This window comes from Anopheles moucheti, chromosome 2 (genome assembly GCF_943734755.1).
Source record: "Anopheles moucheti chromosome 2, idAnoMoucSN_F20_07, whole genome shotgun sequence".
Lineage (NCBI taxonomy): Eukaryota > Metazoa > Arthropoda > Insecta > Diptera > Culicidae > Anopheles > Anopheles moucheti.
Genome location: NC_069140.1, coordinates 100,914,859 through 101,036,754, shown reverse-complemented (window position 1 = coordinate 101,036,754; position 121,896 = coordinate 100,914,859). Strand labels below are relative to the sequence as shown.

General features: G+C 43.0%; 18 protein-coding genes across 20 annotated transcripts; 3 read left to right on the top strand and 15 right to left on the bottom strand.

Annotated features, from left to right (window-relative positions):
• Positions 1-16,793: 16,793 nt before the first annotated feature.
• Positions 16,794-18,429, bottom strand: LOC128309944 (nitrilase and fragile histidine triad fusion protein NitFhit). The gene is made up of 4 exons (XM_053046458.1): positions 18,212-18,429; positions 17,781-18,155; positions 17,211-17,712; positions 16,794-17,146 (listed from the first exon to the last, which is right to left on the bottom strand). Exons 1-4 carry the CDS (start codon positions 18,401-18,403, stop codon positions 16,797-16,799), a joined length of 1,419 nt encoding a protein of 472 aa, XP_052902418.1. The 5' UTR covers positions 18,404-18,429; the 3' UTR covers positions 16,794-16,796.
• A 298-nt stretch (positions 18,430-18,727) lies between these two features.
• On the bottom strand, positions 18,728-19,560 carry LOC128309945 (small nuclear ribonucleoprotein Sm D3). The gene has a single exon (XM_053046459.1). The coding sequence runs from the start codon at positions 19,458-19,460 to the stop codon at positions 19,029-19,031; it is 432 nt and encodes a 143-aa protein (XP_052902419.1). The 5' UTR covers positions 19,461-19,560; the 3' UTR covers positions 18,728-19,028.
• A 2,721-nt stretch (positions 19,561-22,281) lies between these two features.
• On the top strand, positions 22,282-24,888 carry LOC128299893 (major facilitator superfamily domain-containing protein 8). 3 transcript variants are annotated; one of them, XM_053036033.1, is made up of 5 exons: positions 22,282-22,470; positions 22,543-23,201; positions 23,293-23,753; positions 23,835-24,012; positions 24,091-24,371. In XM_053036033.1, the coding sequence occupies exons 1-5, from the start codon at positions 22,288-22,290 to the stop codon at positions 24,248-24,250; spliced, it is 1,641 nt and encodes a 546-aa protein (XP_052891993.1). In that variant the 5' UTR covers positions 22,282-22,287; the 3' UTR covers positions 24,251-24,371. The 3 variants fall into 3 exon arrangements, with proteins under 3 accessions (XP_052891993.1, XP_052891992.1, XP_052891994.1); XM_053036032.1 differs by having other exon boundaries at positions 23,293-24,012; positions 24,091-24,888; XM_053036034.1 differs by having other exon boundaries at positions 22,404-22,470; positions 22,547-23,201; positions 23,293-24,012; positions 24,091-24,878.
• Positions 24,889-24,958: 70 nt separating this feature from the next.
• LOC128299896 (major facilitator superfamily domain-containing protein 8-like) lies at positions 24,959-26,771 on the top strand. The gene is made up of 3 exons (XM_053036036.1): positions 24,959-25,173; positions 25,248-25,897; positions 25,977-26,771. Exons 1-3 carry the CDS (start codon positions 24,991-24,993, stop codon positions 26,617-26,619), a joined length of 1,476 nt encoding a protein of 491 aa, XP_052891996.1. The 5' UTR covers positions 24,959-24,990; the 3' UTR covers positions 26,620-26,771.
• Positions 26,693-28,473, bottom strand: LOC128299895 (organic cation transporter protein-like). Its single transcript, XM_053036035.1, has 3 exons — positions 28,310-28,473; positions 27,112-28,229; positions 26,693-27,039 (listed from the first exon to the last, which is right to left on the bottom strand). The coding sequence occupies exons 1-3, from the start codon at positions 28,471-28,473 to the stop codon at positions 26,693-26,695; spliced, it is 1,629 nt and encodes a 542-aa protein (XP_052891995.1).
• A 953-nt stretch (positions 28,474-29,426) lies between these two features.
• LOC128300728 (organic cation transporter protein-like) lies at positions 29,427-31,474 on the bottom strand. The gene is made up of 4 exons (XM_053036902.1): positions 31,323-31,474; positions 31,017-31,251; positions 29,953-30,847; positions 29,427-29,876 (listed from the first exon to the last, which is right to left on the bottom strand). The coding sequence occupies exons 1-4, from the start codon at positions 31,472-31,474 to the stop codon at positions 29,521-29,523; spliced, it is 1,638 nt and encodes a 545-aa protein (XP_052892862.1). The 3' UTR covers positions 29,427-29,520.
• A 1,071-nt stretch (positions 31,475-32,545) lies between these two features.
• LOC128300721 (osteomodulin-like) lies at positions 32,546-33,745 on the top strand. The gene has a single exon (XM_053036890.1). The coding sequence runs from the start codon at positions 32,546-32,548 to the stop codon at positions 33,725-33,727; it is 1,182 nt and encodes a 393-aa protein (XP_052892850.1). The 3' UTR covers positions 33,728-33,745.
• A 968-nt stretch (positions 33,746-34,713) lies between these two features.
• On the bottom strand, positions 34,714-35,386 carry LOC128300712 (uncharacterized). The gene is made up of 2 exons (XM_053036878.1): positions 34,961-35,386; positions 34,714-34,893 (listed from the first exon to the last, which is right to left on the bottom strand). Exons 1-2 carry the CDS (start codon positions 35,384-35,386, stop codon positions 34,714-34,716), a joined length of 606 nt encoding a protein of 201 aa, XP_052892838.1.
• Positions 35,387-36,085: 699 nt separating this feature from the next.
• LOC128300702 (uncharacterized) lies at positions 36,086-36,758 on the bottom strand. The gene is made up of 2 exons (XM_053036866.1): positions 36,333-36,758; positions 36,086-36,265 (listed from the first exon to the last, which is right to left on the bottom strand). Exons 1-2 carry the CDS (start codon positions 36,756-36,758, stop codon positions 36,086-36,088), a joined length of 606 nt encoding a protein of 201 aa, XP_052892826.1.
• Positions 36,759-37,274: 516 nt separating this feature from the next.
• LOC128300694 (uncharacterized) lies at positions 37,275-37,922 on the bottom strand. Its single transcript, XM_053036854.1, has 2 exons — positions 37,524-37,922; positions 37,275-37,454 (listed from the first exon to the last, which is right to left on the bottom strand). The coding sequence occupies exons 1-2, from the start codon at positions 37,920-37,922 to the stop codon at positions 37,275-37,277; spliced, it is 579 nt and encodes a 192-aa protein (XP_052892814.1).
• Positions 37,923-38,906: 984 nt separating this feature from the next.
• On the bottom strand, positions 38,907-39,554 carry LOC128300684 (uncharacterized). The gene is made up of 2 exons (XM_053036842.1): positions 39,159-39,554; positions 38,907-39,089 (listed from the first exon to the last, which is right to left on the bottom strand). Exons 1-2 carry the CDS (start codon positions 39,552-39,554, stop codon positions 38,907-38,909), a joined length of 579 nt encoding a protein of 192 aa, XP_052892802.1.
• A 776-nt stretch (positions 39,555-40,330) lies between these two features.
• On the bottom strand, positions 40,331-41,000 carry LOC128300673 (uncharacterized). Its single transcript, XM_053036831.1, has 2 exons — positions 40,575-41,000; positions 40,331-40,510 (listed from the first exon to the last, which is right to left on the bottom strand). Exons 1-2 carry the CDS (start codon positions 40,998-41,000, stop codon positions 40,331-40,333), a joined length of 606 nt encoding a protein of 201 aa, XP_052892791.1.
• Positions 41,001-41,693: 693 nt separating this feature from the next.
• Positions 41,694-42,361, bottom strand: LOC128300665 (uncharacterized). Its single transcript, XM_053036818.1, has 2 exons — positions 41,936-42,361; positions 41,694-41,870 (listed from the first exon to the last, which is right to left on the bottom strand). The coding sequence occupies exons 1-2, from the start codon at positions 42,359-42,361 to the stop codon at positions 41,694-41,696; spliced, it is 603 nt and encodes a 200-aa protein (XP_052892778.1).
• A 523-nt stretch (positions 42,362-42,884) lies between these two features.
• LOC128300662 (uncharacterized) lies at positions 42,885-43,554 on the bottom strand. Its single transcript, XM_053036805.1, has 2 exons — positions 43,129-43,554; positions 42,885-43,061 (listed from the first exon to the last, which is right to left on the bottom strand). The coding sequence occupies exons 1-2, from the start codon at positions 43,552-43,554 to the stop codon at positions 42,885-42,887; spliced, it is 603 nt and encodes a 200-aa protein (XP_052892765.1).
• A 946-nt stretch (positions 43,555-44,500) lies between these two features.
• LOC128300655 (uncharacterized) lies at positions 44,501-45,165 on the bottom strand. Its single transcript, XM_053036790.1, has 2 exons — positions 44,740-45,165; positions 44,501-44,677 (listed from the first exon to the last, which is right to left on the bottom strand). The coding sequence occupies exons 1-2, from the start codon at positions 45,163-45,165 to the stop codon at positions 44,501-44,503; spliced, it is 603 nt and encodes a 200-aa protein (XP_052892750.1).
• A 9,857-nt stretch (positions 45,166-55,022) lies between these two features.
• On the bottom strand, positions 55,023-59,027 carry LOC128297384 (toll-like receptor Tollo). The gene has a single exon (XM_053033015.1). It carries the CDS (start codon positions 59,025-59,027, stop codon positions 55,023-55,025), a length of 4,005 nt encoding a protein of 1,334 aa, XP_052888975.1.
• A 34,177-nt stretch (positions 59,028-93,204) lies between these two features.
• LOC128300647 (multiple epidermal growth factor-like domains protein 10) lies at positions 93,205-96,658 on the bottom strand. The gene is made up of 5 exons (XM_053036778.1): positions 96,555-96,658; positions 96,387-96,489; positions 95,983-96,296; positions 93,413-95,364; positions 93,205-93,254 (listed from the first exon to the last, which is right to left on the bottom strand). The coding sequence occupies exons 1-5, from the start codon at positions 96,656-96,658 to the stop codon at positions 93,205-93,207; spliced, it is 2,523 nt and encodes an 840-aa protein (XP_052892738.1).
• A 1,510-nt stretch (positions 96,659-98,168) lies between these two features.
• On the bottom strand, positions 98,169-101,601 carry LOC128297587 (multiple epidermal growth factor-like domains protein 10). The gene is made up of 4 exons (XM_053033259.1): positions 101,498-101,601; positions 101,316-101,421; positions 99,012-101,247; positions 98,169-98,944 (listed from the first exon to the last, which is right to left on the bottom strand). The coding sequence occupies exons 1-4, from the start codon at positions 101,599-101,601 to the stop codon at positions 98,913-98,915; spliced, it is 2,478 nt and encodes an 825-aa protein (XP_052889219.1). The 3' UTR covers positions 98,169-98,912.
• Between the last annotated feature and the right edge of the window lie 20,295 nt (positions 101,602-121,896).

Here is a 121,896-nt window from a genome sequence, read left to right as displayed (position 1 = left end):
GAATTGCAAAACAATAATACAGTCCAGGGGGGATATAAATTGCAATGGAGTTCTACCTGAACGGACCAACAAATGTTTGACAATTTGTGTAGGTTGAAGGGATTTATTGGTATTGGAGCTCTATACTCTACTGGAATGAGTTTAACTAATTCTTGGTGGCGCGTTAAGTCCGCCTTAAACGATTTTAATTTTAAGTCAAACACATTATGAGCAGTCTAGATATTACGAAAAATCATTCTCCTGGGTAGCAGCAATTCACGCAACACCACACTTCTAACCTTTCCCACACGAAGCATGTGAAACCGCCAATGTATGAAAGGTAACTGACGCAAGCCTTTTCCACGCCATAAATCATCCATCACTTCGTCATATGCACTTTCCGGAGTGCGGTCAGAATGACGAGCATGACGATAGCTTTAGCTCGAGTGTGAAAATGTTATCTCAAGTTCAAAGATGTTGACGCACTATTTTTAGAACTATTTCACATTTAATTACATTTACGGAATATTGGATCTTCCGTGCCTACAATTTATTTCGATCCATTAACATAAGAACTCTCAAGCGTTTTAAAGCGTTGCTTGTTGATGGTTCTTTCTTATTTTGATAAACAATTTCAAACTGCTAGATAGCTTATCCATACTTTTTGCAGTTCAACTAGAGAAGTGCCAAAATAAATATGATTAAACCGGTGATAATAATTTCTAATGCCAAAAAAGATTAAAAATAAAATGAAAGCTTTATTTAAATCATATTTAAATAATAGTTTTCTTCAAGTTATTGCTAATGTAACGCTATGGTTTCAAAATATAACTGAAGAGAATTCACCTGAACATGCGTTGGTTATGTTTTGTCAAAAATCCCATCTGTTACAAACAATCTCCTTCTTTATTCACGGCATCCTAAAAAATCTACATCCACACTGCCGTGAAGCACGCAGGCTTTTAGACTTTTCTGAGGAAACATAAACTTTTACCATTATTATGCCACTCTTTGGGATATGACTGCTCCCTTCGTGCTCGAGGCAACCACACTATGATTGCAAATACGCCTACCAAGCACTAGCAATGTCCTAAAACAACTTATAAAATATGAAACGAGGCGTAAAATGGCAGATTTAGCCAGCTAATGCCATGTACCCACAAATGCCCACTTGCCAATGATGATGACATCCATTCACTGCTGACTGTGCGTGACCCAAATCACTCTTCATCGGATTCCATCTCGCCCGGCCTCCCAGCAAAGGATGCTTTCGTCTTGCCTTTCCACCGCTTCAGTGTGGTAAAGTTTGTTCAAGTACTGCGGCCGCTTGTACCATAACAAAGCACAAAGACAGAAGGTCCCGGGGAAAAATTATGCCCAACTCGATCGACATGATAATAAGCTTTGATATCTGCCCCCGGGTGGCAAGAGGTCGCAAAGTTCCAACAGCTTTCGGATTCATTGCATCGTACCTATCGATAACAGAGAGTGGTTGTAAAAATTTACCAAAGACAATTTCCAAGGGTTTAGATTAAGCAATGTCTTCCATGAACAAAGCGTGGTTAGCATTTTAATGAAGATAATTTCGTTAGGCATTTGATGAATTAGATTAATGAACGAAGTTTAATCGATTAGTTTTGTATTTTTCAAACATCGTTTTGGTTGGTCACATCACAATGTTTTAAAACCAGTGTTATATGTAACATACATGTAATATGTAATTTCTTCAAAGCATGTCCAACACTCCGCAAAAAACGACCTAAATTGGGTGGAACTCTACCTTCCAGCATATTCATGGCGTGTTTGTATTGAACTTTTTCGTACCACACAGATTTTTCGTGTGGTAGCTTAAACACACATTGTAACGTTAAAATCATACCACCGTAAGGGTAGAGTCGATTGAACCAGGAATCAGTAAACAAACATCGATTTTTCATTTGCCATGCGGTGCACTTTCCATGATAGGGGTAAGGATGTGTGCAAATTCACGATTCTCACATTCTGCCAGCATAAACTCGTACTCGTAATCAAATTCACTGAATCGTTTCCTGGTGCAACCGAGTCTGTTCTTTTTGAGTTATGGGAATGGTTTTTGCTGGCTTGATAAATTCCGTTCCGAGAAATACGTGGATCGAATTTCTCATCAAAGGTAAATATTTCCCACGAGATATGCTCGATTGACTGTGAAAGAGAGCTAAGAATGCAGGAAACGTATCCCTCACTTGAAGATGCGCATTGCATGGGTGAATAATTAATAAAAAAAACATATTTCCAGTTATATAAATGACACCGTCTTTCAATTTGAACATCAAACCATTTCTCGTACCAGCATTCTTGACAACGTTAGGTACTCTCCATTGCGTCTAGATGCAGCTCGATAAAAACAACCATGCAATCCCACCATGTCATCGCATTCGATAACTTTGAAAGGGAAAAAGTTCACACATTGCATTTACTTTCGGATGCAAGCGAGATCGCTTTACTTCCGTCAGCAACATGCGATACAGCAGGTTCCTGTTTTGCTAGTGATAGCTCTTACAGAGAACTGTGCTAGAGAAACAGAGTTTAGCGACCGAACATAATGCAGTGGAGTCGATTTCCCATGTATTCCGATCTCGCATTCACCAACTCGTCGCTGTCGATGACAGGCGTTCTCCGCTAGCAGATTTGCTTCATATAAAATCTCATTTCCTCCGTTTCTGTGGCTTCTTAGAAATCCGCTCGATGGTTCATCTGCGTAAAACTAAAAGATGGTAGGTAAAAGGGCAGATGCGTTCGGTGCGCTCAGCCAACACCAGTGACCCAGTGATTGGGTTGTTTATGTGGTGTAAATTAATTAAACTAAAGGTATTGGACGGCACATTGTGTGTTGGGATGAACTTTGTTCCATGAGACAAAAACTCCACCGATAAATATTGTTTATTATTTTACAATAATTAATTATCAGCTGAGATGTTTGGCAAAGAAACAGGCTTCGGTTGCAGAAGTTTGCCGTCAGGAGCAGATTGCCGATTCCCGCAATAAAGCGAAGATTTGTTTCCAAACTTATGCTGGGTCTATTGGTTTTTGTAAAAAGATGGATACTACACTATGGAACTTAGCGAAACAGTTCCCTTCAAAGACCTGTGTTTGCATCAGAAGATATTTCCCTTCTATTCGTTCGCAGCCATAAGCTCCAGATGAACCAAACGCTGGAACGGTTTTGTTTGCCTTATCGACAACTTTATATTGATTTTTATTTCATTTTGCCATTTCTCTGCAGCTCTCACCACTGCGCTCCGGTTCGAATCGAAGTCCGCCGTGACTTTTCCCAGAATCGGTACAATTCAATTTTGTGAAGCGGAAAGAATCCGCCCGCCGCATTTGATGCAAGTCGATGACATACACACATAAGCGAGCAAAAGCAAAGAGTAGCGTATAATTTATCTTCACAATGGCGGTGCCCATCTTCCGTTTATTGTTTGTTACAATTGAGTTTGTTACACGGAACGGAACCAGCGAGCTCTTGAGGATAGCCAATTCTTCTAGCCACTGCCACCGTTTGAAGAGTTCTCCGCTCTTCACGGATGCACCCTGCGAATTCGTTGCAACATGCAGCTCTGCACCCATTGCATACAGTATTGCATTGCATTGCACTCGAGTATAAACCCCAGCGCAATATAAGATACGAGCTATTTCGCAGCGCACGTTCAGCACCGGGAATTGAACGGAGTCTTCTTCTATCAATTATTGGGCTGGGTGCCGGCAACGGTGACACATGTACTCAATTAGGGAAAATTAAATTGATTGCAACACTCTATCAAATCAAGTTTTACTCGACTCTAACCCTCTCGCAGCCACTCGGGGACGTGTTTGGACCGACGGTGCGTTTGGATCGGTCTGATCGCGGTTAAAGCAATGATATTCAGCAGCAGTACATGCATTTGTTAACTATATTGCTTCGTGCTATTTCTGGCCAACGGGAGGGCAATAGAAAGCGAGAAAAAAGGAAAGTTAAAGATGGTTTATGTAGAAAAATGTTTACTCACTTGATACGGGTCGGTCGGTGAGATTGCACTCGTAAAAATGATATTGAATGGGCTTGCTCTCCGTGCAGGGGAACAAACAGGAATTGTATCGGCAGCCAATTTGCTGACTATAATTGAGGATTGCATTGAGTACGGCGGGAATTGGAATGCAGAGCACGTTTTTCGTGTTTGAAATGAGAGCAAATAACAATAAAGAAACGAATAAATCGTAGCATTTTATGCCAAACGCACTATATTTGCTTGATGTAACGTCTTTCCAATTAAATGTCGTGCGTTTTTTATATTAATTTGACGCTTTATTGTAGTATTGTGCCTAGTTTTCGCTGTTGTTTAATTTTAGTATGAAGTATTTTTCAAAAAGAGTTATTCATGTGAATCCTTAGGGAAAAGTAGTTTAAATCATGTGACTAGTCTCAACATACTTATGAATCCTTATAGAATCGTGAAAGATTCTTAAATCCACGGACATTCATGGATTTTGAATTTTTTTACTCATGTAACTACTAATAAAACAGTCGGATTACACATTAATTGGTAAATCATTATCCAATTATCAAATACTATTTTTTTGGGAAACATTTGAAAGATCTTACGTTTCCTATTTTTTTTTGCGACCAACATAAGGCCAACCGGAAATCCAAGTGCGGCTAAGGTCGATGGCGCTAATCTCAATCCTACTCGTGACAGAGAGGCTATACGAATGCATCGGTGTTGGTGGTGATTACTCTTCAAACATACTTTGAAATCCATTAACCTTGACGCGCTGAACAAGTGTCGTAAGATGGCCGTGACCGGAACAAACCGGAAATCGTTCTTGTAAAAAATAAAAGGTAACACCATCGTGAGTTCCAACGAATGTGATCCATTTTTACCGAAGCACCAATCGAAAAGGGAACGGTAAAACAAACTTACACTGCACTTCCGCACCGCTACACGAGCGTTCAGCCCGCAAGCATATGCTGTGCCGCGGTTCATGTCCTGACCGAGCGGGAACTAATCTACACTTTTCGCCATTATTGGCCTGTACGGCATTGGTACGTAAACAACCAGAAACCACCATCACCATGATGTCTTTATCATCATTAAAAGGGCATACATAAACACTCACATACACACATGCGTGTGTGTGTGGCCATCAAGCGATCGCGCTTTACTGGAGCAGGCGAAGAAAAATCAATTTCAATTAAGCTCACGTCGTCAACATATGCCGCTCTCAACGGGTGGTCATGAGCTGGCTTGAACTCGGACGCTGTGGACGAAGGACGCAAGGAAGCTCAACGATGCCTCATCTAACATTTTTTTCCATCCCTGCACTACCTTCCCCTTATTGACCCGCGCCACGTTTCATCACGCTGTACAAATATGTTTGAGGGAAACTTTAGCCACGCTAAACCACGCATCAAGTCTCGGCTCAACTTCTCCGGCTCTGTTTCAGACTCGTGCTTGATGATGATGATGTACTTTAATTGAACTCCACACACACTCACACACACACGCTGGCCACGTCGCGTTGTTGTTAAGCGGAAATAGCACCGGAACAATACATCATCATGTTGTAGTTTGACTTTTACCAACCGTGGTCCCGGAGGCCAATCCGGGTTAGTCCCGGTGGTGGTCGTGGAAGGAAGCAAAAAAAGAATGTTGCTCCGTTGTTGCAAACACACATCCTACCTGCAAACGTGCAATGGTCGGAGTCTTAAGAAACAGGATTGTTGGGTGAACTTTTCCGAGCATATGTTCCGGGCCTCGGCCACCACTCAGCCGCCACCGGTCTTTGTTTTGTAGCGTTTGTTTTCTGTTTCTGTCGTCTTTTGTCCTTTGTCAAGCGGAAACGCGGCCAGACGTATCGTTGCGATGCATCGTTTCGCATGTTTATCGTTTATGTGATGAGTGAATGGGCACAGCGAGGCTTATGGTAGCATAAGTTGTGTCTGCACAAAACGTTTATAATTATTGTTTTAAAATGATGCTGGAAGCAATCTGGTCGAGATGGCTTAAAATGTACAGTATGAAAAAAATGTTTCACATTTTGTACTTTCTAAGCAAGTCCTTCCAAATAATTAAGCATTAAAAACACCCACCGCAATACAAAAAACGATAATACTCTCCCTCTCTCTGCCAGATATAAACCCACCTCATTTGCTAATGACTTTATCCAAACTGTTCCAAAACTCTGCCAGATGGTACACCGTACAGCACAAACATGTCGGAGCTGTGTGCAGCTAATCGAATTATTTATTTCAAGGTTCATTAAAGTGCTTTCTAAAGTCCTCCTACCCACTTTTTCCCCCCTCCACACTGGTTAAGTATTGTGATGCAAACTAGCACGACTGAGCGAATTTTGAAAGTCATATCATCCCAACCTCGTCCATCTCCTTGGGGATGATCTAAGTCCCCGAAATATACTGATTTTCAGTACCATAACTTGTTCCTTGGGCCAACAGCTCCAACTCAGAAACAACTCCACTATAAATACAACAATAGGTATCAAATCGAGCGAAACACATAAAGATGGAGTAGTTTTACATCCTACACCAGCATAGATCTCCAGCAACTGGTACATTATCAATACACACAACCGAACATGCCAGGGATCCCAGCACGTTGTACTGGCACTTTACCCCGAATGAGGGTAGTTGACAACACGACGCGTCAAAAAAAAAAGCTGTCACACTATAATAAATAATTATAAATAAATTATTCCTTTCGCTGTGAAATGTTTTGCCTTGCGTTTGACCACAGCCGCAGAAGTAACAGTAACGTCCGCATGGGATACGAGCTAACAATGCTGTAACGTTTTTTTGTGATGTGTGTGTGTTTTCAAAACAAATCCCAGCGAGCCGGGTTTTCTGTGCCTTTATTTCCCTACTGCCGGTTAGGAAGTTCTGCTGTGGGATTGTGGTATGAAAGGGTTTGTCGCTATATCACGATGCACTTGCACTGCCTGCCAACGTTTTTTCTATGCACTGCGGGTGTGGGTAAAGTTGCACCAATGCTCCTGGACTGCTCAGCTCTGCGAGAAAGTGCCCACGGGGTAAACACTCGGAACCACTTGTTTGGATGCAGGTAAAGCTAACAGCGGTGCGGCATGGGAGCTAAATCTTAAATCCCACAGAATAAACCCACCTTTCGGCTTATTTACTTACCTTTCGACCATCGCCCGTGTCGAGCAGCAAATCACAGTGATGGCTGTGAGTAGTTTTGGTTGGCTAAAAATGTGGTTGATATTATCTGAGGAAATGGAGTTTTCTTTTTGTCTGCTGAATGCCCTTTCTGATGTGAAACGTGCTGACGAAGGTAGGAGCTTTCCAGCGAGCAGTCTGATTGCTTTATTTAGATACGAAGTTTCACGCACACGTGAATTGATTTGTGCACTTTGAAAACTTTTCCATAGATTAGGCCATTGTAACTAACGATTGTGGGATATTTGAAGGATTTTCCACTGCACATTTATTGTACCAGTTCACTGTTATATATTATACCACTGCATAAACATGTGTGCTCGGTTCGATCATAAAACATATGCGCTTATCGGGAAACGATTTGTGAGTGCTTATCACAACGGTCACGGCAGACGTGCACTGATTCCGCAACGGACCGGGCGATTTGCAGACACTGCGGGACGACCTTACGCAGTCCGACACCGAAACGTAACTGACATCTTCGGTGCTGATACGAGGTGATAGGAGCTACCATTTGTGCGTTACACCGTACACGCTAACCACTCGCGCTAAACCCGACAACGTGCAACACGTGCGAGCATGAGAGAAGATGCAGGGGTTTTCATCTCAATCCGGCGGAGTAAATGTATGTATGTATGACTTAAGGTAAAGCGATTGGCGAGAACACACTGTTGTACAAATAGTTAAACAAATATGAACACAAAAGTATGAAGCTTTAAACCAACACAAATTACTATTTTTAAAAGCATTACTTGGTAATTTTCGAAATCCCTGTGAGGATATCTCTCTTTTTCTGTAAGAGAGGCGTATCAGAGACCGACACGAGCGTTAAGAAGCTATCACAGCCGAGCAAACAGCTAATAGCAAAGAGAGAATGGTACGAAAACGAGTCTCTTCTGCGAGAATCTATCTCTTCCTCAAACAGTAAACAGAGGCACCATGAATGCCAGCTGTTGAGCTGTTGGATAAAAACATTCAACAAGTGTTCGCCTCTAATACATCCACGGGAATCGTAAAATGGGGAGAAGGGATACATTGAAAAGGGCGCCATAAGATTGTTTTTTTATTGCTGCTCTCGTTGCTGAGCCTGACGAATGAAACGAGCAGAAAATAAGAGCAAACGGCCGTGTAAATAAGAACAGCTTCCTTGTAAGCCACGAACATCTACCCAACACGTGCTCACGTCGCCAAAGACGGCACAGACAATCCGGGGGATAAAAATTCCCTTTTGCATGACTCTGCTTTTCCACTGCCTCGCCCCCTTCCCAGCCCCGCGAACTCGGCGCATGAAGTGGAGGAGATTTCTTTCCCGAAACTGGCTTTACACCAAGACGCCAGCGTGTCGGCACGCTACATCATCCACATTGACAACGAACCGCATTCAGCCGTGTGCAGTCGAGCTGAAGCCGTCTGTGTTTAGCGCAGGCAATCGGTAACATCAGATAGTGTTTCTATATGCATATGGACGAAAGGGAATACATCTACAGAGTGCGTGTAGATAACGGGTGCATGTTTTTATTTACACCACTAACCGGTGCAAGCCGACTAGGGGACACTGGGAAGAGGTCAAGGACAAGGCAGCGCCTGTGTGTGGTGCAGATGAAGATTAAAGTAAGGCGAAAATGAAACCGTAAAGCATACGCTCGTGCTGTCAATTGCAACGTTGTTTTGTTGTGCAAAGTTCCATGCTATCATAACACAAGGGGTTCTTGTTGTTCTTCATATCATCAACAACCATGCGCCTCCATCGCTGGCGAGTAAGGGAACAACTTTCTTCGTAAATGAGCAGATGAAACATTTTCGGCAAATATATTACCGCTTTTCGGGGTTGACCAATGCTGGAAGACTTTAATATGGTTTAAATAGACATCGGAACTGCCAGCCATAAAGAGGATATCGTATGCAAATGATAAACTTTTTTCGGTCTATGAAATGTTTATGTATTATCATGCAGAGTGGATTGGTGACGGAAAGTGTTGGTGAAAGGAGGCAATGGGATTCAATGGGAATAAGTTTAGTGCTTTAACAGCTGTTCTAAGCCAGTTGTTTCTTACATGTGTCAATAAGGATGTATATTTGTAAAACTTTTTGAGATGCCTCCTGTGAATTAAGTTCGAAAAGCGAATGATTTTTAGAGACGTTTGTCCATAAATTTGACATCCCCTCTGCACCAAATGCTGGCGAAGCCTTATTATCTCATAATGGTGAGACTCATGATGAGCCTTGTTAAGGCAGAGAGCATCTGGGACTATTATTCTTCACCACCTGGCACAAGTTTGATATTGCAAAGGAAGTAAAGAAGCAAAATGTTTCAAAATTTGCTCATGTGGCAAACGAAATTCACAAATTCATTTCAACCAGGACTTTAACCAGGGAAAGCTACCTTAAGGAGTATCTACGGAAGCGTAAGTTTCTTTTGTGGAAGCAACACGAAGGACCAACTGTTCGAAATTTTGTCTTTATTTTGTCTGACACCCTTAAGGCATAATTAAATAGTGGTGTTTAACTATTGCGTTGGAATTTTATTTTCTATGGAAAACATTTTCTAGGAAATCTGAAGTGTATATAATTGCAAAACATTTTCGATATCCTTTATTATTGCCTGAAGCATTGTTATGAGTTCATTAATTTGCATTATTCTTTTAATTAACGATAGCCGATCAATTCCCCGAACATATTCGTTAATGAATCCTCCATTTTACACGATTTTCATGTGAATCGTATTGAGCTACAGCTACAGAACAATTATTTCATTATCGGATATATATTTTTTATTCGTTGTGAAGAAGCAAAACGATGTTCGTAACATATTTTTTCTGCACTCATTATATCCATACACCGGATGCATTTTCATATCAAGTACAATTGCAGTGATTCAGAAGTGCAGAATTGAAATATAATCACTGCTGAAAACTATTTTACATGAAAGTTCAAACGCGAGCCTCACTAAACCTCACACAGTGTTCATGAGCGCAGCTGAGAGATGGTAAAAGCGCACAATATCGTGCGTTATGCTTTTCGGGCATAACACATGGGGTCCAGTTATACGCCCACAATTGGCCAACAACTTCCGGTCGATTGCATTTATGTAATGTGTGTGAATGTGTGTACCCAACCTGCTAGTGTGAGGTGGTTTTTATCTGTGAATGACTCGTACTGCGGACATTCAATATCCATGCGATTGGCGCGTTATTAAATCTTCCACTTGTTCCATGTGGTTATTCAACAGGATTCATCGCTTCCACGGCTTCCTGAAGTTTAGTTTTACAAATTATTATTTGCACGTACCGGGAAGCTCGTTAAGGCAACCGTGTCATTGAGCCATGAAAACCAATATGTTCCACTCAACAGCCCTGTTGGATAACATCCTCATCGTTCATCGTCTCGATCCATCCGGCTTCATCGTTGTGGTTTTCCCGTAACAAGCATGTATATTTTGGACAATTTTGAATGTAATCATAACGATTAATAAATGGTAAATTCATGATGTAGTCGTTGAAAGCGGAAAGCATTTTTTTATTTAAAATTAATCAACAGCTTAGCTACCCTCAAATACCGGCAATCAAGGAAAGTTGGACAAATTTGCTCTGACATTTCATTTACCAATCCATAATACCCAGATCTAGCTCCACCAATCCACTTGAGCTAGCTCCAAATGTTTTGTAGAAATGTCGGGAATCATGGAATACATTATGCACCCGATACAAAAATCGAAAATGCGAAAATGCTCAATATTCATGCAAATATTTATCGCAGGTAATTTATTTGTTGGTATTTACGAATTTGCTATGAATTGTGCCGCATTCAAGTGTCCACACTGGATCGAAGCTCAATCCTGGACAAATATTTGCCCTCTAAGAGGTATTCAAAAATGGTGCTGATGCTATTTTCACGTTCAGCAGTTTACGTTCTGGAGTTGTATATTTGGTAGGGATGAGAGAGGAAGAAGCTTTTCAAAACCATTAAGGTGGATGGAGGCGATTGGAAAGTGAAACATTTCCCAACCAATGCTGCTTCGACGGGCAGTACACACATTTCGGAAGAACCGTTTGGTCATTGGATCGATCAATGATTGATGGTTTTTGGACGAAGAAAGCATGCTTGTGTGGGTTTATTTTTCTCGAGACGAATGTTTGCTAAACTTTGCCTGCTAGCTGGTCTCCCATTCTACGATTCCAGCGAAATGCGAAAGTCGTAACCTAGTTCCACGAATTTGAAGAGCTTTTTAGCACGAGTTCTTGCCATGTTTATTCAGATTTAAGCTAAAAGCTAATATTATTAACACTTCAAAATAAAGTCAATTGAAAGCTCTAATCCAATGCATTACATTCTCAAACACAATCGCAACACGGTGGCTCCGAATCGGAAAATCATTACCGAAATTGGGGTAACTTATAAAATTATCATTTGCAATGATAAATATTCAGTACCTAAACACCTACTCCAAATAGCACTGCAGTATACATAAATAATCGGCACAATAACAAATAAACCAAACTGCAATGGCTCATCCCATTGGGGATGAGGGCATCAAACCAAAAAAGGGTAACACATCGATTAGCGAAATTAAATTTATGCTATTGTTTAATAGCGGCTAAGCGCGATAGTATCGGGTATTTCTTTTATTCAACGGTGGCCCGTATCTTGGGGCTATAAAACATAACTTTTGCTTTCCAAAACAACATGATGTGGGTCAAAACAACCGCCGGTTAGCACATTTACATTTGAAAGCAGTTCCCTTTTCACTGTGTTTGTTCCGCTGGTATGCTTTTATTCGCAAATGGCATGGTGTCGCTTACGAAAACAGATACAAAAACAGACAAAACTTAGCCTACTTTCACTTGAAAAATAAAAAATACACAATATCGCTATCTTTACTTGGAGTTATTTTAAATATTCTTAAATATCTCACTCACAAGATGGTAGATACGCTAGTTGCACTAATAAAATTCGCTTGCAAGTGCAAAACAATTTCCTTTCCATCTATGATGACACATTTCTGCGGGGATCTTCAAGAAAGTGTCCCGGCCAGTTTAACGGGCAGCCAGTAATTTTCCATCGCTCTGGCCGTACGTTATAGCATCGGCTTTTATTTGCTTTCGGTTTCGCTACGTTCCATTGCCCACGCTTAACTGCTGTCACATGTAATTGTTCGATTCAATTGATGCTTGACGGAGAAATTATTTACCGCTCGTTGGAAATTACTGTGAACTCATTACGGTTCGTCCTGTCGTTACCGACCACTGCCAATGGCAAGTGTCAAGTTCAAGTTAAATCCATTTAAAGGTTGTTCGATGGAATCATTTATTTAAGCATTGCTCATGCCTGGCCCCTGCGTGGTTATGTTTATACGTAGGAGTAGATACTCTACGGCTCTGTGGTGTTGCTGTTTAATTCTATCATCTTCATTCACATTAACATCGACTATATTATCTAATCAAAGCTCTACGAGAGTAAACAAATTTATGTTACTGATCTAATTACTTCTACTACTATATACTATCTTACATACTTCCCGCTTACCAATTTCTCAATCTTTCCACTGGCCTAGAATTGTAACGGAATGAATAATCCACTTGTTTTTTAACACATCAATCATTACTGATCTCGTAAAATTATTCTACAAAGACAATGGCATCAGTTTGACGATATCGTTACCCTCGGTTTTCATTATCGTCGGTACCGTATTGCATTTTTTTAATTTCAATTCCTGATTGCCTCTGCATAATCGAACACAATTGATCCCATGCGCCGATCCGTTCCTGCACATTAATTGGAAGGAAGCAGGAAAGAAACAGTAGATTAATTATTTCATTACATTCAATTACACGCTGCGTCCCGGTAGCAAAGAGGCTTAAGGAGTGCATAAAATGGTTGCAATTATCCTTAACTCTTTTCTTCGCTCCAGTGCAGCGTACGTATCTTTATTTCGCAGTGGCATTTTCTTCGTGACCATACCCAGAGACGTGGATCGTCCATCATCCTGTAGAATGCACAATTAAATGCAATTATTGTGTCATGCACTGAGAGAAGATAATTTATCAGACCTCCGTCAGACGTGCGAGACGTCCTGGTTAGCAACAATAAGGCTTGGCAAATTGGGCTTTCAAGGAATGATTATCGCTAACAAAGAAAAAATAACATTAACGGAAATCGTTTTTAATGTAAATAATCGCTTGGTGGCAATTCAGGACTGCATGGTGAGATTTTGGCAAGTAACACGGTGACGTGGCTTTGTTTTCATGTAACACAGTTCCTCTTCTGTAGGCATATTCTGATGAATTCTGGATAATCGTTATCTTAAATTTAGTTGTCTGGATCTAAATTAGGAGCTTGGAGTTATGGATGCAACTCATAATGGAGGATTCCATTAAAGTCCCACCAATTACACAGTAGAACCGTTCTTTTCCTAGCAGTAGCCTAGTCCTGATTTTGTCACCGTCTGTCGAATTCTGTTGAGACTATATTGTATCCAATGTTCTTCCATAGTGACCCAGTGACTCTGGAAAATTTATTCCGGTTTAGCTCACTTCAAACGACGTTGCTTCGTTTTGGAATGTTGATATAATCGACAGTAAGTGTTCCATCTTTGAGGTTCCGTGGTAAACACATCAAGCCAGCAATAAAGCTCACCCAGCAATCGAACCGCACTGTAAAGCGTCAACCTTTTCCCTGTGTACAATGCCATTATTGATGTAAATTATTTTTAAGTGCAATGTTTACGCGAAACAACACACTGCCGAACGTTATTAAATTAGTGCAGGACACGAAGGAAGGGAGGCATTTGTGTGTGCGGAACTCATTCGCTCCCCGCCTTACATACAGCCCCTTCTCTGTTGACACACAGGACCCCTTCTGCGACAACGAGAAGTTGTTTTCCAACCGGGCAAAAATAAACAATGGCGCTTATTAACCAAAGTTTAACTATGAACCGTTTTAAGTCTGGTATCAATGGATCTTGGTGTCTTGCTTGATGGTGTAACCGAGACGCAAAGTTGAAGAGTGTTGTGTTGTGTTCGCCGATCACAATGGGTGTCAAAGAGTCGGCTGAAAATGAAGAAGTGCGCTGTTCTTAATCTTGGTGAAAGCTTTTCCATGAAGTTCGTTCGAAGCGCACTGCCGGCAAATAAGAAACGTACTTTAAAAAGAATTTTCCAAGCTTTCAAGCAAGCAATCTCCTTTCGCCGCTACAATGGAGAGTTTCGGTTTTTCGTTAACCATGAAATATTACACCACAAAAAACAGAGTCCTGCTGGCCAGTGACGTAAGTCATTATGTATCCCTTGCACACAGACGAAGGCACAGGATTTTCCCTTTCGACGACCAGGATACACACGTTACACTGGACGAGCGTCGAGCACATGTGACCGTTGCGTATTGACCGCAGGTCTGAAAGCCAGTCCTCGTCGTTTATCACATTATCCCTCGATTGTAAAGCGATAGCCCATTGTTTATCTCTTATCTCCCCGGTGCCAATGCCGGTTGGCGAGTGAAAGCTCTCACCTGACCCGGGTCATAATTCTTCCGCATTCGGGGTTTCATATTGCCCGAATCCGATTAGGTGTACCGGAGTTCAACGAACGTCCACGAATAGCCTGAAACTCTGGCTCTGGTGCGATTTTTGCGTGCGATCCACTACCGGCATGGTGTGTTGCTACTGTCGGTCGAAGATTTGCTATCGGTCGGTGGATTTCGGGAGGTAAATTTATGGTTATTAAACCAACCCAAGGGCGAAACGGTTTTGGGTGTCGAGGCTGGCACGATGTAGACCATCATCACGATGCTAGTGGTCTGCCTCGTGGAGTACGGTGGTTGTTATTAAGTTGTTTATGAAATCCACCGGAAGCTACCGGAAATGCAGTGACGCTGGCATTGCGAGCCTACCGACCAACCAGGCCCGTAAATATTGTCTAGATGACGTTTTAATTACGAGCAGCGTAACCTAATCATCGGTTCCTTTGTTGCTGCTAAATGAAGGATGAATTTTACCGGCCAAAAAGAGAAAAAAATTACCTCCGGCATCAACACACAGAGAGCTTTTTATTCTCCGTTCCGGACCGTTGCAGGCTTTTAGAGCGATGATGAATTCCCTAACTAACCGCAAGGGTCCCTTAAAAGCTCCTGTTTGGGTGACAGATCATTCTTAGCAACGGGCGTTGTATCGTCCCGGGTCGGACTGAGACATTGCGTCACAGCATCACACAAAAGGCAGTTAATGCGTACCGACGCATCTTTCCAACAGATCATCTTCCCGTACACGGCCGAATGGCACTGCAGAACACGGACGACCGGGCGTAATTTTATTAAATTTAAGACCAACATTGACCGTAAACATACCCTTACCCATCCGGTTCCGTTGTCATGGTAGATATCTGTCGTAAGATATCTTCGAAGTGTATGACTTCGTCCACACTTTACGCAGTCCTGTGTCGGGCGAATGTAAGTCTCATACATTCATCCGTTTCGTTTCGGCTCCGGTGCTGATGCTGTTGTGCCGCATCTATCGTAAGATTATCTTTCGCATGGAAGAGGTAAACTTTTCTAAATTGTTTATTTTGTTACGCTCACTTAACTTCAATCTTCCGGTCGCTTCCGGTTGTTGTCACTCATGGTACAAGACGCATCCGGGGAAACTATAGATAACATGCCACAAATCTTCACGCGCGGAGCGCGGCACATCCTGTCTTTTGGGAACAAACATGTAACGAGTGCTCGCCCCATCAAACCTTTCAGTAAATGTAAATGAACAACGTGCTTGTTCATGCGCTTTAATCGTACCAATATTGCTCACCAAATTAAATTTCACTGTTGACGGAACGAATATCCGGCTACCGTCGTTCCAAACCTTTTTTCCTTTATATCGGAAAGGTTTATCCCGCTTTCCGATATCGTTTCAGCCCCGAGATACAGACAGCAAATGAAATGATGCTGGTAAACAAGCTAAAACCCTAAATTCTGAAAATCATTCAATATTCAATTCATGCCGTACGATGACGACCTTTTGCGAATGCCGGTTTCATCTTCAGCGTTAATCTCCCGGTCGTATAAAAATAATATTTACCGTATTACGAACTTACCCCATACGCCGACGCTGCCCACATTAGGAACCGAGTGGGTCAGGAAAAAGTTCTCGTGTAACACGATCAGAATCGAAAATAAGCTAACGTGTGCTGCAGGGAAATTGTGCGCATTTGCAAATCCCCATCGACTAGATTCCATCCTTCTCATCCCCAATCGATAACAATAACCGTAGGCGAAAGATTTGGAAAAGCATAAAACTTTTCGGTAAACAATGATTTATACGAACCCCAACTTCTCCCGAAGAAAGGAAGCGGGATCCCGGTTCGGACTTGAAAACATCAATTAATCTAATCTTTTCCTACCCTTCGTTTTAGAATAGCTGATTCGTCATGATACCAAAGAATCCCAATGAAGCTTTCAAGCTAGTATGAATAATTTCGCCTTGATTAGCTTGTTGCAGGCGGCCACTTTTGAGTAAACCGTTTAAGTAAAAAAAGAATTTTGCCAGAACTGGCTGTTCAAAACGTTAAACAAATTAAATTTTAATGATCCTAGAGATATTTATTTGGAAAATAACCTATCGTCCTCACAAACCCATTTTCAACATTATATCACGAAATCGAGCAGCTTCTTCCGCCATTTCTGCAACTGGCCGTCGTAACCGTTCCGGTTCCTTGTCGTGCCGGTTTAACTCACCATAGATTTGATCATTCTCCGGGAAGTCACCTGCATGGCGCGGCATTATGTGACAGTGCACATGGAAAACGGTCTGACCGGCATCCGGACCATCCTGCACCGTGACGGTGGACGAAGTGGCATCGTACAATCGTTCTGCTGCCTTTTCCACCTTATAAATTGTCTGGAAGAAATCGGTTATTTCCGCCGGATTCAGATCCGGCAACCGAGCTGCATCTCGTTTGGATGATACTAGCACATCTGAAAAGAAGTGTTAATGTATGGAATGTAAAAAAGATTAAGAGTTCTCGCTGTTTCCACTCACGTCCTGGCACAACACAGCGGATGTTGGTGAAAGCGAAACAATGCTCAGACACGTAGAAAATCGTTTCAGGCGGAATATCAATGCCTCCGAACGAGTATTGTTCATCCGTGCTAGCAGTGTACGGAAGGCCTACACGCGTCGATAAGTTGTAAACGTCGTCCCTACGGTGCTCGAAGCAAGGCATATTGGCTCGTACACTTTGTAGCTTGCCGAAATCTAACTCCGCAACGACCACATCTAGATCATGAGTGCCAGCCTCTCCAAGGATGGTACCCCAGGGGTTGATTACCAGTGCGTGACCGTAGCTTTCGCGTTTCTTGTTATGAAACCCGATTTGTGCGGCCGCAACAACAAAGCATTGATTTTCAATAGCTCTTGCTCGCAGCAGCACTTCCCAATGGGCCCGCCCCGTCGACATAGCAAAAGCGGACGGATAGGTGAGAATTTCCGCTCCTTGTTTCCTCAAAATCGTGCTTGCCTCTGCGAAACGCATATCGTAACACTGCGAAAAGACGAAAACATACCAATTAAATGTAAGCATTGGAAGAAACACACTCATGTGCCACTTACGATCTGGAGTCCTATCCGTCCGATTGGAGTTTCCACCGGTGGAACCAACGCCGGTCCAGATTTGACTGTTTCCGATTCACGAAATTTAAACTCTGGCGTAACGACGTTAAACATGTGTAGTTTCCGATAGCTGGCCACCAGCTCACCAACGTTGTTGATCAGTATGTGCGTGTTGTAGATGTTGTTCACCTGCTGACCGGAGTTTGTCTCTTCGACGATGCTCTCGTGTATCCCACCGAACGAGAGCCACACATTTTGTTCGCGTGCCAGCTTCCGGTACTGTTCGACGGTGGGACCCGTCAGGGGTTCGGACAAGCGCAATGTTTCTTCACGATGAGTTCCAACGAAATCGCAACATTCTGGAAAGAAAATAAACTAAATGCCACACGTCATAGTGTATGGAATGGAAGAAAAAGGAACCGTACACCTACTTGTACATCGTTGGCCTTTGCTCGCTCCGTGATGGTTTGAATCTGAGCGAAGTTGTGCCGCTTATCGTTCGTGGACCGCATTTGAGCAACGGCAATCCGTGCCTGGGTTCGGGTAGCCATCGCGCGAATGTTGCTGCTGCACGACGATTGCCACAATAGTTGTGCGGTCCGTTTGCTCAGCAAAGAATACATGTAATGCGTATCGAATTTGCTGGAGAGTTGCGATATTTGCTAAAACTAATTGCGTGTTTCTCTTATCAGCTGTTGTGTTGTCGCGTATTGTTTATGTCGTCGGGCGTTATACTCATTGTGACATTTGTGCTGTTATACGGCGATTGTGCCTTTTCCCATTTTCACCACTCTTTTTCAAATCCACCTTTTCTCAGTTCCTGTGGCGAATTGAATTGTAATTATTTCTTTTGCTTCGTATTTAATTTTCTTGTGGACAATAAATTACAGCCTATTTCATTTCGCTACATTCACGGATACCGTTGTATGTTGTGATAGTGTTTTTGTTTCGTTCGGTTGCTATAGTATCTACAAAAATAAATTGCTATTTTACGAAAGTTTCAGTTCAATTCGATTATATTCATTCCACTTTATGATTCTAGCGAGTTATCATATGCGGGTAACTACACGTTTTAAGCATTTCATTCCGTGTATCAGTTGTTCTGAACTGTCCTGTTCAGTCAATGCTGTCGTGCAATCCGCGATTTCTTCTTATCCTGAATGTAAGTTAGCTTTGATGCGAGCTGTTATCGGCCCGTAGCCCTAACATGAAGTCTTATAAGCTAAGCAATGGTGTAGACGAATGCTTCTACAATCCTCCGCGTCCACGGCCGGAAGATTGCTGTCCTTGCCCTTGCCATCCTCCTTTGTTGCCGCCTCTACCCCCGCCTCCTCCGCCGCCGGCTCCACGACCTCTGCCCCGGGCAGCCTGTGCTCGCAATATAGCTGATTTGCCTCGACCAGCCGTCCCAGTCTTGGCACCCTGTTTCTTGAACATGGGTGCATTCTTCAACATGTCGGGCAGGATCAGGAACCGGATTTTCGAACCGCGGATGTACACATTCTCCAGGTTACCGACGCGTCCATCCCGGTAGGTTACGGTGATCTGCGTCATTTGGCAGTTCATGTTGTCCTCGGCTTCGATCAGCTTACCACGGTACACCTCCCCGGTGATGGTCTCGCAGGTCACCACATGTCCTTCCGCCTCGTGCAGCACTTTGATTGGTACGCCAATAGACATGATTAAATGCGAAATTCACTTTTTCCACGCCAATGCTCTAGCTCGGCAAAGTTTGTTAATGTTTTTGGTAGCGGCAAAATATGACAGGTGCTCACGCGCTCGTGTTTACGGGCTGTCGTTCACAGATTGGCACTCTCAGTGGTTTACAACACCGTATTGAATGCTTCATGAGAAAGCACAACTGGCGCTCGTCATGTGGAATTGGACATGTTGGAGAATGGAGCAAAATTGAATCTTGGAAAAGGAGGAAAATAGCAATTTTCTTCATTTAGAATAGTAGAACGAAAAAAATGAATGATTTTCTAATTACAGAGTTTTACAGGCCAAATTTAAAAGCGTGCACTTTTCTTTTATTCCCACAAAATGCACTTTAACAGTCGGAAGTTTCATTATACCCGCCTCAACCTTACTTTCATACTCACAAAAAGATTTATCACAGCCACAACTTGATTTATCAACAGGTTATACATAGTTTTTTCACCATTCTACTGTGATGTTTGAATTTAGTTCGTTAGCTTCCATTTTTGGGCGGCCCGATTGTGCATTTGGCAGTGGCGCCGGTCCTACACGACGGACGGGTTTGAAACAAAATCCCATCCGGACCGTGCCCCCGTACACAGGACTGACTATCCTGCTTCGGGTAAAAATAAGTCACGGAAGCCAGAAATGCCAGGCCCAAGACCTCTTGAGGTTGTATTGTAGTGCCGCAGAAAATTTTTTAAATTTAAATTATTTTGGATTTTTTTTTCACAATAATTAATTGAACTTAATTGCATTAATTGTTGTCTTCGGGCAAAGGTACTGCTAAAAACAGTTATGTCGTTTACAATATTAGTGACTTTCGTGCAAAGTGAATGTTTTGCATGGCGCTAGTATTGCATAGGGATACTGTTTTGCAGTCGCTCACAATCTTTAAAATTTCTTCAATAAAATAACCAAAAATAATATATGTTTGCGAACTTCCACTAATAGGGACAGCTTTATCGGGTGGTTTCATCATTCGAGCATTATTTTAAAACTGTTGAAAGACCCGTGGAAAAATAACGAAAAGTTCTTGAAAAAAATCTTTACATAAAACCATGTCAATTAGTTAATCTTCAGTGTAATTGAAATGCAGTTTGAAATCAAAAGTGTACAAATTATTAGTGGAATAAATATTAAATGTTTATTGCATCGTAGAAGATATACAAGGATATACAAGATATGCAAGGAAGATATTTCAATCGTTTATTACCTCGCCCAAAGTGCATCGCTCAATATACTCCCACATGTTATTAAAATAACCATCGCAGTCTTCTGAAGTTATTAAAGTACTTCCACTTCCAATAGCTACCATTAACTCTTGTTCGGATTGTGGATTTGTTCTGTTAACAAAATTCTTCCATTTGCTAAACATGTTTTCGATCGGATTCAGGAACGGTGAATAAGGAGGCAAGTATTTAACTTCACATCCTTCCATATCGATTGCTTCTCTCACTGATGTACACTTGTGAAAGGCCACGTTGTCCATAATGAGAACGGGCTTATGCGCTCCAAGTTGTCCATCCAAATTTTGTTTTAGTTCATGGATAAACACAACAAAAGTTTGTTGGTTTTTTGCCTTATTTCGTGATACGTAGTGCAATATGCTAACGCATGCAGAAGCTAACGAACTAAATTCAAACATCACAGTAGAATGGTGAAAAAACTATGTATAACCTGTTGATAAATCAAGTTGTGGCTGTGATAAATCTTTTTGTGAGTATGAAAGTAAGGTTGAGGCGGGTATAATGAAACTTCCGACTGTTAAAGTGCATTTTGTGGGAATAAAAGAAAAGTGCACGCTTTTAAATTTGGCCTGTAAAACTCTGTATATTCCACGACTTGGTACAAATTTATTGAATCTAAAAAATCACATAGTGAGAAAGATCTGCTCGAGTGAGCAGCATATTTGCTTGAGCAGTAGAAAGTGAGAAAACAGGTGATATTGTGCAGTAACTGTCACTGTGTTGTCAAAACGATCGTGGTTAGAAAAAACAAACAAAAATTATTGTGCTATTTAACTAGTTGTTTAAATAATATTGCCACAGTGTTGTAAACAATGAACAGAATCCGCGGAATGTTGTAACACTCCGTTCGTTGACTTCGGCAATGTGCAAGGTTATCTGCGTCGCGATTAGATAACGGCTCAAACTGTCCGATTTAGTGTTATCAATAGAAGCCTTCTTCAGTTTTATGTAATTTTCGGTGCTGCTAGTATGTTGCTGGCTTATGCTGACGATTGAGCGCAGTGGTAGATGCGTCGAACGAACGAGTTACGCACAGGTAGATCGTCGCTTTTCAATTGGAACGGAACTTAAGGTAAGTGGTTTTTACCCATAACAATTTTCTCCGGAATTTATTCATTTCGTGTGAAACGCAACGCGAATCATAACCTCCAAGAAGGGGTCAGCCCTAACTTAATGGATGCTTACTTATTTGGCTAACTTAATGCGTGAACTTCTCAGAAAACGTGTATAGCAATAGAACGTGCAATGTAATATACGTGTATACACAACTCTACGTTGCTGCTAAGCAGCAACTATTTATAGTAGATATCTATTTGTAGTTTGAACCGTGCCCTGCTTAAGATCCCGTTAAACAAAGGCCTCATTTCCTGTATGCAGTATGTGGATAACATGAGCTTCAGACGTGTACAGCCACGTAGTGTTGCATTCAACTAACAACCTAACAGTCGTTTGCCATTAGTTGCAAATAATAGATCACGATCAAACGTTTCGTGCGGTATATTAACAAAAAATTTTTTTTTCATCAGCGTAGATCGTTGCTCAGAGTGATATTATCAGCCATGGAGAGATTAAAGAACTGTTTGCTCAAAAAACCCTCCAAGAATGACTTGGACGATGGGCTGGAAACGGCGACTGAGTACACCGAACGCTGGACGTCGGTGCGCATCATATACTATACGATGTTTCTAATGTCATTAGGATTCAGCATAATACTTACGGGAGTGTGGCCATATTTAGACAAGGTATGTTTGAGTGGCAAAGGAAAAAAGTTGACGCTTTTTGCAAACGTTACTGATCGGAACTTCAATGACTAGCTAGATCCTCACGCCGGCAAGGAGTTCTTGGGATGGATCGTAGGTGCGAACCCTGTCGGACAAATGATATTCAGCCCGCTTGTTGGATGGTGGGGCAATCGGTTAGGATCGATCCGTCTGCCACTGCTCTGCTCGCTAGCGCTGTTTTCCATCGCCAGTGGCATCTACGCGTGTCTCGAGCTGTTTCCTACGCATCAAAAATATTGGATGCTATATTCGCGATTCCTCATTGGCGTTAGCTCGTCTAGTGTGGCTGTCTGTCGTTCGTACCTTTCGGCGGCCACCAAGGTAAAGGAGCGGACCAGCGCGGTATCGATGGTATCGCTCGCACAAACGCTTGGATTTATCGTTGGACCAGTGCTGCAAGGAGCCGTTACGATGTTTGGCGAAGATGGACTGCCGCTGATCAAAAACAAATTACACCTCAATATGTACACCGCCACTGGATGGATTAACGTCTTTATGGGCATCTTGAACTTTTGCCTGTTCCTACCGTTCGTGTTCAAAGAAAAGCGAATCGCTGCCCGCGAAGCCATGATGCAGCAGGGCTTGCAGTCGGAGAAGGAAACGTGGAAATCGATGAAACCTGATTATTTATCTGCCTGGACCTTAATATGTGCATTTTTCATTCTGGTCTTCAACTTCGTGTTTCTCGAAACGTATGTTATAGGCTAACGAAGCTGGAAAGCGCAATTGCATCGTGTGTACCTTTTTGCTAACGTTTTTGTTTTAACGTACTTACCACCACAGACTGGCCACGCCGCTCACGATGGATATGTTCGCCTGGACGAAAGGCGAAGCGTTGTACTATATGGCTTGGATTATGGCTGTTGGGGCGATATTGGCGAGTGCCGTATTTCTCATGATTGATCCATTATGCAAGAGGATTCCAGAGCAGCAGGTTCTCATATGGGGTGGATTTTTCCTCATGGTGTTAGGGCGCGCCGTCTACATCCCGATGAGCGATAGTCCACCAAAGTTAGCGCTAGCGGAAAATGGAACCATAACAGCGATGCGAATGGAGGACAGCGCGTCGGCGTATGTGTACGGGTCCAATTTTACCGACGTACGTTCGAACTTGACCAGAGTGGACTTTGACTACAGTGGACCTATCACCACAATGGATCCGAATGCAACGGATGGCGCGAAGGATTTGTTAGGCTGTCCTCCAACCCAGGAATGGTGCAAAACAACCAAAGGGATGACCATTAGTCAGTTTCTCATAGGTTACGCTTTCACCGCTATCGGATATCCAATAGGGGTTACGCTGATTACCACAATCTTTTCCAAAGTTCTTGGACCGCGGCCTCAAGGTACCTGGATGGGCATAATGACCGGATCGGGCTGCCTGTCACGAGCGTTAGGTCCTGTATTTCTGTCGACCATCTACACCAAGTATGGTCTGTACTGGACGTTTGGCAGTACGGCGGTCATGATGGCGATTACCATGCTGTGGTTGTGGCAAATGAGGTACGGCAAGTTCACATTACCGTTAAGGTTCATCACGGTGTTGATGAAAATTAAGCATTGTCTTTTTATACTCATTAGGCAACGATTAGTTCCCATCCCGTACGACGTAAGTTGTAAGGGAGAAGAGCTGGTGGCGGTGATCGCGAAGCAGGAGCAAGCAGGAGAACAAAAAAAGACAACCGAAGATGCTGCTGATCAGCAGCTTAATGGAAATCCCAAAGCAACTGGAGACAGCTGATCTTACTAGCGTAACAACCAATTTGCAAGCAACTATTAGCTCAATTTATCTATATTCGAGTGTTAAAGGCAGTGGTGTTTTGATGTGATATTTTTTTTTTCCTCGTCGGTAAGCGAAAAGTGTAAGCAGAATGCAGGTTGCTGAACGACGCAACAGTGAATGAAGCAAATTTGCATAAACAAAAAAAAGGAAACGGATCTCATCAATTTCTTATCAGTCAGATTGTGATTCGTCATTCCGAAATATTTCGCCCAGTCCATTGCCGCTATTGATTGCTACCGAGTATCAGTGCCGGCGACGTGTGTGCAATAATCCGGTCTAACTGATAAGTTGTAACAGCGAGGTAGTAAACTGAAGGGCAAACATGACCAAAACAAGCATAGGGGGTAGATTTAGCGGGCACTGCAATTGCCATACTGATGAGACTTCTAGCGCTTCTAAGCAAAACTGGTTCTTGGCTTAGTGTCGATTAAACGTAGCGCGCGTACGCATGTGCGATTTCTCCGCGCGGGCGCCCGGATCGTAAGAATGGCGATGTTTGATTTATCGTTTTGGCGTGGGGAGTGAATCCAATTACATTTTGCGCGCCTTTAGATCATGCGTTAGTGAGTGCTTTCTCCTGCCTTGATTACAAAATATGACTGCTAGTTTAACAAGTTCGCTTAACAGTTGCGCGGTAGAATCGACGAGTTTGAACGGTTGAGTGAACAGTGCACACTTCGATTTTGTGGCTCACGGTCATGGCATCGATCGGAAATTGGTTGCGCGTCGTACAACGGGAAAAGGACCGTTTAAGCGAGCTGGAGAGTGATTTCGAATATCGGCAACGATGGATCACGATAAGATTAGTGTATCTAAGTGGATTTTTGATGTTTCTATCGTTTGGCGTGGTGGCAACGGGGCTCTGGCCCTACCTGCAAGACGTAAGAATACGACCGTAGGATATGCTAGTGTGAAAATGAAGCACTCCGATAATTAAGAATTTTTCCCCACCCAGATGGATCCGACGGTTGGGAAACCTTTTCTGAGTGTCGTGTTTGCCGCACCACCGGCTGGTCAGCTAATTTCTAGTCCGCTTATCGGCTGGTGCTCGAACCGATTATCATCAATCCGGGTGCCGTTTGTTTTACTAACAGCTTTGTTTGTGTTTGCCAACGGACTGTACAGCATTGTGGAGCTTTTTCCAACGCCTCATCGAAAGTACGTCCTGCTGTGCTCGAGATTTGTCTTTGGCATATCGACATCAATTAATACGCTAAGCCGAGCGTACATTTCGACCGCCACCAAGCTGTCCGAACGTACGGGTGCCATCTCGATGAGCTCCTTGGCTCAGACGTTCGGGCTTGCCATCGGCCCCATCATTCAAGCGGGACTATCAGCGATCGGAAAGGATGGATTGATGTGGTACGGTTTGCGGATTAATATGTACACCATGGCGGGTTGGATTTGTGCGATCGGTGGAGTAGCTTACATCGTACTGCTGAATCCCTCCTGCTTTGTTCATCGCACTATCGCTGCCCAGGAAGCAATGAAAACCACAGGACGCAGCAAAGCCGCGGACACGTACGAACCGTTGAAAATGTTCTCCATCTGGACGGTCATGATCGGCTACAGTGTGCTGATGTTCTTTTACGTATCTGTTCAAACGTATGTGTGGTTTGTTTAAATGCAAACGTGCTTGACTGGACACGCAAATACTGACTCCCATTTTTATCATCCTTTTTAGAGCCCTTTCACCGATATCGCTTGATCAGTTTGGATGGAGCCACGAGGAATCTTTGTACTACTTGGGAATTTTAATGACCGGCGGAACTTTATGCTCGTGCGCAGTGTTTCTACTGTTGCCCCAGTTATGTAAACGGTTTCAAGAGCACAACGTGTTTCTGTTTTTTGCCATATTACCGCTCTTTATCAGTCAAGTGGTAATGATACCGCTGGGTAGCAAAACAATCCCGATGTCTAGTTCATCTGCTAACAGAACGACCGACGGTGGTTGTCCCATTGAACAGGATTGGTGTAATTTCATCCCTCCGATCAATCAATATCAGTTAACCGTTTCGTACACTATGTTGTGTATTTCGTTTTCGGTTGGAATAGCTATTAGTCAAACGATTTTATCAAAATTGCTAGGCACACGCCCGCAGGGTAACTGGATGGCGCTCTATACAAGCATCGGTGGTGTAACACGTATAATAGGGCCGGCGTCCGTGGTAGTGTACGTACGCTTTGGAACGTACTGGTTGTTTGGACTGGGCACTTTAATTTCGGGATTAATGCTCTTCTGGATGTGGTACCACAAAAGTAGTTTACGAACGTCCAAAAAATTAGCCCAAACGACAGAGATGCAACAAATGAGAGTGGGCGAATGATTGGAAATTAATGGACTCAAGTCTGCGTTTAGAAAATTGCAATATTTATTATAGACAAAGGATACTCGTCGAATCACCTGTCGGTTGTGGGAATGTCATTCGATTGCATATTCATAGCTTCTTCGAGGGTGTTGGGTAGTTCGTTATTAAGCGTTTCGGGAAATTGAAGTGCGGCTATGCCGGAGGAAATGCCGAGACAGCCGAACAATATCATCGGCAGCGGAGTCCAAAATTTAGCCAACAGCGGTGTTTGCGGTGCAATCATCGAACCGATCCGTCCAAACATGGAGCACGTGGAGAGAAGGCTTTGGCGCAGATTGGTGGGAAACATTTCCACCGTGTAGATGTACAGCGTACCGAAAGCCATCGTAATGCTAAGCTTGCTGAGCAGAAACAGCGTCAGGTTAAGGGCTGGGGCATCTGAAAGATGAATGTGTAACAGAAATAAGCGCACGCCATGGAAGTGGAGCTGTGGCAACTACTTACCGATACCAGTAATAAATACGGATATGATGCAGAATAGTCCGCTTAGGACAAGTGTGGCAAACAGTGTCTTCTTGCGCCCTGCTCGATCGAGAATTAACTGCATCAAGAAGAATCCGGGAAGCTCGATCAAGGAGACGAGAATAAAGTTGAGATATTTGTTGCCCGACAGTGAAACGGAATTGAGACTTAGGCCAAAGTAGACCATCGTGTTGGTAAGCCAGCAAAAGGAACAGTTGATGACACGCAGCACCAGGCCAGGATTGTTTAGAGCCTCGCGCATTAAATGGGCATACGTTTTGCTGTCTAATGATTTCGCCGAGTTGCTCTTGTTGTCAGTGGAGTTAAACTTGGCCAATGCAACCTGTGAGAGTGATTTCCCATTGACGGTAGCGGCTCTTTTCAATATTTTAAATGCTTCATCTTTTCTGCTTTTAGACAGCAGCCACCGTACGCTTTCCGCGGTTGTGTAAAGCAGTGGCAGCGACAGAATGCCGGGAATGTATAAAATGCGCAACAGCGTGCGCCAATCGCGGAAATACATGGCCAGCAATCCGAGCAGCGCCTCGCCGAAGGAAAAAGCACAGGAAATAATGTTATTACCGGTGACGCGCATTTTCGGACCAACAAGTTCAAGCGCCAGAATGAATGCCGTTGTGTACATGGTGGAACCGATCACCGGATCGAGGAACTCCATCGCGATAAACATTTCGTAACTGGTTGCAAACGAGCGCAGCAGTCCGAACACTGCACTACCGGCCACACTCACCAACAGGATCCACTTTCTACCGAACCGATCCGATAGGTATCCTGCGATTGGAAGGGCCACAAACTGTCCCACGTTATTAACCGTGCCAACCAGCATGAGTTTCCAATCGTTTTGCCCACATGTTATGTTAAAGTCACGCACTATTGTGGTTTCATTGGTTTTGTAAACGAATGTATCGCACGCAATAGGAGCAGAGTAATTGAAATTTTCACTCACACACACCTCGTGCTGGAGCGTGTCGTTCGGCAGGTATTGAAACCGTTGACAACGCTCATTAGAATGTAATCCAATCGATTCATTTAGCCAATCCGGTTGATAAACGTCGGTAGTAGGAAGTTCGCATTCCGAAATCAAACATCTGCGAATGGTAAACAAAGCACCAAAACAGATGAGAGTAGCAAGGGACAGCCTGCAGTTTGTACTGTAGGATGTGCTTACCTGTACTCAAGATTGCCGGCCGTAAAGATGTAACTGAGCGTAAAGAGGGCATTGAACATAATCGGCAGTACCATCAGCCCGTACTGCTTGATTTGAAACAATCCAAACTGACCGATCTCGTGCAGCACTTCGTCCAAGTCCACATCGTCCTCGGATTGAGGCATTACGAGCGACGATTACACAGTATTTCTTCTCCGTTAGTACGTGGCACTTTTACTTTATAAAACGTTTTCCACGTGTCTGTAGATGGCAGCGTTAAACACTATACACTACACTACACATACACTACATGCGAGCAGAACAGCGTGCCGGTTCACGAGAGTGTAAAACGATGTTCTGTCGTCGGTGAGTTTTTCTTCACCGACGGATGAATGAAAGTTATTTTCGACTGGTATCTGACAACCGGCCTGCCGGACTCCGTTCACGACGTTCACTGCGCGTGCTCCGCGCCGAGCGTGAGAAGCGTCGCCGAATTCGATGGGCGTAAGTTAATATTGTTTTATTATCGGCGACGCGTTAATTGAATTTGATTGATTTCACTTTACACCACTCCTAAGGAGACCCGAAAACACTACGCACGGTAAATGAGAATATTCGTAAGTGGTTTGGCAAGGTTGCGAGTACAGAGGCTCCCATTTAACCAAAGCAAATAGTGTTTGATTGCAAATCATTTAGAGATAAAAGCAAAGTGTAAATGATTTGAATGATTATCAGCTGTCCCACAGCCCCACTTACTGGGGCTGATAATGTTTAATCATTGTAGCGTGAATTTGAACCCTCTCCAGACTACAAATGCATCACGTCGCTAGTAGTCGCTTTCGAGGAGCTGAGCTAATCTGGGACTTGACTCCCCTCCATGTTTGTGAACGAACCGGTATGTTAAGTAGCAAAGATCTGTCCAGTACAGGGCAGCACGCATTCGATTATGCAAGCATATAACTTTGGTTTGGTGGTTAATGATTCAGCAGTTGTTTCTAGTGTTATCTTGTTACTCCGATGAACGCAGATTGACAGTCCACGAAAGGGTAAAGATCGTCCGGGTGTCATTGATAATTAACGGGAGTGAGCAATGCTACGGATCCCGTAATATCGATCAAACTCGTATTGCGATGGTACATAGTGGCTTATGTGGTCTATAATTTATTAGTAAATTCTTTATTAATGACAATAAGAATAGTAGTACTCTTATGGTAACTCATTTGCAGAATGTTTTATTCGTTCTCCGAACGATCACTGTCTGAACTGCTCTGTTTGAGATTTTCCGCCTCGCTCGCTGTGTTTGGCAGCCGAACATTGCCGGTTTCGGGGAATTCTAGAATCGTGAATGCTGATAGTAGCGCAATAGACCCGAACAAGGTCATCGGCAGTGGTTTCCAAACTTTAGTCAGCAGCGGCATCTGAGGCGCCACTATAGACCCTAGCCGGCCAATCATGGAGCACATGGACAGTAAGCTTTGGCGCAGATTTGTGGGGAAAATTTCCGCAGTGTAAATGTACAGCACGCCGAATGAGAACGATATTGCCATTTTGCTGAAGAGAAACATGACCGTGTGAATCCAGCTGTCATCTGTAAGTTTGATAAAAACAAGTTTAACTATTGCATGAACCGTTAAAGACTACAAAGGTATAGGAACGATAACTACCTTCTGGAATGGCGAGCGTTATCAAACACAAGATGCCGCATAGTGCCAGCGACACGAACTGTGTCATTCGTCGGGGGAATCGATTCAGTATGAAGTTCATGCTCACCGCGCTAGGTATCTCGACAAGCGTTATCAAGATGAAATTAACGTTCTTATCACCCGCCAATGTGACGGAGTTCAACGTGAGACCATAGTACACCATTACGTTAGTGAACCAGCAGAAGGAACAGATTGCTAAGCGTATGATCAGTCGTTTGTATCTGAACACTTCCGCGAGCTGGTCGAAAAAGGAAGAATTCACCGGCGGTGGAGGTGATTCGCGCTGATAGTCATTGGTAGCGAAATACTTTTGCGTACTCTCGGACAGTGTTCGTCGATTAGTGCTGGCAGCTTTTTCCAGTATGATGATGGCCTCCTTGTTCCGACCCTTGGAAAGTAACCAACGGACACTTTCGGCCGTAATCCACAGGAAGGAAAGCGACACAAGGCCCGGCACGAACAGGGTCAGCAGGTAGTAGCGCCAGTTGTGCACGAACATTGCAATGACTCCCATTATCGCTTCCCCAAGGGCGAACACTACCAGGCACAGGCTCTTGGCGAATACGCGATGTTTCGGGCCGACGAGCTCCTGGCCAAGGATGAAGGCTGTAGTGTACATGGTCGAACCGAGCAGCGGTTCCAGAAACTCAAACACCAAAAACATCTCATAGTTCACCGAGAACGATCGTACGATTCCAAGGGTCGAACCCAGCGCGATGCAGAGCAGCAGGGCCCATTTGCGACCGTATCGATCCGAAAATAAACCTCCGAGCAGGAGAGCTAGCGCCTGTGCGACACTGTGAATCGTGCCCACCAGAGTAATCTTCCACGTGTTCTCATCGCAAGTCAAGTTGAACTGAAAGGGTACGGAAAAGAGGACTTATTAGTGCCGTTTGGCCATAATCATTAGCCGGCGGCGGCGAGATATGTTTGCGACCAATGAAAACAGCTCATCTCACATCGTACGTTTGTTTCGCACCATCAGCTGTTCCGGCGTTGGTCGTAAAACGGCGAAGATCACTTACTTCATTCACAATCGTTGTGGCCGCTTTATCTTCATACACAAAGTCGAAGCATCGCGCGATAGCGGAGTTGTTGAAATCAGACGCCTGGCATTGTAAATAGTCGCTGGTGATGTTTACAAGCGGTTCGTACCGTTCGCACCCGGCCGGCTGGTTGCGCTCGAAGGGCACAGCCGCCTGTAACCAATCGGTTCGGTACACTGCATCGCTGCGATTCTCACACTCGGGGATGTAGCATCTGGAAAACAAATCATAAACATATGCAACTAACGTGTGTGTGGTGTGTTGAACGGGTATCGAGTATCTCACCTGTACTTAAGATCGGCCGCGGTGAACACGTAGGACAGGTTGGAGAAAGCGTTGAACACGAGCGGCAGTATCATTAGCAGAAACTGCCGAAGCTGGAATCTTCCAAACGTGCCAATCTCGATGAGCACATCGTCAAGTGCTAGTGTTGTCATTTTGGCACTAAAAGCTAGCTGAAAAACAGTGTGATTCCGCTGCGAAATCTAATCTCAGACTGTTCTACTCCACTGCCAACAAGGAAGCAACGTGCCGGAGCAATCGCTCTTCTTTTGTCATTCATTTTATCGCAGATTATGGCCAATGAGATGTTCACCAACACGCATAATGCGTACCGGCAGGGCGTTGTGTGCGTTATGCTTAGAAGAAAAAGGGAAGTCAAATTTCCACACAGGCCGGCGCTGCTTATGTTCATGCACTGCGTTTATTTTTAGCGCACTGCTTTATGAAGCATACCGACACCAGCACTACCGATGTGGGACGTTTGAGTGTTTAAGCGACGTCGCCCGTTTGATGACACTTAAGTGGCGCGTGTAAACATGCATTGCCTCGATCAATTATGCATTTTTAATGCAATCAATGATATCATGGCGAAACGTTCATACACTTCCCTACTAATCAGTTCTTTGTAGTGGCATTGTGATAGCCCATTAGGAATCTAATGACATTATCCTTCATTGTGCTGGTGTGCTTCCCAGAATACTCTATGATTGAGTTGTTACAATGTTTAATTTGAGTGAAAATGATGCGTTTTTGTCATGAAGAAAACATCTGCTACGTGCGCATCTAGGGACGATCTTGACCTATACAGCAAACGCAGTGCGATTTTGCGACAAATAACAACTCTTCAGCTGAGGCTCTATTTTGAACTATTGCGACCCCAACCACCCAACCATACATGAATGATTCTTACGATTAAAATCATATTAAACCCCTCACCCGCTTGTCTGAAAACTGCGCAATTGGAGTGTAAATTTGAAAATAATGTGTAAATTACCGTCCGGCCGGTTAGCGCTGGTTGGAGGTGTTTATAAAAATGTGAAGGATCGCCATAGACGATCATTCGTCTGAACGGTGCGTTTCGTGCAATATCGCTTGGTGTGACTATTGTTTTCAAAACGATGTTGCGATTAGGAAGGTGCGTATGATGTGAACATACTCCACACTTGTAGCTGCTCTAAATCGTGCGCTTTTCATTTAGTATTGTTCTGTTGGTTTGTGTCACGATTATGCTGGAACTCGGAACGAGCTCAACGGATATTACGCACGTCGAAGGGAATGGTTCGTACACGATCGTCAATCTAACCAGCGCAAACGAACCGAAAAATTATTCCTTTCTGACGAACACCACCGAGGAGCTGATTTTCGATATGGCTACCATCGATGTGCTCAATGTAACAAATGCACTATCCAACATAACGCCTTGGAAGGTGCTGATAAGCAACTCGAATGTGACACGAGTCGCTTTTCCACCACGGATGAGCCCCAGTGTGGTGCACCTGAAGAACACGGCAGTTGAAGATGTGCAGTTCGAAGACAATCTTAGTTTGCAAGATTTCCGCGCCGAGTACACGTCGCTGCGTGTCATATCGCCCACGGTATCGAATCTGCGCGGATTGGACATACTCTGGATAACGTATTCGCAGCTCACCCAATTTAGCTTTGACCTGTTAAAAAACTCCACTGTGTCCCTACTATATCTGGTAGGCAACAGGATCGAAACGATTACGATTTCACCAGGGGTGGTGTGTTGCCAAAGCCTGGAAGAAATATTTCTTTCCGATAATTTGCTGAAAAAACTAGATTTTGGTACAATGGCAATGATGAGCAACTTGAAGAATGTTTTTTTGGAAAATAACAATATGACCGATTTGTATGCGCATATGCCGCCCCAGAATCACACCCAATCATTGGATGCACTAGAATACGGTAGTGAAGATGTATTTTGCTCTTGGCGCCAGTACTACATTAAGCTAGAGGAGGAACAGGAACTGGAGAAGGAACTTGAAACACCTAGCTGTAAGGACTACTACGCAACACTGCTGGCGATTCATTTGGCAAGAAACAGTCTGGTGCAGGTAAATTTCAGCGCATTCAGCCTGATGAACAATCTTAATTTGCTGGATTTATCGAAAAACCAGTTGCTAAGTTTGAACGCTACGGAAGGTGAGGTGCCTATAAGATTGAGCGAGTTGTTTGTTTCAAACAACAACATAACGGACGTCTACCTGCGACCTTTCCGGTCAATGAAAGCATTATATCTGTATGATAATAATGTGAAAGAATTGAACATGAGTTATCTGCCGGAAGAGCTGGACTACATGAATCTGATCAACAATCCTCTGAATTGTGAGGAGCTCCCACATAAACGTGCTTTACTACCAATCTTAGGTCCGTATACGGAATGTTAATGCACAGGGCCCTACGCAAGCGTGCAAATTATGTCGGAACGATTCACAATTGTTCCTATATCTCGTTATGTTTCCGTTTATTATAACTGAAAAATAAAAACAGACGAAAAAAAACAACACCTTCTGTGAAGTTTTCTAGAATTATTTCTGTAATTTAATGACATCACATTTAACTACACCAAATTCACATATTTATAGCATAGTTTGTATATTTGCTGTTTTCTTGTGCTTGGACAACTAGCAACCCTGGGGCTGTTGATTCAGTAATACTGTGCCCTAACTTTTCTATTAAAAAATTGTGGTGAGTGTCGAACGAATTTACGTGCGTATCCTATCATAGCAATTTGCTGCGTTGCTTGGTTTGCGGTATAAAATTGATGAAAGATTACGCTTAATGATTGCTTTCATAGCAATGTTTATCAGGAATTAGATTAGACTATATTTAGCAAATGTGTTTATAATGAATTTTTCCTCGGAACTTCCACAGATCATCTGCTCATGTGGCAAGCGAAGTGCACTGTCTGTTACCATCGCTCTAGATAGCGTCTGCCTAAGAGTCTGCGTCTGCTTCCTGTGTGGAAGCAACGATTTTCTAGGCGAATCTAGCTATTTTTGGCACTATTTAAACTCTTCTTGAAGTGAACGAAACCAAGGGGTCACAAATTCGTAACTCAAGAAGACCACCGCCGCTACCATCAAGCCACCAGACCGCCCCAATCAATTCCATTTGATTCGTGGTTCAATTTCATGTGCAATACCTTTTACATCTAGTACAATATCGTATGAGGACGGCACACATTTAACACAATGATGTATACAAGAATGCAATTTGTTTCGTAATTTCGATTCGATGAACAATAATAGATTACAAATAAAAACTATTGTTATTAAATGAAAAGTAAAACATTGTCGGAATCCCAATTTATCAAACTAGCTTTCAAATGCAATAACATACATTGAACTGTATGCAATAGTAAGTCACTTAATTATTTTGAGATGAAAGAGGATACAATGCCAGTATTACGAACTACTAAATATACATCCATTGCAAATAAGGTGACGTTGGGCGGGATTGTCAGCTGAAATTGTATTTTGTATTCCCCTGCTGGAATGTTCTTCGGCGCGTGTCGTTCTTCAAGACACCATGTAATGTTGTAGAGACGATTCTGCGACAAGGAAACGTGTAAGAATTAGAAAGATAAACACAAAATTTAATTTGCTTGTATTACTCACGCCTATTGGGCAAGGAACTAGCAGCTCTGGAGCTGTTTCTGCAATTACACCGTACACGTGTTTTTCAATGCCAAATTCAGGTGGATGCCGAATGAATTCACAAGCATTGCCTACTATGGTGATCATAAAAGGCTGGTAAGTGCTGAACTTATAGAACAACATAACTTTCACTACAACGTTATTGTACAGTTTCGGAACATTTAGTGTCAATTGGACCAAAGTGGGCGCGTTTCTTCGCGGGATACTTTTACAGGAATAAAGCGTCGACTCTTTGTACGGCGTATCGGTGCAAACATATTTTTTAACTTTTAACGAATACGGAACCGTACCGGTGTTGTTAGTTGGTACAAAGTTTAGTAGCGAAGTTAAAACAAAACTAATTATTAAATGCCCTGTCAACCTGCGGAGGAATCCGAATGATACCATTTCGCTGGATGGAATATACTGTTTGTAACAGTTATTGTTATACATTATAATAATCGTGCAGTTGCATGCAGGTCTCGTAGCGATGTTTATCAGTTCTCTAGTCCTTTAAAAATAAACATTGGAATTTTGGGTTTTTCTGCAGTCATTAGGATTTTTTTTTTAAATATAATAAATATCTTCCTCTTCTTGTTGTGTGAAATTCTAAAAATAGTTCGAATAGTAAGGGCTTTTCGTAATTTTGCTGCTTGATTTCTCATGTTGTATGTGCATTTGGGTGATTGTGGCATATGCCAGTTATTTGTTATTGCCTTTTCTGGTAAATTGGTGCAATTTTTCGCGTTCGGGATCGCGTCCAGTAATTATTCAGCAAATTAACTTTGAAGTTTCATACATTTTATCAGTCACTTTTATGTGCAATTTATCGTTTTAATAGTACGTATACATTGTTTTACGATAGTAAAACGGAGATATGCTCTCCTTGTGTTGTCAGTACCCCAATGAGCGAGGGGAACTTGAGAAAAAAAATCATTACCAGCCTTAGTTCCGTATACGCAATGTTCTGCTACTACGACTACTCTTTGTATGTCGGAGCGTTTCACGGTTCTTCCAAAATCTGGGTTTTATTTTTATGTTTAAATAATATCTTCCGTGTATGTATCATCAAGGAGTGTATTCTATTGTGAGATACCAACATATTTATTATTTGGTCATAAACGCGGAAACGATTCCCGTATTACGAACTGCGAAATATACATCCATTCCAAACATGGTGACATCGGTTTTTGCTACTACCTTATATTGCAGTTTGTATTCTCCTGCTGGGATGTGCTTTGGCGCATGTCGATCTTCAAGGTACCAAGTAAAGTTGTAGGTGCGATTCTGCAAAAATCAAGCAAATTGCAATCGAGCTACTGTTGCTACAGAACATTATTGATCTACTACTCACGCCTGATGGACAAGGATCTAGCAGCTCTGGAATGGTTTCTTCAATAATATCGTACACATGCTTTTCAAACCCAAATTGTGGCGGATGTCGAATGAATTCACAAGCGTTTCCCTCGATAGTATTCAGGAATGGTTGGAAGGTACTAAATTTGTAGAACAACGAAACCTTCACTTTATACTTATCGTATAACTTTGGAACATGTATGTTTATATGGACCATCGTAGGAGCGTTTCTTCGCGGGATACTTTTACACGAATGAAGTGTCGTTTCTTTATACGGCGCATCAATGCAGACATATTTTTTAACTTTCACAGAATAAGAAGAATCACCGGCACGGCTTGTTGATGTGTCTTTTAGTAGCAAAATTAAAATAACACCAATCATCAAGTATCTCACGAGTCGGCAGTGGAATCCGTATGATCCCATGTCACTGGATAGAATAAGTATTTTTGAGTAAATCATTGGGTTTTAGCTCGAATTTGGTGGTGGTGTTAACTTAAGCGTAGCACTGGCGGAAATCAGCTCAATTCATCAGGTCTAATGTTCAGACAATTAAGCTATAGCATGTAATTAGCTCCATTTTGTTAGAAATGGTTTTGTTATTAATTCCTTGTCCGCTAGTTTATTAGATTGCTTTTTTATTTGATTGTAGTTGTTGTTTTGATACAGGAACCATCAAAACAATCATTTTTCATGAGATATGAAATTATACAACTTAAATTCCATTGTTTCAAAGCACCGGTAGATAAATTCTTGTTGCACAAGGCAGAGAAATGTCCAAGAAAGGGTCAGGAAGCTGGATTCGATAATGAAAGCAATGGATCATACCTCTAGAAGATTTTAAATCAACTAGCGTTCAGCACTGCTCAATAGTTCTCTTATTCACGCATTAGATTATAAGGCTGTATATTTGTTGTGTATATACAATTAATATATTAATCATTACTCAGTCATAAAACTGGAAATGATTCCGGCATTACGAACTGTGATAAATATATCCATTCCAAATAAGGTGTTGCTTGGTGGTGATATCAGTTTGAATCGCAGTTTGTATTCCCCTGCTGGAACGTGCTTCAACGAAAGCCGTTGATGAAAGTACCAAGTAAGGTTATAGGTTCGATTCTGTAATAAAGGCAATAATCAGCAATGAACTACAAACATAGGGTAGGTAATTATATTTGTACTACTCACACCCGCGGGACAAGGCTCTAGCAGCTCTGGTAGTGTTTCTTTAAGAACATCGTACACGTGCTTTTCTACGCCGAATTGTGGCGGATGTCGAATGAATTCACAACCGTTTCTGTCGATAGTAATGAGGAATGGTTGATAAGTACTGAACTTGTAGAACACTAACAATTGCAATACAAAATTATCGTATAATTTTGGGACATCCATTAAAACAGTAACCATCGTAGGCGCGTTTCTTCGCGGAATACTTTTGCAGGAGTGAAGTATCGTTTCCTTGTACGGCATATCGATGCAAACGTATTTTCTAACGGACATAGAATACGAAGAATTTTCGGCACAGGTTTTTGGTATATCTTTCATCAGTGTAATTAAACCAACACAAATGATCAAGTAACTCATCATTCTGCATAGTAATCCGAATGATCCCATTTCACTGTATATACTGTACAGTTTATTGATTTGCGTAGTTCTTAAATATAGTGTACGCAGCGATGTTTATCAGTACTCATACTCTATTGATGAAACTATTTTCATAGGATACATTTTTTAAATTGTTTTATAATGAACATCCGTATCCGGTGGTCTAATTGTTGCGATTTGTACCAGCGTTCTGTGCAGTGAAGTGAAATGCAATGCTTGTGGAATCGAGCCGTAGGAGACCAGATTACTGGGTACAAATACATTGGCTTACAGAAGTCACGAGCAATATATTTTATAGTACCAAGAGTTTTCCAAGCCCTGGAAGTTATAGAGTCTATATGAGGTGTTAAGGTGAGACCACTATCAAGCCATACAACGAAGTCCTTTGCCAGTGAAACACGATTACCCTGGACATGACCTATTACATAGGAATAGGACAGAGGAGTGCGGGAGCGGATAAATGAAATAACTTGACACTTATTAGGGCAAAGAGTGAGGGGGTTAATAGTGCGCCAAAAGGAAATACTGCCCTGAGGAAAACCCGCTCCAGAGCAAAAGGGGACGGAAAGGTTGACATTTATTTTTACACGATAAGTCATTGGTTCAAAAGTGCGGAAACAGTTCCAGTATTACGAACTATGAAACATACATTCATTTCAAACATGGTGACATTGGTTTTTGTATATATATATTGCTTTATATTGCAGTTTGCATTCCCATCAGATATAAAATTATACAACTTAAATTCCATTGTTTCAAAGCACCGGTAGATACATTCTTGTTGCACAAGGCAGAGAAATGTCCAAGAAAGGGCCAGGAAGCTGGATTCTATAATGAAACCAATGGATCATACCTCTAGAAGATTTTAAATCAACTAGCGTTTAGCACTGCTCAATAGTTCTGTTATTCACGCACTAGAAAGAAGGTTGCATATTTGTTGTGTGTATGCAGTTACCTTATTATTAATTACTCGGTCATAAAACTGGAAATGATTCCGGTATTACGAACTGTGATAAATACATCCATTCCAAATAAGGTGTTGCTTGTAAGTGATGATATCAGTTTGAATCGCAGTTTGTATTGCCCTGCTGGAACGTTCTTCAACGCATGTCTTTTATGAAAGTACCAAGTAATGTTGTAGGTTCGATTCTGTAATAAAGGCAATAATCAGCAATGAACTACAAACATAGGGTAGGTAATTATATTTGTACTACTCACACCCCCGGGACAAGGTTCTACCAGCTCTGGTAGTGTTTCTTCAATAATATTGTACACGTGCTTTTCTACGCCAAATTGTGGCGGATGCCGAATGTATTCACAAGCGTTTCCCTCGATAGTAATGAGGAATGGTTGATAAGTACTGAACTTGTAGAACATTACCACTTTCAATTTAACTTGATCGTATAATTTTGGGACTTCTAAAGACACATAAACCATCGTAGGCGCGTTTCTTCGCGGAATACTTTTGCAGGAGTGAAGTATCGTTTCTTTGTACGGCATATCGATGCAAACATATTTTCTAACGGAAATAGAATACGAAGAATTTTCGGCACAGGTTTTTGGTACATCTTTCATCAGCGAAATTAAACCAACACAAATGATCAAGTAACTCATCATTCTGCAAAGTAATCCGAATGGTCCCATTTCACTGTATATACTGTACAGTTTATTGATTTGCGTAGTTCTTAAATATAGTGTACGCGGCGATGTTTATCAGTACTCATGATCTTCGTTATTTTATTTTCTTTTGAACGGCCAGGCCGTTCCCTTGCTCTATTAGTGTAACAATTTTCATTGGATGCATTTTTTGTAAGTGGTTTTATAATGAACATCCGTATCCGGTAGTCATATTGTTGCGATTTGTGTCAGCGTTCTGTGCAGTGCATGAAGCACTGCACGATCATAGTAAAACAGACAAAAATGTTTTATATTAGCATTGTAGTTTATTTGTCAAATCGAATGCCTTTGCGTTGCCTTTATTTAAGGAACCAAAAAAATCGCGCCCTCCTTCGCCGATTTAGCTGTATCGGGTTTCTCTTTCTATTGGCCATGGTTCTTTTTGAATCGGACATCCTCGGTTTAATAGGTTCCTCCGATTGATGGAGTGGCCTCTACGGCCAAACACTGTCTATCGAACATGAACGAACATTAGTCTTGTTACAAGTGCTTCAAGTCAAGCTGTCAAGTGAAATAACATAATACATAATACACTGTAGGAACGATCGGTCCGGTGCTGTACGACTTTACCGGTATCAAACTGCATCCGGACCGCTCTGATCTGATCGAGGTGAATAAAAGTCTAGTGAATCAGTTGCCAAGTAGATCAAAACGCAATGAATACGAAGACGGCATAATTGTGTTCATTTAAAAATGTACCTTTGTTGTATTCGTCATTGGTTCATAAATGCGGAAACGATTCCTATATTATGAATTACAGCATATACATCCATTGCAAATATGGTGACATTGTGTCGTGCTATTAATTTAAACTGCAGTTTGTATTCTCCGGCTGGAATACTTTTCGGTGCGTGACGATCCTGAAGGTACCAAGTAATGTTGTAGGTATGGTTCTGCAACACAAAAGCAAAAAACAATCGATATATCACTACATAGTGTTGCTGTTTTAATACTTACGCCCGTTGGACAAGGAGCTAGCAGTTCTGGAACTGTGTCTTCAATTATATCGTACACATGCTTTTCAAGCCCAAATTGTGGTGGATGTCGAATGTATTCACAAGCGTTTCCCTCGATAGTAATGAGGAATGGTTGATAAGTACTAAATTTGTAGAACAACATAACTTTCACCAAAATTTTATCGTATAACTTTGGAACATGTATGATTATATGGACCATCGTAGGCGCGTTTCTTCGCGGGATACTTTTACACGAATGAAGTGTCGATTCTTTATATGGCGTATCGATACAGACATATTTTTTAACTTTCACAGAATACGAAGAACCACTGGTACAGCTTATTGGTGTATTATTTTGTAGCGAAGTTAATATAACTATAATCATGAAATATTTTGTCAGCTTGTGAAGGAATTCGAATGCTTCCATTGTACTGAGAAGAATAAACCGTATAACACACAGGTTGATGTGCCCATTTGCTTTGTGGTGTAAATGTAATGAAGTGTTTGTATTAATTGTTGTTCTAAATGTGATGATGGTCGTTTTGATTGGCATCAATTATTTGAAACTGGTTTTATAATGATTTTTCGCTGGTCTAACAACTTTGCCGTAGAGGTGCGAGGCTTGTACGAAGACTAGTACTAGCTAGTACACTAAGCAAGCTACTAGTTCCTCAAAGCGATAGGTTTGTCGTCATGAAAATGGAAATAAGTACAACTTGTGTAAAATTTTAACTCTATGGTTACGGTAAGGCATGCATACGTTATACTTTTCCATCACTTCATCCATCATTGCGAGAGTCATTGTATTGCAGGTGCATTTCTGAGCAGGTGTCGTAATTCTGTTATTTGATCATTCAAAAGATCATCAAATAGAGATTATGATTTCATGGAATAGGCATGTATGAAATAGGATTCTATTTCTTTTCTGGAATAATTTCCTGTAATTATTTTTTTGCTTGGTGGTGAACAGTACAGATTATCCAGATATGCGCAGAGGGTACTCAAGGAAACTGAAGAATCCGTATCGTAAATGCCACGAGCCCAGCAAAATTTACGTTTTGGAAGATGTGTTTAATTTATTATAAAACTTTTTATGTTTCAATCTTCACAATTCTCATCACTATGTCATAAAGGAGGATACGATTCCTGTATTACGCACTACACCATATACATCCATTGCAAATAAGGTGACATTGTGTCGTGCTATCAATTTGAACTGCAGTTTGTATTCCCCTGCTGGAATGTTGTTTGGTGCGTGGCGATCCTGAAGGTACCAAGTAATGTTGTAGGTACGGTTCTGCAACAGAAAAGCAAAAAAACAGTCGTTATACCACTACAAAATGTTGCTGCTTTCATACTTACGCCCGTTGGACAAGGAACTAGCAGTTCTGGAGCTGTTTCTACAAAAATATCGTACACATGCTTTTGAATTCCAAATTGTGGTGGATGTCGAATAAACTCACAGCCATTTCCTTCTATGGTAATCAGGAATGGTTGATAGGTACTAAATTTGTAGAACAACATAACTTTCACCATAACGTTATCGTATATCTTTGGAACATTTACGGACACGGAAACTATCGTAGGTTCGTTTCTTCGCGGGATACTTTTACACGAATGAAGTGTCGTTTCTTTATATGGCGTATCGATACAGACATATTTTTTAACTTTCACAGAATACGAAGAACCACTGGTACAGCTTATTGGTGTATTATTTTGTAGCGAAGTTAATATAACTATAATTATGAAATATCTTGTCAGCTTGCGAAGGAATTCAAATACTTCCATATTACGGAGAAGTATAAACCGTTGAATAACCACACAGGTTGATGTGCCCAATTGCTTTATGGTGTAAATGTAATGAAGTGTTTGCTTTAATTGTGATGTTGGCCGATTCCGCTGTAGTTGTCCGTTGGTACCGCTGCTTACTTCGGATTATCTGTGACCAATTGCAAGGGCTGGCTGGACTAGTTCGACACATTGCGAGAGTCATTCTATTGCAGGTGCATTACTGAGCAGGTGTCGTAATTCTGTTATTTGATCATTCAAAAGATCATCAAATAGAGATTATGATTTCATGGAATAGGCATGGATGAAATAGGATTCTATTTCTTTTCTGGAATAATTTCCTGTAATTATTTTTTTGCTTGGTGGTGAACAGTACAGATTATCCAGATATGCGCAGAGGGTACTCAAGGAAACTGAAGAATCCGTATCGTAAATGCCACGAGCCCAGCAAAATTTACGTTTTGGAAGATGTGTTTAATTTATTATAAAACTTTTTATGTTTCAATCTTCACAATTCTCATCACTATGTCATAAAGGAGGATACAATTCCTGTATTACGCACTACACCATATACATCCATTGCAAATAAGGTGACATTGTGTCGTGCTATCAATTTGAACTGCAGTTTGTATTCCCCTGCTGGAATGTTGTTTGGCGCATGGCGGTTTTGAAGGGACCAAGTGACGTTGTAGGTACGATTCTGCAACAGGAAATCTAGATAGATTGGAAGGAACAAACCTGGTATTTCATTTGTTAGTATCACTCACGCCCGTTGGACAAGGAGCTAGCAGTTCTGGAGCTGTGTCTTGAACAACGTCGTACACGTGTTTTTTAATGCTGAACTTTGGAGGATGTCGAATGAATTCACAACCATTTTCTTCTATAGTAAACAGGAATGGTAGATAAGTGCTGAATTTATAAAACAACATAACTTTCACCATAACGTTATCGTATATCTTTGGAACATGTAATGTCAAAAGGGCCATCGTAGGCGCATTTCTTCGCGGAATACTTTTACAAGAAAGAAGCGTCGTTTCTTTGTACGGCGTATCGATACACACATATTTTTTAATGTTGATAGAATACGAAGAACCACCAGCACAGCTTATTGGTGTATCTTTTAATAGCAAAATTAAAATAACACCAATCATCAAGTACCTCGTGAGTCTTAATAGGGATCCGAATGGTCCCATTGTACTGGATAGATTAAACTTTTTGCACTATTCTTTGATTTGTATTATGAATTTGGTAAAAATGTTTACTTTAGCGAAGCGATGTTTATCAGTTCTAATGTCCAGGCAATTAAGCTATGGCATGGTATTAGTTCCATCTGGCTTGAAACCGAAAAGTGTTTGTTATTAATTGCAAGTCCACTTTTTTAACAGATTGCTTCTATTTTTTGAGTATCATAAACCAAAACTACCCCATCAGTATGCAGAGAAATCCGGCTAGGCTTCCCATTTCAGTGAATGGAATAAACTGTTAGAATCATTGAATGTTTTTCAGTACAAGATTGATGGGGAATTAAACTTGTTGTTGGTGTAGATGTTAATCGGTTCAAATAAATAATGATATCATTAGTTGTTATCGTTTGAACATGGTATTATTAAAATGATTTGTGAGTCTTTTTATTAAATTCCAGCAGTAGTTAAATCAATAGTTTATTTAGAGAAACATTAGAGTAGTGTTGTAGGATATGCACTGGATGGTTGATGCATAGTTGTCCGTTGGTACCGCTGCTTACTTCGGATTATGTGTGACCAATTGCAAGGGCTGGCTGGACAAGATCGACACATTGCGAGAGTCATTCTATTGCAGGTGCATTTCTGAGCAGGTGTCTTATTTCTTTTATTTGATCATTCAAAAGATCATCAAATAGAGATCATGATTTTATGAAATAGGCATGCATGAAATAGGAGTCTTTTTCTTTTTTGGAGTCTTTTCTTTTTCATTTCCTGTTAATTACTATTTAGTTTGGTGATGAACAGTACAGATTATCCAGATATACGTAGCGGGAGATCAAAGTAACCCAAGAATCCATATCGTAAATGCCACGAGCCCAGCAAAATTTACGTTTTGGAAGATGTTTTTTTATTTTGTTAGTGATGTTGTAAGTTTCAATCGTCACAATTCTCATCACTATGTCATAAAGGAGGATACGATTCCTGTATTACGCACTACACCATATACATCCAATGCAAATATGGTGACATTGTGTCGTGCTATCAATTTAATCTGCAGTTTGTATTCCCCTGCTGGGATGTGCTTTGGCGCATGTCGATCTTCAAGGTACCAAGTAAGGTTGTAGGTGCGATTCTACAACAGGAAATCGAGTTAGAAAGAACAAACTTGGGATTTCATTTGTTAGTATTACTCACGCCCGTTGGACAAGGAGCTAGCAGTTCTGGAGCTGTATCTTGAACAACGTCGTACACGTGCTTTTCAATGCTGAACTTTGGAGGATGTCTAATGAATTCACAAGCATTTCCTTCTATGGTAAACAGGAATGGTAGATAAGTGCTGAATTTATAAAACAACATAACTTTCACTGTAATGTTATCGTATAACTTTGGAACATGTAATGTCAAATGGACCATCGTAGGCGCATTTCTTCGCGGAATACTTTTACAAGAAAGAAGCGTCGTTTCTTTGTACGGCGTATCGATACACACATATTTTTTAATGTTGATAGAATACGAAGAACCACCAGCACAGCTTATTGGTGTATCTTTAAGTAGCAAAATTAAAATAACACCAATCATCAAGTACCTCGTGAGTCTGAATAGGGATCCGAATGGTCCCATTGTACCGGATAGATTAAACTTTTTGCACTATTCTTTGATTTGTATTATGAATTTGGTAAAAATGTTTACTTTAGCGAAGCGATGTTTATCAGTTCTAATGTCCAGGCAATTAAGCTATGGCATGGTATTAGTTCCATCTGGCTTGAAACCGAAAAGTGTTTGTTATTAATTGCAAGTCCACTTTTTTAACAGATTGCTTCTATTTTTTGAGTATCATAAACCAAAACTACCCCATCAGTATGCAGAGAAATCCGGCTAGGCTTCCCATTTCAGTGAATGGTATAAACTGTTAGAATCATTGAATGTTTTTCAGTACAAGATTGATGGGGAATTAAACTTGTTGTTGGTGTTGATGTTAATCGGTTCAAATAAATAATGATATCATTAGTTGAATATGATATTATCAAAAAAAATTGTGAGTCGTTCTGTTAAATTCCAGCAATAGTTAAAATACGAGTTAAAATAGGAGCGATTATTATTTCCTCTTCTTGATTCCGTTGGATAGAAGAATCATTAGAGTAATTTTGTAGGATATGCATTGGATAGCAGGACTAAGCTATTTCACAATTTTTATCATTTAGTTAAAACCGCGGTAGTTTTAATCATTTAGTTAAAAAAGGACTTAAAAGCTTCGTTATATATCTTGTATTTATTATTAAATTTCACACAGGGGATTTTTCATCATTTCTCATTCGACAGATGTTCTTTAATGTTTGGATATTATAGCATATGTGTGTTGTTTTGACGTAACACTAGAGCTGAAACTTATTCAACTTGATTGCCTGCATGAATTTATGAACTTTGTATACCAAAGCAAAAGGTAAGGTGTATCCTTCCACTATCTTCCGGATGTTGGGCATGGTTAATAGCAGTTTGGCCGTCATTCGAATAAACCAGCAAAACAAAACAAAAAATATGTACAAACAGTCACAATTTGCATTTCTCTTTTATTGCAAACGAATATTGTAATCTGTTACCGCAAGCAAATTCCTGACCTCGTTACCATAAATCCAATCATGAGAAGAAAAACGGAACAATGTTTTGCTTTTTTTGTTGTTTGAGTTGGACAACAAGTAACGACTTGAAGCAACAGATGACCCCCTCGAGCAAGTTAGGCGAGCGGTTTGACGACGAATTATTTAAATTTCTGCCGAATTATTTCTTGCTGTGCCCCGTCCGCAACGGTGTAACGGTGTGGTGCAAATCGGAGTGGACTATTTTATGGAAACAAAAGTGCATGTAACGCATTAATGCGAGCTACTGGGCCGGCCGGCCGGTCTGTTCGACTGCAACCAATCATCGAACGTAGTGGAATAAAATTATCGAAAATTTCGGTTGTACGTATGCAGAAAATAATCAATTCGTACGTGTATTGGGGGCATCCGTTTTGTCCGGTGACAGAGAAAACGTTGCAAATGTTTCAAATCAACGTGCAACTTGACCAAAAGTAAAAGACTTGCTGTCTTGCCTGAGAAAAAAAAAACATGATGTAAATACTGTGCAACATTCCGGCATTCGTTTGTTTAGCGATTCATGCTGTTGCAGTATTATTCAAAATACATATCGGCAACGTAAGGAATTTGTATTATTCAAATGTTTTCCAACGTCCGACGAAACGTGAAATTGTGTATGGTTTTTGTCATCCGATTCCATTGTTATGGGTTCTTGCCTTTTTTCGTTTTTTTTTTTGGCAAAAACACCTCCTTTGATCGAGATGGTGATGGTAAAATAAATGATTGGTGCAAATATCCATTTGTGAAGATTTATGCTTCTCAAAAGGTGGTAAAGTTTTACGAAGTACGAAATGGAACAGCACAACTAATGCACCCCTTGCAAAGTACAGCTTAATGGAGATCCAGCTCATTTCGAAGGCTTAAAATAATTGCAAAAGCAAACCTTGATTAGCTGAGCTTACTGCAGTGGAAGAACGTCGACAGTAAAAAAAACCTACCAATGAAGCGTAGACTGTTCACAGGGAAAGAATATTTGTGATGTTAGATTGACCCCCACAAAGCAATGGAAAACACTTAGCGAAGACAGCAAGTAAAATTGAACAGCTATAGCCACAGGAAGACAATAATGTTATTACCAAGCCCAAGTGCTTTGACCGACGGTCATGGTGCAAAGAGTCGCGTGAAAAACGCACGCGCAAACCTATGTCGAAGCGTAAGCAAAATATAAGTAATGCGAAGGCTAGTTGGGTTCTGTATCGTACCGGATACCCGGACCCGTCTTCTACCCATTGTCTCCCGACGGTAAAAAGCGACAACTTATGGTGTAGTTGTTGCAGGCGACACTGTAAGATGTCTTCACTCGCAGATAAAATCGCTCGTTGTCGTTGTCGCCTGACAAAGGGCAACGACGAATTCTGTGGGCATTTGGAGCGATCAGCGCGGACAAAAAGCGGGAAGACTGCAGTCTTTGATCGAAACGACAGCCAAAGGCACAAAAAAGCAGCCAACCAAACTGACTTCTGGGTCCCCACGGTTCGGTTGAGGTTGCTGCCGACATGCAGCACTCTGGCAGTGGGTGGACAGTAGAAGTCATGGGGACAATGTTATTTGTTCCGACAGCCGGTGGTACACCCCGATGGGGGGTGGCCAGGGTGAAGGTGAGTAATGCGAAGAAACAACCAGCTACAAATCAAAGTCGCAAACAATAAATACAACACAGGAAAACACATTCATGTACGTACACGTAGCTCCCAGTGCGATAAGAAGAAGCTATCGATCCCTAAGTCCGGAGTCCGGTAATCTCGTTGGTATGATCAGGGATTTGCATCAACATCAGCATACTTGCCATTCGCTCGTACCCAACCTCCGGTGACTCGTGTCGACACCGGTGCGGAGTCGCGTTGTCTTTGTTGGTGTTACAGCTTCCACCAACTTCGGTGTTTATGTCAGACGGCGTCGTTGTGTTTGAATGGTTTTGAGGTTCGATCGTAGCGTAATTCATAAAAAAGCCGTCCTCGATCGGCTTGCGAATTAATGTTGTATGCAGCCAGCTAGTTATTGCTTCTGGGTTTGCAGGGGCGTGATTCTTGGTGAAGTTCGTTTTTATGGTGTTTGCGAACCACGAGCACTAGAAACCGAACCCGATTCGATTGTGTACCGAGTTGAGAAATGCATTCATGCTATTCTTGACTGTGTTTTGTTTTTTTGTTGTTGTTGGTGTTGCGTGGAGAGTGAACAAAACAAAAAAGGGCACCAAATATGACTCTTAATTACAAACTAATAAGGTAGATGCTCGCAAAGGCACACTTTTCTGGTTAGATAAATTTGGCTGTCATTCCGTGAAATTCTAACCGATCTGATGAGCCTGGAGAAGGAATGAAAAAACAATACATCCAAACCGTCCGACCGGTGAACCTTTTGCATGTTACTGGAGATGATTATAAATATTTATATTTTACATCGCGCTTCGAAATGATGAAACCATCGCGCAGACGGTAAAGAAACGATCAACTATCTTTCATCAAATCCTGCCCGCTGATGACAAGAAACCGGTTCCGCTTTGCTTCCCGCTCGCTGTCCACCGGCTTGTGTGCTGTTTGTTTCGCCGTGAAATCGATCCGCAGCGATCGCGACGACTTGTGTGCGTCGTATCGTGATCCCGCTTCCTCTTACATACTTGGCATCATTTTAAATTGGTCCATTGGTCGCTGCCCCTTCTGTCCAGGCGCTTTATAAATCGTTCCTTCGGCTTCACCTGCAACATAGTGTTCAACGGTGGTGCGCGGTTGCCGGGCCCGTGTAGCGTACGAGACTGACGAAAAAAAAAAAACAACAACGAATATCTCGTGACTTGCATGATAGCAGAAGACCCTTTCGATAAATGACGGCATGTAAGGCTATCATTTTCAAATTAACAGACCAGAAGATTTATTATGAGCGTAGTTTTGGATAGTTTGTGGAATTTTATTTATTTATCTATGGTTTTCACGGGGCCCACACAACCGTTCTGTTCCATCCGGTGGTGGGTGAATTTCATTCTATCGACCCACCGACACCAACCGTTTATAATGTGTGCATGCAATTTTGTAACATTACTCCCCGAAACCCGTTTAACCTTTGCGCTAAAGTTGAAAGTTGAAGCTGATCGTTAGCGTGGTAGCAGTAATTTTCATTTATCATCATCTTTTGCTCCACCATCAAAATGCGCGTACATCGCCACTTCCTTAACGGGGGTAGAGAAAATCAATTAAACGATAAAGATGCCCGGCTGAGCATTCAATCAGCTAATCAATTACACGTGGGGGTTATGGGCCGGCTTGAAAAGGGCATGACAGGTAAGAAGCGAAAAAAATAGACGTAAAGCCGATCGAAAGCAGCTCGGTTGGTGATTGAAAAGCGTTTTGTCGCCTAAAACTCCGCTAAAATATGCCGTCAACTTCTGAACGGTAACGGAATGAAGCTTAGCAGGAATGAAGTATTCAGCCACGGGTAAAGGCATCTGGAGGCAGATCTAGTCATCGGTATGTCAAGATGACTGAATTGGGTTAATATAGAAAACAATTTAGCAGACAGCGGCGCTGTTCCAATAGAGGAAATAGGTATAATGAAGTAGCAAACGTACGAAAGATAAGAAAAGAAAATGGAATGACCATGGAATTGGGCGAAGGAGAGGATGTTGAGATGAAGCAAAAAAAAAATAATAAAAAAAAAAACAGAATCGATCGAACATATTTGAAAAGCGTTTTCGGGCTTCCATGCCAAACGATGGAAAATAATTTATTATCGACAAATGATTTGTTCTTTTTTATCTCCTTTCCAAAACTCGGACCCGGGGGTTTTTCGTCCGGTGGTTCCAGTTATCTGGAGGTTCGCTTCTATGCATATTTGGGCATCGCGCGCTTGTTTCGAATTTATTCCTATCTAGATTGATTTAAGCATAATTCTTGGCGGGTAAAATGAACAAGAAGATCGGCTCAATGAACATTGTTGATCAAAACTCGCGATGCGTGTAGATCGATGAGTCGCCTGTTTTGGAGAGGGTTGACTAGCAATATATGTGGTGGATTTGATAAAACCAATGAATCAAGCTGTATACAGAGCTCGCATTTTGTGCCAAACAAGCGTTCGGTGGAAAATCAATTAAAATCCAATGACGATCAAGTTCTGCGTTGTTCGTGTTCACAGGCTTGACTAAGAAGCCGGGTTTGAGAAATCGACTAGACTCTCAGGATTACAGTTACCTAATTTGTTGTGTGCTCGTAGGCTTTCTTTCAATGTCTTCTTTTGTTTGCTGCACCCCACGGTGGGAAGTGATATCACAATGATCTTTAATTTAGTGCCGTAGACAGTAAGTGTCATAGGAATTCTATTTTTCCTTCCTTTGATTAATTTACTATTTTCCCTGTCAATTAAGTCTTGCAATAGTTTGTTTAAGCATGACTCAATTTAACGACACACCACAACTATTTGCCATAACCAACAGCTTCTATTCTTCGCTTGTGTTGTGCTGCATTTGAAGAAAACAATTGCAACTACCCAACAAATGTTTAGCATACAGCACACAAATAAACAATTTAACAAACATCAATTACCAACATGCCCGTTCGGGATGAGTGCCCTGCAGAAGGTGCGAACACTTCCGTTAACGCCGCTGTATGTTTATGGGGAAGTTAAGCCACTCAACGGTCAAGCGGAGAAGAAATGGCGCTAAAGAAATTTCCAACTATGCGTGTAGATATCCCTAATGTGTGGGACGCGAACAAAGAAAAGCATAACACTATTAACAGTGAATTAATTATCATCCAACGAGTGCTACCTGTATCGAACCGGGAAGGTTGCAGGAACCGGGCAGGGCCGGCCGGCTGAATGGTAGATTATAAAAAAAAGGAAATGTTTTATATTTAAATGGAGAAAACGAAAATTGGTCATGCAGGTGGGCAAAGGCAGAACGCAGCGCGCGCGTATGTCAATTTCGAAGGATAAATAAAACGAAGGTGCTGGACGGCACATCAAAGCATTTACCGAATCGGAACCCCGGCATTCGGTTCACGGGCCGCAGGCAGACCGGAAGTACGAGGTCACTCAGAGTGAAGTGAAGCTACCGCAGTGTAACGTTTTCATAATAGTGATGAAATAAATCAAATGAATTCCGCGTGCCATTCCCGCATGCCATTTCCGCTGAAAGAGCTGAAATTATCATTCCGTCGCAGATGAAGGAATTAGATGCTGGTTCGCTAGTACCGTCCGGTAACGTGTGCCGGATCCGGTGTGGAAGTTTTGTAGTTTGTGAACCAAATTAAAATAATATAACAATAAAAACGGTACCATCTAAGATCTTTCACCCCCTTTTTTATGCCGCTTGCTAATGTAGCAATTTATGTCTTGGCGGGGAAGGTGCCACGAATCGGAATAACTAACAAAACCAAGCAAAAATGGGGAGGCAAAAAGCGACGGTTGGCCCCCGGGGGTTGAAATACAGACTCCACTGGATGCTCCCTGGGAATAACGAGTCGGGGCCACGCATCGTTAGACTCGCATAAAAAGGTGAAACCTACGTATTTTTCACGGTTTGAAACAATTTATTTGGTTTTTAGAATGACCACCAGTCGTAGAATTGGTGAAATGGAACGCTTGTGGCAGTCTGACGAGCAAGATCCACACCTTGTTGAGCTAAGATTGAGCTAGGATCGATCACAACAGCCGCCGCCGCAGCCGCCGTGTCCGAAATGAAGTCAAAATTTATGTGGACAGTACTATTTAATTAGAATAAATTATGGGCGTGCTAGCGTGTGCTTTGGGGTCCCGGTTTCTCGCTCGGGTCGTGTGGTGTTTGGTTTGTACAAATTTAAATTCGATACGATGTGGGTTTTTACCCGCTGCGGAGCTGGTCCGGCTAGGTACGGCAATATACAAAGCAACGTATCATTTTTGAGGAGGGTTGCAAAAGTGCAATAGAAAATAATATAACGCGGATGATTTCGGGGCTCATTTTCAAACGTTAGCGCATGACGCATAAGAAAGCTTGTTGACGTAATTTACGCCCCAATAACCCGTTTGGCCACATACGAAACGGTGGGTATGTAGCATTACTTTCGATTGCAGTCTCTATTTTGGCTGAGATTCTGCTGGGTGAGGCAGGGTTATCATTAGGGCAATATGATTTGTTACATGCTCTCGCTAGATTCATTAGTTCTACCGTTGGAAGTGGCACATCCGGACCATTTTTTGTTGTTGCTGCTGCTGCTTCTACCATCTAGTCCGCTCATCCGTTTGGCTATTATGCTTCTACCCTTTAATTCGATTTAATCACTGCTATAGTTCTTCTGAGTTGTTGGTGGATGCCTTTTCGGCCGCGTTCGGTTTGCAGAAGATTTCGACATACTCGAAAGGCAATCTAACAAAATTACACAATGTGGTAGCACGGTACATGAAGAGCAAAAGTGAAGGAGGATTCGGTTCGTTTGAATCTATGATTTCCGATACAAATCTGAATCAAATTGCTAAGCGCTCGCGTCAGTGGATCAGATAACGATGACGGGGTAGATGCTTTTGTTGATGCTGCCCATTTTTTTTGTATTTCCGTTCATCTCCTTTTTCAATTGTATGTTTGAGATAGTTTGTAGAAGCGTACGAAAACAGCGAAGAAATGTGAGGAAAAGCTTCACCGCTTCGACATGTTTGCTTTCATCCACGTGAGCACTGGTTGCGCATTGTGGCACCACGGTGTGTTTAGGATGCGTTTATGTTTGAAGATGCAGATACATAAAATAGTTAACAATAGTGCTTCAATTTATCGCTGGTTCCGTGGAGGATGAACATAAAATCAAATTAACCGCATATAAAGATTCTATACCAAGCGAAAACACGATAACGCTCTCGTTCGTGCGGCCAGTGAACAGAAAAGTAACGATGTGAAAACTTCAATCACATCCGTAGAGATAACGTGAGCAGTTTGTATTTTTTTATTTCAGTTCGGCTAACACAGCTCGTTCGTGATAAAGAAGATATGAATTTTAAAAAGCACCCATAAAAGACGCACGCGCATGCACACGCGTAGGGTTCGTCGCTTGTTGGGCAGTCGTTGAAGTCTTTTGATTTGAAACTTTCTTTCGATTGTCCCGAAAGTTGTGATAACTTGTGATTACTTACCATCAGCGAGTTAAATTAACTTGTTTCTCTTTAATCGTGTAATTTTTACGTAAAAAGGGAAGAAAAAGTCGAATGCATGAAAATAGTTTGTTTTAAAAACAGGCATTCCTGGTGTGTGGGGTTTATTTCAATTGAATATACTACATTTTGCTAACAATACTTCGTATTAGGCAGTTCAGTTTTACTACGCATTGTGAAGGACACTTTATAGACCGAATTTCGTTTACTTTCTCTAGTCAGTTCTGTGCGAAACGTTTCGCCAAACAATAATTTATTTACGACATAAGGACATAAGCTGACACTGAAATCCTTCGCTAAGACCTTCATAGGAAATGTTGTGCTCACTTTTGACAACAATTACAAACGCAACAATTGCTTTAATTGTTTGCAGTGATGCGACTAATATTAACCTGTATTCATTTGACTTTCTATTAATTTCTGCTAGTCGTTGTTATACACATTTCGTTAAAACCTTTGAAGTAAGCAAATGCTGTTGCCATCGTTTGTAGTTAGGACTGGAAGGGTTTTGTTACCTATCACGTACACTGATTTTATTGCATTTATTGCTAAGACTACGACGAGGTGTAGGTGTCAAATCAATTCAGATGTTAACGTAATATTGCTAGTGCTTCGATTGGCTTTATGATTGCTTAATTGACGCAAAAGCAAGACAGAAAGGACAGCGAGAGAGAGAGAGAGAACATTATTGGGAAAGGCAATCTGATAGCATACATTTAAAACAGTAGCTTTGTCCCGGGCTAGAAACTTAATGATGGAGTTGAGTATTGGAATTGTATAGCTTCAATATTCAAGCAGTTTACATCAGTCTTCATCTGTATATATTAGTAGTAGGAATAATGGAATTTCACAACGTTTATTCTAGTGCACTCATGTGTCATGCTTATCATTCGAGTGTTCAAGTACTAGTTTTCCAAATTTGCACACAAGAGTCCGATCATTGATCGGTTTCTATATCATTCGCTATGTGCATTTGTTTCTTACATGCTTTTGACTAGACAGAGTATAAAATCTATGAGCAAATAACAGCCTATTGCCTTAGCGTGCCACCGTGTCAGATTGTTTCTTCGGCAATATGTATTGAAGTATTAAAACATCATTTTGATTTCATTGTATTTAGAAGGTTAAACAGTGACAACAATGATCGTAAATTGCTCAACACAATAGGATCTAAAAATAATACACTTGTGCCGCATTGTGTTTAGATGTTTCTGTTGTATTTTGTAGTTACATAGGAGACAGGGATGAGCAGATCTTAGAGAGGTTGTGCCATTTTCACTCTTAGCACTGATGCTGTGGTCTGATGTTTAAGGAGTATGAATGAATGGCACGCTTTTCGTGCTTTATTGCATTGGTTATTGTGGTATTTTACGGTGATGAATCTCAAGCTGAGCTCAACAATACTGAGCACCATGATAATTTATTTACAGTTCCACCTGCAAATAGGGTCCCAGACGCCCTAATAAAACACAAAGAGCTTTAACTACTTAAAATCTCGACAACAAGCTTAGATCCGTGTGTTTACAAATACCTTACAAGTGTTAATATCACAATTTCATTTGCGTGCACAACTCCAGATTACAACGGAAACGTCTAAGACGGTTATGAATATCATATGTTATATTTACATGCATAGACACGTTTTGGTGCTCGTGCGTATTGTTCTCTGGAAATAATTTATGTACAAAGAAATGCTTCACAACTCAGTCGGACCTTTTTCCGCACACTAACGAGCTTCTAGATATGGATGCCAACTGTTCTGGGCGATGTGTTCAGCGGAGCAGAGGCTCTTAATTGCGCTTGTGTGGACTGCGGTTGATGCTGCTGCTGCTGCTGTTGCGGCTGCTGCTGGCTACCGTGAAGTTGTTGCGCTTGCATTTCCGTACCGTGGGCCGGCAGTGGTTGCGCTGCGGCAGAATGGTACTCAGGGGAGCGTGGTTGCGATCGGGGGTCCGGATGCTGGGCAGCGAGTTGATTATTGGTGCGGTTACTTGGAGCAACCCGGGTAAGCTGATAGCTGTTGCGAACATTTGAATGTGTCAGTGAGATATTCTGCTGATGCTGTCTTCGCTGGTTATTGGGGACATCGGGCAGCGCGAACCGGAGCTTTTCCCAGAACAGTTTGTCACCCCACTGTAGGTACGTGTTGGTCTTGAGATACAATCGAATGTCCGGATCGAGATCCTTCTGTGGTACCTCACCGAGCAAAATAACAATCAACCGCCGACGCCGGTCTCGCAACACCTGATGGTGGGCCGACTTGAACTCGAACCGACACCATTCGGATTTGATAAAGTTCTCGGAAAGTACCATAATGGTGCGCCGGGACGATTCTACCGCCTGCAGGATGTTATCAGCAATGTACGCACCGACGGGAAAATCGCGATAGTGCAGGCACAATTTATAGGACGGGTCTTCGTTCTCCAGCATCGGGGCCAGCTCTTCCGCGACGAATGCTTCATCCTTCGAGCTGTACGATATGAACGCATCGAACAGCTTGTCGCGCTCGTTTTTGTCGATATCGGCATTCCGGTAGAAAAGGCGCACACCGAACTTGGAATGAAACCAGACGCGCATTTCCTGCCGGAACACGAACAGCACCAGCGTCAGAATGATCACCAAAGAAAACCCGAAAAGACCGGTTACCAGTAACGGAATGTAGCCCTCGATCGGTTGCGGCGAGAGAATCGTTTTTCGCGAGGTCAAGTTTCCGTTGATCACATTTTCGAGCGGGATCGCGCCGGTACAGAGCGTGGAACTGTTATCGTAATACACCAGGAAGTCACCGGTACTGCCATCGGGTAGCGCATCTTCGGCAGCGGGAGCGTTGCCACCGGCGGCCTGAGATGTGCCATTGTGCACACCGACCGTCGCATTGCTCGAAACGTACGATGCGCATCTTATCTTGTGCCGATCGCGAACAAAATCGTACGTCTTGAGATACTCCTGGAACCGCGTCACGTAATCACATTCGCAGGACCAGGCATTAAACGCAAGCCTGATATCGTTCAGCTGCTTCGGCAAATGCCATACGTTAAACTCGACGATGCGATTGTGATCTAGTCGCAGGATCTTCAGACCGTGCAAATGATCGAACGTGTGATTTGCGATCAGCGTGATGCGATTGTACTGCAGGAACAGCTCCTTCAGATTGTCGAGCCCCTCGAACTCGAACCCATTCAGCGCGGTAAGCAGATTGTGATCGAGTTGTAAAATTTCGAGCTCCTTCAGCCCGTAAAACGTACGGTTGCTCACCATTTCCACGTTCGAACCGTTCAGGAAGAGGATCTTCAGCCGTTTACGGCCCAGAAACGCGTGACTGCTGAGCGACCGGAAATTGTTTCCATCAAGATAAATCTGTGTCGAATCCATCGGGATCTGATCGGGCAGTCGATCATCGTAGCCGGCTCGCGAGCAGTCGACCACGTTCGAGCTCCAGCTTTGGTCGTGGTAGCAGGTGCACTGCTTCGGACACTCCATCTTGCAGTCGCAGGCGTAAAAGTCACAACAGTGACAGAGGGCAAAGCAGTGTGTGTCATACTTGCAGAGAAATTGATTTGGCATCGCTTCGACGAGCGGCACGTACGTTCGGCCCCGGTTGTACAGCAGCTTGCAGTAGATGCTATCGAGATCCATTAACCGGGGCTGTGTCCGTGAATCGATGTTACTCTTTTGCAGCCAGTTCAGATTGCAATCGCACTGGTAGGGATTGCCACCGATGTAGAACTCCGGCAGGGGACGGTCATCGGGCACGGCCGAGATGCGCAACGCGTTCGGATCGAGCGTGGTGATCTTGTTGCCGAATAGATCCACCCGGGTCAGGTTGGGCTTCTTGAAGAACGTGTACGATTGCACCTTGGAGATAAGGTTGTCGTTGAGGTACAGCAGCTCCACACTGTTCGGTATCGCACTTCCGGTGATCTCGGTTAGCTGGTTCGAGCTGGCGTCAATAGTGCTCAGTGCTAGCTGCGACTCGATCTCGAAGTAGTTACCAAGTTCGGTGATTTTGTTCGCGTGAATATCTAACCACTGCAGACCGGTGGGTATGAGCGCGTAATCGAACACCTCCAGATGATTGTCGCTGATGTTGAGCCACAGCAGGTTGGGCAGCTTGGTGAAGAGCCCGGCAATGTCCGTCAGGTAGTTCCCGTCCAGCCGAATCGCTTGCAGCTTTGTGTTGTTATCGAAGGACGATTGTTCGACCATTTTCAGCCGGTTTTGGGACAGATTGAGGATGTGAAGTGACTTCATTGTCTCGAACGTACCGCGTCGAATGATTTCGATATTGTTTTCTGTCAGCCGCAAACCGTACAGATGGGCCATGTGTCGAAAGCTAGCGTTATCGATGCTCGAAATGTGATTTTCTCCGAGATCGAGCGTACGCAGCAGTGGCACATCGTACAGTGCATCCGGAACCTGCAGCAACTTGTTCCCGTTCAAATGCAGCTCCTGCAATGTGGAGTGATTGCGTAATGCCTGCCGATCGATGCGAGATATGCGGTTGTAATCCAACGAGAGCAGCGTCAAGCTTTTCAGCCCACTGAAGGTAAAATGATCGATCGTGGACAAACGATTGTTCGACAGAATCACCGTGTGCAACGCCGCTAGACCGAGGAAGGTGTTTTCGGCTATACTTTCAATGAAGTTTTCCTGCATTCGCAACACCTGCAAGCTGGTCAGATCGCGAAAGATAGTGGGTTCGAGCTTGGAGATTTTGTTGTTCGACAGATCGAGAAGAATCAGCTTGGCCAACCCACGAAATGTGGCGGGATTGATCCACTCCGATGTAAGCTCGTTGTTCGACAGGTCCAGCACAAGCAGCTGCTTGAGGTCGCTGAAAATACCCGGCGCTAGTACGTTCAAACTGTTGTTCTGCAGATAGATCTCTTTGATGTGTTTCGCCTCGGAAAACAGCTCCGGTGGTAGATTGGTGAGCCGGTTGAGGGAAATTTCTAACCGCGACAAGGACACAAGCCCTTCGAATGCACGATCGGCGATGTAGTTGAGACCGTTGCTCTGCAACCGTAGTTCGGTTAGCTTGCCCAGGCCGGAAAATATGGCGGGCGGCAGATTGTCGATGGTGTTGTGGGACAAATCGAGGGTAACGATGGAGCTGCCACACTTTTTCGACAGCCGCGTACTCAGTGACGCGCTGAAATGGAACACGGACAGGTCACGCAACCGATTGTGAGTGAGGTTAAGATTGGTTAGCCGCGGCAGCGAACAGATAAACCCATCCGGCACACTCCACATGTTGTTCTGGCTAAGATCTAGCCGTTGCAGCTTCGAAAGCTCACTGTTAAACACTTGCGGCGCAATGTCCAGACTTATCGATGACCAGTCGGTGTTGTGCGTTCGCAGCGTCAGGTTGGTGAGCTGTTTCAACCCTTGGAAGGAACCTTCACTTAGGTTAGCAATTTTGCAATACTCGATCGACAGCGAATGCAGTTTGGTGAGCTGTTTGAAGCTGCCCGGACTTAAGCTGCTTTGGAAAAACAGTCCATCGTTGCATTGTAACCGCAGCCGGACGGTATTCTCGGGATGCAACACACTGAAGTTGGTGTTTTCCAGCTCACTATTGATAGTCCTTAGCCGGCAGAGTAGTGTCAAATCGTCCTCGGTGTAACCGTCCCACCGGCACTCGTCGGGCGCTTGGTTTACCAAGGATTTGCTAAGCGAGGCTCCGAACACACCGAATATGGTGCCGAACATCATCGTCAACAATGCCGGTGAGGGGCGCATTTTGATGTATTGCTTGGTATCGGCCTGTTCACACCAAACACAGTATCACATACACGCACGCACACACCTCACGGCACAAATGGCCTCCAACAGTTATCACACGCAACACGGGATTGAGTGATGATCGATCGCCACCACTCTTCAGCAACACATTACACGCGACAAGTTGTTAATCGGATCTGGGTAATCATGTTTTTGATTAAAGCACTGTTTTTTTTTCAACTTTCCCCTTTTTTATTCCATTCACCTCACTTTTAAACTGTACTTGGTTACGCTGACACACTTGTTTAGCAAACGCTTTAGTTGGATGTTCACAGCATCGAATCTCATACAAGACAACTTAACCATTGCACAACGGTATTAAGAAGCACTTGACACTACGCAATTTATAACAAGGCTTAACGGCACAATGGATTTTGCACTCCGGTTCAATTTGCAATCTGTAACATTTCATTTGCATATTTTGCACAACGGATCGTTTAATCACGAACAAGACGTTTAAATTATCACATCGCACAGTGTTTTGAGCTACATCTCAACAGGCACCACAATATTGTTTGCACGGAACGAACGATTAGAGCGAAAACACTTATCGAAGCTTCACGCTTTTGCCGACGGCATTTCACATTCACATTTATCTGCATTGAAAACCGCCAAGCACAAAACAACTACACTTGGTATGCACTGCCATTTCTGCTTTTATTCCTATGTCATTTTATTTATTCATCGAATAGCTCAGTACTAGCGATTAGGTGGAATTAAGCAAACAGCTGTATTTTTGTTTAGTATTCACGGGATCACATTTTTTACTTCTTCCCGACGGTATTTTATGCGGGGATCATTATTTGCCAAAGCACTTCCCCAACAGCAGATTCACGATCGCTGTGAACTTTCAACACACTCGAGATAAACCGGAGGTATACACTTTACCACTGTGATGTGATTCTAATGCGCTTGTGATTCTAGTTTCGTGACCTCAAATGTAGCCACGTTATGCGTTTTCTGGAGGAAAATCCCAACACGGATGTGTACTCGCCGTTTGCATTCCACCATGAGACTGAGCCAGCTATTCAATTCTGAGAAATTCCACGTATCCGGAGTTCGGTCGAACAACCCTTGCATCCAAAGTGGGTCTCTCCAGGCTTGCTCTCTGTCCGTTGAGAGCAGCTTACAGATCTCTCCCAGAGCACGCTCAACTGAGCGACACGCAGGACCGATCGCACCACTACAGACGCGTGGTAAGGGATGCAATCATGGCTGCCGTTTATTCGGTAGGAACGTGATCAAGAGCCTGATGTGCGTCGGAGCAGCTCTTTCTAAATTGGAATTTATAACTTGAGTTTTTTGCCCTCGCACGACGATGTTGGTGCGCGATCGTGGCGAAGAGAGCCATGGGAGACGCACCGGACAGTCTCTCACAGTACCGCAGTTTCAGAAACCAACAAATGCAGCACCAACAAACCACATCTTGAGAAAAACCACACATACAGACAGGATGAGCCCCAAGGTGATAGAAAATTGTGCTCTTGTTTACCTCATGCTGCTTATTGTTGTGCGATCTTTTACACGTACCGTTGTGACTTTTGGTGGCAAAGGTCCGCGAGTGTGAGGCCTGCAGGTCACTCACAATCGATCGCGTGAATCAGACGCGGCTAATTTGGCGAGGAGAAATTTTAATCGATTTTCCACCAGACCCGGACACACCGGGCAGTACCGAGCGAAAACAGAAGTAGTTTCATTTTATGGAGAAATTATTTCATTTTGCATATGAAATGGAACGATTGAGGAGCGCTTTCATTGGTGCGACTAGCATAAGCATGAACCAAATACCTTTAAGATCACAACAGTTCGATAATCATAACTCCCAGCTGATGTGTAATGAATTTTCTTGAGATTCTTTATGAGAATAATTGCCAAGGAGAGAATATTTATTACCATCCAGCATATGGCAGATACCCATATCCATAACACAAAAGAAACAAATGACACAAATAGCCCGATTAAAAAAGGTTTGCTTGACAAGTGCACAATAGCTCGACAGCACAGAAGACATCAACTCCACGTCAAGCGACGAACCTGCATGAAAGGAAAAAAGGCATGTTTTATTACACAAAGAAAAGTGCGTTCGCTTTTGACATGTTTACTTTTTTGACAGTTTATAGTCAAATTGTTCACAATTAATAACAAATTAATGTATTTTAATTGTTTTGAGTGAATGGAGTTTGTACGATTGGAAGCAATAATACACAATTATGGAGATTTCAACATTCGGCTCGATTACACGATGGGGTTTCGAGTAGGTTTCACATTGTGTGAACATGTTAGAGAAATATATTCGTCTTAAGAAAACGGTTTCTAACTAACACAAGCCATACGTTATGGAGCGTACATGGGTGAGGGTTAAAATGGCAAATGCAATTGCACTTTCAGCTCTCCCGAAGCCCTTCATAATCCGGCCAACTAAGCCTAGCTAAGAGCGGAGATCGTTTGCTTGTAACTGCATACCAGTTAAGTCAAACGACTATTTTGATCTCTTTCTTTTCTTCGGATTGAAATTGAAGCTAGCGTTCGCGCCTGTGTAGGTTAAGAAAAGCAGGCGATCTTGCCAGTAAAGGTAAACTTACTTTTTTCTTGAACATGATCCACTCACACAGGTACAGGGCCGTGCGCCGTAAGGGCAGCATACGCTGAACATATGTTGTGCGTTTTAATATTTATGCATACACAGAGGCTTTTTTCATTCTCTCCGCTGTGTTTCCACTCGGTTCGTAAGGGAAAAAAACACACACCTCCCGATGAATTCCTGTTCACGGAGTTACGTTCAGGTTGCTGCTTTTGTGTTGCTTCACCAGCAAGAAACCGGATCAATTATCTCCTTTCGATGTTCGTCGGACCGTGTTGGTCTGTCGGAATTGCCGTCGTCGGTACGGGCGAACGGTGCGGTGCGAGCGTGGTTTCCGGAGCAGCAACAGCAGCAACAGCAGCAGCAGTGGCAGCGTAGGCTCGTTGTTTGCACGATGGTTTCATATTCGTATCAACTCTGACTCGTTATGTTTTGCGGCGGGGAGCGCTGCAGCGCGCCACGATAGATAGTTTTGTTCTCTATCAAGCCTCCTGCTATGACTTACGGGAAAATTGTGGCTTTGCGGAGGATTGCAATTGCATCGTTCGCGAATGCATTTAACCGCAATTGGAAGACATATTTTTGTGAAGCACTACTCCACACATCCCGCTGGATGACAGATAGGCGACGGAGTAGCTTCTTCGCACAGGCATAAAATTAGTTCGGTCAGAAATATTGCCAGCACTGGAACAATGTTCAATTCTGCGGCAATGGTTGGCCGTCGCTTCATAAATATCCTTTTTGTGCGAACGTTCGATTCACGGGGCGCACACGAAATGGCTGGCGTCTGAAATGATTTCGTTACGAAACGCTTCCAGATCGCTGATAACCAATCATGAGTAGAATTATAAAATAAGAGGTGCTGAAAACGATATGCGCTTGAAAAATGTTTCCAGCTTATTAGTGATTGAATAATGTGTAATAAAACCGTAAATATCAAACCCGTCATATTTATAGATTGTTTGTTTCTGGCTGGGATCATTCCACGGTCTGGGAGAATGGAGTTTTACGTATATTATAACAAGATATGCCTTTCGTCCGTCCGTTTCGACATCTATTCGGCAATCACGCGTTTGTCTGCTGGCTATGCGCAGCGTTTACCACGTTTCAATTGCTAAAACAAGCTAACCACGGCTGGATGGGGATGTTTGGTAGGTAACCAAGAGCAAACGGTTTCACCGTGGAGACTGCCACCAGGCAGATCGGATGGTACGGATGTATCGCGCTCAAGAAGTGTGCCGCCGCTTTTCGATCCTCTGCGTCTCGTTCGCTTCCTTTATAATTAAGTAACGAAAAACTTGTTTTGCGGCTAAAAGGAAAGAAGGAATATTTTGTGTTAACAAGGAATCTCCACCTCCTTGCCCACGGGGTCTTAGCGGCAGCGATGGGATAAGAATGTTGGGCTACAAGGCGAGAACTTCTGGTGCTTTCAACGTATCGACGAAGGTATATTTTTTCTACCGGTTTCGCAAAATGATTGCAGACCCGTGAACGTCCGTTGATCCGAAGGACGTAGTTTGTAAATTTAACTTTCATGCGATTCCTTGCTCGAAGCGCCCTTCATCGTTGCTGCTGCTGCTGCTGCAACGACGGTGATGACGAGCCATTGCAATCAGATGTGAAGGTTTTCTCACTCGTGCAATGTGATAAAAGCGTAATCATCGCTTTTCAAGAGTATCCGCCGGTCCATATAGTGATTTCACCATTTGCTTTGAGAGTTATTGGTTGGGATTTGCTTCATGTTTTAATTGGCCTTCGCTGTAGCGGTAAGGAGCGGAACGAAACCCCGAAAAAAGCTGGGCTTTTGACTGAGACACAACGCAAAGAAAACGGTATGAAAATTCATCGTCTTTTTTTCAAAAAAAAAAAAAAAATCACACACAGCGAAGATGTAGAGCACAGATTGCAAGTGTGTAAAATTTACTGTTCTATGACTATTTTCTGTAAGTCATTTTCATTTGAGACCTTCACAAGCTCGTGAAGGGAAACAGCTGGGATGGATGCCATTGGAAGCTCGGGTGAGGTACTTGTGCAACCGTCATGGGTTCTCAGCTACCAGGAAGCTACCAACCAGAAAATCCACATTTCCTTTTCGTCATGTTCTACCTTTTGTTATCTTGAGAAACGCTGCAGGCCGGAGTCATTATTTTGAAATTTTGTTTATCTTTTATCTCCACCGACAATTGACACCTGACGTTCCGAACCCACACAAAACACAAACATAACTGGATGAAGGTTAGGAAACAACGAAAAAAAAGGTTTCCATTCCGAATTTCATTAGATAGCCATTTTTAAAGTGGTGAAGAATTGTTTCACATCCTTGACCTTTTTTTTACTCTCTCTTTCTCTCTCTCAAACCTTGCCCTTCACCGTGGTGCACTGTTTTTGGGTGTCATCGAGGGGTTTACGGTCACACCAGCCAGCCTAGCCAGTCAGCCTTTCGTTCTAGGTTCTAGTTTCTTTGGCAGGTCATAAATGGGAAGATTTGTAGCGTTTCTCCCTTGCGCGTTTAGTAATGTTATGGTTTGTGAAGGATCAAACCCTCATAAAATTAGGTGATCGTAACTATAAATTACCGCTTATCGGCGCTACAACACTCCTAGTGCGCTAGGGGTAACGAAAGAATTGATAGTAAAAATAATCATCTAACCTTAAAACAGTGCCGCAGAACGATCTCAAAATTAAACGTATATTAAAAAGAAATAGTTATGCAAAGAGAATGAAATGTGCGCACGGTTGGGAGTCTGGCGGAGTCAGTTGATTGGGACCACCAAGCGCTAGCCGATGGTGTAACAATAAGCTATTGCTTTATATTTAACACTCAAAATCGACAAAGTGTTAAACAGAACCTCATTGTAAGTCGCGTTCTTGCCAAACTCTCCACAGTGATCAATGCGCTTGTTGAGGGTTCACTTTCATGAAAGAGAATTTCATTTGATTTTTTTTTTTTTGTAGAAACCCCATTTTGCTGGGGTACAGTATTTGTGTCGACCAGCGTCACCGTGAGACAGTTTTGTGTGCCAGCTCCAGCGAGCGTGTTTATAATGGTGGCCAGTTTTTTGAAAGCTGTTGAACGGTCTAATCAAGAGATTGTAGAGCTAACTGTATGGTTGAGCGTAATAAATAGCCGGTCTCGTCTGTTAATGATGGTAGGGGACCGAATAAAATAAATGGCATATCTTTCTTTCCTCCTTCACGGGCATTCTAAAGTTTACGAGGTCCAGCAAGAACCAACGACCGTTCACGACAGGCGATTTGAATTTAAATAATTTGAATGAAATAGTAAATTCTTTTAATTACTATTCCAAATGTCGCATTAACAGGCAAAATTAGCGGCAGTTTTCTTTTCGGGACGGGTTTTTTTTTTCTGTACGAATCCGTCCTGTAAATTTCGTTTGAATGGTCGGATAGTTCGGGAACGATCGTGCACACATTTCGTGATAGACAGTGCAGAGTGGCAGAGCAAAAAAACAAAGAAAATACATACACAAACACACGAAAAAAGCCCCCGGAACAAACAGAAGCTGCACAGTAAACAGTTTCTTACCGAAAGCAGATTGATGTTGATGATACGTTTGAAGCTTAGCGCACTATTGGAAGCATTTTTGCCTTTTTGTGTGCCCGTGGATTGTAATGATCATCCGCAGTTTAGCAACAAAAAAAAAGGTGACTGAAAAATCGCAACATATTGATTTCAAAATTTGAATAAAATGCCTAAGCTTAGCATTATCGGGATTACTACACCTACACTGCTTGTTTGATTTCTTCACTCTTTTTCCCTGTTGTTTTCAGTTCACACCATAAATACGCGCCCCAGTAGCACACATTTTCATTTATTGATTTTCCACCGACGATACGCGGATGCTGGGATACGGCGAGTAGCGAGTCGGGCCGGTCGGTTTTGTGCGATGCCCAGACATGCAACAGTCATAAGCCCGGGGTTTCCTCACTGTATCGCATTAGCTATGGTAATGCAATTCCAATATGCTAAAAAGAAATCTATGCTCGCTTCTAACGGTGCATACGCCGAACATGCATGTATATGCCGCACATCGAAGCCTGCACTGCATTTCATCTTTTCGTCCACGGTTGCCAGAGGACAACAATGGGCCTGAGAAGTTGCTGTGTGCGATCGCATGGACGAGAATTGCCGTGGGTGTGCGAAACCCGAAAGCCGAGCATCCAGTATCAAAAGTGTATCTAACAATGCAGTCATGTGTTGCGGTTATATTGACAGATGGTTCCGAAAGGATCATTTCTCCCGGCTCGCCAGCTACGTTTTGCGAAGCGCTATGGGACAGCGAGCGCTACGGTACTACTTAGGCAGCCGGGCTATACGCTGATTGACCGCGTGAAACATGCACCGCAAACTGACAGCTGATGTATCTCAGTAACAAGCTTCGCATAATTGATTATTAACTAGAGAAGTGACTATCGATTGTCATTATCGTCACATGGTCGCTAGTAGTGCTGCCTCTCGGTGCAGGAGCATGTACCGATGACGTGCCAAGAATTGACAGCTCCAAGAAATGTTTCGCCTCCCTTAAAGCGGAAGCTTTAGTCTGTCGCTGCGGGTTATGATCCGAACTCGCGTTGGGAGCAATGCGTTACATACCTTAGTGAAAGCCAGGATAATGGCGTTCTCAAGTAAGCGATGTCGAGGAGATCTATAACATGCAGCCGTTTCTCCTTCTGCTCAAGAAGCTATACGAGTTGTTCCAAAGCGAAACGAACAGGGAATTGTGTGTGTCTGTGTGAATATTGGAATTGTTTAAAAAGGTAACAATAGAACAAGCTCATTGTTACTAAATGCATCACAAGAAAATACAAGCAAGGTAAGCTTACCTTATATCGTCCATTTTATATCACCGCTTCACAACGCGCTTAAGCAATGGTGTGAATGAGAAGTACGTTACACGAATATCAATAAAATTAATTCAAAGGAAATGCTATCTTGAAGTTGCGAAAAAGATTTGATTTCAATCCGACCGTGACTATCCCCAGACCGAATGACAGTACAACCGGGGAGATCTTGTGGCCTTTTGCTTTCGAGATCTTCTGCAGTGATGCGAGTTTGCGGCCTATGGTGGATTCCGATACGCGTTATGTTTTGCTTGTTCGGGTTTTTGCACGGTGGTAACCTTCGGATGCAATAGTAGCAAACGAGGTATCAAGTGTGAACATGGGTCAACGATTCAGTAGGTTTTTGCATGGTGTGGCTAGGCGAAGCGGCACCGTTGATCAGATCTCAGACGTCCACTGCCCAATGAGTGCTCGCTGTACGTATTTAACCAGGCTAGCCTTCGACGTACACAAGAGATTTCCTGATTAAACTTTTTTTCCGCTGTGCTTGAAATATGATCCCGTCAATATTGTTAAAAGCTGTGCAGCTAGTTGTTTTATTGCAAACAACTTAAGGGTAGAACGCTTCTCTGCGAGTTCTGCGTGAGAAAGAGCAGCGCTAGTAATAGATATATTTTCTCACAGGAGTACATTTTTATATCGGTACAGCGCTTTTCGAATGGGAGACAATTTGCAAAATATCATCGCCATTACGATGTAGAGGGATGCAGCGGACGCCGCCCTGGCGGAGTGCAATGCTGAAGGTGTAGTAGTCTTGTTCAAAGGTGAAAATTGATAAAAGTGTAGATAAATACTTGAAAAAGAGAGAAAAAAAAGCGGATGCTAGACGCCAGACGAAAGGTTGGGCACACGGGCTGTACTTCTGTAGGAAACGCAATAAGAATAAGGCAGCAAAAAAAACCCATCCCTTGAACGGTACGAATATCAAGAAGGAGCGCTGATGGTTTGTTGCAAGTCCGTTGTTTATTTTGCTCATCTTTCAAGTAAAGAGGTGTAATTTTGTTTCTGTTGACAGATACAAGTGGATTCTTGACGGGCTTTTCTTAAGTCACAATCATTAGGTGGCTCCTGCTGTCGATGTTGCCGATGACGTTATCCGTAGATGGTATGGTATGGTCGCGGTTTCTTCGTGTCTTTAATTTGTACTGGTAAATTAAGCTGGCGGAAAGGTGAAATTAAAGCCGCCCGAAGGGCCGCTAAGATATGTTTACGTAGAGTGGAAAGTAGCGGAAAGCTGCGCAGAATGAAGCACAAGTTGTTTACCCATTGGCAAATGGACATGACTCCCGCTTATTTGTAGTGCCGTATTGAGTGTCGCACAAGACACATTTTAATTTCTCAAAAACCTTGGAAGACTGTGAACCGTTTGGTACTAACATCGAGCCCGTGATTGATGAAATTGGGTAGTGACGAATGAGTTTTATTGGTCGTAGGATGATTTACTGTGCCATAAATCCATATCGGAACGCGATGCCACATGTCATGATTTTCTCATACTTATTAAGATATCAGCCGTATTAAGCGATGGCTTTATTTTCAATTGTTAAACTCCAGCACGTTGACATCGGTGAACTAGCCGAGCCTACCGGCCTCGGCTTCGTTATGGATCATCGCATTCGTTACGGTCGCAGCTTGTGAATGTCGCGCTGACGATCGGGTAAACAGTTAGATGTCCGTCCAGCAACTTTTTCCAATCGAAAATATGATTAACCTGAGCTTGTTTCAACGCATGCGACCGCGACAACGACGAAAAATGACGGAGGCGGAGCACGATCGAACTTGTTGGGCTCGGGAATTGATCGTAAGGTGATCACGTCGTCAGTTGACCCGGAACCGGTTTATCGGCGTGAAAGGCGGTATCGGTAGAACATAATTTATTTATTATATCTCCCAACATGTACCTTTGTCAGCATCTTGTTGGCAAGAGCCGGGGCGATTAGCACATTGGGTATTGGGAGGGCTACTACTAGCCAGCCTAGGCGAAATAAAACCAAAGCAACATGATTCATACTTGTAAATTATACTGTGAAGTTGATCAATCGCAACCGATACCAATTTATGTGCCAATTAAGAAGCTACAATTTCACCATTAGCAACTCGAGTGTTTTGACAGTGGCCTGATGAGAGTATTGGGAGTGGGTGATTCGCATTCTGCTGTGCAGAGTTCACTTTTTGGAGCATCAGAATACCCATCACAAGAACCCTGAAGTTTGCAGATTACAATTCCAAATAAAATAGCGCTTTTGAAGGAGCTCTAGTAGTGCAAAGTGGCACGCTAATCAATATTTTATGGCCAGTAGGTAGTTTGGGATTGAAGTCTGGTCGTATAGTTTTGCAAAAGCACTCAACTGTCAACGCGATTAGAGTGGGATCGGTATATGATACATAACCAACCGGTACGGTAGGTGATCAATCATCCAAATCTCCGATGTCTCCGATATGGATCAGAAGATTGACATGCATGACTTAGAATTCTTGTGTAGCTCTCCGAACCGTCTAACCCTGCGTATGTTTCTATTTCTTTCCAGTTCCATGCAGTATGTAGTCGTGGTAAGTCCATTTCATGTCGAGATTTGAGATGAGCATTCAACAACGGTAGACAGACAGAGCGTTGTTCGAAGACACCAAGCGTGATTATTGAAAATGGAGCCTGGAGCTAGCAAAAGCCCGACTGCTTCCCGGACAGTAACTACGATCCTATACACCGGTAAGGTGAACTATGCTCCTGACAATGCGTTCGGTGGTGGAAAAACTGATTATCTCACTACATAACCAATCATGCCAAATCATGATCCTATCAGAAATTTTGACACAGATTACGAGCCAGCCTGTCGGAATTGGCACAATCATGATTAAGATGATGAAGATGACGAATATGGCGTTGGGGCCGAGAGTTTTAAGGACGCACCGCGCTTAAGTATAATAAGCAGCAGTTCATAAAAGTATGACAACTTATGCACACCTGTGATTGATTGTGGGTAGAAAAGTTTGGTGCAATGGTTTTGGTTTTACCGTACATATTTTTAATATCCGTACGTATCACCTTTGCGGACACGATCAATGTAAATACGCACCGTTAACAAGTTTTACGATGCATCCATAAAAGCAGTAAAATATATAACTTGTGATAATGGCAGAATGATCAGAATCCACGCACTGGCCAAGTAGTGAGGCCGCGTTGCCGTGATCGCAAAAGGAATTGAATAATTGAGCGGCCCTTGGTGTGCCATTGGCAAAAGCAGCAAGAAAAAGAAGAAAAGGAAGGGAAACAAGACGCAACAACCACGCAAGACAAGTGGTAAGGGCAAGCCAGTTAAGAAGCAATGTAACAGTCAAGCCACGTATCGTTCCTCGGCTCGGCGGGTCTGTTAACGATCAGGGAATGGAATCATAAAACAAATAATATTTCAATGGAATGCTTACGCGCATTTACTTGCTGTTGTTATTCATCTCGGTATGGTCCTGTTGGCTGGTCAGCCAACTGCTCGGGTTGGATATGATTCTGGCTGGTTTTCTTTGATTCCTTCAGCAGCATAATTATACGGAGGCATTTTGATCAGAAGTTGATAACACGATAGAAATGCAACAAACGAACCGATTCGAACGGTGCTCCGATGGTGGTGCTGGTGGTAGTAGCAGTAGTTTGGAACGCGATCAACGAAACATCACGTGACACCAGACGTCACAAAAATGGTTCCTTTGACCGAAAGTAATGAGAAGTATCAGACGAAGTGAACGGAATGTTTGCTAAGCATTCTATGTAACAAAACGCTACGCCAGGGTATTTTAGTGTCACTCCCTGAGCTCGTTTCTACAAAACTGGACACTCTACAGAATTATGAAAAGTCATGAGTTAATTTTTTTTCTGAAGATTAAACGAATTCTCGAGATATTAACTTTGTTTTTGTTGCTGCAATGTTGATTTTTTTATTTAGAGTTTGTAAATTCATGCACTTAAAATACACCCGAAGCCAGTTACCCCTTTGTAGGAGTCTTCGGTTACCAGCGCACATGTATTATTGTAGAATTAAAAATCAGCATTGAATCACCCATCTGCAGGATAATTAACAGCGGTATTCAGCCCTTGGCCGGATCGTGATGTTTGAATTGGCACTGAACCGGCCACTTACGCGTTCCGCAATTATGTCTCGCATTCTCTTTGTCTTTCCCTCTATTTCGGGCTGGCTCTCGCGCTGTCTTGTTTCATCTGCTCAACCCTATTCGCCACGAATGAGCTAAACCTGTGCGAGAACAAGAAGAATGATTAGAACAACGAAACGGTCGGCAAAAGCAATCGTTAGCGAAGGTAAAATCAACAACCTGACAGCGTATCATTATCATTCAATTATTTGTGCGGAAGGCTTCGGCTGAAAGAACGAAACGCACAAGGATTTAAATCAAAACCACCGCCGAGAATGGCCAAATTACACATCCTGACAAGGTGAAAGACATTCAGTGTGTGTGTGTGCGTGAAAGGAGAGATGCCGCGAGCTGTGGCAAGATCTGATCCGCATGTGAACTACTATGACGCCGTTGAAGCTGAGAATAGATATTCCCGTCAGGTGGGAAGGAAATAGAAGGTATAGGGCGTGTTGCTGTGGAAGAATAAGTTTAACGCACAAGCGACACAGAACTAGCATACGCTGTGCCGTGTCATTATACCCTGTCCAGTTAAACTGAAGCTATGAATTAAGACGTGTTGAAAGTGAACTGCAGCTGGGAAATCATTCTTCTGTAACTTTCAGCTTCCAGAACTTGTTAGTGGAAGGAACTATTTGAAGCAATTGCTACTTACTTTTATTGAAAACTGTTATATCTTCGGTTATAACTACTTCTTGTTTAATTTAGCAATTAAAGCAACTTTTTGTTTTTATTTCCCTTGCATCAATTAACAAGAAAAATATATAACCAACTGAAGAATGGTGCGTGTGAAGTAAATGCAAATTATTTTCTACCGCTTCATTCTGTCAACTTTGCGGCAACGGCAGGCGAGTGAAATTCGCTTCGCACAGAAAAAAAGAGCAGCCGACGTAAAACATTTGCTGACCATCAACGCGTCCACTACGCCCAAATAGGACGAAAATGTGGTGCAGAGATGCATCCAGCAGCCTGCAGTTGAGCGCTGCAAACAAATATCCACTATTTAGCAGACTTAATCGTTAATTACATTATTCATGAAGTGTTGTGCGTTTCCTTTATTGCGTTTATAGCGAACCCGTCTCGGCCATAGAATCTGTTCCATTCTGCGTGTCCTGACAGTTGGTATTTTGAGAGCGTTCACGGGAAGGGCACAAAAAAAGTATACCTTTTAATGATTTGCAATTCCAAGCTTGAAAGGTGTTTAACATATTACAAGGAAAATACATTTGAACGGATTGTTTTCGCACGAATCCCTGCGCTCTGCTTTGCTGAGAAACTCCGCACGCAGGGAAGTGTAATGAATGAGCGAACTTTTTTTTTTGTTTGTGCGGTAGCTTTTAACCAGAACAGACCCGATTTCTCGATACCAGATGTAATTTGAATGGGAGTAAATTAGCTCGAATTAAACTTATTATCAAACACCTCATGCAACGATCGAATGGTTGTACAAATATTGTGCAAATATGGAATTTACAGTCAAGGTTGAGAATAATGAGCCGTTTAGGAGCATTGTGTGAAAGTTGCGCAATGAGAAGGTGCAGAATTTACATCGCCAATCAAAAATATGGTTAAGGGGTTGTCGGTGATTCTTGCACCAATACTTTTACACAAATGTAACAAAAACGGAGGATATTCCCAATTTCACATAAAAAGTGCGCTAAAGTAGTGCGTTTCACCATTTTGTGTTCTGTCAGCGGCAGTTTGATCGATGGCTTCAACACTGCATGCGTAATTAGGTTAACATACATGCTGCTGGCGGATTAGTCTTGTTGTTTTTTACAGCAATAAAAGAACAGAAGCATTCCCAATTTCTAACCTCCTTTCTAGCGAAACAATTTAAAATTAGTTATGGGAAAGATTATCTATAACATCAATGCAGCTCTTAAGCTTAAGAGGGGTTGATGAGAGGTGTAGAAAAAAGAAACCCCCTAGAAACGGCCGGCCTGGGACGAGAGAAGAGAAAGAGAGTGAAACTATTTGAAAATGGCCACAGATAATGATCGTACAAAGATGTTGCTCGAAAATTGGTGGAAAGAATTGTTAATGAAGCTTCTTGCTAGGACGGAAGAGGGGCCCAGGCAAGCAACCTGGCACGATGCGATGTGATTATTCTTTTTTCACACAGGAAAAATGTTTACAGCGCGGTTCCGGTTCGCTTGATCAAGATCTAACGATCAATTTCGCATTACAGACACTTGGCTACTGCGGTGCTTCGAGTTCCGAATCGGCCTACATAGTGCTGGCGTAGAATTTGACATGAAAATTAGAGTTGATTCAAGACAGTTGTGTGGCTAGTTATATTGTGCTGAGGTGATAATTGCAATGTACCGGCAGATTACAGCTTTGCAAATCTTGCAATTGTATTGCGTATTGAGTGGAAAGTAGGTCTTCGTTGGCAACCATGCGATGTGTGATTCTAGCCTCTTCGGAGGCTTTAACTCACTCCGTAGACACATTTCGAAATATCTTACATGTCTAAACCTTGGAAACAGGAACCGCTCCATCAGTAAAGCGTAGAAAAGAATAAAAAGTGAATGCACAAAAGTGCGGACGTTTTTCCTCAACCGAGAGAGATCATTGTCAGTGAGACTATCAGCGGTCGGACGAAGCGGTTCCCTTAACATTAACTACAAAATTCCTTCTTAATCGATCGCTGAGGAGCAAACGTTTCGCACCTTTTGAGCCAGTGCTACTGACATCGAAGCTCCGTTCGCTCAGTGATTGGTTGCATCGCAGGATTAATGGTAGCAATTAAATGGGAGTAGCAAAAGCCCGGCAAGATATTCAAACAAGCCCGCGTGTCTCGGATGCGGGAACTGTGGAAGCATTCTTTATTTCATAATTAACTGCAATCCATTAAAACGAATCCTCCGAACTCCGGGGCGAACTCGGGCGTTGCACGCACCAGCTGCATGCAAATTTAGCTTAACCGAACGCACCTACCTCGGGAAAGAATTTGTTTCGTTCTCAAACGTGCCGCTAATCAAATTTCGGCACATCATTAACACAATTAACGAAAACAAAGTTTTACTTTTCCCGATCTGACGAAAGCATGTGTGTAATTGATGAGATAAAACGAAAAATTCGCATTGCGTACGAACCTGTTTTTGGGGTGTTTTTCGACATAATTAAAGTGTTGCCGATTGCAGTATGCAGTTCGCGAGTGTTTTTTTTTATTTTGTGCCACTATTCTTGCTTATTTGTTCGACAAACAGATCGCCGGTGTGAGATGCGATAAATTTTATTCGCAAAACCGCTAAACAATGCATCGCCGTTGTGGATGTAGCTATTTGTAGCAAATTTTGTTAGTACGGAATACCGCCGCTTTCACACAGTTGCTGCACGTAAGGAAATGTGGCGTTGAGTGGCTTTTTCGTTATTTACTTTTATGGCATTCTTTACCAGTGTAACGGCGATATCAATTTCCACTTACGCCAGTGCAATAGTTCTGAAACATTTTGATGTGTTAGTGTGTGCGCGTTTAAGTGGATGACATTCTATCTCATTACATAGCATTAAGCGCGATCGCTATGCTGCAATGTCGTCGAGTCAACGAGCCGAGGTTCGGTTTTGCACCAGGACGCTCTCATTTCATTGAATGCAAGCTTACCCATTAAAGAATGCATGCCAAACACTGGCAACAAACGCTGCACACAATTTCCATGCCCTAAAACGTGACCTACGGTTTGGGCTAACAGGCGACAGAATTGGTGCTCCCAGCACGACGTAAAATTATGCCAGCGACGGGCAAATCGTGTGAGAATTTGATATAAAAAATGAAAAACATGAGTTGCTCATTAGTTTCGCTATTGGTCTATGTCATTAGGTACCATTATTACACCAGGCAAACTGTATCGATTCGCTTCTTTCGGGGTTTTGTGTTCACATTTTGTGGAGTGCACATAGGTTTGCATCCATTGTGTGCACTGGTAAAACGTGTAACTGTTTCAATAAATAGTTACTTTGCAGCCGAGCATCAATTATTGCTAATGGGTTCTAAATCTTTGCCAAAACAAGACAAACATCGACACAAGAAAGAAAGGCAAATTAAATCAAGAATCATTTGTGCGTCTAATAGATTTAGTAAAAGCTCGATAAGTAATCTAATTAACCGATAAGTAAGCTAGGTGGTGATATAAACAGTATATTTTTAAGAAAATGGTGGTCCTTGGACAATTCTCCATGAAGATCACATTTGATTGGTACACGTTATTAATATTTTCGTATCTAAATCCAAAGCTGTTGGACGTCTGGCGGTAATTTATCTTAGCATCTTTAGAATATTCCACATCAGATCAAAGTTTCTTCAATGTCTAGAAACAGTTCCAGGAACACCTAGAGGAGTTCTTGAAGTTATTGCTCACGGAAGGAAGTAGTTTTGTAGCATTTCGATTTACATGTTATGCGAAAGAGTTTGTTAACTGAGGTATTCGTTATGAAGCTGTTGACTTCACTTGTACTAAAGTGTGGGTGAAGAATTTTTGAATGTCAAACAGTACATGTAGTTACAACGAATACAACTGGAAATGATGAAGATATTAAGCAACAAAGTTGTATTGCTGTACGATGGTTCGTACACACTTATAGAGAACAACTTCCTTCGCTCGCCAGTCAACGATGTTAAACTTGTCTACAAGTCTTACAAACAGCAGTTGCACTTCATTTTATGAAGCTCAAGTTGGCGAACTTGAAGCGTTTCGAAAAGTAGGAAGGTGGAAAAAAAAACACAAAACAAACATAAATTACTCTAAACGTTTGATATTCGATATAAAATTTAATTAAAGCTGATCGTAACAATAAAATAAGTTCTTTAAATCCCCATCACATCCCAGACATGTTGCGACCGAGTGTGGATTGCAGGCGATTCATTTGAAATATTACAATCGATCTTTTGACATGGCAAACGCAAGTCGAGAGGCACTCGAAACCATCCGGCCAACCCGCAACCCCAAATGGTACCAATGCGCAACCAATGCGGCCAGCGAATACAGTCTGGGTGAATGATTTTCGCGTAAATTTCGCAAGTTTATTTTCTCTTTTCGCAAAATAAGCTGCAGCTGCCGTAAAATGTTGCATCAACGCTGCAGCGCGCCGGGTGTGCGGGGTTGGTTCTCCGCGGTTGTTGCTGTTGCATACCGACCGGGTTGGATTCTATATTCCCCGAGTACCATAAATACAATCACAACGGCTAGTAATGCCGTTGCGGTGGTGCTGCGACATCTGACGGGAATGCGGGCTTCGTTTGATTTTTTTTTCTCTCCGTTCGCTCGCTGGCTCGCCCGCTCGATTCGTGTTTCTCTTCTGCGCTTCCGTCCAGCCGAACGGCCGCAGTTAATTGGCAATATAATGTGAGCGATCAGTTTCTTGTCTGACGCCTTCTACGGTGTTATTACGCCTCGGATGTGACCAACCGCGAGGGCGGGATGGAGGGGGACCTGCAAAAACCCGTGGCTGTTGGTTGGGTTTGCCAGCAGTCGAACCAGCGCGCTGTGGTTGGATCATTTCGAATAATTAGAACCTCATTCGAAAGACTGATTGACCACGCAAGTATATGCTGCATGTGTGAACCGTCTCACATTTCAATCAATAATTTCGTATTTTCTCAGCTGCTTTATCAGCATCAGGTGCATTTGCATAATGTTGAAAGTTTAATTAAACAAATGACAGTTTTATTCAAATGCAGGTAGTTGCATGCTGTGCTTTGTCTTTACCGTTGTTTAGTTATGCCAAGGCCCAAAAATGGAAACGGGTGGCAGCGAACAGTTCTACTTGATTTGTAATGCCCGTTGTGTTTTGTTTTTTTATTTATTCACTGTGTTGCGGTTATGGGCGAGGTAGATAGATTCGACTTAACCGGTGGGACAACTCACTGGGGACTTAAAACTATTCTTATCTTGTCTACTCAGTTAATCCTCTGTCTCGGAGGTGATAATCCGTTTAAAATATGAAACGGCTTGTTTCGATGAAGGTGTTAAATGTTGACTAGCGGCAAAGCATAAGCGTAAGACGGTTATCGTGAAACAGATAAGTCAACGATCCACGATTATGTACGCTATCTTTCATCATTTATGCGGTAATTAGCGATAAGTTTAATTCCGCAACCGTAACCGTTCGGGTCGACGCCGATAGGCAAGCGAATTGCTCACATTAACATCAACCAGAAAAGTAATGAATCCATCCACTAGGACGAGACCACCGCCATCAGCGTGTGCGTCTGTGCGCCGAATAGCCGGTAGCCGGGGAACCAGCGGATGCAACGATGAATCATGATATCTGCACACTGCAAATGGCGCTTCGGACGAGCGAGATTGTCAGACGCGGATGATGAAGAGGAATTAATTCGTTAGTAATTCCCAATACGTTCGGACTCGCCGATAGCACCCTTTGGATGGATCGGATGGATCGATGGACAAAGTGCGTGCAAAACCGTCGATCCGAGGGCCCATTTGACATGAATGTATTCGAATTTCTCATTGGCTGACAGTTATGATTGAGGCAAGGAATTTAAGTCACGAGATACCGTGACGCGGTTCATCTTGTGCCGTGCCTGCCAAGTCCTGCCAAGCGTTGCACGGTTGTGGCGAGAGTGGCAAGAGTTTGCCGAGTTGACTGGCTACCAGAAGAAGATCGACCATCGCCCCCGCTGGCAGAGGAAGGGATGACAAATGACTCTGTCAGAAGCGTGTTTCGCATTTCCGTACTCCAGCACAGCCCCGCTGCTCGTTTCCCATCACGGTTTCGCCACGGTGGCCTCGGTTGATCGTCTTACTTCAGCCCGACGCTAGTACCGTTCCATGTATGTGTGTGTGTATGTGTGCTGTAAAAAAGTTCGCGGTGGCGGAAGTTTCTCCTGTGTTTACGCTGAAACGTGCCTGGCGTGGTACATGTACCTTTGGGTCTTGACATAACAAAGCCGATCGGATCGTTTTGGAGCTCGAACACAATTTCTCTCCCAGTGGAGGGCCAGCCAGGCCTGGGCCTTGGGTCCCGGCTGCAAGGGATCAGCAGCCGAACGCAGAATGGGAAGAGAAATCTCCACTGCACCTCAAACGAAGATGCGATGGAAGAAGTCCACACGGTTTTGTGAGCCGTGGCGGGAGTGAATAGCTTCAAAAAAACTGCCGGTAGCGGGCCATGTCCGGACGAATATTTTATGCACTCGTCTCGTTGCTCCACCGGGGCGAAGCATGTCCGCTTGCGAGTGTAAGGTTGCGTTGCGTAAAAGTAACAGCAATGGCAAAAGGGTCGTCAAAAAATCTTCCTCCCCCCGAAAAAAAAAGCCCCCGGGTGAAATCTCGTGTATAGAATTTCACAGTGACCTACTTTTATCTAAATCGACAAGACGTAAACAGAAGTGAGCAATCGGTTTTCATTTGCTATCGTTCATACGTACTGGCGCACGGATACCGCCCGCAAGAGGTTCGCTTTGCGCTCGCCAGTATGGTCAGCCGGGCTGTGAGCCCGGTATTTGCCTCGGTTGCATGCATCTCCCATTTTTATGTCCGCTTGCACGCGCGGTTCGAGGATTTCTGTACCATCCGGTCACTTAACGTATCATGTTGCGTTGTGCTGAAGCTTTTGGCCACTCTTTGGCGAGACTCGCAAGCCGGGAAGCCAGGAATGGGCGGCTCTCGTCAGCGAAGAAATGGGCGGATGAAGAAGAGTAGCGCGTCGCAACGGATAAAGATGCACGTGGGCAGACGCAATTGTCCCTTTACTTTTCTTGTAAGGTCGTGAAGTACCGACTGGTTAAGGATCGTCATCATGCTGGCGTCACAGTTTTGGCAATTTCGGGTTTACGCCTGTCTGAGCATTCTTGATTGAAGCTGCCCGTGATGCTCGATGTTGCTTTGCGGGATCGGTGGCGAACCGACGCAGATTGCGGATTAGGGGTCTTGAAGCACCGGATTCAAGTTTTGCATGGAGAACCATCCAATTATCCACCAAGCCCTCCGAATCCACCGAGCTGAAGTTAAAGTACGCTAATTTGTGTCACAATTGCAAGCTCGTCACAGGGTAAAGCTTCTCCGCGCTTTAACATGAAGATGATTGCGCTTTAGCATGGATTGTTTTCTTATCCTTCACGATGAGCAGCGCCCACATAAAGAAGCATAAATCATGCTAATGCACATGCAGCCACTTATTGTTTTCCCAAAAACCGTAAAACGGAACTGCTGAACGGTTCTCTAATGTTTACCCAACAAAACTGTACTGCCACGAGGTGCAGTAAAACAACAGTTTTAAAATTGCACACATTGCATTCACCAGATATTTCCCTTGGCGTAGATTAACTGGTTGCAGAACATCCCGTTGATCAGCTGTTGAAATCCGATGCGTTCGATTTATCCACTTTACATAAACGCTTGCGGGGCGAACTTTGGCACTGTTGATTCAGCAATTAAAATAATTTGTAGATGTCAAAAACAATTACATATTCTTTGCGTAGCATCAGGTACCACGGCACCACCACCGGTCTCGACCTCGGTATAGCTTTCAGCAGTGTTCGAGAGGGGTACGGTGGTTGAGCTTTTCGCGAGCTCAAGACCCGTGTGTGCGGGTCCGTCGTGCAACTCGCTTTGACATTCAAAATGGTGCTGAGCCCGAAATGGGCAAAATCTTCCAAATACCGACGAACGCCAAAAAACAAAAAAAAAACGCCACAAAATCTCTTCGTCCAGCTTACGGTTGGTCCCGGCTGAAGCTGCACACAAGCGACACGAAGGGAAAGCGAGTTTCGATGCGAGTAGCGAACGATTATTCGAAAATTTCGACCGAAACAGTAATTGTTTCTGATTGCTTCGGTGCGTTTGGACCATTTTCCCTCGGTTGTGTTGTTGTTGTTTTTTTTGTGTGGTGTTTTAACTTTTGTCGGTTTAGAAGCGAAACAAAGGGAATTACGAAATGATGACCCAACCGTATAGACATACGTAAATATTTCGGTTGTTGTTCGTGCTTTTTTACGCAAGCGGACGCATTTTTCTTACCACAAATTGCTGCTAGGTTCTTTGTCTGTTTGAAATATATAATCTTTTTAAACCCGTTCTTTGGGAGCAGTCTTAACCTTAGTTTCACCATCTGATTGGATCGGTACATATGTTACCGCGGTCGTGTCGGGCAACGTGTCGATCGGTTTGGTAAAACTTTCCTCATTATCAACGCCATATTCGCATAGACAATTTGGGATGAAGATTTTGCGCGAAACGATTCCAAGCGATTGACAACGGCTATCGTCAGTTGTTTAGCAAGAAAGTATTTTAGTTGGGTTTTGAAGATAACATGCGGGGTTCGTTGTGGTATGCTGCCAACCCCACATGTAACTTCTTGACACAAAACTTCTGAAAGCAATATTTTATCGCACAGCGTTTTTTTTTTTCGTTGTTGTTGCTGCTGCTGCTGCTGGCTTACTGTTGGATAATATTGAGCATCATTGGGACGCCGTAGTCAGAGGTGTTTTGTTTGTCAAGAATGCCGCCAGATGCTGTAGGATTGGAAGGCAGCAAGTTGGCACTGTTTGCCTTATGGGTACGGTGAGCGATGATGATGATGGTATTTGACCAAGTAGCCAAGTGACCCAAGACCCAGTGCATCCTACACCTTTCCGGGGCCGAGGTAAAAGTATTCGCTATATGGGCGATATGGGCGAATGAGATAGATAAAATCAGACGAATAAACACATAAACCGATGATGGACATCCGGTGCGTCACGGTAGAAGCGGGAGACCCTTGGCGAGCAACCGCAAGGTGTAGGCAGGCTCGTCTACATCACACACCGGCTCCATCTACGGCATTGGGAATGATCGATAAAATTCTAGTGCTTCCTACTGTGCAGTTGCTGTGCAGACTTTATTTATTGATCAATATTTTCGTTTGGTTTGCTATTTATGTTTACGGTGTTTTCATAAACAAGCAAACTTACCGACCCGGAGGCTTGCCGGACGGAGAATCTGCAAAAAGGCTATAAAAAGCATCTCTTGGCCGCTGCTCTTGTAATCAAAATAGTACACAAAAATACTTATTGATATGGTGCCTCCATGGTGTATGGGAAATACTTCATTGATACTGATTTCTCGGTCTGAAGGCGCGAAGGATTATAAAAAGCAAATAAATGGGCAGAGAAATGGGATGGCCTTTGCAAAGGGGTACAACTAGTAAACATAAAATTCTTTATTCTGGTTCACCTTTTGCGAATATATTTTTTCCCCCATTTATTCCTTTCTTGAAGCAAATGCTTGCGACTACCAACTACGGACATTGTGACAGACGCAACGAAGGAAACGAGTAATTTATAAAATATGTTTGTTATACGAGAGCAATTACTTGTTCCCGTTCCTTGGGCTCGTTTTTATTTCTCCCGTTTGTCAAACATCTCTAGCGTATTAAAACTTATCAGATCCTAGACGATGCAAGACAAACGAACAAAAAGGCTTATGGTTCCGGCGACAGCTGTAAACACAAACACAGCACATTACTATTATTTGCTCGTAGGTAAGAAGTCTCGGCCGTTTGAGCAGCCGTATCGCGACATTTTGCTGCCGGCAGGAAATATCTGGAAGTAACATTCCAACGTTTCCGAGTGCCGGTGCAGTGACTTTGCGGCCAATGTGTAATGATCTTAAAAAAGTATTTCCACACCGTTGTGAAACAAGCACAGTTTGCTCTTGAACTTATCTGGTCTGGTGCTATGTTTAACCGTTTGCCCTGGTCCGATCCGGCGGCGCTGGTGCGTACTGCTTCTTCCTGCAACACACACTGGCAGCAGGTGTTCTCGGTGGCGGACCCTTCGAGTGCACACACCAGTGACACTTTTCCCATCTCTCGGTTCCTCCACGGTCCCCCCCTCCGCAATAGTGTGGTACGAAAACTTATGAAGGTAATTCGCGAAATGACAGATTGATTACAGTCATTCCTACCGGGGTTTGCTGTGACTCTTCTCCAGCACAATGTCCAGCACACCGAGTGACCGACCGGAGTGAGCGAGTAATGGTTTCTTTTTTTCGTAGCGACGAAAAAATCGCCATGTACGTGTACCCAACCCGGACATCGGCATGGTTTGCGCACGCAGCGTACAACATTCAACATGGACTGGGGGGGGACCTGGCACCGTGGGCACAGACCTCGGGCATTAAACAGCGGGAGTCGATTTATGGTAGAGAAGTCTTTGCAATCGGCTGATCGACTTTTCTGCTACGTTGACAACTTGGCGGCACTTTTTGTCATCCACGTCCGAGACAGTTCTACCCGGAGTGCCACTACCCGTCTCGAAGGAGCGACCATCTTCCCGGGTCGCAATTGTTAAATGATTGTTGCCAACCAACCAACCAACCACCGTGCCCATCACCGTGCCGATGGGCATACGACGGGCGGAATGTTTACGGAAACGTTGCGTACAGCATAAACTTGTATCTATCGAGTAACGGTCACGGTCTTGTCTATCATGGGCAAACTGTTTTGTAACGATGCAAGATTTCGTAAAGTGCAGTAAAAGTTTGCCGATCTGCTACTCACTGTAGCGCAGGAGCTGTAACAGCGGCTGAAGAATTCCAACCTTCTAACAGGGCGGTTCTGTTTGAGTTGTGAATATTATGAAGCAGTTGGATCGCTTTGTGGTTGCGGTTCTTACAATTTAAGACATTTACTGTCCCATGCACGCACATTTTACAGCAGTTTGCGAGTGGCAACATTATTACGGAAGACGACCATATCAATTATGCAATATTTCATTTCGGTTAGTTGCGTTTGCGGCTTTTGTGCGAAGTAAAAGTAAACGCTCCTACGACGAGCTTTATTATTCATCATCTTCAGCAAAACTGTAAACTGCCAAAAACCGAAGCTCAAAAAAGGTGCCTGGTGTGTACTGGTGTGCCACGCTCGGAACCGGTCTGTGCGGCTGGAGGTTGAATGATTACACCATAAAGTTTAGGCCCTTCCCATTGTAAGGTCAGTTGCGCCGGATTGTAAAACCGAATCTCGGAACAGTAGCACCGGGCCCGGTATTTATGGATGGACCAGCAGCAGCTTGGGTTAAGGAAACAAAAGTTGCCTCGGATGCCTCGGAGCTAGCTGGGAGAATGGATTCATTCTGGGAACAATGTCCTGACAGCCGTCGTTTGAAAGCAGGCTTCCCATAAACATAATTTCAGTGCACCGACAAACCAGGACCTGGGCTGTTAACTGCCAAACTAGAAAAGGTATTGCAAAGTTTGGACTTGTACTGTTTTAGTTATAGCTTTTTTTCTTCTTTTCAAAACACTAAAACAGATGGGCTTATTGGGTTGCGTATGGCATTTTAATTGTTGATATTGTATGATGGAGTTCCTAGAACTTGTCCAAAACAGTTGCAAACTCTCTAAGGCGAACTCTCTGCGAATTTACCACACATCATGACTAGTACATGGCTAATCGTTGATACATTTGTAGCACATATCAGTATCCTTTTCCCCATGCTCATCCGCAACATGTTTGCAGTGGAAATTTAATGTTATTTCTATTTACCAAAAGCTACACAGAGCTCTCTCGAAAATCTTTCGCAATCTTTATTCCGGTAGCGATTGCTTCCCTCCTATTCCTGCCCGTTTACATACACATATACTCATTTACGGAGATTATTATCACCTCTCCTTCCTCTACTGGCTGTTGTTTTGACTCCCATCTCAACGAATAAAGATGGTTGTTGATTAAGCACGTGTCTGCCGGATGCGATGATTCGGAGAAAGAAGGACGAATCCAACGTAATCTCGTTTGTTTATAGACTTTCTTCGCTTCTCCGCGCTTCTATCCTTGACCAGGAGGGTAGCGGAATAATCCCATCGCACCAACTGCCGTGGTTACGCAGGGAAGACATGTCTTTTGAAGGCGCACCATTGAATACTAATGAACAGACATAGATGGAAGGAAATGCGGAGCATTCTGGGTGATAAGCGAAACAGCAAACAAAGAAGGTACCGTGACGAGTGTTCCGATCTCTCGAAGAAAGCTGATTTGCTTAAGTTCGGCACAATGGTGAGGAGTTTATCATAATTTAATTGCTTTTAATTATTTGGCAATTACTCGCAGGCTTCTTATAGCAGCTTGATTTGTGGTTTCTTCTAGTTTGTGCACGGTTCTGAATGGTGCCACTAATTTGTACGGTACATGTTCATGTTCACATGCTCATTATTAATACAAACGCAAAATTGACTCATGTTATGCTATTCAGGCGTAGTGCAAACAGTGAATCTATACATAATACAGAACAGTGTTTACAAATTAATCATGTTTGTCTGTGAGCGAAACGCATGTGGTTTGAACGTTCCAGACACTTATCGGTTTAATTTCAGCTCAAGTTGACACATTTCGGATATTTATCAAATTCCACACGATTGGAAGTAATCTGCAATCAGCGCATGAATTACAACACTCCATTCCTGGAGCAGCTGCAACTTCCTGTCATATAATCAGAAATTGGGCTTTGTATTGGAAAATTGGAGGAAACATCATTGGGGGTTTCGCATTGTAGGGAATCGATTCAATTTTCTAGTAATTGCACACTCGCCCCACCAATCGTCATTTTCATCAGCCATCAGATAACCATAAATCGGCGACCGGGTTATTGTTTGCGAAATGCAATGGAAAGTCATTCTATGTTGCATGACCTGATAATCCGGGTGTACATCCGGAACGTGATGTAAATTAGCTGGAATACTGTGAACGTTGGCACGTCGCAGTGCTTCATTTGTGGCGGATAATCAAGGATACATGGTATGGCAGCCGGGTGTTCGTCCGTTCACTGATGTATTTGGCATGTGTTTCGATCAACAAAACGTGCAAATTTGTGATTGATATTAGCTTTGAACTATTTATTCCTAAGCTTCATACTAGTCCTGCATGTATTACCAAAAACAATATTATTGTTGTAAGTAAATACAGCGGATAATGAACGCGAGCGAAATGTACTGCAAATTGCATAACTACCGAGAAAATATACCGTTTACTTGCATAACCTCAGGGGTATAACGTACTGCGGCATCAGGCGCGCTCACAGAACAGTGCTCTGTATTGCGGATTGCATACTCTGCGGGCGTTTCCGGGTAATTTTGTAAACGTTTGTTTACGTTTGCTGCTGTTAAATTATTAACGAGAAAGTTTACGTAAGTTTTATTATTTCAGCAACAGAGTAGCCATATATTTGTGCAATAAATTATTATTTTAATTTATTGAATTGTATGTTTAATGTAATATTTCATTCGCTTTCTTTCACTGCTCCATAAATTTCTAATAACAATTCGAGCATAAAAGCATTACTACAGACCCTATTGCTTCCTTGGGTGTGTATCACAGTGTCACTATTGAAATGATAGGGCAAGGATTGAGCACAACTACGCCGAAAAGGCAACGAGTGATTGCGTTATCCCTTTTGAAATGAACTACCGAAAGGAGAAGCCGAACGCGACAACAACGATTTGGCCCCGGCTATTGTTCCGTTAATCGAACTATTTGCATGTGAAAGAAACGGAAACAGATAGGGGAGTCAGAAGGCAGTGACCGTGGGTGTTCCATTTCCTTGCCAATGAAGAAGGGTTGCCTGCACATGTTTGTGTGGGATATATGTGTCGTAGAATCCGTGAGCTGATTGCATTGCTGCCCCGTTATGTGGCGGAAGACCCATTCCGCATCGCAATGGCTTTTGCCGAACGTTACGTGGTTTGTGGCCTGTGTGGGGTTCGCTCGGGATGGTAAGACCACCTATAGTCTCTCCATCGGTATGGCTGCCGTTTTGGCGGTTTGCAGATGAATCCCAGGACCATAAATTACTGGATTCTGAGGGTGTTATAATAACGTGTTTAGTGGAGGTTCGCGTACGTGAGCGACCGTGCGAGTGAGCTAAGTGCAAGGGCGCGCAACAGAGTGGTGCTGTCGATGCATTCATGTTTAGGGTTGAACATTTACGGCGGTACGACGACGTTTTGCTCGCGATTTCTGACCACGTGGAGGGCTTGGTGTTGGAAAGAGCGGATGCCAGAGTCATGCTCCCCACTCCGATGCTCGAATGGTAACGCGCTTGTAGTTTATTGAATTTATGTGAAAACACAGGTTCCCAATGTTGCGCTGCACATTCCGATCCACGTGCCAAGGTACGTAACCCGTGGTACGACGGAGTGTGTGCATGGGTATACATGCATCGATTTACGACAATACGTGCCAGCAGGTGGAATGCGTGAGCCGCGCCTTTCCCATGGCAGTCACTTTTCACCGTAGTCGAGCACTTTTTCTTAACAGGTCGGAAAATTCGTTCGCCTTCGTTTTGCCTTTCCGGTTGCAAGTCTAACATAAAATTGCATTCTTATGTTGGAGCTTTTTTTCCGTTTTCCTGCTACGGTACTAGGAGCCGAGTACTTAGGACGGGCAGAGCCAAAATCTCGTTGCTCCCGAAGGTCTCCCCGTTAAGCCGGTGAAGTAATTTAAAGTACCATAAACTGGCAACCAGTTGAGCTCGGCCAAAGTCAGTACATTTAGCTAGTTTATGGCCATCGAATCGTGCCGTCGGTAGAAAATCTTGACAATAATATTTATTTGTGCAGCACACAAAAAGGATTCCGGCGAGTCACGGACGAAAGGTGTGTTTGTTGGAACTTTAACGCAGTTTGTATGCGTACTTATCGTGCAGCTGTACGGTTTTATAGAGCAAAATAAAGAAAATAACATCCTCCGAGTGGATAAAAGTTCGGAACAACCCCGAATAAAAGCTCCGAAATCAACCGAAACTCACTTCCTGACAGTCCGCCAATGCCAGCGGATGGTTAATTTGTACCAAACGCAAGGTGGGCAATAAATGGCGGAACCACAACATCAACCCCCAAATGCATCCGAGGGAAATTAGCACCCCTTTGGGAGAATGTGAGAAGCGGATCATAAAGCTACGATAATTCAGTGGCGCACGCTGTTGGGTATCGTAAATATTTACGCCACCTAATTTACCTCCCTCGGTTACGGTTTCTGGGGGGAGCGCCCGAGTTAGCGAAGTTACGCCTGTGCTGTCATAAAGTAATCAAACTTTCCCGGTGAACCTTCATTTACATATGGTTATCTTGTGCATTGTTTTCCGAGCGAGGGATCGCACCGGAACGCTCCATTGGCACCGCTGGTGAGCGTCTTGAAGTGCAATTCATCGGGCGAGGACGCAAACCATGACGCACCGGGAGCAACTTCTTTCGCCGAAGTGCTTCAGGAACAGGAGTGGAAACATTGCTGTAGATAGCAAAACAAAAAAGAGGCTATTCGGCTATGTAGTCCTCCGTTGGAAAAACATGTTCGTCCTGCCATGTTGGTGCAAATACGCAAACGCACACAGTGTGCGTTCGTCTTCCAAACCGCGGTGGACGGAGAATAGAATAATTTATAGACGAGCTTCATAACTCCTTCGTTCGTATCCGAATCCGCTCTCGCAGGACTATGTTGCGATGGCCGCATAGCTGAAGCGCACCGATCGCCTTCGGCAAGTGGCTGGCGACCATAAGATGGTAATGAAAAACCACTTTATTTCAGTTATAAATTAATTTTTTCCATCGCTACCTTCACTGCCGCGGCCTGACAGTGCTGCAGTGTGCGGGAACTTGCAACAGACTGGGCCGGGCAACTCGTACGGGAGCGACCGCGTTCTGTGTGCTCATATAAATTATCGCCCTGCACCGGTCACGTGAAGCATTCGGTGCTGAAGTTGCCAACTGGCGGTGCGTACGTTTCCTGAAGGTGTAGTTCCGCGGGATGTTGTAATAGGATAACTATCCTTCCGGTTGCATTGCGCGTACCGTTTGGCAGTTCGGCAGGACTGGGCCCAGCGTCTGCATTATGACTGCTGGGAGTGGTTCCACCGTTAATGGATAATGGTGTACGCACATTCGGATGAAACACGGCGTCTGGGTTCCATGCGAGCGATTCTTTTCCATGGGGTCATTACATTTATGTACCTCTCATCGCGGTGTGTTTCGAACTGTAGGCTGGGCAGTGTCATTACGAGGACCCTATCTGGCCGCTTATGTAACTGCGATGACTGCAGTATTGACCACAATAAAATACAGTGCCGTTAAGGTGAATGATTTGTTGATATATTTACCAACAATTAACGATTGCTGGCCACTGTTTGTCTGCTTTTTTTTTTGGTGGCCCAACATATCAGCAGTAATCTGATGTGTTAGCACTAACCGTCTAGAATGGGTGTGCCGTACGGGTGTTCTGTGTGGCCGACCGTCACGAGTGCCGTCTTTATGGCGGACCATCCATCAAGACCATTATCTTTTTATCACATTTGTGTGGTGACAAACAATCTCGCAGGATTTAGAGCCTGATTAGCGATCTTGCGTTAATGTGTGTGACTTCTGCTAGGTCATTGAAGTTCCCCTGTGGGGGAGTGCGCTTCGCATCCCTGCCGAGGGACGAGAAACAAAGAATAATAGTATGTAGGATTAGCATTCTATTAGATATTGTTCTTTTCTATCAGGGATCAGAATGATGTGATGTAATTTAACAAAGGCAACATTGAATATATGAAGATATTAATGTTTTTGAATATCTTTAGACAAGTTTGAATTATGCGCGAAAATGTCTTACATCATTCATAACCAGGAACTTATACCATGGGTATCAATTTCTTATGTCACTGAACAAATGTGGTGTGAAAAAGGGAAACGTAGAAGACTTCTTCCCCGTAAGCTTAGCAACGTTTTCACTTTTATTCCGGGTTAGGTTTCGCGACCGGTAACTCTGACCGGCTGCGGAATGATCAAACAAAAAGGACTGCCAGGAAGAGGACCAGGAAGACAGATTCTCTTTCCCATGGTCCTGCCCACGGTTCTGCCGTCGTTTGTTCCTTCCTGTCCGATTGCTTTTGTTTCATCGTTCTGCTGTAAATACCTCTTCCTGGCGCGATACGCGCTAGATGCAGCCCAAACGCACTTTAACAAGCGTCCACCGAAAAGCAGGGATAAATGGAGCCACAAGAAACACAAAAAAAAACATCCTCCCGAACACCAAAAAACCTCGTAAGCATATTGTTAAAGGTACGCTGCAGCTGAGCCGGCGTCTTGGTTTCGGTCACGATCAAGATGAGGGATGTTTTTCCCTCGTTTTGGCCAGTACGCTTTCGCCGTCTTCTCGACAAGTGAAAAAACCTATAATTTGCACATTCTACTGGCGGCGTCGTGATCATGAATAGAAGGCGCACGGAGATTCCGCTGCCCGGGAGACCCTTTGCCGAGAGAGACAGGAAATATATTATTAATTACAGAGTAGGCGATCCCGACGAAAGACGGACAACACGTACGGAATCAAGTGCCGCCCGTGTTTGCAAAAGGTATCGGGTCGGCTCGGCCAGCTCGACTTAACCGTATCCGGATATTTCGGACATTCGCTATTGTACGGATGTAATGGGAGGCGCTGCAGGATGAATTATGTGATGATGTGTTAAATTTCGTCTGTCCTCAGGAAATTTTGATTACGTACGCCAGGCCTTCCTGTGGTACCCGGATCAGATATGGTTTGGCCAGAGGATGCCGAGAATAATGATTGTACAGGTAGTTCTTACAAGCGATGTAGGTTGGTAGCTGTCATGTGTTCAACAATTAAAAGTATAGCGCCGTTGTTGATAGCACAGATTACCGGGCAGTCAAAAACTTTTGACAATTTCACCAAAATACAAGCGTCGCAACAAAACTTTACTCTACTCAACATTTGGGAAGTTTCAATTATTTAGATTTCGTCCAATTATCCTCTTCCCCGGAAACACTTCACACGTCAGGAGCCCTATCAGGAGCACGCGTCCAGCGGCGCCACCTTGCGGGCCCACCACAATCGAACCGAAAAAATACCCGCCGGAAACCTTCGTCAATGTCAGCTAACGGGAGGCTTTTAAGTGTGACAGCGCGGGGAATATGGCTAAAGACAAACACCCGGTACGCGTTTTACGTCCCCGAACGAAATCCTAACGCTGCATAAATTTAGTTTTGCCGCACCCGAAAAGAAATGAAACATGAAAACGTCATAATTGTACCCTCGGGGGGACGAGCAAAAGCTCGCTGACTTTCGCTATTTGTGTCGCATGAAAATGTGTGAAAATAAAGTAGAGTGTAAAAAGACGAACCTGTTCTTCAGGGCGGGGATAAAATACTGCCAAAGGTGCTCTTTTTTAAATTCGACCTACCGCAACATTTGGTATGTTGGAATTTTATTAGATAACTCCGCACGATTCCAAACGCTGTCCTCCCAAAACGGGAATTTGAAGCAGGTGTTGACGTAACGATAAATGATATTGCCGGTTGTGTTGTGTATGATTTTCCAAAAGGAAACATAAACCTTTTGTTTGTGGATTAATTACACAGAAACAGTGAACTACACGGAACTCACCATGACTTGAACCTGATGAAGTGGAAATAATAGGTCAGGTGACTTAGAATGTAAAATAAACACGTTTAGACGATGAAAATTGGCACAGTATAATGAGTTTCCGAAGGCAACAAAAAAAAAGCACACACATACTTAATCACGAAATATGCGTACTTTTGACGAAATAATCAACCCTGTCAGTGCTGAAGCGAAAATGACATCGTTAGAAGATTGTACTGGTGTCATAATCGGGCATCATTTGTCATTTTGTTCTCAGCATCAGCACCTTATCGTGCCATGGCTTGCTGATGGCTATCAAGTCAGGCCAACTTTTCCCAATTCTTCCACCACACAAACACACCCATGAGCTGGGTGGCCGCGGCTGTTCCGGTGTTAGCATGCTGACGGAAAATAAAGCCATTTGTATGACGGTTCGCATTAAGGTGAGTTATTAGAGCGCACAAATTGCTCGAGAAAAACTGCCAAAGAAATTGGCAACTCAAAGACAGGGGGGTGAGGAGGGGGAGGGGGGGAGGTCATGGGGTGCTCGTCTAGCGGGAGGGAAAGAGGGGTGCTTTAGTTTGAAAGCAAAATGTAATAATCACTTCATTTCATGCATACATGCAATACCGTATCGCTTTCGCGCTGTCAAAAGCTGCTCACCGAACCAAACCGGACATGTTCTCAAAGCCGACACGGCGTCTCCAAACGGTTCGCGTAACCTTTCCCGAGCTTTGGCCATTTACTTAGCAACATGACGTCAACTGTTGTCGGAGTTGGTCGGGTGCTCCTTAACCGCCACCTACACAGTCACCCAGTGACCGATTCGATAAAAGGCAAACAACGAATAAGAATGGCGTTAAGAAAAGCTAATGTAACGCTCAGTCTCGTTATGCGCAAACTATGGCCATGTTCTTCCGTGCCCACCACATTTGTCACACACACACACCCCTGCCCTTCATAAAACCAAAACAAAACCACCGTAAACCGTGGCTGTGACCAATGGATTGCGTCGATTGTTGGCGGAAAAACATTTTCCACGCGAAATAAAAATGAAACGGTTCGGGGGCGCGTTGACGGGCGCAAATGGCAGTTTGCGGAAATGGCAAAAATACGACACTCGGAGCTTAGCAATATTAATGCTAATTTATGAGCGCCCCGTACTATAGTACCGACTGTTTTGTTGTGTCGGTACTAGCGGCTCGTAAAATAGCTTCATTAGGAGGGTATGGCTGAAGATTTAAGCTACAGTTGATTACACTTCGGCGCTCGGTTTGTGTTGGAAGGGCTGGGATGTAAGAGGATGCAGGGGATTTCAAGTTCAAATGGTAAAGCTCCTGCCATTTCTGGATTCAGCTCAAATTGAGCTAAACTGTATTGAGGTAGATCAGGAATTCTTTATCACACGTTTCGGAAACTTGGGGAATGCAATTAAAATCAACCTCGGCACATTCTAGTTCAACTCCACCTGAATTCAATAATGGCTTAAATCTCTTGCCAATGCCCTAGTAAAGCCCTGTAAAAGTTAGTTCTACTTAGAATTATATAGTACAGCAAATGTACGAAAAGAATTTATTTTATAGCTTCAAAAATTGTTAACTTTAGAAGACAAACCAAAGAACTCAAAGTGGTTTTGCTTCAGCTTATCAACTCATACTACATGGAACACTTGAATCCACTGGTTGGGATTGGGTTGGGTTGAAAATATATCATTCCAAATTTACCTGTCAATTGATCGCATCAACACATTTATAACCCTCAGTAGGAGCTGGTGATTGGACCGATGGTGTTTCGAATTGGAAGTGGGTTTAATATTGTCCTTTCTTCCCTTCTTCACACAACCACACCGGTCCGGTCTGCCACATTAGGCCAAGGGAAGAAAATTCCACCGAGAAGCTTACGAGTTAAATTGTTTTCGTACCAATCATAGCTGCTTTTGATTTAGGCGCCTCTATCGAAATACGTTTTGATTCACCTATCACAGAAGATGATTAATAGTTAGTTCCTACAAATGATTAATCAATGTGTTAAATAGCCGTGTTTCACAGCTTGCGTGATGATGGTTTTCTAGCTCGTTGGTGTTTCGTCTTGCGAGTTGATTTATTTATTGACCTGCTCGCATTGAACCACTGACTACGGGGTGAGCTTTTGCTTAGAACGGAAAGTTTTAGTCCGGTTCCCATTTAAACGATGCAAATTGATGTTGCGATCGATTCCGATATGTTTTCTGATTGCCGCACCGTAAATGAATGGCCGCCATAGCGGAAAGTACGGAAGTGTATCGTTTAATGGTAATTTGAATAATTTCAATGCACAACTCATGGAGGTTTTTGTGTGCGGTGATCCCATTCTTTCGATTGTCATAATAGAAATGATAGGAACAGGCATCCATTGGGAAACCGCGGATATCCTGTTGAAGTTCCATTTTGCATACCACAAGAGTGTGTGTAACCTTACCTACGCAGAGGGACGAGTGGGAGTCCCCATTCGTCTGCATAGATGACATCTATAACCGCTGGCAGCAGTATGTATGGAAGAAAACGGAATATATTCGTAGGAAAATATTTATTATTGAGCAATAATTTACAGCGAGTTGGTGCTATTCACTTCTTTTTTATGGGCTTTTTTCTCGCAGTTCCCAAAAGGGGTACACTACTGCTGGTCGGAAACTGGCCCAATCGGTGGTCTAGGAACCGTCTGTATCGTCGTCCCAGACTAGTTCAACAGGACCGAAATGGTTGCCTTGGTGTTATCATATAACTCATGGTGTCGCGGCATAACATTCGTCTCTCGCATGCCTCTTGCTCCAGTCTGAGTTTGGGTGTATCGTTGGGTTGCTGCTACCAAAGTCATATATCGTGACAGGCCATAAATAACATTTATTCATTGACTTTTTGCTGCTGCTGCTGTCTCGACGCGAAATTATGCGGCGTTAGAATTGCTTTGCAATCAGAGCAAACTACTCAGGAGTATGTTTTCAAGTGCTTTAAACTTTTGGGTATTTCCTACCTCACATGAACGAGGAACATTAAAAGTTCCATGACTGAAATATCCCACGTGTAAGTCGATTTTAATACAATTCAGAGTTTTTGTAGTTTGAATAATTGATAAATGACTTTATTGATTTTGAAATACCTAATGAGAAAAATGATATCACGCATCACGATAGTCATCACGCGTTCTGTCGAGCCTACTTCTTCACGGTGAGAACTTCTCCATTCCAATGCCACCATAAGAGGAGTCGGGTTCTGTATAAAATATACAAAAAAAAACATTAGAGATACAAGATTTAAAAATCGTTGTATTGAACATTGTTTTAATAAATCACAAATTTTGACGTCATTAATTCTGGTTATGAAAACTTGACTAGTGTGTATACAGTAATTCAGATAAGAATGTTACATACCTGAAACGAAAAAGCTACCGGAAGAACTTTTCTGCATGATGTATGCTATACCTAACAGTGTTGCGAGTCCACCTATCGTTCCAATAATGGCCCACAAAATCCAGTTATCCTTAATCAGAAATATTCGCAGTTCCTCCCAAGACTGTTTGGCTTTTGCAGGCGGAACACATTTTATGTTGTTCTGGTCGTCCACTATCAGCATCTTGTCTCCATGACATGCACATTCGTCAGGTGACTTGCAGTACATCTCTTCCGTACAATTACCGCATACAGGTGCGCATGTATCTGTCTGATTGTTCATCTCATAGCCGTCGAAACAAGAGCACTCGTCTGGCATTACGCACTCACCATGATCACATCGCTCGCAGATCGGCGAGCAAGTGTATGCGTTGACCAGGTTACTGTAGCCGTCGAAACATTGACACAGATTCTCGAGACAGACTCCATTGCTTCCTTCGCAGTTCTTCTCGCAGATGGAAGTGCAGGTTTCATTATATCCCGCTGTATATCCTTCGAAACAAGTGCACTGATTGGGCGCGGTGCAGGTGCCATTATCACACTCTTGTTCGCAGACTGGAGCACATTCTTTCAACAGTTCTTGATCATATACAGCTTCATATCCCGCTATACAACGTGACTCATTCGGAGATGTACATTCGGCGTATTCTGCAAGATCGGAACACTGCGGCATGCAACGATTGGGCAGAACGGTCGTTTGCATCCTATATCCTTCGAAGCACTCACATTCGTTGGGTCCGATACAACTACCACTAGTTTCGCAATCGACTACCTCAGGATCACAGTAAGGAGAGCAGCTATTCGCATTAACAGCCACATATCCGTCGAGACATTCACACTTTGCAGGCGCCACACAGGTTCCATTTTCACAGTCATCCACACAAACGGGCTCACAAATCGAGAATGCAGTTGGGGACTCACTGTAACCCTCCCAGCACTGACATTGGTTAGGATTGGAGCATGTCCCAAAACTGCAAGGGGGATCGCACACAGGAACACATCGTTGTACCTTGTCCTCGCCAATCTCCAAAGCGTATCCTTCGTCGCACTCGCATACATTCACTGCTGTACAACGGTCCTGGCTACAGTCCACCACCGTCGGGTCACAGGCTGGTACACAAAGATGTGTTTCGTTCTTTTCGTGACCCACGTGACATTCACACACGTTCGGGGCAATGCATTGGGCCATCTCACAGGGTGGATCACAGACCGGCATACATATGTTGGGCATATCCTTGCGTGCTACGTATCCTTCATGGCATTCGCAGTGATCTTCTTCCACACACCGAGCATTCACACATTCGGGATTACAGATCCGTTCACATCCTATCACGTTGCTTTGGTGGAGTCGCGTTAGATGATAGTTTTCTTTGCATTGCAGCACGTTCGGTGCTATGCAGATACCGTTCTGTTCGTTAACATATTTCGGTTCACAGATCGGGTCACACTTGTGATCATAAAGCGACGAACGAGAGTAACCATCATTGCACTGACACTTATTCGGTTCATAACAGAAACCATTTTCACACGGGGAATCGCATGTTGGGGAACATCTGTAGGTAGAGTTTGCCCATTTCTTGTATCCTTCGTGGCATTCACACACATTTGGCTCTACGCAGGCACCATTCCGACATGGTGGATCACATACTGGTACACATCGATCAACTTCGAACCGATAACCTTGATTGCATTGGCAGATATTCGGAGCCGTACACACGCCATTGGTACAATCGTTCGTACAGATCGGTTTGCATTGAAACTGATCTTGTGAAGGTTGGAATCCCTCGCGACATTGGCATCGATTACGTCCGACGCACTGACCGTTTTGACAAGGCTTATCACAGCTCGGTATGCACAGTGTTGCATTTCCGAATCCGTCATAGTCCGCGATAGCCGTACTTTTGAAATACCCTTCCGCACAGATGCACTCTCCGCTTGTAGTACAGATCCCGTTCAAACAGATGCCGTTGCACTTTGGAACGCAAGAACCACCATTGCTGCGCTCAAAGCCCTTGTTGCACATGCACTGGTTCGGAGCAACACAGGTCCCATTCTGGCAGTTACTGCATAAGGGTTTACAAACTCCACCGACCATCGTGTATCCTTCAAAGCATTTACACTTTCCCGGCTCTGAACAGTAACCATTTTCACACGGGGGATCGCATATTGGGGAACATCTGTAGGTAGAGTTTGCCCATTTCTTGTATCCTTCGTGGCATTCACACACATTTGGCTCTACGCAGTCACCATTCCGACATGGTGGATCACATACTGGTACACATCGATCAACTTCGAACCGATAACCCTGATTGCATTGGCAGATATTCAGAGCCGTACACACGCCAAGGGTACAATCGTTCGTACAGATCGGTTTGCATTGAAACTGATCTTGTGAAGGTTGGAATCCCTCGCGACATTGGCATCGATTACGTCCGACGCACTGACCGTTTTGACAAGGCTTATCACAGCTCGGTATGCACAGTGTTGCATTTCCGAATCCGTCATAGTCCGCGATAGCCGTACTTTTGAAATACCCTTCCGCACAGATGCACTCTCCGCTTGTAGTACAGATCCCGTTCAAACAGATGCCGTTGCACTTTGGAACGCAAGAACCACCATTGCTGCGCTCAAAGCCCTTGTTGCACATGCACTGGTTCGGAGCAACACAGGTCCCATTCTGGCAGTTACTGCATAAGGGTTTACAAACTCCACCGACCATCGTGTACCCTTCAAAGCATTTACACTTATCAGGTTCTGCGCAATATCCATTTTCACAGCGCGATGTGCAGATCGGGATACATAAGCCATCCGAATTGGTGTAGAAACCGGGACAGCAAATAGATCGAGTAGATATTGAATAATCCAGCTGTGTTATTAAAGGTGTTAGTAAAGGTCACAATGATTAAAATGGTAAGGTACTGATGTTTATTAAATTCAAATAGCCATTACTACTTACGGAACATGTAGTTATTGTACATCGATACGAAACAGCTCCTTGAAACCATCCACAATCTACAGATTTGGTTGCATAGGAGTAGGAAGACTTCGCGTTATATACCCTAGCACACATTTTATTACTAAATGCTGTTATTTGATCTTCAAAACTGGAGGATGTAATACTTACTTAATTCTCTCAGTGCAGATTGGTTCTATTTGGGCTTCAACACCGAATGGCCTCGAACAAATGTACAATACTCCAATTAGCCAGAGCAAATGCTTGAACTCCATGGTGAGGATCGCGATCTCAACCGCTCGGTAGAGTTATCCAAGCTGTACTGTTCCTACCAGTCCGTTAGTCGGTGGCAGGGGCTGGCGATTTGGAAGTATTATTTTTAACATTTTATCACAATGACTTCAAGATGATGCAAGTCTTGGAATGTTCTTTGCATGATCCTCCGAAGTATTAAGTGTTTGGTCTATTGCTTATTCGGATTTATGCGTGCTTGTTTACGCAAATATGTCGTAAACCATAAAGACGAATGCAGTAGCAAGCGCGATAGTACTGTGTAATACAATAGGTCCGTCGATAAAGCAGAACGCTAGTCAACAAAAATGAATCAGCAGTGACTAACATTTAATTTCCAGAAATAGAACTGAATCACTCGCAAATCATTTTTTTCAGTTCTAGCAAATGCGTTACATAAAATTACATAAACTACATCGTCCTTAAGGATATATCCATATGCTATGTTTGAAGAAGTTTAATAATTCACACATGATTGTCACACTTATAGTTAGTGATAAATTTCACAAGCTTCATAAGCAGAAAAAATTTTCATAAATTTCACATCTGGTCATTCAAAACACATGACAAAAAAAATCATTTTATTGTACGAAATTATGTAAATTTTACTAGAAACTCGCAAATATGTAACAACGCAAGTGCAAACAAGTCCTATTGATAGATCAGCGTTATTTCCAATTATTTTACAACGGTTATCGGAAAAATTTACTTGCCTTATCGAAGATGGAAGATCATTCATACTAGTCTGGAGCATTTACTTTGCGGATGAAAAAAGATCGATCGAGAAAAGATTGTCGATGACTTCATCCTCTCCTTATAAAGAAATATATCAATGATTGGGTGATATAGTCTTGGATATAGCCTCTTTGATTTTTTTCGATGGGACTAAGAATAGAACAGACTACTATTTCGGTTTGCATGTCAGAAAACTTGATACGTTCATGATAAGGTTGTCATCAGAAGTACTTGGAACCTCTATAATATGGTTGTCATCAGAAGCACTAAATTGAACAAAAACTAGAGACAGAACTGGGTCTCTGAAAGAAGGTTCAAACTGTCCTGCTAAACGGAAAAGAAACATTCTTTCAAGTTTTCTCAGATTTTTCCACAACAATAGAGACATCTGACAATATCCGCCGTGCCTCGATGGTCATTTGCCAGGCTTCAATTTAGTGACAACTTTCACTTCGATCGACACAAAATCGTTGCTGCACTAAGTTTACTTATCACAATTCGATCGCAACACTCACAACATACTAGTCTACCGAACGAATCTCGGAAGCAGGGGAGGACACTAATACAAGTACGCTGCAGCGCCAACGATAAGACACGGTACGTCAGCCTGAAGTCATCATGTTACGAATCATTGACCACTGACTGCCGTATAAAAAATCCTCAGGAAAATTTGCATACGACACGAAGGTAAAATGTGAAGAGACATCGAAGATTGTTTATAAAAAATATTTATTGTTGAGCAATAATTTAATAAGAGGAGGAAAGGTATTCACTTCATTTAAAGGGCTTATTGCTTTCAATTTCCACGAGACGTACTGTTTGTCGAAAACTGGCTAACTCGGTGGTCTAGGATCGGTCGGCATCATCGTCGCAGCCTAGCTCAACTGGACCAAAATGGTTGACTTGGTGATAGCATATACACTACACGATCCGAAAGTCCTTTTAGGTGATCCTCATGGATAGAAGAGGTTTGCTAAGCCCAAACTAAGCTGGAGCGATTGTGTTGATGCCTCTGTCATAAAAGCCGGATGATGGACGAGCTGACAACGACGGTCGACCGTGAGCGGTTTAGAGGACTTCTTTAGCTTCTGCAGACCATGAAACCGCTGGATAGCACTATATAAGTAAATCATTAACCACGCTATCGATCATGAATAGTCTGGGATGAATTGTTGGGTTGTTGCTACCAATGTTATACATCGTGACAGGTCATATAACACTTATTCAATGTGTTGTTTCTGCTGCTGTTTTGAGGTGAAGTTATGCGGTATTGGAATTGCTTTGGAATCCTACTCAGGAACTAAGAAATTAACTACTCACAGGATATGATTTCAAGTGCTTACATTTTTGTTTCTGTCCAATAATATTTAAGCTAGGGAAACTTAAACTTTCAAGGTTTCAGAATATAATACAGTTTGGAGTTTTTGCTATGTTAAGTATAACACTACAGATAATGTGAACGAGGCAACGGTTTACAAAATAACCACTGTTTTGAACATCTTTTTAATCGATCAGTTTGATGTCACTCATTCTTACTGTAAAAAGGATAGAAAAGTATAAGTTAAATAGAATAAAGTTCTTTAGATAAGCTTATTTTCGTACCTGTAGTATTGAAACTACCGGAAGATCGTTTGTACATGATGTATGCTATACCGAACAGTGTTGCGAGTCCACCAATCGTTCCAATCATGGCCCACAAAACCAAGTTATCCTTAATCAGAAACTTGGTTTCTGCAGGCGGAACACACTTTATGTTGTTCTGGTCGTCCACTATCAGCATCTTGTCTCCATGACATGCACATTCGTCAGGTGACTTGCAGTACATCTCTTCCGTACAATTACCGCATACAGGTGCGCATGTATCTGTCTGATTGTTCATCTCATAGCCGTCGAAACAAGAGCACTCGTCTGGCATTACGCACTCACCATGATCACATCGCTCGCAGATCGGCGAGCAAGTGTATGCGTTGACCAGGTTACTGTAGCCGTCGAAACATTGACACAGATTCTCGAGACAGACTCCATTGCTTCCTTCGCAGTTCTTCTCGCAGATGGAAGTGCAGGTTTCATTATATCCCGCTGTATATCCTTCGAAACAAGTGCACTGATTGGGCGCGGTGCAGGTGCCATTATCACACTCTTGTTCGCAGACTGGAGCACATTCTTTCAACAGTTCTTGATCATATACAGCTTCATATCCCGCTATACAACGTGACTCATTCGGAGATGTACATTCGGCGTATTCTGCAAGATCGGAACACTGCGGCATGCAACGATTGGGCAGAACGGTCGTTTGCATCCTATATCCTTCGAAGCACTCACATTCGTTGGGTCCGATACAACTACCACTAGTTTCGCAATCGACTACCTCAGGATCACAGTAAGGAGAGCAGCTATTCGCATTAACAGCCACATATCCGTCGAGACATTCACACTTTGCAGGCGCCACACAGGTTCCATTTTCACAGTCATCCACACAAACGGGCTCACAAATCGAGAATGCAGTTGGGGACTCACTGTAACCCTCCCAGCACTGACATTGGTTAGGATTGGAGCATGTCCCAAAACTGCACGGGGGATCGCACACAGGAACACATCGTTGTACCTTGTCCTCGCCAATCTCCAAAGCGTATCCTTCGTCGCACTCGCATACATTCACTGCTGTACAACGGCCCTGGCTACAGTCCACCACCGTCGGGTCACAGGCTGGTACACAAAGATGTGTTTCGTTCTTTTCGTGACCCACGTGACATTCACACACGTTCGGGGCAATGCATTGGGCCATCTCACAGGGTGGATCACAGACCGGCATACATATGTTGGGCATATCCTTGCGTGCTACGTATCCTTCATGGCATTCGCAGTGATCTTCTTCCACACACCGAGCATTCACACATTCGGGATTACAGATCCGTTCACATCCTATCACGTTGCTTTGGTGGAGTCGCGTTAGATGATAGTTTTCTTTGCATTGCAGCACGTTCGGTGCTATGCAGATACCGTTCTGTTCGTTAACATATTTCGGTTCACAGATCGGGTCACACTTGTGATCATAAAGCGACGAACGAGAGTAACCATCATTGCACTGACACTTATTCGGTTCATAACAGAAACCATTTTCACACGGGGAATCGCATGTTGGGGAACATCTGTAGGTAGAGTTTGCCCATTTCTTGTATCCTTCGTGGCATTCACACACATTTGGCTCTACGCAGGCACCATTCCGACATGGTGGATCACATACTGGTACACATCGATCAACTTCGAACCGATAACCTTGATTGCATTGGCAGATATTCGGAGCCGTACACACGCCATTGGTACAATCGTTCATACAGATCGGTTTGCATTGAAACTGATCTTGTGAAGGTTGGAATCCCTCGCGACATTGGCATCGATTACGTCCGACGCACTGACCGTTTTGACAAGGCTTATCACAGCTCGGTATGCACAGTGTTGCATTTCCGAATCCGTCATAGTCCGCGATAGCCGTACTTTTGAAATACCCTTCCGCACAGATGCACTCTCCGCTTGTAGTACAGATCCCGTTCAAACAGATGCCGTTGCACTTTGGAACGCAAGAACCACCATTGCTGCGCTCAAAGCCCTTGTTGCACATGCACTGGTTCGGAGCAACACAGGTCCCATTCTGGCAGTTACTGCATAAGGGTTTACAAACTCCACCGACCATCGTGTATCCTTCAAAGCATTTACACTTATCAGGTTCTGCGCAATATCCATTTTCACAACGCGATTTACAGGTCGGGATACATAACCCATCCGAATTGGTGCAAAAACCGGGGCAGCAAATGGATCGGGAAGATAATGAATAGTCCAGCTGTAAGAATCCAATTGAAAAGGCGATAAGTTTCTGATCGTTAGTAGCAAAAAGCGATTGCTTCGTACGGAACAAGTTGTTTTGGGGCATTGATACGAAACTTCTCGTCGCTTCCATCCTCCACAGTTAACGTAACCGGTCGTATAATAGGTAGATGGCTTCGCAGAATATATCCTGGCAGGTAGAATATTCCATCATTTTATTAAATTATCTTTGCAAGTTATTCGAAACTGTTGCATGTAATACTTACTTCACGTTTTCGCTGCAGGTGGGATTGATTTGGGCTTTAATGCACAAAGACCTCGAGCAAATGTATAATACTCCAATCAACCAGAGCAAATGCTTGAACTCCATGGTGAGGATCGCGATCTCAACCGCTCGGTAGCCTTATCAAAGCTGTACTGTTCCTGGCAGTCCGTTAGTCGGTGGCATTGGCTGGCGGCGTCTAGGAGCTATTGTTGTTAACATTTTATCACAATGACTTTGAGATGATGCAAGCCTTATAACATTCTTCGCATGATGCCTTGAGAGCGTCGTCCGAAGCTGTGAATGTGTGCTCTATTCCATATTCGGATTAATGTGTGCTTGTTTATACGAAACATGTTGTGGACGGTCAAGACAAATACATCAAAAAGGGTGATAATACTGTGTAATAAAATAGGTCCGCCGATAAAGCACAACACTGGTCAGCGAAATTGAATCAGCTGTGATTCCCATTAACTTTACAGAAATAGGACTGAATCACCAGTAAACTATTCTATCAGATCTTTTGCTTGTGGTACGAAATGTTGTATGACATTCAACGTTGCTGGGGGTTAGGATGTTACAAACATCGTGTTTAAATATTTTTAGAAACGCACACATAATTGTTTTATATAGTAAAGATTCGGTGGTTTTTCAACAGCAGATGGTTAGCCACGTTAATCACTTGTGACCATTGCTATAATTACCAGGCTCGTGGGACTATCCTGCTTGTTACCCTACAGCACGGCATCGCTATAGAAAAAAGTATGCTCGAAAGGGGTCTTAATGACAGTATTTAGGCAATTTATGTGTCAGCCAAAAGGAAGCTACCCGCTCAACTACCCTCACCACGACCCTTTTCCCTAAAACCAGACGCATTGCGGGAATATATGTGGCGTAGAAAAATGAGACCGTTAGGCTTTAAATGGTAGAGCTGTGCTATCTGCGGGCTTTCGTTTCGTTTCGTGGCCGGAACATAGAACAGATGAACCGGAAGGAAGTGCGAATGGTAAAGCTCAAGACATACTTCCAGCGATATTAATCATGGAAAGAAAAAGAATTGATTCAGCTAAGGCAATTAAAACCTGACAGATCTGATTTTCTGAATTTCTGGGGCAGCTGATGACGTTGGTTTTATATCATTCGAACTCTGCAGGTTACATTCTTCTGTGTAGTTAGCAATTAGTTGGCTATTCTACCGAACTATCTTGAAGACTGTGGTAGAAGAGAAATCATTATGCACACAGTCTTTTTACAGACGGCTTATTCAGCGAAGTTGATCCGCATGCTGTTATTTCTGAGTACTTTTTGCTTCGTTTATCTTGATCAAGCTCGTAGGGTAGAATTATCACTTCATCATTTAATCACTTGCGGATGCTTATGATTATATGGAAGTTAATGCGGTGGTTGATGGATCCTCCTTACACTTGCTGTCGTGTTTGTGAAGGAACGTGATGGCGTGTTATCGCTTTACGATGCCATTCCAGCGGAACATCATGGTGTGCATGGTCGGTATATTGCCACTTCCCAGCCAGTTAACTCTTTTCGCACCTGGAAACGTTACCATCACCATGATCAGATGACGATTTCGAAAGCCAACGGGCGTGGGCGGCAGAAAAAAAGGTGTTTCAAATACAGCAGGACAGTACAGTTTCGTTCCGCCTGCGTTCCACGGTGCTGCGTACAGCCGGACGTGATGACAGCGTAATCCAAACGAATGTTGCTACATTTTTCTTCCCACCGAACACATTCCGCCGCAACAACAAGAGAGCCCTTCAGCGAAGCGAGTTAGTGTAGCCGAACGGCAGCCTCTGAGACGAATAGCATGAGTTGTGATCATAAATGAACGATTGAAACCTGACCCACCCGAGCTCTCGGGCCATCGGGAAAGGCAAATGTTGGTTGGGTGGGCGAACGGGAAAAGCAAAGTTTCCCGGCGGTTGCCAGGCGGATTGCTTTTGTCAACGTTGGCAGAAAAGCGATTTATAATCGTATAAAAGCATGACTTTATTAGCGCTGTTACCATGTAATGATGTCGTAAATTAGGTGAAACCAAGAGCAGCTTACTGTTTGATTTCGGTGTAACGCTGTGTTTTGCGAGGCCTCACTGGTTGCCCCTCGTTTGCTATCTTGATTGTTATTACATTGTTTGGTAGCAAGGAAGGCAAGGATATGCCCACGTGTGGATAAATTGATTTTATTTGTTATGTGGCTCGGTTGTGCAAATTCTTGAAATTGTTTAACATCATTCATGATTGCAACCTTCTTCAATCAAGTATTTATTCAATTTCTTTTAACAAGATTGTTACCGATGAGCAACGCATTTGATGGAAGAATTCTTTTCATCTAACGCATAGTTTTATCTCAAAAAAAGAATGCTCTCAATAACCTTAGAGCCTTGAAATTTCAACTGAATATTGGAGTATCTCTTTTTTACTGAGAATTTTAGGATAATTGGAAATGTAATGCGATTTATGTATCACAAACTCTTTCACCGGAAGAGTGATAAAAACATGTTTCAATTGAATCTCCAACACCCAATCATGTTCAATTGAGCGTTCTCTACGCTGGCAGCTGTTCCAGCAATCCACCGAGAATTTGTGGAATCAATGAGTCTGCAAATAGCAATCCTATTTTTCTAATCTTCTGCAACCCATTTTTCAATCCGACCTGTTTCCCGATTAGGTAACGGCAAAACACTTTTCCACATACTGCGTGTAAACAAATGTCCTGAAATAACGTAAGAGCCTTAACGGTCGGCGATCCGGCAACCTCCTGCAGCTTAACGAGTTACTGAGCCCATTTCAAAGTTCATTTTAAGCTTCGGTCGCCAGCGTATGTTGCGAACGCTGGGAACGGAACCGTCTGACGAAGGCATTCTTTAATTGCAGGTGGCTGTTAGCAGGGATTAATGTTGATTTGGAAATCCATCCAGCTTCCAATGGATCTGCCGATGCTCAATGATTGAGCAGCGAAAGCAATAGGAAGAAAGCACACACACACACAAACACACGTATATGATGTGTACCAAAGTGGAGATTATCTGCCTACCTGGAACCCTGAAGAGCTTCGCCTAATGATCGCAAAGCAGTCGTGAATTCTCCTGCTCCATTTGCCATTGTTAAAAAAGCAGAAAATTGTCCAACCATGACGAGGAGCAGTTGGGCATGCTGTGTTTGCTACCTACCGATCGCACCAAGCTTCAGGTTGAAAGGAAAAGATGAGAACCGTGAAAGGATTAAAAGGTAGAGAAATACGTCAGCCTTTCGCCGGGCGAAAGCAATCGACGTCGACATCTGCGACCGAAAACATTCAAACTCAGTGAAGAAGTCCACGGGCAAGATGCATCAAAACTGTGTACACCATTATAACTGTGTACTAAATATGTTTTCCCCCTAAATCATCATTTATTCAAACAAAAATTACAGTCAGTTTGCATGGTTCCACGTCATGTCGCTAAGCAAAAAACAAAACAAAACAGCGCTAGAAAAGAGTCAATGTGCTGCAATATTTCGCGGGAACAGTCATTAATCATGCGGATCGATCAGGTTTAGCCTGATTAAGGCACTGTTCCACGGGTATCATTATTAATGTAGATTTAGGGTTTGAAATATTTTAAATTCTCAACCGCAACGTGGCGGCTACTGGTGGTATCGATAGTTCTCATGGTTGGCCGAGGCCGAATGCGAGCCGCACGGTAAGAAAAAAGGCATACTGATGATTAATGAACTTTAATGTGTGGAGAAAGGGCTAAAAGATGAAATACGTATTGCACCACGGGGGTGTGAAGATTAGCTTGCGATAAAATTGTATAAGTTTTCGTTTCCTTCATTCCCTTCCCTTGTTGGTATCAGTAGTTTGTACAATGAGCAAATGGTCTAGAACAAAGCCCATTCGTGTTGTTGCATACCGCTTGTTATCTGTTTCGTCTGTATATAAATAGTCGGTGATGTTGTAATGCTGTTCGTACATTTTAGCAAACGATGTCCAATGCCCGAGAATTTTAATTCATTTCGTGTAAGTCGTTTACTTGACACATATTAGACATTATTGGATCGTCTTCAATACTTTTAATTTGTAATCTTACCCTACGACTGCCGAGCAACCTAGCGCTGTAACGCTGTCTATCCCACTTATTGCCCACACTCAAATAGTGGAGAGCAATAAACACAAATAGTCGACCAACCATTGGCATTGACTAGAATTACCCGATGCGGTTGGCTTTTAATTGAAGTTTTCTTCGAATCGTTTCATTTCGAACCCATCAACCTTTGCTGCCCGATCGTACGGTTTTGTTGCTAGCCGTTGGTAAGAAAACATAACACTTGCAGCATTTGTGCAACTTTAATCAACATCACACACAGATTGCACCCGGATGACCACAGCACGCCAGTGTGCACGTGGCGCTTGTGGCCGATGGCTGCTCTGTTGAGAAATTAGTTTCAAGAACGTTGTAATTCTACGGATCATGAAGCGAGGATGAGTGTGTGCGTGTTTCTATGTTCGTGATTGTGCCGGGCGTAGGTGGAATGCCTGTTTGGCATATGCGTGACCCATACCAGGATCAACAAAAACCCTCCGGAGAAAAGACAATTCCAGTTGAGTGAGCTTCACGAATGTCTTCTGGCCAAAAGCTTACCTTGGAAACGGTGCCGCCTCAATCCCGGTGAATCCGAGACTTTGCTAAGTCCGACCGTTGTCCCGCTCCAGCAGGAATACGCTGGATTTGTGCGTTTATTGTTTATTCAGATGGACGAAACCGTAGGATTAAAGTAATTGACAGCAGGTATAGTTGCCTTGCACCATTAGCTGCGTGACTCGTTGTGCCCGTCCGCAGCCGGTGCAGAAGTCGCTCGCACTAATCCCCGGTGCTGGCCTGGGGAATGAGAAGGAAAGCCAACCAGTAAGCAAATAAGCAGGGACGAAGCACGAAAAACGAAAGGACATTAACGCAAACACCAAAACAATTCACGAAAGCTTTCGGTTGCTTGTTGTTTGCATAATTGACCGATAATCGTTAAATGGAAATATCTGCGTACAATTTCAAACCCATCTTCGTAGAAAGTGGTCTACTTGGAGCTACTTTTCTGCACCCAGTCGCCATCCGATGGTCACGTGGAAATTGAGGATTACGGGAAAAGATTTTACCATTCTGCCGGTGTCGTCCACCGGCTTTTGGAAGCAGATTCACTTGCTTTCGAAGAAGTACGTTCTGCTATTGCCACTTTTTACGACAAACTCGCAGGCTCCCTTGCACGTAGAAGCAGGTTTACGGATTGAAAGGCAACTAATCCTATTAAAAGGAAGCGATTTGGATCCAGCGGAACTGTAATTACGTGAATATTGCATTGGCGTTGTGCGAGTTGGGGCCGATGTCCCTGGTGGGTACCGAGGCGCACAGATTGAAGGTAATGACACACATCGACCCGTGTTATGACCTATCAATCACCATGTATTCAATCAGTTACTTCAGCAAACAAGCCGGTGCCGATGTAACGGTTGGTACGAAATTTAATAACATCGTAAAATTTCTTTATCTCCTCGTTTTGACTGCAACTTTGAAAGCATATTGATCCTTTCGGGCTCGTGGAGCTCCCGGAGCGCCACATGGACGATTGATGACAACGAGAATGTCGCACGTGTAAGCGCGGCACAGTGGTGACATGCGAGTCAAATTTTTGACGACATCTGTCGACAGTGGGCGCTGTTCGACAGTTTCTTCTCGCTATCATTTTATGTACTGGCACGGGTAAACAATCGGGAACGTTGCGAGCGGTTTGCCTTCGTGCATCTGTGAACCGTTTCTTTTTTTTTTGGGAAGTGAAATTTGTTGCCAGAGCGTTCCAGAGCGGCAAAGAGTTTTATTGGGAACATTTTCGTCAAAGCACGCGTCCATTGAGCAAGTGATCTGCAAGTGGATGATATTGGGGTGTTTGCGCGTGTGTGTGCGTGCGTGTTGTGGCTTTGACGCGCGATGGGTATTATTTTTAAACGGCTCCAAAATCACATAAAATATCCATCAGCATTACTGGGAGCGAAGACGCGGGAAAATAGCACATCCAGGGGCGCACATTCGTCCAAGGCTAAGCGGGCTGAGATGTGCTGGAAAATGCGAATGAACAGCGGACAGTAGGAGACTGATGCAGAGTCGGGATGCTTTGGGGCAGAATCAGGGCGTTCTAGCGGAGCACGGAAAAAGAAACGATTGCAGCTTCACTGGCAATGAGACTTATGTATAGTGGGCAGAACGCTAGAACGAGCACACAACTCACCGGGTAAAGTGAGAGAACTGCATCGTAAATCTTACCGAATTTAAGTTTTAAAACAGTAAACGATGGGATTTTATTTTACGATTTTCAATTTCGGCACCTATTTATTGCCGCCCGGAATAGGATTTGGTGGCCGGTTTGTGAGAAGGGAAAACATTGGAAAAAGCCGTCTGGTGCGAGATTGGTGCGTGAAAAATCATACATCGTCAACACATTGATACGGTCGCGACCGCTGTGGGAATGCCCCACCGCAATCATAACGTCACCAGAGTGGCACCGAACGCGAGGAAAAAGAAACTCCGATCCGTTCTTCCAATAAAGCACCATAAAATGGCACTTTATTCCGGATTGCGCTTAAAATAGCGTCGATCGAGCTGAAAGCCAAAATCTGTCATTAAACGGGTCTAAGCTGATGGAGTGCGTCAAGAGCGATGCCGGCATCGTTACAACGGCTCACGCACGCAGCGATTACTGCGAGACGCAGCAATTTTGACAAATGTTTCGTTAAGCTTAAGTGATGATTGATGTGCTTGTGGAACAAGTGGGGGAAACAACTTGTTAAAAGGTTCTGTACTGAAAGATGCAGTAAAACTCGGTGGAAAAGTGTTTGATAAGAGATAGTTTGTGGTTATTTTTTCTGGAAGTGGGTTTGAGAGTGGAACATTGCTGTGCAATTGAAAAGTGAAACCACTTCTCGCAAAGATTCAAGAAATGTTCGATTCGAAAGAAGCTCTTCACAACACTTGCGTTTCGCAATTCTACAGCTGAAGTAAGTTGACCAACTTACTTCCATATTCTGGGGAAGTTTCTTATAGGGTTTCGTGTCTTTCCGCTCAATTATCATCCCATAACTCACATTCATAAATTAAACGCAAGAACTAGTTTCAAAGACGTTGACATGATTCAACCGTTATTTATTTCGTACTCACTATCGTTGAAGTCACGGGAAGGGTTCCCCGGTTAACGCGTATCAAAGGATGGGTTTATAAATTAAGAGATATGGATTACCACAGGCAGATCGAGAATCTATTGCGGTTAGTTTCGGTTTTTTTTTTCGCTTTAAACTTCAAACCACTATAGCTCGGAGCGTTCCTATTTATCTATCCCTCTTTATTTCCGTGCGACAGTCCCGGCCTCGTGTATAATTGCCTCCGTTCACGAAGGGCAATGAAAAAGATTCCAAAGTGTTAAGGCAGGACTCAATTTAGTGGCACGAAGGATATCGCAATAATAACTGTCCCTAGGTTGAAAGCTGTTGATGCGCCGAAATGAATCTATGCACTGTTAATGCTGGGGAAGGATTGTTATAATCTGCGGGAAAGTGCACATTGCCCGTGGCAGCATTAGATCACTGCACCCCAATTCTTTTTTTGTTTCGTTCGTTGTTGATGTGCTGATCTTGTTTTTTTTACCAAGCACGCAGTGGGAATAGAGGCTATGGGTTACATTTATTTTCTGCGCTACGTTCAATTTTAATGAGGTCTGCAAGGGGTAGTACCGTCGAAAAGGCAAAGGTGGCATATTGCGTTATGCTAACAGGGTTCCATTTTGAATAATCTCGTTCGAAGCTAGAAGCTTCGACCATTGGTGAACATTTGGAAGATTTGTGAACTTCAATAACAGATTTCAGGCAATCACTGCAGTTCATCAAAATAAAATCCCAACACTCGGAAATAAATCGATTTGCACAGTTCGCACGACGGATGGCGGCTAAGTGTTTTCCAGCTGTTCCAGCATGCTTCAAAATGTGAAACAACCCGAGACAATATTTATTTTTCTAACCAGCCAACCGCTTAAAAATTAAATGTTGTTGTGCTTACATCCATGCTGCGGGTCGCAACAACATGGTACACGGTGTTGGGAAGGCGAATGCCCAAAACGCTAGGGTTACAGGTCGGATGGCTCGAATGGGTCGAGTGCCTTACAGTCGCTGCCGCCCGGCCAGATGCTGCATGGGTGAGTCCCTGGCTCGAGAGATTTTGTTTGCGACGGTTTTGTTATGAGTCACAACAAGGCACTGCTACCGAGACCGAGTGCGCACTGCTGCTCAGGTACGCGGTCTCGGCAGCCGAGTCATCTCGCTGGTGGGAACGCAGCAACAGGCCTGGGAGAAATAGGAGCCAAAACTATGAAAATACCGCCACCGTCATCAACGCCGAACCGCTACAAACCGTAACTGTTATCCTGTGCTAGTGCTAAATTTCGTACACTCTTCTCAGCCCCACTTTACCGTGGTGCGGTACTCGACGGCACTAGAAACCGACACAAAACTACTTAACCATGTTGATTTCGACCAATTTACATTCTACCCCAGCACCGACCTACTTCCAAGTGCAGGATTCTTACGCAGCATGAAAGAACACACACAGTTTTTCTTTTTGCTTTTTTGTTGAGAAAAACAACAAACCAAGTTAGGAGCGTGGTCTTCTCCATTTCGCCCAAATCGTGTGGTGCATTTCGTTGTGCGCTAAAACTTAGTTGTAATGCACCACTATCGCTCGGGCGTGTGGCACGGCACGTTAAAAACGTGCAATTTTTAATGCAATTTTAAACTAATTTCGTTTCCTCATGACTCACGGAAACTGGGCGGCTACGGTATGATAATTTTAAGTGCCTGCGTTGGAAATACACACCCAAAGGCATGTGAAGAGTATGGTTTAAAATAAATATCTATTATTGCTTCATTCAAATTTAGTAAGTTAATAACATAACATAACATAACGCCCATTCTATAGGGGGTATAATAATAAGAAATTGTAAACGACTGCGCACCATGCTGGGTGAATATTTTCCCGTGAGATAAGTTTACTTTGCAGTGAAGATGCAGGTATTGTGCACAGTATATCTACAACCCTCTTTGTACAAGGTGATGCTGAAGCAGAAAACAAACTTTTGTAGGAAAATATTTTATCCCATCATAAGCACGACAATGGGCAATGGAAGGCCATACCAGATCGAATAAAGCAGATAACTGCATGGTTAGAATGCTACCAGGATTAGGGTGATTGTTATCATGATTGTGATTGTATTGCAGTGTTTGTTTTTATCTTGCCAGGGTTCACCATACTGCAAACACTGTCAGTTCTTGTTGAAGAATAATGTTCACACAGAATCTTCCACATCAATCTCTATCGTTAATCTCTTCCCTAGGAATATAAATTGTTCGTCATAAAGGAAGTATTATAGTTTTTATGCATATTTTTCCATTCATGTTTTTTTTGCAATTCATTGTCTTTGTAGTTTTGTTACATTTTTATACAATACTATAATGTCAACCATTCTTAGCTAGGATAGCAAAAAAAAATACCATAATTAATGCCATACTAATGCGGTAATAAGTGAAAAAAGTAATTAATTAAAGGGAATTTCGGAAGGTACATTATAAATTCGACTGGTTGCGAATGTTCTGCGGTGCGGTGAACCATATGGAAAAGTTCATAATAAACGATCCCATTAAAAAAAAACTTTATCCAAGCGAACAGCAAAACAAAAATAACCAAAACCATGTAGCACCACAATCGCAAGAACAACAAAATGCACTGAGGTGTAGAACCCATAGACCGCAGAAATACAGTGGCATGTAAATGAAAACAGCATCAAGTGGGGCAGTGCAGAAAAAATACCCCCCACACACACGGCATTATGTTTGATATGGTGTACATGCATGTGGAATAAATTGCTTCTACTTCGGTGTGTAAAATCATAAACCCACTGCACACAAACATATGCAGTGACTTGTGTTTATCGTACTGCCCGCACGCTTGAAATGATAGGATTTCATCCCGATCGATGGTGCTTTTATGAACCACAACTTAATGGTTTTGCGTTGTTGCTTGTGAAAATATTTTCATAAAAATCAAATTTGTCATTATGTCGTCGCGCTCATCCTTTATGGTCTAGTGGCAACAGTAGGCTTTGCGGTGTGTTGGGCCCGGTTGGTGAGGGGATACCGACAGAACCGTCCTCTACAGGTCAGCTACGCTTGAAGTAGCGGAGAATGTATCTTCGAAATTGGAGGACTTTTGTTTTGGAATGTTTGGAAATTGAATCTACTAAAATATTTTCGATTTTCTAAACTGCCAGGAGTTAAATTCCAGCATCATACAACAAACTAAGTACTAACATTGGTTCAATTTTAATTGAACCCCTTTTGCCAGGTAATTGAGGTTTTCCAGCTCACTGCAATACTGCGCACGGTGCATAAAACCGCAAAACCCATCATCTCTATTGCGATGCCAATTAACACACTATTCGCTGTCAAAACATTGTTTGGCTGTTTGCGTTCAATTAGATTAAATGGCAACTTATGCATTTTGCCACAGCTGACGATTATACATGTAAAAGGCATGTTTCGATGACCCGAAACATTAAAAATCGACCAAACAGCGTGCCGGCACGCGGTAACGAATCGTGTCCACCTCGAATCAGGCAGTGCAAACAAATGTTATGCACATTTTATGTTTATTGGCGTTCGTCGTTTGGATCTGTCTGTTGTCCATACTTCACCGTTGAAACACCGTTGGGCCAGGTTTTGTGGAGCAGGTTGGTTTTTGTTTGTGAAGCATCGTGCTGAAATCGTCGTTTGAATGGCGGTTTTCGGTGGGTTAGCTGTCCATTTTGGGAGCTTTTTTTTCCTATTTCATGCCACACAACGATAACATGTTGAACACAATTTACATTGGACAATATTTCAAGCTGATCTCTTCTTATTTATAGTGTTTATTTTGAAAAAGATGCATTCGGTTTGTTGCTCCGCGCTGAAATAGGTTAGTGGCCAGAAACACATTCATCTTTGAGAGCCCGATTCTTGCTCAGTTATTATTATCGTAAATCTAAACCGTTGTACCAAATGAGACAGTTATTAGGTAAGCGCATATAACAGTGGGACATCAATATTATTCTAATTATTTTTTAACAATTTATTTCATTTCTATGGCACTGGACAACACATAAGTAACTATATAAAAAAACATTTAATTTAAAACGATAATTAAACTTCTCAACCCTTCCGCTTAGGAAGCATTGGAATAATATGTCTATTAAAAGTACTTTGCATTTGTTATTAAATTTCGTTATCAGAGCGGAACAGTGACCTTAACTCACTTTCCCCTGTTTGAGCAGTACAGTTATTACACTAGATCATACAAAATTGAAACCTTCCCGACTTTATCTTCACAACCTCAGCCTATGGTAATCGGGGAATTTTGCTCAGTAAGTAGAAATGGCCTCCTATGGTATGGGTGATGATTCTTAGTGAGATTTGCCGAAAAATATCCATACACAATTCCTGGCGCCTAACACAAAGAAGGGTCTGTAAACCTGAAAAAGGTGCGACCAATATTTATTGCCAGTAGGCAATAACATATTTCTTAACCCTGCTGGCAGTTCAAGAAGAGCGGAGGAAAATGCTTTGCTAGATTCGTTAGTATTTTTGGATCGTTGTGCAGCAATAGTAAAACTCAGTCCAAATGGAAGAAGTCAATTGCTTAAATTAATGTTCCAATGGTACGAGTTGCATACGCAAAAAACAACACTTGTTTATTGGTAAAAGATTCAGCCTGTGGTTTTGTTCTGGTTTTTCCAGCCCAAGGAATGTTGTGTGTATTTTTACGATAATTTTTATATTCAGCGTTTTCCCCCTTTTATTTTCGAATATCTTTACTACTCCTGCTACTGTAGAGGATGAAAAATGACACGGCACTGTCAGTACTGCTGACGGCAGTAACGTTCAACTTACTTTCACTTCCTTGTTCTTCCCTTGCCTAGGCTTTAATTGGGAAACGTTACAAGGTAGGGTGGCAGCAATTGCTCGCATCGTATGTTGATCGAATTGCTTTAAAAAACCTCCAACAAGAAGTCTGCAATTCCTGTCTGTTTCGTATTTACTTGACTTTCCGTGACCTGTCAACCGTCATCTGTACCGGGCATGGCAGCAGGATCCTCCCCTCGGTCTCAATGACGTTGTCAATGATAATATATTAACTTCAATATCAACGTCAAACAACGGAACGTGGTTCAATCGCGCGTAGAACGGTCAACGCAACTGCAGTAAGATAGACAAGAAACATAATTCTCGTCTGATGATTTTAAGGCGATTTGATTTGCCTTGGGAATATTCATACGCACTCCTTATTCGTAGCTCGCGTCTTCCGCTTCTGCGAAGGCTTTATTTTGCGTATTTCGTTTGCGGAATAATTCTTCCATAATTCTTACGAATCTCTAATTCTCCAAATTGGCTTCCAACTGCCAAACGTTGCTGCTGCACAGGAGCCACGAACGGTTCGGCGCCACGATTACCACGAGGTATAAAGTTTGTGTCATTCCCCTTGACGGTTTGAAATTGAAAATTAGTTTTAAGCCTACCGAATGAAGGGATTTTAGGTGATGCCAAGCGAAAACGTGCTGCCCGAAGACCGAAGGCTACCATTAGTTACGCCGATGGTGAATCGTAAGACGTTTTAGTTCCGCAACGCGTGTGTTTTACTATGAATAAAAAAAAACAGACTTTAGCTCGGATGGCTTGCACTTTCAAGTTGATTGTGGTTCCGTTTAAAAGAAGCACATTTGTGTAGAAGTTTTAAAGTGCGTTCAAACCAGAAATCTGCTCTTGCATACTCTGCCTCAGCAGATTCATTATTCATGTTTAAAGAGGAGAAACACAAAATGCTACAAGATAGCATCTAGAAACGTCAAAAAACGTTAACATCGGGACAGTTAGCATGGTGTGGAGAGGTAGCTTAAGATAGATAGAGGTTTCTGTTCTTATGGTAATTACTACGAAACAATTAATCATCTCCTGTTTAACATACACCCTGAATGCATCGTTCTACCGACCAAAAAAAAACAAAATCTTCACTTTGTTGAATCCACGTCGATAGAAACAAAACAGTCATTAGTTAACACACGCCCGGGTCTCTGTGGGACATTCTACGCTCACTGTTTCACTTTTTTTAAGGTTCTATATTTAAAGCTATGTTTCCAATGCAATAATACGTCATCATCTTTGCTATCCGATTAGAAGCTTAGAGGAAGGTAGATAATGTGTAATAGGATGTATCTTCGATTAGTTGTTGTGAAAGGCAAATCAATAAATCCATTTCTGTCAATCAGTTGGTCTCGGAATTGCATGTCAGCTTCTTGTCAGTATGCAATCAGTTTGCACGTGTTGTTATGGACCCACTGTTACGCATTACATGCTGCCCAAGAATGAACAAAATGCTCCATTGTGCAAGTATCCTTTTTTCCCATTCTTTTGGCTCAAACTGCGAACAATCATATCATGTGGTTGGTGTTGTTGCGCCATTGAATTGTTGTCCATTAATTCATCATCAGAATAACAATCCGGTAGACAATTGTTCAACCGGACAGCGCTGCACAGCACTGCTCCGATTCGTTACGGCAAACGAGGATATGAGTATGTCCAGATCCGTCTCAGAAGCGCAGTTAATGGCCGGATTTGCTGAACGGCGGTTGGTTCGGAAATTTATGACGCCATCAAAAGTCGGCGCAGGAGTCAAACTCATATCCGTTTGTCCGATCTGACAGCTGGGCTACTGTGAGCGTACGTCCGGTCAAGCTGACTTTTGTTTTCCCACTGCGCTTCTTGGTCGCCTTCTTCTGCCATCTACGCTTCATCAAGCATGGTGCGTATCGTGTGATGTTCGTCTTTACCTCTCGATTTCCCATATTCTTTGGCGTTGCTGTGGTAGTGAAAGCATTAACTACAATTTGTGTTTACTGTAAAGCAAATATGATTGTTATTTGTATCAGGGCTTTGTCCCGCGGCCATGAGGCGCGTGTAGCCGATTTGCCTCAAGGCCTCTATAAACTAAATAAAAATAAAGAAGTACTGTATTTTTATTACAATTTGAAGATATCTTTCTGATCTTTGTAATGTGTTGCCTGCTTCAGAAAAATTTATCCTTCCCACGAAATAAGAATTTCTGTCCAAAAAGCCATAACATACCCTTTACTATCGTACTGGATAGCATAGACACACCATTATGGAAAAGAGTTGTGGCAGAAGTCTAGTGCGATGGAATGTAGCTCGAATGGTTTCGACACATTAGAAATGGCCCCTTCTGTCACATATTCCTACTGCTCATGAATGTTTAATACCATTCAGTGAATTTGAATAAACTTTAACCCAACGCTTCGGCATTCTAATTTCTTTTCATGTTGTCTGTTTGTGAACGAGACGCTGGGCATCTATTGCGTGCCTTAAGCATTTGAGCATACATTACCGTGGCTTTCACAACTTACATTGAGCGTATCGGACTACAATTGTTCAAACTCTTCAAAGATTATTGGCATATATCGAATGCTGAGCAGTATAGTTTTTGAGCTACAGTTGAATGAAAATTACCTCCGCTTAGTTTATCGTTCAAATGTCCATAAAGTTAGATCAAAATCCCCAAAAAACATCTTTACATCGGATACTAAAAGAACCTCGTCGGGTAACGTGATACTAAGCTTCATCCGTTGTAAGCCAATCTAATACTTCATATTGATGTTTGTTTTTGCCCGTGGATAGTTGATCATTGATCATCATCTTTTGCATTCCTTTCCATTCGTCACAGTTCATGCCATAATTATATGCGTATTTGGTTCTTGAATAAAAGTCAAAATAGTAGACAAACAAATTCCACAACACATCGCGGATGAGAACTAGTGGTAGTACCTGATTCGTTACATAATAAGAAATGATAAATATTAAAGATATTAAAATTTCCTAATGTCAAGCTTACATGTATCTATGTTCTGTTTCATCGACACACGAAATAAATTCTCATCCAATGAATAGACTTTAAAGCAGCTCGTATATTCAAATTTAATGCTGCTCTGTTCTTGCCTAGCTCAAAACAAAATTCAGCATGATGAATTAAACATAAATTCTTAGCTTCTATTCAACGCTCGAACGAACATTCTATTTCGTCATATATTCCACTTTGAACTAATAAATTGTAAGGAGTGCCATTGCCAACTTCCTCACGTGGTCAACGAATAAAACGCATCACCGGTCGGGCTTCTCGCAACGAAACGAAGAAAATGGTTGAACAATAAACTAATTTCCATAATAAAATCAATAAATTCCCACAAACCCACAACAGTATTTCTGTTTGCGTCGCGTCGTTTCCACTATCACTGGCGAAGCGGCATCGCCTCGTGGACGACGTGGAATGGAAAATTTGTCAAAGCCACGTTTGTAAATAACCCACGGGACTCATAAACTAAGGTTTGAATTATATCACATTGATCTTTAGAAATGGACACCATGGTAACGTACATTTTGAGTTTCGAGTCCTTTTTTTCATTTTGGAACAAATGTACAAAAGCATTGTACGTGCTACCTGCGCTCAGCCCTTTTTTTAAGGGCACACCAAATCCTCCAACATTCAAAACCACCTGTTTTCCGTTGCGATCGATACTTTTTTGTCACCGTTTGTCGTCAATCCATCGGTTGTTGGGTTGTGTTGTGTCAGTTTTCGGACTCTGGTTTAGATGATTTTCCCAGCACCTAGCACCCGAACTCCCGTGGAAATAAATTACTTTCATGTTTGTTTCCCACTGGAACCCGAATCGATGTCGCGGGAACGGTTATGCTCACCTGGAAAGCTGGTCCGGCACGGGAGGACAAAACGACGGGGACCAACTGTTACGGAATGGGTTGTGTGTTGTGATTCCGGAACACGGTCACGTTGGCGCAACGGTCGTGAACGAAGCCTATCGGGTCCTCTGTTCCTTCTGGTCCTTCTGAGCGGTTCGTACTTTACCTTTTTGTTGCTGCCGTTTTCTAACCATCGTTACAGTTAGTGTGAAAAGAATAAAAATACCGCACCTTTGGACAATCAACCGCCACCTTGCCTTCCCCTGAGGACCCCTACGAGAGAGAATCGATTTACGTCCTGTATTGAAAATTATGTTCTCTCTATTAACGCACGCGAAGCAGGAATCGAATAGAATTTTAAACAACAAGCCAAAGATTGCTTTTATTCTCTCTGTTACTAGGAAGAATAGCGGTAAAACATTGACAAAAGGCGCAGAGATGATGTTTTCATAGAGGAGGTATCGTTGTGTTCAAAACTTCTTTTGTTGACAAATAGTCCCTTCGATGACTATCGAATATGATTGGACGGTGTGGGACGGTACGGCTTTGACAGATGTATGTCCCACAGTATTGGCCTTTTTTGCATCAAGTTTAGGTTCGCGAAGGACGTTAGAAAATGAACAGCATAATGCAGCATTATTGTAAAGACTTAGCCTCGATGAGCAGTATGTGCCGCGGTGGCTTTAATTTAAAAGCCTGATTCTAAAAAAACTAGACTCCTCCAAATGGGGTTCGCAGTTAACTTTAATCGACCGGACATTATTGTTGCAGAATGTGTCACATGTAGGAGCATTCAATAAATCACCAGTCAACTATTAGCGGACTTGCGACCGGGCAAACAGAGCAGGATGAAGGTGGGATCGTTTTTCCCGTGAACCAAAATAGTCGTATGTTTCATGCTAAATTGAATCATAAATCAACGCAACAACCCACAATGGTTTACGCGCGGTTTTTTTATTTTTTCGATACTCTACGGATTCCACGGTTGACCGTTCTGTTGGGCGCGTTCGGTGCGTTTGCACGAAACCGACACGATCGTACCGGCACGGCATCAGCTCCGGGCAGCGCTGGGTGCAGATTTGATCGTAATCGGTCCAGCCAAACTTCTGGACCGTAGCACGGAAAGTGTCATTCGAGATGGCTTCCAAATGTTTTACGCGCGCGAACGTGAACGGTGCAATCAGGGATCACGATCCTGTTGCTTAAGTCGATATGAATACGAAACGAAAATGTCGAGGAAAAAAAAAGCAGAAATTGATTTATAAGACACGATAACCATCACCTTCTAGAACTGCGTTCTCGGTTACCTGATCCAATCGCACTTTCGAGATCCACCAGCGAGCGCCATGGCCATGGGTAGATCTTGAATAAATCTAGCACCATAAGTCGAGTCGTATTATTTCCCGTTTTTCGTAGAATTTCACGTACATCATTTATCAATTTACCGATCACAAAAATCGAAGTGATTTTGAAAGGAGAAAGGGATGTAATTTCGATTCCTTTCTCGAGAGTAAACGCATAGAACAGTTGCTGCACTCATATGATTTTGTTTGGTGAATCGCTTCGGGCTTTTTCTCACTCCAAGAAGTTTACCATTTTAAAAGCATATATACCCATTTCTGTGGTTTGTCGGCGAGTGGTACTGCTAGCTAATGATGGTGCCCTCTCAGTTAGACACACTACAGTGAAGAAACCGCTCGGCAGATAGTAAATTGATTTATTTAATTCTAGCCGAATCGCTCCGGTGGTCGTTTCGCTGTATGACTTATTAGGACCATCAACCGGTTCCGATCACTCCCCATTGCTTGTTAATGAGGACCGCAAGGTTCCCAAAAGCCGGCATCTCTCCAAAAAGGTGATAAATCTAATACCACTGAAGGTGGAGCGCGGTTTGGTGATTTATACGTGTCTGCATGATTAAAATATTTGGCGGAAATACATCAAATGCTTCAGTCCGAGCCTCAGGCAGTGACTCATTGCGAATCGATTGGACGGTTCTCCGGTTTCGCGTGCAATAATTCAACGCTCTATCTGCTGTTGCTACTGATGGCTCTAAGAGTAATTGAGAACAATTACAATTATACATCATTATAGCGCAAGTCATTGGTAGTTGAGTTAGCGAATTAATTTTCCCACAACGAGCCATCATTTGCAGGTTCTAGGTTCTAGGGTTTAATTCCCGAAGCTGGCGTTGTTTGCTTACGCTGTTGAATAAAGCAATCGGAAAGATTTAATTTAATTCTTCTGTGTTGCATAAAGCCGCATTACATCCCTTCGACTCACCTGAGGGGTTCTTCACCATGTAACAGAACCTTTCAAATCCTGCATCCCTTTCAACTCTTCTTCCCGCAACGACATGTTCCACTGCTGCCGCTGGCCATTGCGTGCGGGGTTATAGAAAACCGTCGAAACCCTATAATTTCAGTTGACAGTTTAAGGAACAAGCGGTACATCAAAAGTAATCGTTCAAGCGGGACTGTATTTCCTGCCCTGCTCGTCATCTGTTACGCACGCCCGAACGCCGTGGCAGCATCGCGACCCTCGCTGAATAGTGGGAACAATTATTGTGATTATTTTTAGATCGTTCCGAGCGAATTGTCGAACGGTTTCGATGATCCTTGATCCCTTTTCGGAGCAGTCTATTTCAATAGTCTGTCAAAGCAATGCCTAGGAGCGTTTGTCTGCTACATAATGCCAGCTATGCCACCAACATGAGTGTGAGTAGATCGTTTGTGCTGATAGGTGTCGATCCCTTCGTGCTCTGTCGAGCTTTTATTTAAAGAACAACGGTGTTGCATGCATTTTTCAACAATAGTGCAGGTCGATGATTTTTAATTGTACAAATCTCAAACCTTTTCTCCTTTTATCTGCGTGATGCACGACTGGTTCGCTGTATGCTGGTCACAAAAAGGATGTACCTCAAATCAACCAAGTGGTGACCATGTGGTAATCAAACTGTACAAACCTTGCAATCAATCTGTACGAGTGTGTTTATAGCACCTTGATTTGTCCAGAGTTCCTAGTAACTGGCCGATTACACATGGAGGGCAAGCCACTCACCGCCTCTTTCGCTGTAGTTCGCAGCACCTAAAGAAGATATCACACGGAGGCTGCAGTTCATTGTATCATCATTAGAAATCGATGCCCACTTTTGCAACAATGCGCATGCGTGCGGTGATTTATGACCTCCAGGAATTTTGGCCACCATCCATCGACGTGCATGCTGGCTGGCTGGCTGGCTGGCTGGCTGCTGGTCCCGGCCCTATTGCATGCGTTGTGTCGCCATGTCGCACAGTGGGAGACAATTGGAAGGACTCTCGGGCTCAAGGGTGCTCCGACCAAGGGGTGCGAAGAAGCTGTTCAAACCCCTCCAAATGATTGCCTCGTATGTGGCTTTTGTTTGCCAATACATGTGCGCATGGCTGTGTTGGAAAGATTGCAGGTAATTCAGTTTAGGTAACTGTCGCCTACAGTGGCCCAAGGCAGAGCGTCGGACCAAAACTGTTAAGCACGATTCGTATCATCCATCCATCCCAGATCCCTTTCAGAAGCTGTGGCTGTTGTGTAATTTTTCATGCGGAAAAAGGGACAATTATTTCGGTGACATTTTCTTCAACCTCAAGCCGATCCCAAGCGCCTTTTAGTCGAAAAATGTTTGGAAGTCTAAGCGAAAAAAAACGTCGCTCCCATCCTTCAAGCTACCGAGAGGTTCTTTACGAACTGTTTTTTTCTCTCCTTTTTATTCCTTATGGTTAATCCAATTTTCATCTTCTTCAATCTTAGATAACGCCTTTGTCAAACGAAAAGAAAGCTGTTCATGTTCAAGCTACCTTTCGTAGCTGCTTTTCATAGTTCTATCGCAACTATAAATAAAAATGTGAGAAATTGAATGAATTCAATGCGTTCAAACTCGTAGCAAGGGTTTTTCTTCGTTTTAACTCCTTCTATGTTTATGGTAATACAAGGGAAAAATTCCAGTTCGAAATAGATTCATCTTACGTAGAGACAATACAAGATTCTGGCACGCATTGTTCGTTCTGTCTGACTGAGCAATAGCTAGAATCGAAATATATTCACCCTACTAATAGTTTCCAACCGAGAACCGCGCTGCCGGTGACCACAGTTACAAACATCAAACAGCAATCGAAAGTAGTAGGGTGCATGTTCCACTTGGATGGACAAGGCATTCGAATTATGAATTTGTACTAGAACCCTGGAGTACAAAAGCAAACCTCATCTAGCGTATCGGTAGGCCCAGAAAAAAAAGAAAAACAGAGCAAACTTCCGGCGAAGGAAACGCAAAAGTGTGGGTAAACGTCCTGAGAGCGGAAATTGGTGGCCATGATTTTCCACACCCATCGAATTGGCTGCACCATAAATAAAGCAGCATTATGAAATTGTACCGAAACGGATGTGAATGAAGACTATTCCGGGTTGGTGGGTTTTGCTGGTGTTTGGCATTCGATCGGCCATTGCCTTGATCCACTCACACACACACACAGACCTGCAAACTTTCGAAACTGAGTCAAA

What these genes read in the sequence shown, in the direction of transcription:
- LOC128309944 (XM_053046458.1), bottom strand. Translation starts at nt 18,403, where the DNA reads ATGTATTCTTTGCTGAGCAAACGGACCGCACAACTATTGTGGCAATCG. An exon ending in GACGGATAGGACTCCAGATC is followed by an intron (nt 17,713 to 17,780) that starts GTAAGTGGCACA and finishes GTCTTTTCGCAG; the next exon opens with TGTTACGATATGCGTTTCGC. An exon ending in CCGCTGTGTTGTGCCAGGAC is followed by an intron (nt 17,147 to 17,210) that starts GTGAGTGGAAAC and finishes ACTTCTTTTCAG; the next exon opens with ATGTGCTAGTATCATCCAAA.
- LOC128309945 (XM_053046459.1), bottom strand. Translation starts at nt 19,460, where the DNA reads ATGTCTATTGGCGTACCAATCAAAGTGCTGCACGAGGCGGAAGGACAT.
- LOC128299893 (XM_053036032.1), top strand. Translation starts at nt 22,288, where the DNA reads ATGGAGAGATTAAAGAACTGTTTGCTCAAAAAACCCTCCAAGAATGAC. An exon ending in TGTGGCCATATTTAGACAAG is followed by an intron (nt 22,471 to 22,542) that starts GTATGTTTGAGT and finishes TTCAATGACTAG; the next exon opens with CTAGATCCTCACGCCGGCAA. An exon ending in CTGTGGTTGTGGCAAATGAG is followed by an intron (nt 24,013 to 24,090) that starts GTACGGCAAGTT and finishes TATACTCATTAG; the next exon opens with GCAACGATTAGTTCCCATCC.
- LOC128299896 (XM_053036036.1), top strand. Translation starts at nt 24,991, where the DNA reads ATGGCATCGATCGGAAATTGGTTGCGCGTCGTACAACGGGAAAAGGAC. An exon ending in TCTGGCCCTACCTGCAAGAC is followed by an intron (nt 25,174 to 25,247) that starts GTAAGAATACGA and finishes TTCCCCACCCAG; the next exon opens with ATGGATCCGACGGTTGGGAA. An exon ending in TTTTACGTATCTGTTCAAAC is followed by an intron (nt 25,898 to 25,976) that starts GTATGTGTGGTT and finishes CATCCTTTTTAG; the next exon opens with AGCCCTTTCACCGATATCGC.
- LOC128299895 (XM_053036035.1), bottom strand. Translation starts at nt 28,473, where the DNA reads ATGCCTCAATCCGAGGACGATGTGGACTTGGACGAAGTGCTGCACGAG. An exon ending in GCCGGCAATCTTGAGTACAG is followed by an intron (nt 28,230 to 28,309) that starts GTAAGCACATCC and finishes TACCATTCGCAG; the next exon opens with ATGTTTGATTTCGGAATGCG. An exon ending in CATATCCGTATTTATTACTG is followed by an intron (nt 27,040 to 27,111) that starts GTATCGGTAAGT and finishes TTCATCTTTCAG; the next exon opens with ATGCCCCAGCCCTTAACCTG.
- LOC128300728 (XM_053036902.1), bottom strand. Translation starts at nt 31,474, where the DNA reads ATGACAACACTAGCACTTGACGATGTGCTCATCGAGATTGGCACGTTT. An exon ending in GCGGCCGATCTTAAGTACAG is followed by an intron (nt 31,252 to 31,322) that starts GTGAGATACTCG and finishes TTTGTTTTCCAG; the next exon opens with ATGCTACATCCCCGAGTGTG. An exon ending in CCACAACGATTGTGAATGAA is followed by an intron (nt 30,848 to 31,016) that starts GTAAGTGATCTT and finishes GTACCCTTTCAG; the next exon opens with TTCAACTTGACTTGCGATGA.
- LOC128300721 (XM_053036890.1), top strand. Translation starts at nt 32,546, where the DNA reads ATGCTGGAACTCGGAACGAGCTCAACGGATATTACGCACGTCGAAGGG.
- LOC128300712 (XM_053036878.1), bottom strand. Translation starts at nt 35,386, where the DNA reads ATGGTATCATTCGGATTCCTCCGCAGGTTGACAGGGCATTTAATAATT. An exon ending in TAGTTCCTTGCCCAATAGGC is followed by an intron (nt 34,894 to 34,960) that starts GTGAGTAATACA and finishes TCCTTGTCGCAG; the next exon opens with AATCGTCTCTACAACATTAC.
- LOC128300702 (XM_053036866.1), bottom strand. Translation starts at nt 36,758, where the DNA reads ATGGGATCATACGGATTCCACTGCCGACTCGTGAGATACTTGATGATT. An exon ending in TAGATCCTTGTCCATCAGGC is followed by an intron (nt 36,266 to 36,332) that starts GTGAGTAGTAGA and finishes TGATTTTTGCAG; the next exon opens with AATCGCACCTACAACTTTAC.
- LOC128300694 (XM_053036854.1), bottom strand. Translation starts at nt 37,922, where the DNA reads ATGATGAGTTACTTGATCATTTGTGTTGGTTTAATTACACTGATGAAA. An exon ending in TAGAGCCTTGTCCCGCGGGT is followed by an intron (nt 37,455 to 37,523) that starts GTGAGTAGTACA and finishes CCTTTATTACAG; the next exon opens with AATCGAACCTATAACCTTAC.
- LOC128300684 (XM_053036842.1), bottom strand. Translation starts at nt 39,554, where the DNA reads ATGAGTTACTTGATCATTTGTGTTGGTTTAATTTCGCTGATGAAAGAT. An exon ending in TAGAACCTTGTCCCGGGGGT is followed by an intron (nt 39,090 to 39,158) that starts GTGAGTAGTACA and finishes CCTTTATTACAG; the next exon opens with AATCGAACCTACAACATTAC.
- LOC128300673 (XM_053036831.1), bottom strand. Translation starts at nt 41,000, where the DNA reads ATGGAAGCATTCGAATTCCTTCACAAGCTGACAAAATATTTCATGATT. An exon ending in TAGCTCCTTGTCCAACGGGC is followed by an intron (nt 40,511 to 40,574) that starts GTAAGTATTAAA and finishes TTTGTGTTGCAG; the next exon opens with AACCATACCTACAACATTAC.
- LOC128300665 (XM_053036818.1), bottom strand. Translation starts at nt 42,361, where the DNA reads ATGGAAGTATTTGAATTCCTTCGCAAGCTGACAAGATATTTCATAATT. An exon ending in TAGTTCCTTGTCCAACGGGC is followed by an intron (nt 41,871 to 41,935) that starts GTAAGTATGAAA and finishes TTTCTGTTGCAG; the next exon opens with AACCGTACCTACAACATTAC.
- LOC128300662 (XM_053036805.1), bottom strand. Translation starts at nt 43,554, where the DNA reads ATGGGACCATTCGGATCCCTATTAAGACTCACGAGGTACTTGATGATT. An exon ending in TAGCTCCTTGTCCAACGGGC is followed by an intron (nt 43,062 to 43,128) that starts GTGAGTGATACT and finishes TTCCTGTTGCAG; the next exon opens with AATCGTACCTACAACGTCAC.
- LOC128300655 (XM_053036790.1), bottom strand. Translation starts at nt 45,165, where the DNA reads ATGGGACCATTCGGATCCCTATTCAGACTCACGAGGTACTTGATGATT. An exon ending in TAGCTCCTTGTCCAACGGGC is followed by an intron (nt 44,678 to 44,739) that starts GTGAGTAATACT and finishes TTCCTGTTGTAG; the next exon opens with AATCGCACCTACAACCTTAC.
- LOC128297384 (XM_053033015.1), bottom strand. Translation starts at nt 59,027, where the DNA reads ATGCGCCCCTCACCGGCATTGTTGACGATGATGTTCGGCACCATATTC.
- LOC128300647 (XM_053036778.1), bottom strand. Translation starts at nt 96,658, where the DNA reads ATGGAGTTCAAGCATTTGCTCTGGCTAATTGGAGTATTGTACATTTGT. An exon ending in GTACAATAACTACATGTTCC is followed by an intron (nt 96,297 to 96,386) that starts GTAAGTAGTAAT and finishes TTAATAACACAG; the next exon opens with CTGGATTATTCAATATCTAC. An exon ending in CGGTAGCTTTTTCGTTTCAG is followed by an intron (nt 93,255 to 93,412) that starts GTATGTAACATT and finishes TATTTTATACAG; the next exon opens with AACCCGACTCCTCTTATGGT.
- LOC128297587 (XM_053033259.1), bottom strand. Translation starts at nt 101,601, where the DNA reads ATGGAGTTCAAGCATTTGCTCTGGTTGATTGGAGTATTATACATTTGC. An exon ending in GCCCCAAAACAACTTGTTCC is followed by an intron (nt 101,248 to 101,315) that starts GTACGAAGCAAT and finishes GGATTCTTACAG; the next exon opens with CTGGACTATTCATTATCTTC. An exon ending in CGGTAGTTTCAATACTACAG is followed by an intron (nt 98,945 to 99,011) that starts GTACGAAAATAA and finishes TCCTTTTTACAG; the next exon opens with TAAGAATGAGTGACATCAAA.